This window comes from Diceros bicornis, chromosome 6 (assembly GCF_020826845.1).
Source record: "Diceros bicornis minor isolate mBicDic1 chromosome 6, mDicBic1.mat.cur, whole genome shotgun sequence".
Taxonomy (NCBI): Eukaryota; Metazoa; Chordata; class Mammalia; order Perissodactyla; family Rhinocerotidae; genus Diceros; species Diceros bicornis.
In genome coordinates, this window is record NC_080745.1 from 73,645,336 (window position 1) to 73,767,231 (window position 121,896).

Genomic DNA, 121,896 nt, shown 5'->3' on the forward strand with positions numbered 1-121,896 from the left:
TGCAACAACATGGACAGACCTGGAGGGTATTATGTTAAGCGAAATAAGCCAGACAGAGAAAAACAAACACCGCATGATTTCACTCATATGTGGACTATAAACCAACACACGGACAGAGACAACTGTATGGTGGTTACCAGGGGTAAGGGGGCTGGGAGGTGGGCACAAGGGGTGAAGGGAAGCATTTATATGGTGACTGACAAACAATAATGTACAACCAAAATTTCACAATGTTATAAACTATTAAGACATCAATTAAAAAAAATGTTGAGGGGCCAGCCCGGTTGCACAAGTGGTTAAGTGCGCACGCTCCACTGCGGAGGCCAGGGGTTTGCCTGTTCAGATCCCGGGTGCACACCGAGGCACTGCTTGTCGGGCCATGCTGTGGCGGCGTCCCATGTAAAGTAGAGGAAGATGGGCATGGATGTTAGCCCAGGGCCAGTCTTCCTCAGCAAAAAGAGGAGGACTGGCAGATATTAGCTCAGGGCCAATCTTCCTCACAAAAAAAAAAAAAAGTTGAGATGAGAGTTTCAAGGTTGTGTGGCTAGGTCATAGCAAAACACATTAAAATCTATTCTGGTCCATCTTCTGTTCTGTTATCCTACCCAACAACTGAAATTGAAGACACCACTCTTGGTTAGCTTCCCGCTAAATTTTTGGCTACAAAAATAGGAAAAGAATCTGATTTCTTTTCCAACTTCACCATGGCTCTAGATGATGCACCTCAGTTTTTAAATCAGAGGATAATGGAATAGGCGTGATTATGGATGTATTTCGGAGAGCAACAGGAGCAAAACAGTTCCATGGAGCCCAAATATCTTTTAAAAGCAATAATCTTTGCAGAGTCAGTAAGGAAACATAAGAGTCCCCCCAGACCATCCACATGGTCCAGCATCCAGGAACACCCAGCAGGAGGCCAACAACATGACCCAGAAAGGAGGCTAATTAAGGCACATGGGAGGAAATGAAGCTGGCCCCCTGCATCATCAATAACCAGTGTTTGTTCAAACAGCTGTAGCATTGAGAGAAGGAAAAGTGAAGAAAACTCCACTATCATAGTTGATGCCAGGAGAGGCAGGCTGTGGTCTCCTTGTTGTTCCACCAGAGGATATCTGCAACAAGCAGCCAGGCCTGGAAACGCAGAGTATTCAGTGGGGAGGTCAGCATTCAGAGCAAACGATATCAAGAGAGATTGGTAAGATGGGCCTGATGATTTCTACATGTGTGACTTGGAAGCAAAGAAAGACTGTTTTCAAATGCAAGACTTGTACAGCGACCGTATCTGTACCATGCGCTGAGGTGGCCAAGACAGCAGCTGAAGATGGACCATGGGCTCCTTGATCTAACTGGACAGACAAGGCAGCTCCACACCAACCATACTGACCACCAGAAACATCAAACCTCAGCACCAGGCGGGAGAAACAGCAGCGAGAGCAGGAGGAATCCAGCTGAGAAGAGCCTCCTGGGGGTGGGGAGTGGAGAAGGACTTTACTAAAGAGGGGAGGTCCTGACTCTCTTCCCCTTCCTGATCACCTCCTCTTGGGCCTGTGGGTCTTAACCTGATAGTTCACTTTGGACAATTATAGTATCATCTACTACTGACCTCTTTGTGTTCCTACTCAGGACTTACGGAAAAGTGGAGAACATGAATTCTGCTTCTGTGCCACCTCCTGGTGTCCCCAGCACTGGCCAAGGCTGTGTGGGAAGCTCTTCACCAACTCAACCTTAACACAAGATGATGGTTATCATGGTCTTGCTTGTAACTTTTCAGGCCCCCCATCTTCCTCTTTGTTAACATTATTCACTCTCATTTCTCTAAATCTTCATGATCCCATTCCCAACAAGCCCTGTGGAACAGCCTCCTTTCTCCCAAAACAACTAGTTTATTCATGTGCTTCAGCGACTCCTGCAACCACTGGGCTTTCTATTTACCAGCTCCCTTTACTCATGTCTTTGAATGATTCAGCTTCTGGATAATTGATGATTCATGCTTATCTATATGACACCAGTGAATCTCTTCACTCTTCTAACACACATTTAACTTGGACTTAAATATCCCGGTGAGCTACCCACAATATAAGGAAAATAACAAGGTTCTCTAAGAGCATCTTAATTTTCCCAAGACATATGGTAGGGTTGTTATCCTTAAGTATTATTGTAAGTGTTATTTAACAGTGCACTGGCTGCTGTGAAGAAATGAAGATGTGTTCCCTTCTCAGTGAGTTAACAAATTAAATCAGAAAAAAACCACATATATATGTATTATATATATGTTTTCTAAGATGTCAGAGAAAGCACAGCATGAAAAGAAACAAAATACTAAGGAGATTGATGATTCCTTTGTAAGAACATTTGAGGTACATGGAAGGGTGTGTGTTTCTGAGCACGTTTAATAAACCCAGGAACCCACCAGAAGGTACTTCTGAGACCCTTGTAGCGTTGCTTTGATTACTTAAACTGGCAGCAAACTAGTTCCCAAATGGAAAAGGTTTCCTTAACTCAGTTTAAACAGTCAATGTTAGTTGTTCTAATCTCTTTGAACAACCACTCACAGGTCTCTGGATCCCAGCAGTTACGCTCTGGCCATTCCCAGATGAGTCACACTTTGCTATACAGAGGCCTGTCTCTGAGCATGGGCTGTAACCTACACAGTCATTTGTCGTTCAGAAAGGAGTTAAGCTTCCAGTGTGCACAAGGCATTAGCAGGCCCTGGAGATACAGTGGTGAGCAAAGCAGACAAGATCTCAGCCCTAGTGGAGTTTACAGTCCAGTGGAATGGACACATTTACATGTGTACCTGCATGATTGTGTGCTAATTATACAGGCTCTAGAGGCAAAGTCCTATGAGAGCTCATGACAGGACCCAACCTAGTCTGGGAACGGAGGTGATCAGAGACGATTTCCCTGAAGATAGGATGATTAAGCAATGGTATGAGAGGTGAGTGGGGATTAATCGGAGAAACGGGAGGAGACTGAGGTTGGCAGCAGCTGGAAGCTTCTTACACAGAGAGGGTGACACATTTGAGGAAATGGATGATGGTCAGTGTGGCTAGAATGCCAGCAAGATTGGCCAGACGTGGGGCAAGAGAGCCAAACAAGGACCAGATCAGGCAGGGCCTTGTGGCTTACGTGAACAATTTTGAAGTTTATTCCAAGAACAATGGAGAGTCATTGGGGTGTGTCAAACTGTTGGATTTGTGATCCAGTAACTACACAAAGTGGAGCAAGCCTTGAATGTTGAAAGCATGTTTGCCTTTGGCTGATATGAAGAAATAGTTCTTCAAATATCTCTCAGATTGGTGTATGTCTTTTTACAAAAGAACCCTAAGATGTGATGCCTTTATCCTCTAAACAACCATCTGGAACCTCTGTTTTTGACTGCCCAGACAGGAAGTAAAGTGGGGTGAATCTGGTTCTGGTTTGGCTCTGGAGACAATAGAGCCCTCTTGTGTGCTACACGCCTGCCCTCTTGTGTCTCCTTCAGAGATCTACCACTTTGTAAGCCAGAGTTCAACAATGGAGCAACATGAGAGTACGAACCAGGGGAAAGGGGGTGGACTGGACCTGTGGGAAAAGTAATGCTAAGTCACAATGTGGAGGAGAGTAACGCTGTCTTCCTCACCCTCACTCCCCAGTACTCTCAGGACTGATGTTAAAAACTTGGGTTTTGCAGGTTAACATAGATAGCTAAGGAGTTTTGAAATAGATTAAATATCTGTTTGAAGTTAGCAACCTAAAAATTGACCAAATCCATAGAGATTACTGAAATCAACGTCTTGAGGCACACTTCAGTTTAGAGAAAGCTCAAAATTAAGAAGGAAACTTGCAGGGCCAGCCCGGTGGCTTAGTGGTTAAGTTCACACGCTCTGCTTCAGTGGCCCAGGGTTCATAGCTTCATGGGTTCAGATCCCAGGTGCAGACCTACACTGCTCATCAAGCCATGCTGTGGTGGTGACCCACAAACAAAATAGAGGAAGATTGGCACACCTGTTAGCTCAGGGACAATCTTCCTCAAGCAAAAATAGGAAGATTGACAACAGATGTTAGCTCAGGGCCAATGTTCCTCACCAAAAAAAAAAAAAGAAGGAAACTTGCTGTGGATCCTGGGCCACTGCTGCCTCCTCAGATCCATTCTGAGGACCATTTTCCCTCAACTAGACCTTTCTTTTTTTTTTTTTAATTGAGTTATAAGTTACATATGACATTATATTAGTTTCAGGTGTACAACATAATGACGACATTTATTTTACAACTGGAAGTTTGTACCTTTTGACCATTATTCCACTTGTGACAAAATGGTTGGACCTTGAGGGCATTATGCTAAGTGAAATGAGTCAGAAAGAGAAAGACAAACACCATCTGATCTCACTTACATGTGGAATCTGAAAACAAACAAACAAAAAAATTCAAACTCAGATACAGAGAATAAAGTGGTGGCTACCAGAGGTGTGGGGCAGGGAGTGGGTGAAATGGGTGAAGGTAGGCAAAGGGATTCCTCTCTTTCAGCCTCTGAGTATATCCTGTTTCCTCTCCCTCCTCCTGCCAGCCAACAACTACTCCTCCTCTGCCAGTCTATCTCCTACCTACTTTCTTTGCTCTCTTTTTATATTCTTATTGATTTCTTTGTGGAATGAAACTGAACACAGGGAAATGTATGAAGAAATTGTACATAATAATGTTATTTCACAAAGAACTTTGTAAGAGTCAGCTCCGTTACATGGTAGAATGAGTTCCCAAGGGAAATAATAAGAGGCCAATCACCCGAGTTATTTAAAAATCAACTGGAGAAATTTACCAAAGATGTGCTGGCAGGAAGGCCCCAGTATCAGCCATATTAGAATGAAGAAAATGATCCTAATAGGATTTTCCTCTCCTCATCTTACTTTTTCACTAGGCTGAATTCTTTAACTCGTACTGAAATCAATTATATTAAAGAGAAAGATTCACGCTTTCCTATGGCCAAATTCATGAGAAACTAACAAAAGCAGAATATGGGGATAATAAAGAATGTCTTCTTTGACTATCAAGGAACACCCTGGTTCCATGGGAGAGAATCAATGAGGGCTCTCATTCTAGGCCTGCTCTTGATTCTGTGATCAAAGGAAAAATTGTCTGGAAACAGGAGGGTAAGTTCTGCTAACATTTTATGGTAAAAACTGCCATGTTATTCATAGCTTCCTGCAGTGGCTGCATATAATTTTTGTCCATAAAAACGTAAAGTTTTATTCCCCAAAGAGCACCTGTTTTCCCGTTACATGTTTATGGCAACTTTTCTAAAGTCCATTTATTATTCTTTTATATACAGCCTTGCAGAATATTGCAGAAATATTTTCAAATTCAAATACGTGAAATATAAGCATTACTATATTGGGGCAGATCAATTTCCTTACCACCTAATACTCTAAGGTCCAGGGAAAAGCATTGTGGTTTTCTATATTGGCATCATCAGATAAACATATCCCTTGACTTTACCCAAAACTTCAGTGAAAAATCTACCATGATTTGGTAATCCGATAGTACCTCATACATAGAGCACTGGTACTTTATAAGCTCTTTCGCAAGTATCCACTCTTTCGATCTTCAATTTGGTTATTATTAAGTCTATTTTACAAATGAATATCTGAAGCTCAAAAGGGGAAATAATTTGCTCAATGAGTGACACAGAGCTAGCAAGGGCAGGCTGAAACACAATCCTGCATCTGTCTCCAAAACCCTGGATCCTTCCCATTCCACGACACTGCCCTTCGCAGGGCTTCTGGGAGCCTCAACCTAGAAACATGCAGATGATGTGTTTTAGATGCTGAGTGCATCCCCTATATATGCCAGACCAAAAACTACACATTCAAATATAGATGATGTATTAATAAAAATGGTGTTTTCATCAGTGGCCAAGATGCAATAGCTGCATATCTACTTTCAAACATTTTTCATTCACAGGGAAACAATCATGTGAACTAATTTGGACTTTATGTCTCTGGGTTGAAGGAATTCACCTGATTCCTAAGAATTGGATCCATTCTGCCTGTTCTCTTTGCAGAACCCTCTTCTCCCAGCCTCCTTAGTCAACCCTTTTACTCCACCAGTCCAGGGTGCCTACCAGTGTTCCCCTGGGCTTTGAGAAAGCAATGTGTTGGAGTTTCAGTAGTTTACTGCTGATTAGGTTTAACTGGAAGAGCGAGCAATGTAAACTCTCACAGTGTCTTGAGCAGGAGCTCTCTGTCTTCTGCAGCTGACTGTTTCTCTGCCAATTCCAAGGAACCATCAAAACCTGCAAAAACTTGACCTTAAGGATGGCAAGGAAGCAACCTTATGAACATAGAATTAATGCCCTACTAAAGCAGGCCTCAATAAAGACCTTAATAAGACCCACCACCACCCCTTGAGGGTAGGCAGGACCTGACACTCGCTTCTAACCAATAGAACATGACAAAGGTGATTGGACAACACTCCTTTCTGGCTGACTTGACGAAGTAAACAGCCATGTTGGGAAACCCCACCTGATAAGAAACTGTTGGTGGCCTCTAGGACCTGCAGACAGCCTCTAGGATCTGAGAACAACCTCCAACCAACAGCCAGTGAGGAGCTGGGGCTGTCAGTCCTACAACCATAAGGAGATTAATTCTGTCAATACAGCAATAGAAAATGAATACATCACATGAAGATACATTTACCTAGAGAATGAAATAACACTTGGGTGGGCCAGTTAGACATTGAGAGGGTACACAGACATGTTTTCAAAGATTTTTCTCAACAGCTAAATGGCCCTGGTTAAGTGGCTTTGTCTCTATACACTTTGATTACCACATCCTTTAGTTGCTGGAGGATTCAATGAGATAGTATGCGTAAATTATGTAGGCACCCCCTTCAACTCAGATGTCTTTGCTTCTTTCCTTTGGGTTTTAAAGCCAGCCATGACCCCAAAGGTCAGTAATGATCAGATTTCCAAGCTTGTTGACCAAGGTTTTGCTGAATGGTCCTCTGCCTCAGAAACTAGAGATATGAAAATATTGGAAAACACCAGCACTATACCTGTCCCCTTCCAAAACTCAAAATAAAATAACTGTTATTATCCCTTTGAAGTCATCTTCATGAGGGAGGGGAGTGTATTAGTTTTCTGTTGCTGCATAACAAACTACACCAATTTAGAGGCTTGAAACAACACCCGTTTATTATCTTGCAGTTTCTGTGGGGCAGAAACTGGGCATGGCTTAGTTGGGTCCTCCACGCAGAGTCTCACAAGACGGCAGTCAAGGTGCTGGCCACACTGGGGAAAGATATGCTCAAGCTCCCTCAGGTTGTTGGCAGGATCCCTTTCCTTGTAGTTATAGAACTCATAATGGCTTGCTTCTTCAGGGCAAGCAGGAGAAAGGGTCTCTGACCTCAGGGAGAGCCTCCAGGCCGCTTTTAAAGGTTTTCACCCCATCAAGTCAGGCCCACCCAGAATCATCTCCTTTTTGATTAACTCAAAATCAACTCATGTGGAGTGTTAATTACATCTCCAAAAATCTCTTCTTTTTTGTCTTATTCTGTTGACTAGAAGCAAATCACAGGTCTCACACACACATAAGGAGAGGGCATACAAGGGCATGGCTCATTGGGGTCTCCTGAGGACGTGTCCAAGGCAGGCAGCATGCAGTTCAAACTTTTTGATTGATGTCGATAGGCACTTTCAATTAGCCATATTATTTTATCAATTTTCATTTCCTTTAAGTACTTTCATTTAGCCGTTACTATTTTACCAATTTTTTATTGATGTTTTAATAGTCTATAACATTGTGAAATTTTGGGTTGTACATTTTTGTTTGTCCATCACCATATATATGTCTCCCTTCACCCCTTGTGCCCACCCCTCTACCCCCATAGCCCCTGGTAACCACAATACAGTTTTCTCTGTCCATGTGTTGGTTTATATTCCACATATGAGTAAGATCATACAGTGTTTGTCTTTCTCTTTCTGGCTTATTTCACCTAACATAATATCCTCCAGGCCCATCCATGTTGTTGTAAATGGGACGATTTTGTCTTTTTTTATGGCTGAGTAGTATTCCATTGTATATATATATACCACATCTTCTTGATCCAATCATCAGTCAAGGGACACTTGGGTTGCTTCCACTTCTTGGCTATAGTGAATAACGCTGCCATGAACACAGGGGTGCATAAGCCTCTTTGGATTGTTGATTTCAGGTTCATTGGATAGATTCCCAGTAGTGGGATAGCTGGATCATAGGGTATTTCTATTTTTAATTCTTTGAGGAATCTCCATGCCATTTTCCATAGAGGCTGCACCAATTTTCATTCCCACCAGCTGTGTATGAGTATTTCTGTTTCTCCACATCCTCTCCAACATTTGTTGTTTTTTGTCTTGGTGATCATAGCCATTCTAATGGGCGTGAGGTGATATCTTAGTGTTGTTTTGATTTGCATTTCCCTGATGATTAGTGATGTTGAACATCTTTTCATCTGCCTATTGGCCATCTGTATATCTTCTTTGGAGAAGTGCCTGTTCATTTCCTCTGCCAATTTTTTGATCGGGTTGTTTGTTTTTTTGTTGTTCAGTTGTGTGAGTTCTTTATATATTATGGAGATTAACCCCTTGTCAGATATATGTTTTGCAAATATTTTCTCCCAGCTGTCTGTTCATCTTGATTCTGGTTTCGTTTGTCTTGTAGAAGCTCTTTAATCTCACAAAGTTCCACTTGCTTATTTTTTCTTTAGTTTCCCTGGTCTGGGTAGGCATGTCATCAGAAAAGATTCCTTTATGACCAATGTCAAATAGCGTGTTGCATATATTTTCTTCTATGAGTTTTATAGTTTCAGGTCTCACCTTCAGGTCTTTGACCCATTTTGAGTTAATTTTTGTGAATGGTGATAGTGGATGGTCCACTTTCATTCTTTTGCGTGTGGCTGTCCGGTTTTCCCAGCACCATTTATTGAAGAGACTTTCCTTTCTCCATTGTATGTTCTTAGCTCCTTTGTCGAAAATTAGCTGTCCATATATGTGTGTGTTATTTCTGGGCTTTCGATTCTGTTCCATTGATCTGTGTGTCTGTTTTTGTACCAGTACCATGCTGTTTTGATTACTATTGCTCTGTAGTATGTTTTGAAGTCAGGGATTGTGATGCCTCCAGCTTTGTTCTTTTTTCTTAGGATTGCTTTAGCTATTCAGGGTCTTTTGTTGCCCCATATGAATTTTAGTATTCTTTTTTCTATTTCCATGAAGAATGTCATTGGGATTCTAATTGGGATTGCATTGAATCTGTAGATTGCTTTAGGTAATATAGACATTTTAACTATGTTTATTCTTCCAATCCATGTGCATGGGATGTCTTTCCATTTCTTTATGTCATCATCAATTTCTTTCAATAATATCTTGTAGTTTTCATTGTATAGGTCTTTCACCTCCTTGGTAAGATTTATTCCTACATATTTTATTCTTTTTGATGCAGTTGTAAATGGTATGCTTTATGTACTTTGGTGCTCCTATGTTGGGTGCATATATATTTATAAGTGATATGTCTTCTTGGTGAAGTGTTCCTTTTATCATTATATATTTCCCTTCTTTGTCTCTCTTAACCTGTTTTATCTTGAAGTCTACATTGTCTGATATGAGTATGGCAACACCTGCTTTCTTTTGTTTGCCGTTAGTTTGGAGTATTGTCTTCCATCCTTTCACTCTGAGCCTGTGCTTGTCTTTAGAGCTGAGACGTGTTTCCTAGAAGCAGCGTATTGCTGGGTCTTTCTTTTTAATCCATCCTGCCACTCTGTATCTTTTGATTGGAGAGTTCAATCCATTTACATTTAGGGTAATTATTGATATATGAGGGCTTAATGTTGCTGTTTTGTCACTTATTTTCTGGTTCTTTTGCATTTCCTTTGTTTCTTGTTCCATTTGTTTCAGACTGCCAATTCAGTTTGGTTGTTCTGTCTTATGACTCCTCTCCTTTTCTCTTTTTTTATCATATGTGATTTTGTTTTGATTATTTGTTTAGTGGTTACCTTGAGGTTTGTATAAAAAATCTTGTGTATGAGATAGTCCATTATCTGATGGCCTCTTATTTCCTTATACTAAGTCAATTCAATCATTTTCCTCTTCCCCTTCTAAGTCGTTCTTGTTATACCTTATTCTATCTTGTGTTGTGGGTGTGTGTTTACAGTGATGAGATTATACTTATTTTTGGTGAATTCCTTCCTTTGATCTTTGATTTTCATATTTAAGTGGTATAAAGATCTACTATTTTTCTGATTTTGTCTACCCATTTTTTTCCTTGCTCCAAGCTTTGTATTCCCTTTCTTTTCTTTTATTCAGGCCTGAGGGCCTTCTTGAGTATTTCTTGTAGTGGGGGTCTTGTGGCCATGAACTCTCTTAGCTTTTGTTTATCTAGGAAAGTTACTATTTCTCCATCACATTTGAAGGATATTTTTGCTGGATAGAGTATTCTTGACTGAAAGTTTTTGTCTTTCAGTATTTTGACTATATCATTCCAGTCTCTCCTAGCCTGTAAAGTTTCTGTTGAGAAATCCGCTGAGAGCCTGATGGGAGTTCATTTGTATGTTATTTTTTGTTTTTGTCTAGCTGTCCTTAATATTGTTTCTTTGTCATTGACCTTAGCCAGCCTTACCACTACATGTCGTGGACTGGGCCTTTGCCTGCTGACATATTTAGGCGACCTATTGGCTTCACTTACTGGTACTTCCTGCTCCTTCCCCAGATTTGGGAAGTTCTCAGCTATTATTTCCTTGAATAGTCTCTCTGTTCCTCTTTCCCTCTCTTCTCCCTCAAGAATACCTATAATTCTTATGTTACATTTCCTAATAGAGTCAGATATTTCTCAGAGACTTTCTTCATTTCCTTTTAGTCTTAGTTCTCTCTCCTCTTCCATCTGGAGCATATCTGTATTCTTATCCTCGATAATGCTAATTCTTTCCTCCATATTGTCAGCTCTGTTCTTTAAAGATTCCAGATTCTCCTTTATCTCCTCCATTGTGTTCTTCATCTCCATCAGTACTGATTGGTTTTTCTGTATGAGTTCAATCTCTTTTGTGAAGCAACTCCTATTCTCATTGAATTGTTTGTCTGTGTTATCTCATATTTTGCTGAGTTTTTTTATGATAGCTATTTTGAAATCTCTGTCATTTAGGTTATGGATTTCTTTGTCTTCAGGGTTGGTTTCTGGGTGCTTGTCATTTTCCTTCTGGTCCTGTGATTTCATGTACCTTTGCATTGTGGTTCCCGTATTGGCTTTGTTTTTCCTCATCCTGGAAATATCTGGTTGCAATTTCCACCTGCCGCCACCATGTGGGGGTTAAGGGCTGTGTAATCTGAGCCCCCTGTGCTCTGACCCAGCTGCTCACTGAGATCCACTGGCTGCTTGGTCTGATATGGTCGGCTGAGCTGCAATGTCTGGCATGCAGGGAGTGAGAGGCTCTCTCTTTTGCCTGCTGGGTCTCTGGCATGGGGGGCTTCTTGCTTGCCCCTCGTTATCCACTCTCCTGGGGTGCTCAGATGATGGTACCCCTGTAGCAGTTCTGAGTCCTCTGTGTGGGAGTTTCCCACTGGCTGTGAGTGCCCGAAGAGCTACAGTTTCCCCACTGAGGGCCGCCCCTCTCCCCTCTCTGGGAGCTGCACAGACTGGGATCGCTGATCTGATGGGGAGGGTGAGGAAGTCTCCTTACCTCTCCCCACTTCCTCCAGGGGCCCAGCACATTCCATTCTCAGATGTGCGGCAGTGTGGATCTTTCCAATCTTGCTTTTCGCTGTCTAGGAGTCCGTCGTTGGTCTGTGACTGTTCCTTTTGTTGTATCTTATCGGAGGAAGAGTTTACGGGAAAGCTCACTCCACCATGACACTGACGTCACCCTTCTATTTTACCAATTTTTATTATCTTTATGACAAGGAGCTATATCTCATACATATTGCCAGGTGCTTCTCTACTAGATGTCAGCATCCTAATTAGGCTACATTTGGGCACACACTGATTTCTGTCCTTATTTAATACATAAACCCCAATTTATAGGTGAACCAAATGGATCTTACAGTGCCCTGGCTGCTAAGTCTTATAACATTTAAGTGTTATTTAATCTTGCAAGAGGCTAATCTTAGGGTCTGCAACCACTGTGCCTAAGAGTGACTTGAATCTCCCGTAATAGACCATATCCACATGGCTCACGATAAGTATTTTTCCCACAGTCCTCCCTGCCAGCATGTCTCCATTCTCCATTCTTGAGCATGAGCAAGGATTGTGGGCACAATGGGATCAAGAGACCAGGACTGACCACGGGACTCTCTCAAGGTTCTTTCTTCACTTTCACTTTTAAATTTAACTTATTTGGGTTAAATACTTAAGTGTTCTAGACATACCTCACAGCCTTAATTCCCAGTCTACCTAACCGAGAGTCAGAATAGGAGTCTCCCCTCTATCCAAAACTAGTCAATAGAACAGATAAAGACAAATACCACATAGTATCACTTATATGATGAATCTAATGAAAAAAAAAAAAGGTCAAACTCATAGAAACAGAGAGCAGAAAACTGATTGCCAGGAGCTAGGAGATGGGGGAAATAAGGAGAGTTTGGTAAAAGGTACCAACTTTCTGTTATAAGATGAATAAGGTCTGAGGATCTAACATAGGACATGGTGACAATAGTTAATAAACACCATATTGTATAATTCAAATTTGCCAAGAGAGTAGAACTTAAATGTTCTCACCAAAAAAAAGAAAAAAGGTAAATATATGAGGTAATGGGTGTGTTAATTAACTCGATGAGGGGAATACTTTCACAATGTACACATATGTCAAATCATTACACTGCATATTTTAAATATCTTACAATTTTGTCAGATTAAAGCTGGGGGGAAAACTAGTCAATAGAGTACACACTATTTGATGCTTTTATGACTTTGGGAGGTAATAAAATTAGGGAGATAAATTAAATCAACTTTACTGTAACTCACCATCTAATATTCTGTGAGTCCGAGAGTCTAAACATTTTTTAATACCTACTGTATGCCTTCTTCCATGAGTTTTATGGAAAGTAAACATCCCTAGTTTGGAGTCACTTTAGTAGAGCTCACTTACCCCTGTGGATAGGCTCCAGCAATGAGGTCCTTGCATAGGCAGTCTGAGAAAGGACAAAAGATGAAGTGATTGTGCAAGTCTGGAAAGATCCTCATCAGCTTCTTGCCCAGAAAGCAAGTGCAAAAGAATGCTTGGGCATACCAATCCCACAGAAGAAATATGGGCACGGCAATAGTCCTTGTTTTGACAAACAAAACTAGTCAATGAACTGGAAGAGCTGAGTATGATTTATGCGGAAGCTGAAACCTCCTTCCCAAGTCAAAAGTATCTTCGCCACACACTGGCCCGTGTCTTTTATTCAACACGTATGTCCTGAGCAGCCAGTCTGGGCCAGGAACTAGATGAGGTTCCAGGGCTTCCACGATGTGCAAGACACGGGCCCTGCTCTCAGTGACCCTGGTGATACTCCTGGGAAGGAAAAGTATATTCCCAAAAAAGTTAACACGTTGAGCTTGATATGTTGGGAAAACCCGGGACCATATTCCAACTCAGTGGTTTACCAACTGTATAACTTGAGAACTATTAAGTCACTCATCCTCTGAGGACAATAATAGTACCCACTTCCTTGGCACATTGTAAGGATAAGTAAAGCATCTCATACAGTGCCTAGCATAAAGAAGTTTCTTTTCTTTTCCTAATCACAACCCTTTTTCTCTGAAGATTCTAGGAGAGAGCGGGCAAGGAGATGTCAGAACCTAGGACAGGTATAATTAGACATGGAGGTACCTGGGAGACCAGACCTAGGCATAATATAAGTTATGCAGCATTCAGGGCTGTGCAAGAATTTGTTTGGCTGGAGCCCTGAAGGGAGGACTGAGGGTCATTAAATTCCAACTCACAGGCATCACTGCAGAACTAACAGCAGCTAGAGAACTTCTGAGACTTTGAGTGAGTTCAGCAGGGGCTTTTTTGGCAAGAGTCCTTGCCTTCTGGAAGATGCAGTCAGGGCTCTGGGGTTTATTTTAGGTTCATCTTATTTTTCTTGGTGCTTTATGTTTCTTTCACATGCTCTACTGCCTGGGAATTGGGCTGGCTTATGAATCCGGGAGTTAATGTCCTATATTTTCATGAAGCTGGGAATGCATTTTCCTTAGGGAAAACAGGTTGGCTGGCCATAACAAGTATTATATTTCAGGACAAAATGGAAATGGTGTGAATTCTAAGGATGGAATTCACAGGCAGGGATCTCTGTGGGAGAGGGCAAGGTCTCAGGAACGGCCCCCTCCCCCTGCCCAGGGAAAAGGCCAAACTCTATCTTCTGATGACCTGATGTGACCACTTAATTGAAACTCAATTGGGTTTGAGGTTCAGAGCCTCGGGCTATTTGATAAATAGCTGAATCAGGAGGCCATAGAAGCCTACGAGCATCTCAGCTGTTACTTAGGGCAAAATATGGAGGCAAACAGGGAAGAAAGAGGAGTCAAACTATGTTTAATTCAAATTAGAGGAAATCTATTATTTTTTACCGTTCAGGACCCCCTCACCCTTCCTTAGGTAAAACAGTAGTCTAAGCTCCCTTTAGTAGGTCACCCCTCCTACACTCTCAGTCTCCGGGTTTTGGATAGAGTTGACCTCAGGCACACTTCCGAGGGTGGGTACTAAAGAGTCTGAGTCACTGGTTCTCAAACCTGGGTGCACAATGAAATCACCTGGAGGGTTTTTAGAAAATACTAATGCTTGCATTCTATCCCCAGATATTCTGTCATAATTCTAGGGTGTGGAAATAACATAAATATTTTTTAATAACTCTAGGTGACTCTGGTCAGCCGTGGTGGTCTAATGGTTAAGAGTCAGTGCTCTCACTGCTGTGGCTCAGGTTTGTTTCCCATCAGGGAACCACACCACCCATCTGTCGGTTGTCATACTGTGGCGGCTATCTGTTGCTGTGATGCTGAAAACTATGCTACCAATATTTCAAATACCAGGAGGGTCATGCATGGTGGCCAGGCTTCAGTGGAGCTTCCAGACTAAGACAGACTAGGAAGAAGGATCTTACCACCCACTTCCAAAAAAATTGGCCATGAAAACCCTACGAATAGCAGCAGAGCACTGTCTGATAGAGCACCAGAAGGTAAAAAGATGGCACAAAAAGACCAGGCAGGGTTCCATTCTGCTGTACACAGGGTCACTAGGAGTCAGAAACTTGACAGCACTAACAACAAAGGTGACTCTACTGCGAAGCCAGAATACAGAGCCACTGGTTGACCTTATCAGCATTCGTATCCTCCTGGCTGGCTATAGTGATTGCTTCAGAGACAGGAATTCAATCTTACTTAATACAATGAGACCCTGAACCTAAACATTTCCCTGTTTGGAAGGAGGAGGAGAAGGAGACAAAGCTCTCTCTTTCTAGCTGGAGATGAAGGTAAGGTGATATAAGGTTTGGAGATGCTGTGACCCTGAGGAGCATAAGAATGAAGCCAACACTTGGAGGAACCCAGCCCTGAGGAGAGAGATGGAGAAATGTGGGTCCCGCTGACAATGTTCCAAACCATACCTGAAGCAACAATAGCCCTGGACTTTGCAGTTCTATGAACCAGTACATTCCTTTTTGGCTTGAGATGATTGGGGTGGGAGGTTGTTTCTTGTTTTCTGTTACTTGCAACAGGAATTGTCCTAACTAACAGACCTCCACTGGCAAACTCAGACCAAAAGTCTAGTTTCCCAGATTTTCTTCACAGCAACATAGATCAATCAGAGATATAGATCTTTTGGGGCTAGAAAGAACCCATTGTGTTTCTAGTCCAACACTCTTACTTTATGGATTAAGGTCTACAGCACTTTGGAAAAGGGCCCACGAGTAGGTGACAAGCTATATGTCAAGATCAAATTTCTTGACTTGAAGTCAAGTGATTTTTTCCGCTACACCATACTACTTCAATAATACATTAAGAATCTATTAGACAGTGATTTTTGAGAACCAGCTAGGTGTTCAGTCGTATAGGTTCTTTCCTGCAGAGGAATAAATAAGTGAGTAGATAGATAGATAAATAGTCAGCTATCCATTAGAAGTAGGTGTGGTTCCCATTCTCAAAGGGTTCATATTCAACATCATAAATTCAAAAGTATCTATTGAATATCTATTATAAATTCCCCAGCCTAGCTGAAGACAGGAGATATGAACATAGGATTAGTGAGTGGTAAATCATACAGACTTGGAGTCATTCACAGCCCACCTATTACCACTTACTTACTTTTGACCTCAAATGATAGACTTAATTTCTTTAGTTTCTCTATTTCCCCACCTTAAAATTTAGTTAATATATGCCTTTATGTGGCAAAGATTCAGTTAAATACCTTAGGTTTGAGTGCTTAATATCAAATCTACTGAAGTATTATTCAGTAAATGAATTCATATTGTTGTCATTACATGAAAAACTATACAATAAAATGCACAATTTAAATATCACAGCTGGCACTCTGAAATATCTCAGCACAAAGCACTGTGTGGTAAGTGATGGATGCACGGCCTTCAGAGTTTCCAAATCATCAGCCTATAGGGAGAATCAACCTGGCAAGCATGTTTTGCGTGATCCACACAGTGTTTTAAAAAACATTCAAATTATTTTCCAACACCTAAGCCTTGAGCATTTTACATAAAAATCTAGATTTCTCTTTTCTCTTGACATATCTGAAGATCCGAAAGTCCAGGGGCTGCACTTCAGCATTTCAACAATGAGTTGGAGTTGAGCAGCTTCGGTCCAGCTCAGAAGGGCCGCCCCCCCCACCCACCCCGTGTCACAGGCAGTACTTCTTTGTATTTTTTGTTCAGCCCTTGTAGGCTTTGAAGTTTTGGAACTCAAATCAACATTTAACAATGATGTGCTTGGAATCCCCACTTCCACGCTATGCTAACGTATGTTTCAAACACACACACACACACACACACACACACACACACACAGTCTCCTTGGTAACATACATTGGGAAATGCTTCATAATAAATCCTCAGCCACCTGGAGAATCACAATTCACTTAGTGTTCTAGAAACATTACAAGAAATAAACTTGTTCAGATTGTTTTAACCTGGTATTTCTTAAATATATTGGACTGTAGAACATTTTCTCCCAAAGAAGACCTGGTGGCACTATCTGCACTGGCGTTTTTTGGAAGACAGCTGGAGATTATTGGAATGGACTTTAAAGGGCCTGTGTGTTCATTGGAAGACAGGGTTCATAAGTAGTGTATGTCATGATCTTGGCCCAATGTGTAGAGATACTAATGTGTCTCCATACTAAGTCTTCAGAGTAAAGTTAATAGACAATCTAGGAGTGAAGGGAAGCTGGGGAAATGGTATATATGAAGAGAAATACAAGACAAAGGAATATATTCTGGTCTCTCATTTAAAAAAAAAAAAGGAGAGGGTTTGGGGAATTAAGCCAAGTAAATTTTTGCTGCCATTTCTTGAAGAGGAACAACTCCATGATAACAACACCCAGACAGCAAAAGCCACACTGGCACTGAAACAGAATCTCCACTTCAATCTGCTGTTTGTTTGGTGTGTCTTTGCTTTTTCTCCATATGCTACATTATGACAACTTAATAGCAGATTTTCCTTTTTGTAATAAATAGACTGGAGAATTTGACTGCAAGTCCACTTTTCTTCAGCAAACTGAACTCAGAACAATCAGTAAACTTCCAGTTACATGGGCCAGCAGATAAGTCCTCTGTTTACTGGCCTCCATCACTCAGAGGAGATTGGTTTTGCTCAGCGCCATGGACTTGGCTTGGTGAGTTATCAAATATTACTAAGTGCCAATGATTTATGGCCAGATTAATTTGGCAAAGCTTAAATCTTTCATTTTATAAGGTAGTTATTTTTGTTTTGAGTACTGAACAAATACATGTTAACTAGAGAAAACTGAAAAGTATAGACAAGACAGACAATTAAAAATCAATTAGAGGTAGTATTAAGGGCTAATATTTTGATATATTCCCTACAAATTCTTTTCCAAAGAATATTTCACATATATACACCATTCTGTGTAACATGAATTTTTAACCCCAGAGTTTAAAAGACTCTATAAAACAATTTTTTTATTTATTCAACTATCCCAATGCCCATCAACAGCAGAATGAATAAATTGACTTATTATATTCATAAAATAAATACTATATACAACGACAATGAATTCTCTGAAGTTTCACGCTATAGATAAATTCCACAGAAACATAACATTAAATAAAGGAAGCCAAACACAAAAGAGTACACACTACACGGCTTCTCTTAATATTAAGTACAAAAATAGACAAAACTAAAGTTAGAAGTCAGGATAGTGCTTCCTCTTTGAGGGGTGATACCTGGAAGGGTATTTAAGGGGTCTCCTGGGGTGCTGACAGTGCTCTGGATGTGAGTGTGGTTACACAGATGTTTCAGCATACAAAGATTCATTCATCTGACACTTATGAGTGCCTGTCTGTATATATTTATATATATAATATTTTAATAAAAATTTTAATTTTTTAAAGTTTCATAAGCCATTATTTCAGAACCTATATGGGACATCTGCCTGCAGCCAACCATAGTCGTTGCTTTCTGCTCCCTCTTCAAGACTGAATATTAAGAAATACTGCCTTTTTAGAAAAATTGAATGAAGGCATTAAAAACATCAGTACAACCAAGAAAACAACAACAAAAATTCTGTGGCCCCTCCAAACACTTAAGATGATATTAGATTTTGTAGGATTTATGTTTTTCTACACCTACCTTCCTAAGTCTTCAAAATAGCCTAGCTTTTCTTTCCAATTTTTTTATTGTGGTAAAATGCACAAAACATAAGATTCATAATAAAAGTAGTAAGTGGAAATATAGTTGAAATATATATAACTATACCTGTTAAGGACCTTTTTAACAGTATTTTTCCAATTACTCCCTCCTCTCCTTTGTGCTATCATTGTCATATATTTTAATTTTAAGTATGCCATAAACACACAAAGTTTTGTTACTATTTTTTCTTTAAACCTGCATGTGTCATTTGGAGCAATTAAACATAAGTAAAAAATTTTTTAATAAGAAAAAGACTGAATAGTTTTTCATCCCCTCTCTCTTATTTCTCTTCTTCCTTTTTCTCAGCCACCATCACCATCATCATCTAATGCAGAATAGATTTTACTTAGTCAATGAACTTGATCACAGATCAAATCTAATTGACAGGTTCTTAAAATGTCTTTTAATAGAGTTATTTTTAATGGTATTCTGGACTATAGGTGGAGGTAAGAAACTCCCTATCTTGACCATAATTTTCTATTTCTTTATCATGTAATAAATAATTTCTGAGTCATGGCCATAAATAAAATTAAATTCTCTATAAAATGTGCTATTATCTAGAAGCTGTAAATTTTTCTCTGGTTGTTTTTAAATATACAGTTCTACATAGTATTGGAGCCAGAGGTAAATAACTTGACCCTCTTGTTTTATTTGAGCAGACACGTCACAAAGAAGATGTGTATTGGGAACAGCCAATAAGCACATGAAAAGATGCTCAACACTATTAGTCACCAGGAAAATGCAAATAAAACCATACTAAGATACCACTCCACATGCACTAAAATGACTAAAATTAAGACTGACACATATGTGGAATCCAAAAAAGGGGGGAAAAAAACCAAACTCATAGAAAAAGAGATCAGACTTACAGTTACCACAGGCAGAGGGTGGGAGGATGGGGAAGGTGATCAAAAGATACAAACTTCCAGTGACAAGATAAATAAGTACTAAGGATATAATGTACAACATGATGACTATAGCTAACAGCACTGTACAGTATATAGGAAAGTTGTAAAGAGAGTAAATTCTGAAAGTTCTCAAAACAAGGAGAAAATATTTTTTCCCTTTTTTTCTTTTCATCTTTCCTTTCTTTTTGTTGTATCTATATGAGAAGATGAATGTTAGCTGAACCAATTGTGGTAGTCATTTCATAATATATGTAAATCAAACCGGTAAAAAAGAAAGACTGACATCACCATACGTTGGTGAGGATATGGAGCAACTAGAACTCTCATGCATTGCTAAGGGGAATGTAAAGTAGTATAATCACTTTAGGGACCAGCTGGCACTTTGTTAAAAATTTAAATCCACACTTACCATATGATACAGCAATTCTACTGCTAGATACTTACTTAAGAGAAATGAAAATGTATGTCTACAAAAAAAGACTTTTGTTCATAGAAACTTTATTCATAATAGCCAAAAACTGAAAACAACCCAAATGTCCATCATCATGTAAATGGATAAACAAAATGTGGTATATTTATACAATGGAATACCATACAGAAACAAAAAGGGAAGAACTACTGATATGCATAGCAACGTGGATAAATCTCAGAAACCATATGCCGAGCAAAAGAAGCCAGAAACAAGAGTATGTACCTTATTGTTGCATTCACTTAAAATTCCTGAATAGGTAAAAACTAATCTATAGTGACAGCAAGCAGTGGTTGCCTGGAGCTAGGGGTAGGGAGCTTTGAGTGTAAAGGGCGTGAAAGCATTCTGGAGGGTGATAAAAGTGTTTTATATCTTAATTGTGGTGATGGTCACATGGGTATATATATTTGCCAAAACATTAACCTGTGCACTTAAAATGAGTGCATTCCATTGTAGATAAATTAACTCTCAATAAAGTTGGTTTTTAAAAAAAACAAAAATGAAGAGTCAGCTGCAAGGGCAAGAATACTTTTTCCCCTTTAGATTAATTCCCATTTCTCATGTGGTATTGATCCTCCCAGAAGACACTGTACTGAATGTGCTGATAAGCCCGTGTTCTGAGCTGGTAGTTTCCTATTAGTGACATCCAACTGTCACAAGCAATGCCTGAGAGGTCCCTGAGATGATCCTTTAAATAGGTCTTAGGTCCTTGTGGCTATAAAAGTTGGAAGGATGGCAGCTCCTGCCTTCCAGTCCCAGGGGATGAAGATGGCATTCTGATTTAAGGACCAAGTAATTTCCTTGTCAGCATAACCAATGTGTTCTCCCAATGGCTGCAGCCACAGGAGACTTGCTCTTTGGCCCCTAGCTGTGAGCAGACCTTCTCTGAGTTTGTTAGAGCCATACAGAGAAAGCTGGCAAATTATGCACAGGGACACCAGAGGCGTTATATATTATTTTTGCCACATAGTTCTAGCACTTGTCACATCTAGTAATCCTCTATAATTCACGCATGCTTCTAAAATGGCAAACAGTTATTCACCGAAGCCAGCAGAGGTCTAGCAATTATAAAACTAATTACTAAGACCAAAAAAAAAAAAGAAATAGTGAATAAGTATTCCCCTTGCAGTTTTTTTCTCCAACTTGTTATCAAGAAGCAAGTAGCTTAGCCAACCTCCACTATGAGGGTCATCATCTGCTTTTAGAAAAAAGAGCCATATCTGGAAAGGAATGTTTTCCTGAATGATTTCCACCTAAATTTGTCAGAGATGTTAAGAAGCAGTGTGGCCAGGAAGAAATAAATCAAATAATGAAGGATACGTTCCTGAATTCAAGGATTTACTAAGAATTCATGGAAGTTTGCTGTACCCTTAACTTTCTCATCAACAAACAACATTCAGATCAGAATACTGTGGAATAAGGGAAGGAAATGTGGGTTTGTTTGAGGGGGAAATGAGAGGAGCCATCTACTTCAACTTTGTTTAAAACTCATAAAGTTTGGAAGCTAGAAAGAACCCTAGAGTCGTCTAGCTCTGAGGTTCCCAACACTGGAGGAATGAGGCGAAAATGCCCACGGGGACTAGGAGTCAAGGGCAAACATGGTTCAGCTTCCAAGATAATTCAGTGCCCTTAGGTTTCCTACAAACACATTATTATATAGAAAAACTAACACAGATATACTATCAAGTCAAATGAGCGATTTGCCTGAATTTTTAAAAGTGGCATTGTCAAAAAACTTTATTGATTGCAGCAGTGGCTTTCGGTTGTGCTCTAAACCCAAACGCCTTGTCTCTCCTCTGCCCCCAGGCGTAGCCCAGTGGAATGGCAGAGAATCACAGAGTGAGCTGCCTCTTCACCAAATTCTGTGATGATAAGGAGGACCCAGGACATGAAAGGGACTTGTCCAGGCCACACGGTGTCCAGAGGAGAGTCAGAGCTGGGATCCACTTTCTCCTCCTCCAGGGCTCCTCCTCTGACCTGCAACAGGGCAGAGGGGCTGCTGCAGGGATCACAGTGCAGAACCTGGAGAGAGGAACCTGCCTGACCCCACCAGCTCCAGCCTGGCCTTTGGAGTAAAAACAGATCACGGGCTGCTCTTTCTCAGGAGAAGTCAGCCCCTGGGTTATTGGTGCCTGGTCCTCCTCTGGGAGCCAGGTCTCATCCCTTCCCATCCCGGTCTCCACCTGTCTGCAACACTCTCCACCTAAAATAGAGCCAAGTACCCTTCTTTCCGTGTGGGTGGTGTTTAAGAGAGCTCATTCATTCACTCCTTTGTTCATTCCTTCACTTTTATTCTGTGCATGTTCATGGAAATACAGAGCTAAGGAAGCCAGCCAGCACCTCTCCCCTCAGGGAGCTTGCAGTCTAGCCCAGCAGGAAGGTAGCGAGAACCAGTGTACTGCGTTCCCACGACACACAGTGTACAACCTCCTCCCCGGTCCTTCCTGCCGCAGGAGTCTTAATGACAAAGAAAACTATCCATCCTGCCCACACCCAGCAGCTGGGGTTACTCTGCCCTGTCTCCCTGGCAAGAAAAAGTAACAGCCCCTTTTTGGCCCTGCCTCCACTCCCATAAAATATATCCACAACAAACAATGGAACTGAAGTTCTAAAAATGAATCATTTTGGTAAATATTTGCCTGTGGACAACGAAGCCTCCAGCAAACTTTGGGAAAACAAGTCCTAGTGCTAAGACTGAGACTCAGATGTGTTTGTGTGTCCTGAGGACAATGTTTCCCTTATTTCTTGGTGGTATCTCCTCCCCTCTGCCTCCCACCTGTGTCCATGTGAGGGCAGGATGGAGATTAAGGCCAGCCATCCTGACCAGCAGTAACAAAGGGTGGCCCGGGGGTGTCCCAGCCAAGCAGCTTCCTTTCCCTGGCTCCTTCCATGACCAAACCCCTTTCTCTGGTCTTCCTGATGCCTCATGTTCCCTTACCTCCTGTGGAAGGAGCAACCACCACGAGCAACCCTGGTCTTCCCCTGGACCTTCTAAGAAGCAGAAGACCCTGGATGTCAGAGGCCGACATGTAAAGTCTAAGAGTAGTGGCAGAATCAGTGTTTGCAAATACAATTTTTGACAGGTAGATTTTGTTTCAAAGCATCACTCTATCTTGCCACTCACTACATCTCTCCATACTCTACTTTTGTAAAAAATGGCAACACTTCCCATTTTGGCTCACGATGAGATGGGATTTTCTTTTTCTGCCAAGCTGCTGAGGTCAGAGACGTGGATTTTCAAAGACTGGGATTGACAGACACCAGCTGGGTTTAGGAGCAGCTGTGCAGTTTCTCACATAGATTCCTCCTGTCCAGTTGGGAGATTATGAAAACATTTGATTTGTGCATAATTCATTACCAGATACTTTATTTTATTTTATTTTATTTTATTTTATTTTATTTTATTTTTTGTGAGGAAGATCAGCCCTGAGCTAACATCCATGCTAATCCTCCTCTTTTTGCCAAGGAAGACTGGCTCTGAGCTAACATCTATTGCCAATCCTCCTCCTTTATTTTTTCCCCAAAGCCCCAGTAGATAGTTGTATGTCATAGTTGCACATCCTTCTAGTTGCTGTATGTGGGACGCGGCCTCAGCATGGCCGGAGAAGCGGTGCATCAGTGTGCGCCCGGGATCCGAACCCGGGCCGCCAGTAGCGGAGCGCGCGCACTTAACCGCTAAGCCACGGGGCCGGTCCACTACCAGGTACTTTAATACTTACAATTCCTCTTGATCCTTGCCACAATTCTGTGAGAATTTTTCTTTTTATACCAGGAAGAAACTTATTCAACCAATAATTACTAAATGTCCTCCAAGTGCGATCACTGTGCTGTGGATATAATGTTGAGCCAGACACACTTCCTGTTTTTAAGACGCTTAGAGTCTGCTAGGCAGGCAGCAAGTAGACAAATGATTGTAATACTGTGATACATGAACCCCATTACCACCATACTGTCTTATATGCATGGTATTAATACGTGTTGATGATCGTCCTTGGTCATCTGCTCCACTTGGAGAGACCAGGGGAAGATCAAATGAAGTGATGCTCTGGCAGAAACTTGACGGAAGACAATTTACCAAGTAGATGGACCTTTGAGGGAAATACAAGAGAGCATTCTCCACAAAGGGAATAGGGTATGCAGAGATCTGGCAGCATTAATTTACAATATGGTGTGTTTTCAGAACTTTATAGTGGGAAGGGGTGAAGTGACTTATCCAAGGTCCTGAAGCTGTTTAACTGCAAGGCTTGGGGTTAAGGAGAGTTTTCTTTGCACAGCATCTGTCTCCCCAGGTGTGAGAGGCCAGGCTCTCTAACACAGTGAGCTTTCTGAGCGGAATTCTGCCTGACCAATTGCCCTCCAAGTGGGTGCTCACGGCAAATCATCTCTGTTATTCTTGATTTCAAGCTGCATCTCTTTGGACAAGCCATCTCTATACACTGGCAAACTGCAATAGGTATGATCATAGTAATAACATAACAAGAATAATCAAACACTATTGAAACAAAAATGTACCAATTTAGGCTAGGCTTCAGCTACTGTAATGTGAATGTAAGTTTATGCACATTCATGGAAGCTGTGGTAGACTGCCCTCTGCAATCTGGTTTTGTTTGGCAATTTGCCTCCCCTTTCCCCGATGCTCAGTATTGAAATTGAGGGAAACCAACTCACTTGCTACAATCTGAGCCTATGCATACTAAGGTAAGGCTGAAATCATAATGGACTACTAATTGATCATTCCCTTCTATCCACTTTTCACTGGCAAGACCAGATTGGGTTTGAGTAAATAAGCTTCATGCAGTCCAGCAACTTGGTCCCTATATCACTTTCCTAAGCCTGCCTGGATACTACATTCCCCTGCCCCTTGTCAGTTGGTCCCATTCCAGCGGCTCTGGTAATGTTCAGATTCTTGAAAGCAGACGGTGGCTACCACTGATTTTCTCTACAGAAAGAAGCAAACTGATCGGAAGTGGGGGCTAGATGATTTTTTTTTTTATAATTTTATTTATTTATTTTTTCCCCCAAAGCCCCAGTAGACAGTTGTATGTCATAGTTGCACATCCTTCTAGTTGCTGTATGTGGGACGCGGCCTCAGCATGGCCGGAGAAGCCGTGCCTCGGTGAGTACCCGGGATCCGAACCCGGGCCGCCAGCAGTGGAGCACGCACACTTAACCGCTAAGCCACGGGGCCGGCCCTAGATGACTTTTTTTGAGGCTGTCATATTTGCATATCAAGGACATTGGGCTTACTTTGATGGTGTGTTTATTTGAGATGGCTTGGGGAAAGTTGATGGCAAGGTGAAATTAGAACTCCCATCTCATCCCCCATACCACTAGCAGGAGACCCTTCATTGGGAGGGCTGCTTTGCTCTTCTATACCCATTTTAAATTCCGTATTCCCCAGGTAGAATTCCTCTCTCCATCTCCACAGGTACTAGGATTACTTAGGTTCATGTATCTTTTCTCTATTCCATAGTGAGCTCTTAGAGGAGAGAGAGTGACATAGTTCTCTCTGCCTCCCACATGTATATCAGAGGTTCAATAAAACCTGGGCAGCTTGTCAAAGGCAGATACCAGTCAATTATACCTCAGTAAAGCTGGGAGGAAAAGGCAAAAACCAAACTAGTAAGAAGATTGATGTAGTCAGGCTATTGCAATAAAAAAAGAACACACAGATCCCAAGATCAGAACGTCTCAGCACGGTGCTTTTGCCTTAAACTTTTGTGGAAAGGGGAGGAGAGTAAATAATTGCAGACAAGGTGATTTACAGTTGGGGTTGTTTTGCAAGCAGGACAAGTCTTGATCAGTTATCAGACCAGGAAATGTTTTTCTCTGTGGTTAGCTAGTTTCAGGGGGACAAACAGTCCTAATCTCAGCTATTCAATCATGAGACAAAGAACAGGAAGCTGGAGGGGCTGTGTCTAGCCTAGTCAGCAGGTTCAGACAAAAGGGGAAACATCTGTGTTTGACCTTGACACCGGTGAATAAGGGAGCCACCCCCAAGCCTTGTGAGAGTCATGAGAAAGAGTGCACTTTAAGTCTTATCTAAGTCACATGGGGAAGAGTAGTTCTTTGTGGTAAACTGTTCATTGGGACACAAAGGTCAGGGGGATTTCTTAACTGTCACTGTTTTCTCGGAGCACAGGACTCAGGTGAAGTTCAACATTGTCCGAGTGAATGAAAGCAAATGTGCCATAGTCTTCTCGAGTGTGAATATCCTGCACTCTCTCCATCTCTCTCTTGCTGAGCCTCTCTTTCTCTCTCTCTCTCTCTCTCTCTCTCTCTCTATATATATATATATATACATATATCTATATATTTATGTCAGTGTCCTCTTCAAAGAAAGGTTGTCCTTGCTCTCTCTCCCTGCCTCTGCTCTCTATTTGTGACCTACCCAAATGGAGAACTAGAAAGAGAAGATAGAAACTTCCAAAGGAACAAATTGCCTTTAAGGTAATTAGACTTTAAAACTTGCAATATAAAGAGTACACTGGCAACTTTTCCACCAGAATTGAAGATGTAGGAAGCAATGAAAATAAAGTGTGCTTCTGCACGTGTATTGAGGTAATGGTGGTGACCAAAGGGGTTGTGATCTGAAGAGATGTTGTCAGGGAAGTTATTAAGATTTGGTTTGATCCTTGCTTGCTCTGCAGTGGTGTGTTACTCAGCATCCCTACAGCTCGGTGGAGCTGAAACTCTGTATCCAGGCTGTTTCTGAACCACCAACCTCTCCCTGAGGTTCACTGGGTCAGGGCCCCTTGAGGAAAGAATGATGCTGCTCGGGAATTGACTTTCTTTCTCCCTACACATTTCCTCCTCAGAACACGGAGCTTTGGCCTATGTGTTTCTAGCCAAGACTGGAGAGGAGAGAGTTAGGGGGCTTAGGTCAGAAGGAAAAGAGTTGTAAGGCGAGGAAGTTCTTTGAAAAACAAGCTTTATTTGAAGTCTGGGAAGAAATTCTAGTTGCTTCTCTTCTTTTATTTTTCATCAGTTTGTTTATCCCTAATAAACAGTAGATGAGCAGTTCTGGGAATAATTATTTAAAAAGAAAAAAAGGATAAGCCAGCTTGTACAGAAATCCCTAGCTTGTTATATTTGATGGGGTGCCATGTTTTATTTGGTTCTCATACCCTGTTACCTACTGTAGTTTTGGGCATGTAGTAGATGCTAATAAATAGTGATTAATTTGCTGAATTGCCTTTTAATGGTGTTTATCATTCCTCTCTCATTAGGGGATATAGCTATACCTCCCAACATTTTTGTGTAGCTTGTCAAAAAGTGGCAATGTTTGAATCAACCATCCTGGTTTATCTGTTTGTGGTATTTTTAAGAAGCTGTCTTTTTCACTAGTGCAGCAGGTGAAAGACTTTACCCACAGACACAGAGGACGCAGGCCAAACTTGCCCTAAGACAGCACAGGTGGGAAGCCCAGACAGTGCTAATTCCTTGTCAAAACGAGAAAAGTTCTCTTCTGCTTGCCTGATGGAGCTTGACATTTTGTTCATAGAGAACAGAAGTTCACAGAGAATGAAGCTTTCACACCATAATACATTTCGGCCTTGGTGGCCAGGGTCCTCCTCCTCCTCCTGTGTGATCCCAGCCCTTGGTCACAGTTCACTGGAGCTAAACAGGGCTGAGCCATAAGACCCTGCTGGAATCACGCACGCGGAGTAAACTTTGGGAATGGCCATAATGTGCCCAGGCTTGTGCCAGGAGCCCTGAGGTGTGCGAAGCTAAATGAAGTTTCCTACCCTAAGAATAAGTTTGAAAATGCAAGCGCTGCAGAGGGCAGCCCCCTAAGGTGTAACTGACACTTCAGAGCCTTTTCCCAGAGTGAGATTTGGGGTTTGGGAAATGCTTGGGGCACTTTCTCCTGTGACAGGGAATGTGGATACAGAGGGAAATCGAAACTGGGCGGGACAGAGAAGCTTAGAGCTAAGCCTCGTTCCACATGCCCAGTTCTCCTGAGGTGAGGCTTTCCAAAGAGCCTGAGGCCAGGCCGTATATCTCCACCAGCTGGGCTCCCTGGGCTGAGTGGCATGTGGGAAACTTCACTATCTTGCTTTGCTATTTGACCTGGTGGCACCACCAAAACTTTCCCAGGGTAATCTAGAGAGGTGTTTTTTTTTTTTTTCTCCTCATGCAGTATGAGCAGATTAACCCACTGAGTACCAGTATGATCTGTTAAGCTCAATTGTTCCAAAAATTTCTCTATCTCCTTGGTGCAGGGCTTCTCCCTTTCACTGCTCTGGGGTGTTTTCTGACACCAACCACCAACTCTCTGATTCTCCAGACATCAACTGGGTATTCAGTAATTCAGTTCAATTCTGAGACTGACTACCTGGGATTAGTATGGACCCCACAGGTTAAGGGCTCAGTCCCACAAGGCTTCCTCCACTTCAGACACCAATCACAAGTCCCAGGCCTCCTGTACTGGCCAACTGGCTATAAATCAGGGGTTCCCATGACCCCTTCCTCAGGGTGGATAATTTGCCAGGACAACTCACAGAACTTGGGAAAGCTCTTTACTTACTATTACCAGCTTCTTATAAAGGACACAACTCAGGAACAGCCAAATGGAAATGATGTACAGAGAAAGGTATCGGGGAGAAGGTACACAGAACTTCCATGCCTTCTCCAGGTGTGCCACCCTCCCAACACCTCGATGTGTTCACCAATCCAGAAGCTCTCCGCACCCCATCATTTATGCGTTTTTATGGAGGTTTCATTACAAAGGCGTGATTGATTGAATCACTGGCCATTGGTGATTAACTCAATCTCCAGCCCCACCCTCTTCTCCATAGGTTGAGAGGTAGGGCTGAAAGTTCCAAGCTTCTAATCAAGGCTTGGCCTCTCTGGACCAAGCCCCCATCCTGAAGCTATCTAGCGGTCCACCAAGAGTCACCTCTTTAGAACAAGAGAGGCTCCTATCATCCTTATCACGCAGGGAATTCCAAAGGTTTTAGGAGCTGTGTGCCAGAAACCAGGGACAAAAACCAAATATCTTTCTATGATTTCACAGCCTTATCTTTGGGAAAATTTGTGAAGTGGTAACATATCCAGCAGTATGCCATTGCCACTAAGTAGGACCAGCAGCTCTCTAAATAAAGTCCTTGCTCCAATCAGTTGATAAACCAATCAGCCATGGCATTTTGAGTTTGTGCAGTGAGAGGGGAACACAAAAGATAGAAAAGACAGTGTCACTTCCATTGGGAAGCTTTTGGCAATGTCAATATTAATTGCTCTATCAATTAAAGAATAATCCAAGGTAATGTCTTACCAATTGCTGAAGTAGACATTTTTGGGGTTTCCTGCCCAGCCAACACTGCCTCCTATCCCTGTGTCAGAGAAACTACCCCCCACCTACAAGGTGTATCCTTGGTTGGGTCATAGCTGATTGGACCAAGGTGGTGTCCAATGAACACTAAGATGGGCTGATGAGTATCCCTCCCATGACAGTGGAATTCCTATGAGTCTCTTTAAACACTTGAACTAGAGGGACATGTGAGAGGTGAGGGGGTACTGACCAAGTCATGGGCATCAAATAGAGTAGAAAATTTTCTGTAAGGAGAGAATGAAGAAGAACAGAGAGAAGTAGACCTGAGGCCAGAGAGAGAGTAGCAGCCTTGGTTCCTGAAGGCTTCCTGATCCTGGATCAAGTCCCTCATAAGGCCCAGCTGTGTGATCTGCCCCTGGGTTTCAGGAGATACCTTTGTGTCCTTCTGGCACATTCTCTTCGCCTGCCTAAGCTAGTTTGAGTGGTGTTTGCTACTTTTCATCAAGGGAGATTGGCTAAGACAAGTGCTTGCCTGCATGGTCTAGGCCCTGCTTGCAATAGGAATTCAGAGACAGGAGAGGTCTACACAACTTGGAGCAACCAGAGGTGATGTCACAGAGGAGAGAGCTTGAGTTGGACCTTAAGAAATTAGAAATATTTGGAGAAGAAGGCAGAAGAGGAAAAAGATTGTCAAAGATGATGAGAGTAGCATGACCAAAGGCAAGGAGACAGGAATGGACATAGGTAGGGGAGACCATGGGACCAACCTGATTAGTGAGACATTTTTATGTTGTGAGGCTGTGAAAGGTGGAACAGGAACATCAGAAATGCCCGTTTTGAGGAAGGTCATGATTGTTGCCCCTTGTGAAGGTGACCTGAAAAGGTCAGGAATGCAAGAGAGCCTTAACTTTCCATTACCCCTCCTGCAAAATGCTGTGACAAAACAAGGCTGTCAGCTGTGGACAAAAGCACATAGACTTTGGGACCCAATTCTATCTCCATCATTTGTCAGTGACATTGAGTAAGACACTTAGATGCTCTGAGCTTCAGTTTGCTCATGAGAAAATAAATACCTATGGCAGAGGTGATGTAAAGGCTAAATGAAACTATGCCTGTAAAGTGCCTGGTACAGTCACTCAAAGATGCTGAAATATGTGCATCCCTTACCCACACCCATTGGGCATCAGCATCACTGTCAATTCAGGCTCTAACACAGCACCAGTAAGTAGTAATGATGATAATAATAATACTGCCGATTTTTTCTGTTTATTGAGCACACACTCTGTCACAAGCACAATGTTAAATACTTTAGGTGTGTGACTTCATTCAATGCTCACAACGATCCTGAGGGTGAGACAGTTGAGTACAAGTTTGTCCTTGTAAAAATTTTCCAATGAAATTACGACCAAATGATTATCAAATTTGGACAAGAGCTTCTCTGTTGTGAAGTGGAGTTGAACATGGTGACCAAAACAAATGCTCTCCCTCAAACCTAAGCCCATCAGACTCCAGAGAATATGAATTTGTTCTCATAAGAAGTGGGGGCAGAGTTCAGAGTTCAAAGAGCACTGACTGTTCATAAGTTGTTAATGTGAGGAGAAGACAGCAGGCTAGTCAAAAGAGCAGCATGAAAAGGAGACTTTGGTTCTAGATGCAGATTTGCTGTATGTTAGGTCCCTGTGTGACCCTTGGACAAGTCACTTGAAGTCTCTGGATTTCTTGAATTTCTTCCCTTGTAACAGATAAGACTTTGTCATCTGTAATATAAGGAATGTGCCTTAAGTCAGTGGTTCTAATTCCTGGTTACACATTAGAATCACCTGGGGAGAGTTTTTTTAAAAATACGATGTTTAGGCCCAACCCAGGCCAACTAAATCAGTATCTCTGGAGAGTGGATCCCAGGCATAGATTTCTTTTAAAGTTCCTCCATATAATTTTAATGTGCAGCCAAGTTTTAAACTCAATGAACTAGACTGTTTTTAACAGTTCTTCCAGGTTTAAGATTCCAAGTACCAGATATTTGATGCAACAAAATAAAGAAAAAGAAGATACTCCATTGTTTGAATTAAAAGAGGTCAGTGGACTTGATGCGGTACAAATAAAAGCTACGGCTGCCTGGTGATTTGGGGCAACTATTTGAAAGGCTGAGCCCAATGTGATGAAAAGATGTATGAGTCGGGACAAAGAGGATGGGATTGGTAATAAAGTTAGAGATCAGCATCCTGGGGCCTAACCGGTGGCGCAAGCGGTTAAGTGCACGCGCTCCGCTGCGGCCTGGGGTTCACCAGTTCGGATCCCGGGCGCGCACCGATGCACAGCTTGTCAAGCTATGTGGTGGCGGCGTCACATATGAAGTGGAAGAAGATGATCACGGATGTTAGCCCAGGGCCAGTCTTCCTCAGCCAAAAGAGAAGGATTGGCAGATGTTAGCTCAGGGCTGATCTTCTTCACAAAAAAAAAAAAAGAATGAAAGAAAGAGATCAGCATCCGAGGAGATTTGCTGAATTTATTAATCAATAAATATTTATTGAGCACTGACTATAGGCCAATCCTTGTTGGACTCTGTAGTGGAAACACGAGTAAGTTGGACATGGGTGATTAGATATGAGTGTAATAGAAACACTACCAGTGGAGACACTAATCACTTCCCTGTGGGCACCAGGAAATGCTTCATGGAAGCGGTGGTGTTTGAATTAAACCTTGAAGAATGGGTGGAAGCACATGCACATGCGGAACTCAGGTTGGGGGTGGAAAGCATATTTGAGGCAGGAGGAAGAGGATAAACAAAGCTTTGCACTTCACACTCAGCAAACTGAACTCCGTGTTTCTCCACACACCCCCTGCTCTTTCACGTCTCCATGCGTTTAATCAAGGTGTTCTGACAACTCTCCTCTTTTCACTTGGATAAGTTCTGCGATTTTTTTAAGACCCAGATGACAGTAACTTCCTCTAGGACACCATCGCTGACATACGAGGTCTGTCTCCCAATACTTCCCTGTGCTTGCCTCCAACACGACATTTACACACAATAGCCCCCATCACACCGTGAGCTCTTCAAGGGCAGGGATGTCCTGTATATTCTTTCATGATCTTGTTTCGAATGCCTATCACATGTCCTGGCTTTTAATGGGTCTTCAATAAGTTTTTATTTAGCTGAACGGAGAAAATAATCTTTTTTAAAAAAGACAAATCAGATTGTATCATTCCTTTGCTAAAAAATTTTTAATGGCTTCTTGTTTACTTATAATAAAATTCAGACTCCTTACTGGTGTCTACAAAGTCCTAGATGATTTTGGCTCCTAAATATATTTTAACCTTAAATTACCTTCCTTCCATTTTCACTACTTGCATAAAACAAGCCTTAAAAGGATTACCTTGGTCTACAAGTAAATTAACTGCCTGACAGAACAAAACATTCCTTCAAGAAAAATGATGAAAAATCAGATGATCACACTATGGCATCCAGCATACAATCAAAATTTTCTAGTTATGTGAAAAAGCATGAAAATGTGACCCATATCCAAGAGAGAAATCTTTCAAAAGAAACAGATACAAAAATAAAAGGGACGAATTAGCAGAAAGGGCTTTAAAAGAGCCATTAGAGGAGATCAAATAACATAATAAAAAATAACACTGTTAATCTTAAAGAATGCAGGAAAGGAGGGAAAAAGAAACAAAGAACAGATGGCCCAAATAGAAAACAATAGCAAGATGGTAGACTCAAATCCAGTTAAAGGTAGATGGATTAAATACTCCAATTAAAGAACGGAGGTTATCTGACTGGATAAAAGTAAAATTGAAAATAATCACGTGGAAAATGGCAAATGTCCAGTTTGATCAACTCCTCACATTTGGAAAGTTAAGTAATGGGACATAAGACTGGAAAAGTTGACTGACAAATTACGTTGGGTAGTAGATGTCAAATCCTATACTTACTACAGGCACATGTGCCTTCTGTGTGCAAATAAATAATGCACCCTATGAAATGGAATACCCTTCCAGAAGAACAGGTATAAAGCTGACTTACTTTCCAGTATGTTTTATTTCATAAGAAAAGCAAATCTTTCTCCCATCTTCTGATTTTTACTTTCCTCGTGAGGAAACAGGGTGGCCATGGTCATGAATTTCAGCTACCCAAGCCCCCAGCACATAAATAAGCCAAATGACAAATAAAACATTAACCTTTAAGCTACATACAATGATCTTTCTTTTAAAAGTGAAAATGTACTTGGAAACTGAAGAAAGTAGTAAGTCTAATTTTCCCTTGTCATTAAATCAATAAAGAAATTAAAGACAACATTACTCAAAACTGTGGTTCTTGGAAGACATCGCCTTTTTTCACTATTGTCATTATTATTATTGTTATTTCATTTTTCAGTGGCCACCGAGTATGAAGGTTCTTGGAGTTAAAGGCATAACAAGATATAGAAAAGAGATTGCTTTTGCCTGAGTTTCATGAAGCTGATATCAATCTTTTATTTCATAAACTTCAAGCTGGTTATTGCTTTAAAGGCAGGCTTTGGTGCATTAAATGTGGCACTGACAGGAATGCAAATAAGAGAATTCCCAATGACACCAAGCAGAGAGGCTGGGGAAGGACTGACTTCCCTCCCACGCCTGGAGAATGGATTCAGGAAAGGTCACAAAGCAGCCAGGCTTTGGAGACAAATCTGAGCTCAGCTGACTCAACGAATGACTCAGAGGTACAGTTTTTGCTTTTGTTTTTCCCAGTAAGAGGAGAAAGGACAAAGGACATGATTGAGCCTCAGCAGGAGGTCAGGCTGTGACTAGGTTGAAAGGGCCCAGACCTCAGAGTCAGAAGATCTGGAGTTTACCCCTAATCCAGCCACTAAATAGCCCAGCCCTGGGCCTCAGAGCTGTGAAATGACAGCATTTTGCAGCAGTTAATCTCTAAAAGTCCTTTCTGGCTTGAAGTTTTAAGAATTTTAAGAATCTAGTACATACCTAGATTATGTTACTATTTGGAAACTACTTTCCAAAACACCAGTTGTCTTGATGCTAATCACAACCTTGAGAGGAATAAGGGGTATAGTTGAGTAAACCGAGGTTTAGCTGAGGTTTAACTGAAGGACATACGATTAGCTGACTAGTTGATAGACCTGGTCGTAAGTTGCTGGTCTTCCGGCTTCCAATCATGTGTCCTTTATCTTGCCCCACACTGCCTTTCAACTAAGAGAACATAAGACTTATTTAAAGGGAACATTCAAGCAAAAGGGGGAAATGGTGCTTTTGAGTTCTTCAGGAAGGATTTGGATCTGGGATCAAGCTGTAAAAATGGACTGTGGTCGTCCACCAGGTCAGGATTAAGAATGGGGTTTGCCCACTTTTGGGTATATACCCAAAAGAATTGAAAACAGGTCCTCAAACAAATCGTTGTACACAAATGTCACTAGTGTCAGGGGATAAGAACAAGTCTTTACGTTACAGGACACTTGGATAATTTCTCCATAGACTACTGATTAAAGGGCAAAATCCTTAACTTCCCCAAATCTGCAATAATCTGGCCTTCTCTTGCCTTCCTGGTGTAAGAAGGCAAGAGCAGCCTAAGAAGGCTACTCTCTTTCATGCACCGTATGCTCCAGTCAAAGGACCATTCTTCCCTGTACCTGCCCACACTTTCCTGCCGCCATGTTCTTGCTTGGACTGCTTCCTTTGTCCATCATCGCATCCTCTTCCTTCATCTAAACACATCTCCACAATTCCAAGAAGCATTCTCTGATTCTTCCAGCTGGAAGTGCTTCTCTCTTTCTCTTCTGTATAATTCACTTATTTTCTATATTGTAATTATTCCTGAACTTGCCTTATCTCCCCTCTTAAATGGTACATTCCTTCAAGGCTAGAGGAGGAATATGGACTTTAACAGAACATGGATTTAGGAAATCAAACTGATCTTATCTTGATGTCTAGGGTGCCAGGAGCCACTACTTGTCATCTCAGATTGGATATTGAACAGGTCAATACACAGTAGGTACACAATAATATTTGTTGAATATTATTTGTTTATTTGTTCGATTTCAAGGCCACTTCAACATTAAAATTCTTTTTCAGTCTTTGCTAATTTATTTTAAAACTGGCTTTTGAAATAATACTATCTAATACTAAAACAAATTTTTGAAATAGCTGAAGACTTCTATGAGCATTTTTAGGGAATTTTCTTTTAGAAAAATGGGAGCACTAAAGATCAAGACTCAGGATCTCTTTCCCATTGCTCAATTCTGATATCACCAGGAGAACCTCAGCCTTGGAGACAGAATTTTCTTTGTGACGTGTCTTTAAAGCCCCTAGAAAAAAATATGCTGAACCAAAAGAAAATATTTTCATTTTGTTGCTTTAAACACTTATTCAGTTGACTACTAAAATATACCTAATCATGGGACATATTTAAAGCCATGAAATATTTACAAGGCAATGCCTAAGGCAGATGATGTGTAGTATATTCATTCTACAGTTCAGTAAATTCTGGATACAAAGACTCAAATTGATGCTCTCAAGTGATTGTGTCAGTATCAAACAAACTTTCCTTAAAAACAGTTCTTTATTTCCAGGATTTGATTTCATTCTGAAAGATAGTATTCCCTAGATGTTTGTTAGATGACATAAATAAATCTAAGCTATAGCTCTTTCCTACAGCCATCAAAGCACATTCTGCCTTGTGCCTGAATCATTTCTGAGCAGGTGAGCCTCTTCCTGCTGTTCCTAACATTTTAGAGCTACCACATAAAAGGCTATGTCTAAGTACATATTTGCTAAATGAAATAAAAATTCTCAGTTGAATTTCCCAGAGTTCTGAACAACCCCCCACTGTTTTGATGTCTCCTAGGAAGCACTGGCTACATCAGTGACTCTGTAATCCTGGGAAACCACAAGTACCTGGTAGTAGACATGAGTTAAAGTGGGATATGCCAAAAGTCTTTCTTTGTCGGAGACTGAGCAACTGTTTTACTAACTTCTCTATTTCATTCATTTGCCTCTTTAAATCATGTTATCTCTGCAACTTTCCTTTCTCCAGTGATTCCACAACCATTATCATCTGAGCTTTTTCTTTCTTTCTCATTTTGTGCAACAGTCACTAGAATAAATTCATGGGTGCTCAATAAATATTTGTTGAACAAATAGAAAATTATTTGTGAAACTTTGTTACCACGTGTGAGGTATTGTGCCAGGTGTTAGAGATGAGACTGTGAGAAGAACAAATATGGCCTCGTACACTGTGGAATTCACTAATGGGGAAGACAGACCTTCAGTCAAATCATGACAAAACAAATGTTGGCTTGCAGATGTGATAAGTGCTACAAAGAAGCAGCATGTGCGGTGGTAAGAGGGTTTATGGTGGGGGCTCTGAGCTGGTCAGGAAGGTCAAGGAGCACTTCCCTGAGAAAATGAAGCTTTAGCTGAGATCTGAATTGCAAGTGGAAGGTAACAGGTGGAGACGGAGAAGATGAGCATTTCACGCAGAGCGAGTGGCATGTGCAAAGGCCTGTGGGAAGGAATCTGGAAGTTACCAGGGGCTGAAAGAAGCATTGCAGAGCCAGAGAAAAGAGAGTCAGGGAGAGGGTGGTGAGGGATAAGTCTAGAAAGGAAGCACATCAAGTCATGCAGGCCCTTAGCTCCACGTTCCAGGGTCTTCATTCTAAGAGTCACAGAAGTCATTGGAGGATATTAAACAGAGGGGTGACATAATTGGATTTGGGTTTCAAAACCAGTGTGAAAACTACTGATACAAAAGGAGGAAGGCAGCAGCAGAACTGCCTGGTGAGAGGAGAGAAATATTAACCAGAAGGTTAATAATAACCATATAATTTCATTACTGAGCTTTTACACTGTCTCATTCTCGGTGCTAAATTGACAACTCTGTTCCTGGGGGAGTCGTCTATTTGAAATCATCTTCAAGTGGATCCTTGGCAACGCAACTGCGTGTACTGACCTTTTGGTCTTCAGAGAAACTAATAAAAATAATGGAGGGAAGAGCATCAGAATGTGGCCAGACATTTGAAAATAGTACCTGGTGCTCATTAACTCATTTAGCTCCAGCAGGAGATAAGCTCAGAGGCCACCTGGTGGGCAGTTTCCTGGCCACTGAAAAGCACAGTGTCACTGTGCCATCCAGCTCTAGACTGCACTCCTGACCCTGATGACCATGACTAAGGACCTCAGTGACATGCCACTTCACTCACTCTTGCAGGAACTCTGAGTACGTGACTTAAGGTCACAGGTCTATCCCATTACTTTTGTATATGAACCAATGGCCCTATTTGCTTTCCCTCTAGGGTGTTTTAACGACACTGATTCCTCACTGTACCTTTGGGCTTCTAGTATATAATAGAGGACTCTGATAAGTGAGGAAGCTTTTTAAATGAGAACAACACCAACTTTGCACTTACTTATCTTTGTGTGGATTACAAGACTAATATTGGGACTTCTATTTATTTAAGAGGACTCTCTAAGTACCAAAGACATTCCAACTAAGAACTTGAGCCTTTACCCTTAATTCTGTCTCCCTAATGAACTGAATAGTCTGTCTCCTGGGGAGGGGGTCTCATTGATTGTCAGATCTGCCATGTTCATGAATCCAAGCACAATACCATAGGGTCCCCTTTTCCTCTCCCTCGGTTGAAATTCCACCAACCATCAGGGTCCATATTTCTAACAATACCTCTCCTGTTGAGCTTTTCCTGATTACTGCCCTTCTAGAGGCTGTGATAGCTTTCTCCTCTAAACCTTCCAAAGCTTTTATATCAGTTTGCATTTTAGACCAATACCCCCACATACAAGCTCCCTAGGTTGTAAGTTTTTTGAAGGCAGGGCCTTCAACAATGAGTGTCTACTGCACGCTGAAGTTTTCAGGGGATGCTCCACGGGTTGAGTTTAACTTTAGCAGACGTGCACTTGGTCCCTGAGAGCTCCAAACTTAAATTCCAGCCTTCCCAAAGACGTCTCAACAATGCAGGAAAATATATTTCTCATGTTTGAGCTGCTATTTCCATCAGTTGGGCTGGGTCTTCTTGCTGCTAAAATAATAATAAATATGAATTCAAACTTACAAAAGGAGAGAAGCTTTGTGGCTGAGAGAATTGCAACAACACATGTGTGAATGTGTGAAAATCGCTGGAGGGAGCAATGCCTGCGTGTCAGCTCTTGTATAGAGGGGGCTTATTTATTTATGTAAGCAGATGTTTGCTTTCCTTACAGAACCTTTTACTGCTAAGAAATTGGGGCCACTTTCATCTTTGTACCCACCGTACCCAGAACTATGCCTGTTGGTAGTAGAAGCCCCACAAACATTTGTGGAAACTGATTCCGGTATGCCTTGCCACCAGGATCAAAGTAAACTACGTCGCAACAATGTGTTACCCCTTCCCAGACATATTTTCATGTTAAAAAGGACACTTGCACGAGGTAAAGCTTAATCTACACCTTTAATAAAGTTGGCTGCTGCTTCTTCAAACCACAACTATAGGATGGCCCGTCCACCTCTCAGAAGGTATTCTGTTTTCCTGGCTCTATTTTGAAGTTCTCCCAGAGAAGGGCCTGGCTCTTGCACGCATTTCTCAGTCGCCTGGCACAGAAGTGAGCACGCAGGAGGAACAGAGTAAAGATCTGGTATTTCTGGCCAATATTATGGGCACAATCTCACAAGCTGATGGGAGAGAGCAGCACCGTGCTGCCCCCGCCGAGTCCCGATCCAGGAAGGGAGGCCATCGAGTACCAGGCTACCCTATGTTAGAACATTCTCACCCACCCACGAAGAAGGTCTTCCAAAAGGGCCAAAACTGGGTAGTAAAAAGAGGATAAATGAAACAACCATTTATCTCTGTCACTTGTCAGTTTGATTTCTTTTACCCACATCGTCACCAAGAGACTGTCAAACCAGTAAACATGAATGGCCCCTTTATCTCTTCAAGGAAAAAGTCCATCTTTGAACAGCTCTGGCTGTAGAAAGTTCATCCTGATATTGACCCTGTCTTCCTTCAACTTCCTCTTGCTAGGAAGAAAATCAGCTCCTTGGTGGCAGAGATTTTTGTCTTTTTGTTTTTTTACTACTTGTAACCCCAGTGTCTAGAACAGAGCCTAGCACAGAGAAGCACACTATGAATATCTGTTGAATGAATGAATGAGTCTTCACTCTGCCTCTCAGAGCCACATGGAGTAAGTCTGCCTTCTACCTGCCACCCTTTCAGACGCTGAAGACCCTGTCCTTCCTGCTAAAACTTGCCTAAAATAAGTTCCCAAGATGCTTCACCATCCTGCTCTGTCTTCTCTGACCACTAAATCACGGTGCTCCACAGGCTGACTCAAGGTGGCTTTATTCCCCTAACCAGGCTACAAGCTCCTGGAGAACGGGGGCTGGGGTCATAATTGTGTCTGTAATCCTCACACTGCCTGACATTGCACGTTGCATCACTGCATGCAGTGAGTGCTCAATAAATGCTGATGAATGAAGCTATTAATCTGTCTTTGGGTTTGTAGCCTCCCTGAGTGGCTCAGCTAGATTTCCACGAAGATCTCTTCCCCTCTCTTCCTTTCTGTTTTGTCTCTCTTCTCTCTATAGCATTCACCCTCAGGGAACTCCTCCCTCCTGGGACTAATTAGGGCTTGCCATGAATTAGGAAATTGACAACAAAACACACTATAACTATAAAATGGAAAGCACCTTCATAAACCAAGGTTTTTGTCCTCCCCATCCACACCCACACCCATACCCACACACATAAATTTTTTTCAGCCTGTGCGGTAGGAATTAAAACCCATGACAGAAAATTGAAATGATCAATGTGACAACAGTAAAGACTTTGGGGCAAGAGCATGGATTCCATCATTCATGAGTTAAGTGAAATCTCTGACATATGTTCATTTTTATATTGGTATGAAAGTCATGGTTTTATCTTTTTAAAAAATATATATCCTTGAACACTTTCTAAAAGGATAGAAGACAATTAATTAAATAGAGTAGTATCAAGTTTTTTTAAGTTTTAACCCCCGACACATCTTGCTTTGGGATGTAACTTGTGACTTAATTGAGTGCTGTGTGCCAGCCCTCAGGGAGCCCAGCTACGACACTCCTCAGAGGAGGTGAAGAGCTTGAGGTTCCGAAACCGTATCCTAAGACATACTGAGCATTTGCGAACTTCTAGGCACTTAGGCTCGCTATGTCATTCTACCTCCTGTGATCCTGCCAGGATGAGACAACAAGCTCAGATGACTTTCCCAAGGTCACTCGGTCAGCAACTAGGAGATCCAGGATTTAAATCCAAGTCACTCTGATACCACAGCCTGTGATCCTAGTCACTAGACCATGCCGTAGGCAGACGAGGAAACAAGATTCAGAGAGGTCCCCAACAGGGCCAGGAAGTGTCCCCCAGACCAATGAGGAAACAGATATGACTGCCCCCTGCCCAGAGTCCCCACCGACTGCCAGCCGATCTTTGTGCCTCCCTGATTTCAAGTCTCTGTGCAAAACTCCCAGCTCTGCCGAGCCTCCCCCCACACACAAGGCTGAGTCCTTCCTGCTCTGCAGCCTCAGAGCTCGCCAGTTCTCTGGGGCACTGCCTTCATCTGCCCCAGTTTGTGTGCTCTGCTGCTCTGAGAATGTCCCTAAATCTTATTCCTGTGTGTATGCACACACACACTCTTCCCTCCACTCAGCTTTTTTCCCTCACGGCAGGGGAAGAGACTTGGATGGTTTTTGCAGCATCCGCCTCAGAGCCTGCACACAGGTCCTGCACACAACGACATTCAACAGCTCCTGTCCTGGACACGCTGAGGGAGACTGCCATGGTTAATGACAGCAGGTAGCAGACAAGCAGACACAGGAACAGTGGCAGACGACCTGTTGTGAGTAAATTGCGTTTAGACAAATGCAGAGAAGAAAGTGGAGCAGCCATTGGAGAGGTTCAGACCAAGTTCTAGAGAATCCTTCCAATTTGGGGTGTAGGAAAAATCAGGGCAGACTGTAAGGAGAAGGTGACATTTCCTCTGGGCTTTGAAGGATGGTAGAAGTTGGGCATTCGGGAAAGGATGGGTGTTCCAGATGGATGGCAGGGACGAAGCCCTGAGGCAGGTAATTACAGGGAGGAGATGACAGAGAAAGAACAAGTCCATTCCATGGATAATCAGGTGCAGGAAGGATGCAGCAGGAGAATCAGTTGGTTAGGTAGGGAGGGTCCGGATGGGGGGAGCTTGAACAGCAGGACTGGGGATTTGAGATCCAGTCTGTGGACAACAGGGAGTCATAAGAGGTTTAGAGCAGGGGAGTGGTGCAATCAGAAATGTGCTTCAGAAAATATTCAGCTGCTATTTACATGGAAATGGATTGGAAAGGGAAGACTTGTAGCAGGGATACTGGTATGAGTAGGTCAGAAAAAAGGAACAAAGTTCTGAAAGAACTAGGGCAGCAACAGTGGGAAAGGAGAGGAGAGGGTTGTGAGAAACCCCCAGAGGCAGAATGGACAAGATTGACAAGGAGGCTGTGGGAGAGGAAGGAATCAATGCAGGACACCTGGGGAGCTGGGACTGGTAACAACATTGATCTCATGTTTACTGGGTGCCAGGCGTTATGTAAGCACTTGATGCGTGTCTTGGCTCAAGGGATCCTCATACCCACCCTATGAAGTGGGCATCCCCATTTTACAGGTGTGGGCACTGAGGCACCAAGAGTTTAAACAGCTTGCCCAAGCGCACCCAGCTGGTAAGTGTCAGCACTGAGATTTGAACCAGAGCATCTGTCACACAGCCCACACTCCTCATAATGAGACTAGGCGGAATCACAGAAATCAGCGAGCCAAGGATTCCTGCAGGTTAGGATGGGAAAGGCTGCAGTACCACAGAAGGAGCCTAGAAAGCATCTGAGAGCTGGAGGAGACTATAAGGAGTCTGAGTGTCAAGGGAGAAGGGAGCTTCCAGAAGGGAGCACTGCTTACTGAGCACTCACTCTGTGCCTGGAGCCCCGCCAAGCATTTTAAATGCTTCCCTCCCTGAACCCAGCAGCCACTCTGTGAAGTAGGAACTATGACTTTTATTCCTCTGTTTACAGATAAAGAAACTGAAGCTCAGAGGTTATGCATAAGGTTCTGGGATTTAAACTCAGGTCTGTGTGTCATCAGTCAGAACTCTTAAAGAATACTTTGCCAAAACTGACACAAGGACCAACACAAATGAGAAAAAGAAGAGTCCACTGCATATGGCTACTAAGAGGTGGCACAACCTTATAGCTCAAAATCCAAACCAGAATACATCAGAGAGTGAAATGGGAGCTGTTGACAATTATGCTGCGAGAACTCGTGTGAGATGGGACCATCCCGGGCAACCTAGCATGTGTGTTCATCCTACTAAAAGGATGTTGGCTGTAAAAAATGAAATGGAATAAATAAAAGGAAATGAAATGGCAGTGAAGATGAGCCAGATAACAGTGGGTAAAAGAGAAACAGGACATGAGGAACTGGAGGAAATGCAGACGGACTCAGCTTCTACAAAAAGCCTGAAGATGCTGAAAATCACTTGAGAAGCGGCAAGACCTGCTCGAGGGTGAGCAGGGACAGCATCCATCCAGCCCCTCGCCCAGCGGCCAGCATAGGCACTCCGTAAATATCTGTTGACTCATCAATCAGGGCCAAGGAAGGGAGGGAAAAATATTGAGTATATTTGTAGTCAGAAGGAGAGAACCCAATAGGGGGAAAAAAGATAAAAGATGCAAATGCAAGAGGAATTAATAAAATAAAGCAGACTGGATAGCCTCAAGGGTGTAAGTGGGAGAAGAGTTTGCCTTGAAAGGGAGGAGAAGAACTTTCTCCCCTAAAGAAATAATAGTACGAAGCAATCGTGAGCAAAGGACTTACAGGTAGGAAGTAGACAGCTCTTCAGTGGGGGGAATTGAAGGGTCTCAGGGTGAGGATGGGCATCAGCAGCATCCATTCCACATTTCATCCAATAAATATATATTGAGCGTCTTCCCCATGAGCAGGCCCCCACTAAGGCAGCCGGACCCTTCCACTAGCCCAGCCTCCAGCTCCGGGGTTACTACAGGACTGGGAAGCCTAAAGCAGTGAGGAGTCCCCACGCTAAGCCTCAGGCTGGGGATCCATTCCCAGTTTGGCCACTGAGTTGCTTTGTCACCCGGAACTGGTACTTCCCCTCCCGGGGGCTTGGTTTCCTCCTCTATCAAATGTGGAGGTTGAACTTGGTCAGTAGGTCCCATGGACTTAAGGCCCAGGGTGGACAATGACGAAGTGTGTGTTTTTAACACTTAATTCAAGTATAATACATACATGTTTCGTAAGTGTACAATTCTCTGGATTTCCACAAATGGGAAGTGCCATGAAACCAACACTGAGATGAAGAAACAGAACATTGCTAGTAGCTCAGATGCCGCCTCCTGCTCCCTTCCTGCCACTAACCCCCCACCCAGGGTAACCGTATCCTACCCATTGGCCACATAGATCAGCCTCACCTTGTGTTTGTCCTGTCTCTACGCGACGCCTCGAGTGTGCACTATTTTGTGCCTGGGTCTTCCACTCAGCATCTTCCACTGCGCTGTGTGTAGTGAGGATGTTTGCAACAACACATTCCAAGAAATGTGAAAAATGAAGTCAATACCATGAGTTTTTCATCAGGTTAAGTGTGTTTAAGTTAAATGATCGTCCTTTATTCTGAGACAATGTTCTTTCATCTATTTTGTAATATAATGTCCTGGAAGTTTGGTTGGTTTTTTGTTTTGTTTTATTGTTGATATATTTGTTTTTGTCCCTGTTTAGCAAATTCAATCTTTAAATTCTATTGTCTTGAAATTTGGCTGGGCCAGGAAATCCCCGAATGTGGGCCCTGCTGGTCTGAGTGAGCCCAGGGCTCTGGGCACTGGGATCTACCAGGCGGACCTTTGCGACTCAGCTTTCTGGTTAAAGCCCCCTGACAGCTGAGTGTGAACGCAGAGAATTCTACAGACCCACAGAGGTGCCCAAGAAGTCACAGAACCAAAACTCTTGCCTTTTCTTGAGAGGAGAAAGAAGAAAAGGAGGAGAGGCTTGTAGCCCCCACGCACTGTGTGCACACAGTGACAGTGGACGCTAGTTTCAACTTCCCTTTAAAACAGACCAGATGAGGTTTTGTCAGGCAGCATGGAGGTCTGGGCTGGAGGTGGGAGGGGTCGTGGGTAACTTGCTTACAGGACAGAACCAGAGAACAGAGCAAGGCAACATGAACTCAAGTCTGAGTGTCCTCAAATCAGGGCCCCCGTGGAATTCAGGACAGAGGAGGATGGTCCATGGGCTGTGTCCTCAGGAGGCCCTCAGAGCCAAAGCAGGACCTTGAAGAGACTGCAAGGCCTCATGGCGGGCATTCAGTTAAAAAAATGCTTGTTGCACTGACTTCCCCGGCAGAGGGGCAAGAAAATCGCCTGTGCTGCAGCCAGCAATACAGTTGTGATGGAGTTTGAGTCCATCTGCAGCAGCATCCACCCAACGTGCCCCTGTGGAGAAACCTTACAAGGAAAATCATCCAGACCCATTCCCTGCCCTGAAGGAGCCACGGAAGCAATCAGATAAACATGAAATACAGAAAAGTAAGGGAATCCCGGTGAGCCCACTTCTTAAGGAATAACTGTCTGGTGAGACTATGGAGTCTGTGATGGAATCTTCCATTGAGATTTATTCAAGGGGAGGGGGCTTCAAGGGAAAACTCAGCTCTCCCTTCCCCAGGGCTGTGCAGTTCCCCGTGCAGCTGAATCTGCTTTGGAACAATCTTTTATAGGACAATCCCACCTAAAACCAAATCAATCTGAGGCTGTGTTTTGTATCTCCAGTTTGCAAAAGGATGCACCAAGAGCTCCTTTTAATAGGTAGTGTCCTGGTCCATCTGACATAGGATTTCTTATAAACATAACTTTTTTTAAACCTTATATATTGCATAAAGCAAGACACATTCCAGCATCGCTCTATAGTTGAGTATTTTTGCCATTGTTTCTACAGGGGGCAGTTGTGCCTTGTTTTGGGCTGTCCAGCCTTCAACACTCACCACTCTGTTAGCCCCTCGATCTCCTGTTTGGGAGAATTCCCCAACTTGCCAGGTCTTGGCAGACGGTAAGACCCAGCCCCTGCCACCTCACACTGCCTCCTCTACTAGCCAAAGTCAAGAGGACACATTGTTTCTCCACAACCCCCTGAGGCAGGCCAGTAACCTAGGCTTGACTGGTCAGATGCTTGTTCCTGGGATCTTGAGCCTTGCCGAGTGGTGCTAAGTTAGAGGGAATGTTTGCAGTGTGGATTCAGCAGTGACTGTACCCTTTTGACACCAACTGTTCCTGATACCAACACCAATGCCACCAACACCCTTCCATAAGTCCCTCCCTCTCCCACCTTTTTTCCCTAAATATAGGCAGAGTCAGTTTCTGATTTTACAAATGAGAACCCAGCTGGTACAGTTTCTATCACAAGTATAATGTGACCATATGTCTGCCCAATAAACTCTACCTCCAATACATCGTGGGTTCTTCAGTGATAGAGACATATTCTGTTATCTCGACCCATTCCACCAACAAAATAGATGCTCAATGAAAGGGTTGGGTGACACTAACTGATATTGACAAAACAAAGAAAAGGTATTAGATGACCTCACAAGTCAAGGTATCAAAACTCAGCATGAGGTTCACTGAGAAGAGGCAAAATAGAAGCACCTTAAATCTTCTAGAGTGGATTTGGCTTTAAATAATACAGTAGGTTAACATACTAAAGTGCAAGAATATAAATAACTCCACTTCATGTCTGCCTCATGAGACATTATGTCTTAGGTATTTAATTTTAAAGTCACACCGAACATTATGTTTTAATTAATGAACCATGCTTCATAAGGCAGTGAAGAGCATTTCTGCCAATTAGCGTCAGGTCTATCTCTTATACATCTGTCCTCTAACTGTGCACTTGCACAACGCGGGGGTGGGAAGGGGGGTAGTAATGACTTCCCTTTCACTTTATGCACATGGGCTTTTTCACCCACTGGTACCTCACGTTCTGTCACCTCCCTGCCAAAGAACAGCTGGAACACATGCATCTGTGTCTGCAGATTCTATTTCTTGACCCATGATCATGGGAAATACAATTTCCTTCATAACAGAATCACCAAGAGTGCTCCCCCAGATCCCCAAGCCTTCCCACCGTATCCAGCTTGTGCAAGGAGTTCGTCCAAATCTGCAAACGTCAGCTGCCTACATGAGCTCAGCATGGGGGTGGGGCTGGGGGGGGTCGGGGGACAAGGGGCAACATTGCCTCTCACATAGGAGCACAGTCTCTGGAGTCGGACTTCCAGGAGAAACTCCTGGTTCCCTCATTTACTAGCTGTGCAATCTTGATCAAGTCATTTCATTTCATTTCAGCTTTAGCTTCTTTACGTATAAAATTAGACTGTTAATAGCACCCACCTTCTCGGGTTGTTGGGAGGATTAAAGGAAACAACAACTGTGTAGCACTTCGAAGACGATCCAGCACTTAGGAGGAGCTCAGTAAAATAAGTGTTTGCTCTGACTCTGCCTCCATCATATATATGCACTCTGTAGAGACCTTGCTACCAGTCTTTGCAGCAGTCCCATAGACCCAAATGTTCCTAAACACCAGCGTTGGGGCTTTGTTTGTTTGTTTGTTTTGCTTTGTTTTGTTTTGTTTTTGGCAAGCCACCCACCTTCCTTACCAGATGCTCTTTGAACCAGGCTGCCAGAACAGTGATGGGCTGCACTGTCATCCATACTCCCTCACCTGGTTGCGACCAAATCCAGTGCTGCAGAGGCGTAAGCGATGCGTGTCCTGACTGCCCTGGGAAGAGAAGCATAGACCACAGCAGGAAGTGGCCTGGCAGGGTCAGGGATCTGAACTAAACATCCCTGGGGCAGGCAGCAACACATAAACACAGCGACAGAGCAGTGGTGTTGGAGAGAGGGTGAGAGGCGCTGTTCCAGGCTGGTGGCACTTCTGGGGAGTACAGCAAAAGGAGAGTGTCCCAGCAGGCATGAAGGAACCTGGGATTCTGTAATTTGGGGGTGAGAAAAACATAGACAGTCAGGCGAACAGTTGGCATCAATCAAGCCGGGGCATTCCAGGCCCCAGGAATGTAAAGACAAGGACAGCTGGGAGTATGGGAGTGAGCACTGACTGAACATCTATTTTGCATAAGATTTATACAAGGCAGCATTAATAAACACCCTCATACCTTTTAAGAAAGGAAGAAACTGTGGTTCAGAGAAGCCAGGGAACCAAGCCAAGGTCACACGGTAGGGAAGTGATAGGTAAGCTCAACCCCACCCGCTTAGTACCTTTGCCATCCCAGAGTCCAGGAGCCACCACAGGGCTGAGCAGGAAGCCAGAGCTGGATCTCAGGTAGAGAGGATCATCCAGAAGCCCAAGCCCTGCCTTAGAAGTGGGCACAAGGGAGAAGAGACAGGAGTGACAGAAACAGGTCTCAGAATCAGCTCAGCATTCAGCCTGTCAGAGCACGGGTGTGGTCCTGGAGTCTGGGTGGGGCTGGTCCTGAAGGTGGGGCTAAAGGACCTCATTTTTGGACTGAAGAGATGAGGATGCAGGAAGAGAAGCCAGGACACCGCGACAACGGGGACAAAGTGAAAGGTGTTGGCTATGATCGTGGAACAATAGAAACCCACGGGCTCACCTGAGGTCTCAGCAAAGAATTTTGATCTTATTGGTGCTGAGCTCCAAACCACTGAACTAACCAGACTACGTGGAGCTACAGAGTACAAAGCACAAGATGTGGAGAGGGCAGAAAAAGATTCTGGGGTCCCAGTGAACATAAACTTCTAGTGCTATAACACCACAAAGCCTTTGTTTAAATAGGAAACAGCGCTTTAGAAGGGAACCCTTAGGCTTCTACATCCTGTTGCATAAAATGGATTTTACATACAGTTTTCTCATTTAAGACAAAATGGGACAGTCGGGAAAGCCACACAGGGCTGCAAAGGAAGACTCCAGAGGGAAAGGAAAAGGAGGTGAGATTCTTGACGCTGAAGATAAAAAGGCTGCAGCCACTTTGGAAGAGTTAAGCAGTTTCTTACAAAACTAAACATCCTCTTATCATAAGATCCAGCAGTTGTGCTCCTTGGTATTTACCCAAAGGCGTTGAAAACTTACGTCCACACAAAAACGTGGGTGTTTGTAGCAGCGTTACTCATAATTGCCAAACCTTGGAAGCAACCAAGATGTCCTTCAGCAGGTGAGTGGGTACACAAACTGTGGTGCATCCAGACGATGGAATATTATTCAGCACTAAAAAGAAATGAGGTATCAAGCCATGAGAAGACATGGAGGAAACTTACATGCATGTTACTAAGTGAAAGACGCCAATCTGAAAGGCTACATATTGTGTGATTACAAGTATATGACGTTCTGAAAAAGGCAAAACTATGGAGACAGTAAAAGGTCAGTGGTTGCCAGGGACGGACGGGGGAGAGATGAACAGGCAGAGCACAGAGGACTCGTAGGGCAATGAAAATACTCTGTGTGACATTATAATGATGGATACATGTCATTATACATTTGTTCAAACCCATAGAATGTAGAAAACCAAGAGTGAAACCTAATGTAAACTATGGACTTTGGGTGATTCTGTGTCCCTGTAGGTTTATCAGTTGTAACAAATGTACCACTCTGGCAGGGGATGTTGATAATGGGGGAGGCTATGCACGTGTAGGGGCAGGGGTATGTGGGAAATCTCTGTACCTTCCCTTCAATTTTGCTGTGAAGCTAAAATTGCTCTAAAAAAATAAAGTCTATTAAAAAAACAAAAAAAAAAGGCTGGGGAGCGAGGGTGTGGTGACTTTCTAGCGTCTATCCTGGTGAGCCGTCTTAGCAAAGGCCAGAGGTGGGCTGCTCTAACTAAATGGCAGGCACAGGATATGCCAATGGGACAGAGCACTGGGGAGGCCCTAGGGAGGTTCTGTAGAAGCCTCCTGCCTGTTCCACTCACATTATAAACTCCCTTGTGCTGCGGTCACATTTGGACGTGTCATGTCTCCGTTAAAGCACATGCTCTGTGAATGGCCCCATGGGACGCGTCTTTCTGTTCCCATCATACCCAGCTGAGGGTCCCATCAGAGCTGGCGCTTCAGTCCATCTTTGTTAAGTGAACTCTACCTACATTCCTGCCTACAGTCAGGGGCTGGGTACAATGACCCCTGAAAGGACACTGAGTGACAGCCACGTGCCAGCCTCCATATCAGTATGAGAGCTCATGAGGGTCCTCCCCAGATCTTACTTCATATCTGTAATTCAGCTGGCATCCTCGGGCGCAGATGGTCTCTGCTCTCTCCGCAGAAGTGCACTGCCATCTGCTGGCAGAACACATGAAGGCCTCAGGTGCAGCTGTGCCCGCCCTGCAGGGATTTGCTGGAAAGTCCCAATGCCTGGCTCCCAGAGTCACGCTCTCCTAACCCCTGGCATGCGGCAGTCAGCTGTGGGAACCCCAGCCTCTCTCCCTTATGGTTTCCCAAGCATCTACCTGGACTCATCATTCTTTTCTTCAAAAACCTTTCTCTTGTTCAGAAACATGTGTCCTCCACCACCCACCTGGGTAAATTGCAGACTCTTCTGACCCTCACAGGAAAGAAAAAGAGCGTGAACGGTGGAGAGAGCCAGACGCCTTCCGCTCAGCCCTTCTCCAAGAGGTCTCACTACAGCCCAGACCACAACACCCAAGCGGGTTTGGTAAGATTTTCCGTAATGAGGTTTGTTTCACATTTTAACGCCTCAGAAATGAAGATGCTTCTTAGAGTCATAACGTCTCTGTGTGAAAACATTCTTTGACACCTTCTGGAGAGATCAAGAATTCACCAGCATCAACGTGTCTCACTTCAAATAGGTGAATTGTACGGTATGTGAATTATATCTCAATAAAGTTGCAATTTAAAAAACACATTTCTCAGGTTGGTTGGAAGACACGGGCATAGACGCCATGCTAACATTCAGGGACACACTCTACAGCAGTTTTCTCATTCGGTCCTTGTAACTAAATGACAGGGAGAGGCCACCACTAACCTCACTTTACAGAGAGTGAAACGAGGGCTCAGAGAGGTTGTGTTCTTGCCCAAGGACTCCCAGCTAGTACACGGTGCCTTCTGCTTTGTTCCTAAGCACTACAGTACGCTGCCTTTCACACGCTACTTCTATAAATAAAAATAAAATAAAATTTTCCTTGGAAAAAAGAAACTTTCTCTCTTATTTTAAAAAAATTATGATAGGAAGCAACCAAGATGTCTTTCAATAAGTAAATGTATGAACAGACTGGTGTATCTAGACAACGGAATATTATTCAGTGATTAAAAAAAAATAAGCTATCAAGCCACGAAAAGACATGGACGCATCTTAAATACATATTGCTAAGCTAGAGAATACAGTCTGAAAAATCTACATACTGTATGATTCCAATTATTTGACATTCTAGTTCTAGAAAAGGCAGAACTTTATGAGACAATAAAAAGATGAGCGGTTGCCAGGAGCTTGGGGGAGGGAGAGAGGTCTGAATAGGTGAAGCACAGGGGATTTTTTTAGGGTGGTGAAACTACTCTGTATGATACTGTGAGTGTGGATACACAACACTGTGCACTTACCAAAACCCACTGCACCTTACAGTACAGAGTGAACCTTAATGTTTGCAAACTGAAATCAATCATTGAAGACGTCACGGAATCCCAGGATGGAATGCAGAGTGTGACAGAACAATCTAACTGTGCTAAAATGTATGAAACAACCTCCCTGAAGGGAGTGGGAGAAAAGGGTGCTGACTTAAGGAGCTTTGGAAATGAGTGGAGTCTGTGAAGCCAAAGCAAAAGGAACTGCACATAAACGCTGTACTCAAATTGATACAGTCGTTCCCGCAGTGGTACAGGTTAACAGTCCTAACACTGCTACACGTGTACACAGCAACTGAACAACTAAGTGAACGGATGGGGATGGTGGGAGATAGGTTTCTCACTAGTGAACCGGGAGGTCACAGATAAGCAGGAGGACGTGAAAATGGATTCGAGTTGGAGATATCAGTATGAACTCATGTTTAGCTTAATATAGACACAGATGGTTATGTAGAGAAATATACATGTTAGTATACATAAATACACTTCCTTGCTCTCAGCTGAGAGGGCCTAGAAGCAATGGCAATCCAGTAGCAAAGAACCCACGTAGAGCCCAAATAGTGATTTTAAATACCTTTCTCCAATAAAAGGAACTAGGACTCCTTGGAGTAATAGCTAATTCTAGAACTGAGACAAGATATATGCAAGATGAGCCTGAAACATCCTGTAGCACCAGAAAGTAAGGAAGTGCTTAAAACACACACACACAATGATGGGGGTGTGTCAAAGGGACACAGAAGTCAACTGAAAGAATTCCCAGTGGCCAAAGCTGGAACAATTTGAGCAACAAGATAAATAAAGTAGTATTAATTATACCACAAAGTGTAAGATAAATATCCAGAAGTCTATCCGACAGATATAAAGAAACGATTGAATAAACAAACAAATATGGGAAAAGAGATAAATCTGCTGTGCAGAAGAATTCCAAATAATTTGTATAGATAGTCCACTGTCAGAAGATTGAGCATAGCTTCCCACTCCTTAAGTGTGGGCTACACATAGTGACTTCCTTCCAAAGAGTACGGTATGGAAGTGGAGGATTAAAAGAGTAACTTTGCAGTGCAGAAACCTGATGCACAGCACCTCAGCCAGGTGATCAAGGTCAACAGCGATAGGAAAAGTCATGTTGGTAGTCTGTACCCTTGTATGATGTGGTGAAAATGACGCTTTACCTCTGTGATCTTCCTCTCCAAAACCCATAACCACAGTCTAATCAGGAGAAAAATTCCAATAGAGAGACATTCCACAAAATATTTGACCAGTACTCTTTAAAACTATCAAGGTCATCAAAGACAAGAAGTCCAAGAAACTGTCACAGCTAAGAGGAACCTAAGGAGACATGACAACTCAATGTAATGTGGTGTCCTGGATGGGATCCTGGAACAGAAAACGGACATCAGGAAAAAACAAGGAAGTCTGAATAAAGTGTAGTCTTTAGTCATTAATAATGCATCAACATTGGTTCACTAATTGTGACAAATGTACCATACTAATATGAGACGTAGATACCAGGGGAAACTAGGTGCAGGGTGTAAAGGAACTCTCTATATTCTCTTCACAGTAAATCTAAAACTGTTCTGAACAATAAAGTTTACTTTAAAAAATAATGATATGGGAAAATTGGAGAGTTTTTGGGAAGGAAGAAATTAGGGGACAATAATTAAGAAATTCTGGGACAATTAGCAGAGAATTCAAAACAGGATGGGCACCTTTCTTTCCTGTTTCAACACAGAGGTGCCCTGTCATAAGAAGAAACAGCTAATTGAGTGCTAACTACTTGCCCAGCAGTGGGCTACGAGATCTGTACACATCTTTTCACTTAACACTCACAAATATGCTATCAGTAGATACCATTAGTACCTTCATTTTACAGATGATGAAACTGGAGGTCAGAGAACATAGGTAACTTGCCCAAAGTCACTGGATAGTAAGTGATGGGACTGGATTCAGTTCCACTCCCATTATCCACTCTGCTGTAAACGTGTTTGGAACTTCTTCACCCGTTATATCAATAAATAAATATGTATTTAGTACACACTGTGTGCCCGGTCCTGGGCAATAGCTAGTGTTGGACCCCAGGAGCCACAAGTCTAGTGGGAGAGACACGGGTAAAGCTAAATTTTAAGAGGGAAATATCTATTACGGTTGGTGAAGAAAGTAAATGCAGAAGAAATTTAGAGCAAGGACTTTCAGTTCGAGCAATCGGGAAACACTTCATGGAGAGACATGTGGAACTTGAACTAGACTCTGAAGAAGGGAAGGAATTAGAAAGATGAAGAACAGGAGAGGGGGCCGGCCTCGTGGCTTAGCAGTTAGGCACACGCTCTCCGCTACTGGCGGCCCGGGGTTCGGATGGGGCGCACACCAACGCACCGCTTCTCTGGCCATGCTGAGGCCACGCCCCACATACAGCAACTAGAAGGATGTGCAGCTGTGACAGAAAACTATCTACTGGGGCTTTGGGGAGAAAAAGGGAAAAAAAAGGAGGAGGATTGGCATGGATGTTAGCTCAGGGCTGATCTTCCTCACAAAAAAAAAAAAAAAAAAGAACAAGAGTGGGCCCTGGGGCAGGGAGGTTGGAGCCAGCAGCTGTACCTGCTTCTGGGGCAGGCACTGGGGAAGAACACTCCCTGGTGGAAAGAGCCCTGGCCTGAGAGCCAAGAGACCAGGAACTGGTGCAACATTGGTCTGGGCCTTCAATCTGCACCTCAGTTTCCTCATATGGTCCCTTCCAACTCTTAAAAAAAAAAAGTCCACCCTAACTATTAGAACACAGAGCGTTCTGGACCAAGAAAGAGATTCTCAACCACATGACCTGGTGTGTCTTTTGCAGCATCTCCTTTCAAAGACAGTGCAATGGGCACACCTAAGCCTTAGGTGTCTGTGAGTGCTGCTGGCAGTCGTCCCTTCACTCAGCAGCAGGCACCTGGCCACAAGGCTTCCAGGAGAGGGTAATGGCTATGTGCCTGCCCTCAAGGAGCTTACGTTCCAATAAGACACAACTGCTGCCCAAGAAACAAATTCAGGTCACACGTGTTTTGTTTGACCCACACATGTTTTTGTTTTGTTTAATGTTAAATAATTGGCTGGGATATGTCCCACACAAGCAGTTTCAGCTCATTAAAATCACCTTCTTACGCTTCTCTTGTGAGCCTTCTTCATCACATTGTTACCAGTTTCACCTCGCTCCAGTGGGACTCCAACCCACATTCAGAAAGTTTCCAAGGAGGGGCACATGGGTGGGCCTCGGACCCAAATAACCCTCGGAAGGTTCTTTCCCATTCAGTGTCTCGGAGCTGAAATGAAACCAAAGCTGAGTGTTCGACAGCACAAGGTTTATTCAATGGTCAAAGAATGGAGAAGTGGGAACAAAGTTCACAAATCAGCTTCTCAGCTCTTGGGGTGATCAAGCAGCTGTTATAAGGGGTCAAGGTAAGGAAGGGGAGGAATATTCATAGTTATTTGGGGAACTGGGCAGGCTTTTTGAGGGAATAGGGTGCCACATCTTTTCTTTCCTTATTAGGTCTGGTGTTTCCTGTCATGGCCATGGGCAGGTGTGCATTTAGTAAGGTAATGTATTACAATGAACATGTAATGAGCTGCAGGGTCTATGTCAGGTCAAGTCAGACCACCATGTTGCCTTCAACCAGTTTAAACTGGTCCTGACCATGGGTCTCAGCCATCTTCTCCTTCCTCCCTTCATGGTTTCCTGTAAGCTAAAGGTAATATGTTAGGCTTGTTCTGAGCAAGTCGTGGTTAATGCCTTACGGGGCCAGGGGCCGGGGTAACAACAGGGCCAATCAGCTGCAGGTGGGTGCCTCCTGCCTCCTTCACACAGGGCACTTGCTCTCCCCTCCATCATATCCAATCCCACCAGCTCTAACTCAAATAACTTGCCCACCTGGCCACTATTGGTATTTTCTTTTGACTTTGTTACTGTTAAATTTAGCACAAATACAAAGAACCACATAAAACAAACGTGAGGCTTAATAAATTATAATGAACACTCTTGTAACCACAAGCCATGTTATTCCATTTTCTTCTGACCTAAAATGTTGCTGTGAAAAATTCTGATGGTAATCTAATATTTTTTCTACTATAAGTTACTGGATCATCTGTTTGAACACTAAAGGATTTTTTTCTTTAAAGTACAGTAATTTTATTATAATATGTTCTGTTGGTCATTCTGGGCTTATTTATTCAGTTACGTGGTGTTCCCCTGCAATGTGTAGTTTCAAATTCTTTCTTGTTTTTTTAATCTCGGGTATGTTTTCTAGAATTATCGTTTTTAATATTTGCTCTATTTCCTTGCTTTAGTTTTCTTCTTTGGGGAAACCTATTATATAAATGTTAAATTTTTTACCTATCTTCTGTATCTGTCACTTTCTCCTAAATCTTTTTATTCATTTTGTTTTGATTTTTTAAAATGTTCCTCTTATTCTTCTTCTGTTTAGGGGATTGTCTGTAGTGTTTATTTGTTCTCTAGTTCCTTCTAGTTGAGTCTTCATATTTAAAATGATTGTTTTTTTCTAACTCTTTCCTGAGTTCTCACTTAATTTCTCAGCTTTTCTAATTATGTCATTATTTTTTTTTTTTTGGAAGATTGGCCCTGAGCTAACATCTGTTGCCAATCTTCCTTTTTCTTTTTTCTCCCCAAAGCCCCAGTACATAGTTGTATATTCTATTTATTTATTTATTCATTTATTTATTTTTTGTATGAGGAAGATCAGCCCCGAGCTAACATCCATGTTAATCCTCCTCTTTTTGCTGAGGAAGACCGGCTCTGAGCTAACATCTATTGCCAATCCTCCTCCTTTTTCTTTTCCCCAAAGCCCCAGCAGATAGTTGTACTTCATAGTTGCACGTCATAGTTGCACATCCTTCTAGTTTCTGTATGTGGGACTCGGCCTCAGCATGGTGGGAGAAGCGGTGCGTCGGTGCACGCCTGGGATCCGAACCCGGGCCTCCAGTAGCAGAGCGCGCGCACTTAACCGCCAAGCCACGGGGCTGGCCCCAGTTGTATATTCTAGTTGTAGGTCGTTCTAGTTCTTCTATGTGGGACGCTGCCTCAGCATGGCTCGATGAGCAGAGAGTAGGTCAGCTCCCAAGATCCAAACCGGCAAACCCCAGAGCACTGAAGTGGAACGCTCGAACTTAACTGCTACGCCACCCGGCCAGACTCTTTATGTCGTTCTTATGTATATTATTTTTAAATCTGTAAATGTGTTTTGAAGCATCAATGTTTCCATCTGTTTTATGGGCACATCTTTATGATGTACTTTCATTGTGGGCATATCATTCTGTACCTCATTTTCCTTAAGTTTGTATAGCTTTTTTTTTCCTGGTGAAGAAGACCAGCCCTGAGCTAATATCCAATGCCAATCTTCCTCTTTTTTGCTGAGGAAGATTGGCCCTGAGCTAGCATCCGTGCCCATCTTCCTCTACTTTGTATGGGATGGTGCCACAGCATGGCTTGACAAGTGGTGCATCGGTGCGCGCCCGGGATCTGAACCTGCGAACCCCGGGCTGCCAAAGTGGAGTGCGAGCACTCAACTGCTGTGCCACGGGGCTGGCCCCTAGTTTGTTTAGCATTTTATCTCAATCTTTTTTTCTGTTGCTTATTTTTATGTGAAATTAATTTTCCTGAATTTCTGGAAGAAAGACCTGAACCAGGATAGTTTTTCTAATTTAGGGCTCTAGAACCCCTTTTCTGTTGATTTCGTGAATTATTCATAAATACAGCACTTACTTTCTGCGATCTCCTGGCTCTGTTCCCCCCGACGGAACCTTCTCTCTCCTTTGTCTCACCTGCCCTGCTCCCACTTGGATCCTACTCCCAGTGGTTTCTCCTCAGTTTGTCGTAAGGGTTCCTGGGACACTGATTGCTCCAGCCCCTGTGGGTCTTACCACAGATCCCTCCCACTCACCTACTGGAGAGTGCAAACCACTCCCAGTTTCAGTCGCCATTCTCAAATCGGCTCACTGAGATTTTGGGTTCCTGTTCGCTATTTTGGGGTTCTCAGGTCCATCAGACACCCCATTGCTTCGGTTTCCTGCTGCACAGATGCTGATAACACACTCGATACCCTACACCTGCTCATAGTAAGGGTTTTGGGGGATACTTTTCTCCTGTGTTTGGTGTAGATGGCATCCATGAGTTTTAGTTTTGCTATCCCAGTTTCTCTGTGTTTTTATGGAGTGATTAGGAGAGATTCAAAAACTATGACGCAACGGCCACCACCTTGCCGCAATCTGCATTTTTGTTTCTAAACTCTGATCCTATGAATTGAAGTCTTCTCTCTGTACTCCAACTGCTTTCAGCAACCAGCAACCAGAGCGTGGGCTTTAAAATTGCCAAGCAGCCCTCCTCCGCTCTCCGGTCCTCCCAACGCCTTCTGCCGTCTCCCCCTAGGAGCCAACAGTGCTCCAGCAGTCGCTTGAAAGGTGTCACAAAGTGCTGCAGGTTGAGTCTTCATGTCATTGCAGGTATAAATCTTCCAGCTGTTGAGAAACACCAAAGGCAAAACCTCCCTCGTGGCTGCAAGTACAGCCTTGGTTCCTTTCACTATCACCCACTCCTGTCTGACGAGAAATGACTGATTGTTAGTGCTGGGCAGCTAGATGCCAGGACGGACCCTCAGGTGGGACAAGTGCTAAGAGCTGGGACAGTGGGGCAGGCCCCTTTCATGGCAAAAGTGTCACAGATGGATTTTTTACCAGAGGGTGAACAAGCTTCTGGAAGTCAGCCCCTCGAGTGTTCACAGCAGAGGCCCCACACCTTATACTCTTCCTTGAATCCTCACTACCTTGTACCTAAAACTTCCCGAGGGGATAGTGAGCAAGACAAAGAAACAAGATTGGCTTCCCTGTAGTTATTCCACAAATTTAGCATAATGCCTGTTTTTGCATCCAACATTTTTCATTTTTTTAAAAGTGATTCTTTTGATCCACATTTTTATCTCCCCATCTTCCCTCTGAGCTCTTGCACACTACAGTTTTATTCGGTCCTCAATCTTTCTGGGGCCATCTCGCCTAGTTTATTTCTCTTGGACTTAATGCCAAGACCTGCAGGTCCAGACAGGCAGCTCCAGGAACCCGGCACCGGGAGACTTTGCTTCTTGGGCTTGAGCCAATTAAAACTTTGCTCCGAGGCTGCCTTGGGAAGTGACAGGCTTAACAGCCTGATGAACAAACAGTAGAGTTGCCATCACACTTAAGTTACGGTCTATTTAACCTTCAAATCAACTGCAATTCATGGCTCCTATTTCCTCAGAGGGAAACCTCCAGGCTACCACAGGAGAGACTGTGGTCTGAGTCCTAAAGGGGAGGACTTCTGACCTCTAGAGGGATGACCAATGAGATACATGATTAATACGTCCCGTCATTTGAGGAGAAACATCTCTTTTAAGTCCAATCTTATGGAACATGTTAGAAATATGAGCAAGTGTGAACCAAAGGCATTCAGGAATTGATCTTTGGTGGATCAAAATATATCCCGTTGCTGTGAGGCTGCATTACAAATATAACCTGAAAATTGGCCATGTATCTTGCCTCCTCCCACACAGCAAGTTGGAATCAATGATCCTTGAGAGAAAAGGAGGGACGAGGGGCGGTGGAGACGTTGGCAAGTTTGTTTTTAGGCACTCTGTCAATTCAGATTCACTCTATTAGTAAAATTTTCTTTGCTGCCATCCTTGTTCTGAATGGTAAATATAGATTGGTTCATTTCATTTTTCTGCTCCCTCAACTGGAGAAAGTAAACGACATTGCCAGCCATGCTGTGGTGAATGGCCAAAGTATGCTTGTATTTATTCATCTTTCAAAGCCATCCAAATCCAAGAGATGGTTTAAGATTTAATGAGACTAGTTTTAAAAGGAACGTAGCCATACAATGGAATAGTCTACAGTCAGCAAAAATAATTAGATCCATCTGTACCAATATGGAAAAATAACTTGGATATATTGCCCAGTTAAGAAAGCAAATTGCATAATATGTATAGAATGACCCAGTGTCTATGCATGTGATATATGTGTGTGTGCATATATATTCTTTTATACACACAAATATACTCATTCTATGTTACTGAAAACTAAATACAAAGAAAGAAATCAGCAAAAATAGACAGCAGATAATAGTAGTTATATCTAGAGGGTATGTCTTAGGTTGGGTTCCTAAAGAAGGAGACCCTAAGACAAAGATTTGCATGGAAATGGTTTACTGGGAGATGGCCCCAGAAAACACTGGTGGGAGAAAGGGAAAGTGAACACAGAAGGGAACACAGAAAGGAAGTGAACACAGAGGTGAAAGGAAGAAAACAGAGGGTGTGTTATTGAACAAGTTACCACAGTGAGCAAGTGGGGCTCAGCCTCCTGGGAATCCCCAGGAGACAGTGTAGCCCACGCCTCAGACGTCCCAGCCAAGGGATCAGGGAGTCTGTTTTCCTGTCCCCAACCGTGATGGTCTCAGGTCGCAGGGACGTTAACTCTGCCAACCACCTGGGCTTGCCTCACGTGCGCAAGTGGAGAGAAAGCCCAAGGACAGCGAATTGCAGGCACCCGCTGCTTCTAGAAGGTTGTCTACAGGAAGGAAACGGCGAGCGCTGTGGTGCTACGGGTGGGATATCCGCAACGTATACTATGGGGTGGATCACGGAAGATCAGCACTTGCGACGTTATGATTTTTTGTTGTTTTATGTATACCAATGACATTTTAAAATCAGAGAAAAACTGATAAAAATACTCACCAAAACATTAGGTTTTCTAGAGAAAAGAAACAAAAAGGCTTACAGTTAAGCCAGGAAATATGAAGGGAGGGCAGGGATCTCTCCTCAAAGGGGGCCTCCCATCTAGACAACGTCTGCCCCCGCGGCCACCAGCCCTGGAGATGAGCACGCCTGACCTGCAGGGTGGGCAGGGCCATGAGGAAAGAGACGCTGAGACAAAGCTGTTTCAACACTTTATTCACTGGTCATAAATACAGTCCCATGAGCATGAAGGCGATGATGGATGCTGTACTAGCACCTGGGACTTGACCGTCACAGAGCGTCACTGTTCCACCACCACTGGCCAGAGAGCTCACTGCGGCTGCTCGGGGCGTCACCCTTGACCGAGTGCTCAGCTTTGTGGGGACCCTCCTTCTGGTGCAGCAATTTTATTCTTGGCTCGTTCTCAACAATTTTAAAAAAATCATAAAAGATCGAGTGTTTGCAAGAAAATATCAAAGATGAGAAGATTGTCAGTTCTTCTTAGAGTCTAAAAGTAAAAAGGGGAGGTAAGGAAGAAGGAGAGGAAAGGGGAAAGATGTCAGGGGTCTGCCAGGTTTCTTCCTCTCCCCAGAGCATTTTACAAAAACAAAACCCAGGGAGGCATTAATGCTGTCTGGAGATGGGCTGCGTCTCTCTGATGAGCCACTCGAGAGCTTCCTGGCGGCCCTGCTTCTGTAGCTCCTTCCCGACCACGTCCCTGCAGGTGAGGTGGTAATTGTTAAGCCAGTCGCACTGCAAGAGAGGAGAAAGAGAGACAGATATTCACCACCACACCTTCACCAGAGGCTACACAGGCCAACAGCGAGGGGCCCACGCCCTGAGAGCACAAGATGACAGCAGAGGAGCACAAAACCCTTCTCCCTGCTCTTGGACAAGTGACTTCCTTGTGTTCTATTTCCCTGGAAACAGATGGGACCAGGCCATTTTCTGGTGAAAATGCTCCCAGAACAGTCTATGGCATGTGGACTGTCAATGACTGTGAGGAAACCATAAATACTTGATGGCAAGCCATGGGCTTTGGGCTTCCCTGAGCACAGAGTAACTTGTAACCAGGTATCCCCTTGACAGGACCCCGAAAAGCCATACCCACAGGCCATTACAAGAGAGACCAGGCAGGGGGTCTCCACTGCTGCACTCACCCGTGTGGCCTCGACTGCTGTGAAGACTCCTGCTGAGAGACACACCTGAAGCTGTCCTGCCAACACACTGAGTTTCCTACCCGATATCCCCCGACAAAGCTAAACAAACTAGGACGTGGGTCTTGTGAGTTTGGCTGTCTAGACGAACCCAAAACCTTTGGTGGTCAAGGACCGTGGCCCTGCAGAGTGGGGTAGGGAGTAAGCTTGACCTTCAGACCCTCAACTGAATGTGGCCACCACACCAGGAGATAAAACAGAGATAAAAAGGAAGTCAGTCTGAGAGGACTTGGTGCCTGGGTGGGGGCTGATCCACTGGACCTGAGGGCGAAAGGCCTGCAGCCGTAAAAGTGTGAAATCTCTCCCCCGGGTCTGAGAGATGAAGGCTGGAGGAAGCGAGTTCTACCAAGAGGACAACAACCCACTCCCTTCACTGTCTCTGAAGTGGGCCTGACCAGAGAGGAAGCGGCAGCGAGGCTGGCAAGACTGACACACAGTCTGGACCAGGTACCAAAGCCCAGGTAAGGGGTTGAGATGGGTACAGAGGGCAGACAGATAGCGTGCTGTCGTCAAGCAGCTTTGACCCAGCCAGGACTCCCCTCTCCACTGGTAAGAGCCTACCAGCCCCTGCGGGGCGTGGGGGTAGGGAGGAGTGTCAAAAGGAAGCAAACTGCTATGGATCAGCAGCAAGGCCAGGCAGGGCCACAGGGCAACCTGCTGTCCAAAGCGGCTCAATAGTGAAGGTGACAGCAGCAGCCAACCCTGGGGCCACAGTGCAACTCCCAAGGCCCTTTTGGGTTGGGGAGCAGCCTCAGCGGGCCTGAGAAACATCCTGAAGGCCCTGACGGTCTGCAGCTGCCCATGTTCACGTCCCACCAAAGTCCTCTGCTGCCATCTGGTGACAAATGATGGGAATGCTGACCCAACCCAAAAAGTCCCTGAACTGACTGATAAGAGAATCTGTCTGGGAGATGGTAAAGGGCAATGACCAGGTATTTTAAAAACCCAGTGAACAGATTCTTGTTGTGGGGCATTACTGTGCCTTCAGACAGAATGAAGCCCCAAATTTATTAAGTAGTATATGGAAAGGGACCACTTCAGTGAAAGAGATAATAAATTTACCCTGCTTGGTATATTAAATACTGTCATCTACTGTTATTTGTGGAAAATGCTTATGATCCCCAGGGTAAGAAGATATTATCTGCCCTATAAAAACTAATTGACCAAAAGAATAGTTGAGTGATTTTGGTATGGAAAGTACAGTAATGAACCACTGGATAAGACAGAGCCCACTGGTCTACGTCCAATACCATTGGATGGCCTGAGTCACAGGTTAACAAAACTCTTTCTCCCTCAAGGAAAAATGGCCTCGCTTAACCTTCCTCATGTACTTCCCTCGATAAAGTGACATTTCATATGGGAGAAATGCCTCCTGATAGTACACTTTATGTGGACACGAAGGACCTGACCTAGAATTACTTGGTAAGAAGCCTTAACCTTGGGCTTCTAAGAATGTGAAATGACTGATTACTGGAGAGCCCCTTGCCAAGACCCTGGAAGCTGTACCCAAGGGCCATTACAAGAGATACTGGTTCCAGTGGGACACAAGGCTTCTAAGCAGGGTGGCTCCTGTGCCCACTTATGTATCTTCTCGCCCCTTCACCTAAGCCATCCCCTAAGGGGGTTGGAGAAAAGGCCCTGGACCGCTGGAGGGATTCTTCCCACTGAAGAGACACACCTGACACTGTGCTGCTGATAGGCTGAATTTCCTGTTCTGCATCCATCTACAAGCTGAATAAACCTGCATTGGCAGGGCCCGTTTAGGTCCTGTGAGTGGGGATGTTGGGCTGAGCCAAGGGCACTGATGGTCAAGCAGAGGTGCCCAGGCAGAGAAGAAAGCTAAGCAAGAAGTGGATGACCTTGCTCCGTCACCCATCTGTGAGCTGGGTAAGGCGGAAGAGGCTTCTAGCTGGGAGAATTCCATTCCACAGTCCTGTAGAAGGGGGCTCCTGTAGCACGAGGCCCAAGCAGGCCCCACTGAGGATACGTTCCTGCCTCAAGAGGTGCTCAAAGGCCCCCAGGATGAAGCCAGTAGCTGCCTCAGGTAACAGAAACATCTTATTCCTCAAGTAACGGCCATGCTTGGCCTGCCTTTGGCTCCTGCCACTCATTTGCTTTTTGCAGAGACTTCTGACCATCTGCCTTGCTCTGTAATTTATGTCCCTCTGGCCTCTTTCTGTCTTCCTAGCTTGGAAACTGTTTTGTCTGTCCAGTGCTGTTACTGCCCTGTTTTTGACCCTTGTCTCTGCTCTGACCTTGATCACCTGCCTGATCCCTCAAAGCCTCACTCCAGGTCCCCAGGCCTGCCACCTCACCTGGCGTCATGAGCCTGGGGATCCACCCAAGAATTTCAAGGGATTTTAAGACCTGTAATCCTCTGAGCTTGACAGCTGAGCACCGTTGTGCTCCTGCTTTGTGAAGGGTTGCATGCCCCGGAGTGATCAGAATAGCAGGGACCACCTCTCTCCTTATCTGTTTGAAAACTAGCATATGATAATAGATTTTGCTTCTCATTTCCTTAATGTTTCATGCAACAGAGGAAAACAATCTGGCATGTGCAATGGCTAACAGGCCCCACCACCCCTCTGGCTTTTTGTAAGGACCTAGGATATTCAGACTCAGACCTCTAACTTAAAAAGTGAGAATGGAGTAGAGAATATAGGGTAGCTCTCCACCCTCCACACTTCTCCCTCCCCGGAAGACTCTCTCTCATTACCTCTTTGTCTGTAAGAGAATCCACATCTATCATTTTGGTCTGTATTGGAACTAAAGTTAGAGGTTCAAAGGTCAGGCTTCCCCGGTTATTGAAGTTATACTGTGGGAAAAGAAAGAAAACAGAAGTTTTTACTCCTCTTTACCACAATGAACCACCATGAGGTCATTCCCACCAGACATGACCATCCCTCAGAGCCAGGTGTAACTAGGAATCAAGAAGTGGTTAGCTGGTCACCATTTTTAATAGGCACAGGAGGCACGATGAACACAGCTGACACCACTTTCCAAGAGCTGCTCTGCTGTGCAAACAATAGCCTATGCCACCAGAAAACCCAAATGAAGGCCTCCCAGCAGCAGGTCCACAACGCTAATGTCTGCTGTGATGGAGAGGAAGTAGGGCCAGGGCGTGGGGGCGTCTGGGCTCAGGGGAACCTCTGGTTTTGGTTTTCAAGATTCTGCTGGGTATAAGTCCCAAAAATCACTTTAATAGTCAACCATGTGGCCTGCCTTGACCCAGCCAGGCCCATCAGGTGACAGATAACAGGTTTGTCGATTCCATGTGATATGGAACAGCCAGGGCACACAAGAGCATGCTGGGTCTCTGTTCCTGGCAGGGCCTTTGGGAAGGAGGCGAGAGGCCACTCTCAAGAACAGTGATTTCAATGTGGGAGCAGAGAGCAGATCCCTCCAGTCAACCTCCTTGCAGGCTTAGGAAGCCACTTCCCACCAACTGTTCAGTTTCCATAATCACCAATGGAGGAGGAGCAAACAGAGCTTCTAGGTAAAGCCTAGCACCTAAAGCCCTGCAAACTCTTGGTAATACTGATGAGGGAAAGAGCAAAATATCTGTCTTCCAGAGGGCAACACACCTGTCTTATTGCCTGCCTGTGGGGCCTGACCCATGGGCTAACTCAGGGTTCCTCAGCTTTACCTGACAAAAATCACCTGGGTGTTCAATGACATTCTTCACAGAAATAGAAAAAAGAATACTAAAATTTATATGGGGCAACAAAAGACCCCGAATAGCTAAAGAAATCCTAAAGAAAAAGAACAAAGCAGGAGGCATCACAATTCCTGACTTCAAAACATACTACAAAGCAATAGTAATCAAAACAGCATGGTACTGGTACAAAAACAGACACACAGATCAATGGAACAGAATTGAAAGCCCAGAAATAAAACCACACATATACGGACAGCTAATTTTCGACAAAGGTGCTAAGGACACGCAATGGAGAAAGGAAAGTCTCTTCAATAAATGGTGTTGGGAAAACTGGACATCCACATGCAAAAGAATGAAAGTGGACCATGTGCTATCGCCATACACAAAAATTAACTCAAAATGGATCAAAGACCTGAAGGTGAGACCTGAAACTATAAAACTCATAGAAGAAAATATAGGCAACACACTATTTGACATTGGGTTTAAAGGAATCTTTTCGGATGACATGCCTACCCAGACTAGGGAAACTAAAGAAAAAATAAACAAGTGGGACTTTATCAGACTAAAGAGCTTTTATAAGACAAATGAAATCAGAATCAAGATGAACAAACAACCAACCAGCTGGGAGAGAATATTTGCAAAACATACATCTGACAAGGGGTTGATCTCCATAATATATAAAGAACTCACACAATTGAACAACAAAAAAACAAACAACCCGATCAAAAAATGGGCAGAGGAAATGAACAGACACTTCTCCAAGGAAGATATACAGATGGCCAATAGGCACATGAAAAGATGCTCAACATCACTAATCATCAGGGAAATGCAAATCAAAACAACACTAAGATACCACCTCACGCCCGTTAGAATGGCTATAATCACCAAGACAAAAAACAACAAATGTTGGAGAGGATGTGGAGAAACAGGAACCCTCATACACAGCTGGTGGGAATGCAAATTGGTGCAGCCTCTATGGAAAACGGTATGGAGATTCCTCAAAGAATTAAAAATAGAGATGCCCTATGATCCAGCCATCCCACTACTGGGAATCTATCCAACGCACCTGAAATCAACAATCCAAAGAGGCTTATGCACCCCTATGTTCATTGCAGCATTATTCACCATAGCCAAGAAGTGGAAGCAACCTAAGTGTCCCTCGACTGACGATTGGATTAAGAAAATGTGGTATATATATACAATGGAATACTACTCAGCCGTAAAAAAAGACAAAATCGTCCCATTTGCAACAACATGGATGGGCCTGGAGCGTATTATGTTAAGTGAAATAAGCCAGAAAGAGAAAGACAAACACTGTATGATCTCACTCATATGTGGAATGTAAACCAACACATGGACAGAGAAAACTGGACTGTGGTTACCCGGGAAGTGGGGGTGGGGGGTGGGGGGTGGGCACAAGGGGTGAAGGGAGTCATATATGGGGTGAAGGACAAACAAAAATGTACAACCCAAAATCTCACAATGTTAGAAACCATTAAAATATCAATAAAAATGTAAAAAAAAAAAAAAAAATCACCTGGGTGTTTATTGAAAATACAGTTTCCAGGCCCCGGCCCTGGAGATTCTGATTCAGGGTCTCCGAGGAACCCTTAAACACCACACTCCCCAACCCCCGGAACACAGGAGGCTTCGTGACAAGAAGCTGCCTCTAGTAAACTCAGAGGCCCAGATCATATCAACCAGGGGCCTGTCAGGGCTCCATGAGTTCCAGTTCTGGGTCCAAGTTCATTAAGGATTTTCTTTCTGGCTTTACAAAGGAGAGTAAATTCCAGGAAAGTCCCTGATATCAGGGGAAGGAGGCTCCATTTTCGCCCCAGAATGGCACACTCTTGGCTCCAAACACAAAAATCTTCATCTTTCCCCACTAAGGAATAAGGAAATTTTAAAAATAAATAAATACATAATTACTCACCTTGGTCTTCACGGGAACCACCAGGACAACATTCTCAATGCGAATTCCAAAAGCCCCGTCTTCATAATACCCTGGCTCTAAAACAAACCAAACCCCAAAATGAGAAGCGACCCATAATGAGGATGTTTGCACAGAGAAGCTTTCACTCCTGGGATGACAGCCGCGCCCCCCCCAACCCCCCAGGGGAAGAGCCCACTCAATCCGCATGCAAGAGCCTAGAGATGCCTCCTCCTCCCACATGGCCACTTTTAACAGGCCCTTGAGATACAGAGAGAAAGGCTCTGAAGTTCCCGAAAACTGGCTGCAGGGCAGGGAGTCCACTAACAGGGTACCCGTCAAATAATCACGGTGCTTATCCCTAAGACATGATGATGCAGGCATTAAAATATATTCACGAGGACTTGGTAATGGCATAGCAAAGGGCAATACATTAAGTAAGAAAGTAGAATATAGACAATATGTCCAGTATGATCTCAATGATAAGAAAAAGATATATACATATATGAAAGACCAAAAGCTAACACATCAAAATATTAAGTCACGTTTCCCCTGGGTGGCTGGATTACAAATGATTTTCATTTTCAGTCTCACTTTTTCTACATGTATCACATTTATAATTATAAAAGGCTATTGTTGTTGTTTAATTCAAGGTGACAGGAGGGGGAAATTATTTCCAATTTACTTTAAAATAATTACAATATAAGAAACAACAAAGAGCTTTCAAAAAGGCAGGAGGATCTATGCACACCCTCTATGTGAGGGACACCGACCATCAGTGACAATCATGCCCGCCTCCAAGGGCTCATCAGAGAACGTTTTATAACTGATGCCGCAAGGACCCTCGTGAACGTTCAGAAAAGACCCAACACCATGTCCCGTTCCATGCAGGTAATCCAGGCCTGAATCCCACAAAGCTGAGCGGGCAAAGGAGTCGAGAAGGTGGCCTGAAAGACACACAAAGAACCACTTGATATTTGTATAGTACTTTTCAATTTGCAAAGCCCTTTAGAGATTAGATTTGTTATGTTTGGCTCCAGAAGGTGAAACAGAAACCAGTGGGTAAAAGTTACTGGAGGGTTCAGATTTCAGCCCAGCACAAGGAAGAACTTTCTAACAATCAGAGCTCCTGAGGAGGGCAGCTCAGAGCTCAGTCTGAAGCTGGAGGATCATTTGTCCAGGATGCCAGTGAGGGGATGGTCACCTGCAGCAGGTAAAGGCTGCGTTAGATGACATAGACATTCCCTTCCCAGCTGTGGGACGCCACGGTTTCAGAATTACAAAGGTGAGATTCTAACTAGACTGTAAGCAGGCAGACAGGCATAAGAGATGAGGAAACTGATGCCCAGGGAGATGAGTGCAGGCCCAATCTAAGCAGATTCAAGGTTCAGGTCTTGTCAATTCCCCGTCCGATACCCCACCCACCAGTCCCCAAACAAAGAGGTACATATCTGAAATCAGGCTCCCAGTAAAATAAATCCCAACAAGGGTCCTGAAAGGAGACACTGGCTCAGCATTGAAGGGCCGACAGAAGGCTGCACCAACTTCCATTTAGGCCCTGAGGCCTTCATGCCCTGATGCCCTTTCCTGGGAGCCAACCACATGAGTTACCCAACACCATAAGTGGTCAGGAGAGAGGCATACAGCTGACACAGGGCCCCATGCTAAGCCTGGCTCCCTGGGAGGCTCTCAGTTCAGTCAGAGGGTCCAGGAGGCTCACTCGGTGTGGCACCCTCACTTGCCCCGGCTGGGCCTGAAGTGGGCTGGATGCTGAGACAGCGAGGCGAGGACATGTTCTTCCACTCAGACTTAGACACGTTTGATGCCTGAACAAGAAAAAACCTGCCATATGACAGAAGGAACCACCTACCTTTGGTTCCAGTTGGGAAAATGGCTGCGCTCACAGCTATGTGGCCCTTGAGGACATATGTGAAGCATTCCTGCCAAAGAAAACCCAGGGGGCATGTTGCAGAACGGGCACAGACGCTCTCAACTTGTAGTTTTCTGGTAGTTCAGAAAACCTTGCCTCTGAAGGTTTTTTAGCAATGCCACAGAGAAAATCAGAGTAAAAAGGAAAAAATGTAGGCCGGCCCCGTGGCTTAGCGGTTAAGTGCGCACGCTCTGCTACTGGTGGCCTGGGTTCCGATCCCGGGCGTGCACCGACGCACCGCTTCTCCAGCCATGCTGAGGCCGCGTCCCACATACAGCAACTAGAAGGATGTGCAGCTATGACATACAACTATCTACTGGGGCTTTGGGGAAAAAAAAATAAATAAATAAATAAATAAAATTATTTTAAAAAATTTTTAAAAAAAAGGAAAAAATGTGGTGGAAAAAAAGCTTGGCCTTGGGATCAATTTTCCAGAAAATTTTGAAATTAAATTTAGGAAAAGAGAACTATCAGAGAGATGACCCCACAAGTCTTTCCCTTGTAATGAACACTCTGACCTACTCAATGTCATCTGTGCCCTGGAAAGACTGGGAGAGTACTAAGAAGTACTGACGACACTAGCTAGCATTCACTGGGCCACTCCCCTGTGCCCGGCACAACGCTAATCCCTCTGCACTTGACCCCACACTTCAGGACGGAGGCACTGCTGTTGTCCTCACTTTACAGGGAAATGAAGTAGCACACCAGGTCGCACAGTTCTTAAGTGGCGGCATCTGGCCTCAGAGCCAGGTGGTCCTGCTCCAACATCTGTGTTCCTTACCACCATGCATACTCAGAGGTTATCCATACTGCCTGGACAAGAAAAGTGCTGTTTGGAAGGTCAGTGGCTTGCCAGTAAGGTGCAGAGTCAGGACTAAACTCCACTCTCTTCACTCTAGTCTGGGGCTCTTTCCACAGCACAAGAGTCACACCGAAGGTATCTGAACCCAAGGTCAAACTCTTCTAAGGTGCTGGTGCCTACAAATGGACAAGGCAAGAGACCAAAACTATGAAATCCATCCCGCTACACTGCATAAAACTCTCTTCCTTGGATAACCTTCCTGAAGGAGCTCCCTGGCAAAACAGATTCACTCAGAGACTCAACCAACATCCGCTGGGCAGTGACTATGATCAGGGAATTTGCTGGCTCATGGAGCCTTCACAATCAGCCTTGGAGGCAGGTACTTTTATCCCCATTTTTAGGGATGGTCTACGGGCTTCGTTCAAGGTCACGGAGCCAGTAAACGGTGGAGAAGATCTAAAGCTCAGCCTCAACTCCTGGCGCACATCTCTCTACCTCACAGCTGCTTCCTCCTTTCCATGACAGAAAGACCAGAAACTGAGCAGTGTATGTCATTTCAGAGGGTTCCTAGAGAGTTGAGCCTATACATAGGAACAGCGACCTTGAAAAAAGAAGGGAGGTGGCTTTCAGAATCAAATCTAGACATTGTTTGTAAAAAGCATGTATTTCACTACCCCACTCCCACCCCCAAAGAGATTTCCTGACTCAAGAGAAGGCCAAAGCTGTTTAAACTTGAATTTGAGCTGCTCTGACCTTAGCAGACAGAATGCTTTTCAACTTTCTCCAGTAATTAATTACATGGGCGTCATAAAGCAGAAAAGCCTGACTCCACAGTAAGGAGCTATTTTACCATCCCACATATAATTTTTACTTATTTATACAATCCCTTTTAAAAAAGCAACGCTCTTCTTAAGAAAGCAGAGAGGGCCTCTCGAGTTTTCTGCTCCACCTTACTTTCTCGTAGGCCGTAGGGGTCCCAAAATGCATGGTCCGGGTCACATCTGTGGTTCCATCCCTGTCCAAAAGAAAGGACAAATTAGTTTTCAGTCAAAGTAAGCTTTTGCTCAAATATGAGACAGACAAGAATGTGGAGAAATTAGAACCCTCATACACTGCTGGCAGACGTGTAAAACAGTGCAGCCACTTTGGAAAACAGTTTGCAGTTCCTTAAAAGGTTAAACATAGAGTTAACATATGACCCAGCAATTCCACTCCTAGGTAAATACCCAAGAGAACTGAAAACACACGTCCACATAAAAAAATGTACATGAATGTTCATAGCAGCATTATTCGTAATACTGAAAAGGTAGAAACAACCTAAATGTCTATCAACTGATGAATGGATAAACAAAATGTGGTTTTATCCATACAATAGAATATTATTCAGCAATAAAAAGAAATGAAGCACTGATACACGCTACAACAAGGATGAACCTTGAAGACATTATGCTAAGTGATAGAAGCCAGATACAGAAAGCTATATAATTCCATTTATATGAAATGTCCAGAATATAATATAATCATATAATTCTATTCATATGAAATGTTCAGAATAGGCAAATCAATGAAGTTGTTACAAAAAATAAAATGAGACAAAGAATGAATGCAAGGACGGCCCGATGTAGTAGGAGTGAACTCAGTCAGGCCCTGACACACACACTCTTGGTCTACCATGTGAGGACTGTTTCATGGGAGACACCATCACTGGGGTTAAGAACGACAGGGAGGAGGCCAAAGGAAATAGGAGCCTGTTTCTAGCAAACGAGGGCTAAACTCCAATTTCTCCTGTCAAGATGGCAAGGGGTTTACTGGACCCTAAAAATACCCAAGCACATCTCTTAGAACACCCTAATCCACACCCCTAATACAGAAAAGATAACTTTCAAAATCCTGATAAAATTTAGAAGTAAACCAAGCTTTACACTATGCCCCAAGCAATCCCAATACCCTTAGCTCTAGGCTACTATTATTAACACCCACAGCTAGGCTGTGGTTTCCAGGTACCTGCTGAGCTCATTTAATAATTAGGTTCTCCATCAGCCACAGTCCCAACTACAGTGTGCAATAGAGCATTAAAAGGCCTTGCTCATGCTCTTAATGCAGAAAACACCTATTTCAGCTCCTCTTCATGGGTTCCACATCAAGACCCAACCAAACCTCGGGTTCTTCTCTGAGAAACTATTCTAGAGGATGACTATGAAAGCAGCAAGACATGAAGAAGGAAATTCGGATATTCAGGGGCATTCATTTATTCAAAATTAAGCCCTCACATCACATGGCCCTGGGGCCACTACAAGTCCAGGGAATGAGCAGGCAGTTTATGGGCTGAGACAGAAGACTTTCCAATGATTTTAAAAGCTTACTTTCAGTTATTTATTTGGTATTTAATAACTTCTGGCCAAGGTCTAAATATTTCCATCAAAGAGTCTTTTGTGGGAACAGAGTCACAACTGGGCTATTTCAACTAGGGGTGAAAAAAAGGACAAGACACGGGAATGATCCCATCAGCAGCTGGCGCAGAACGAGATCACCAGCTGAGCGCTCTCGGCTGGAGCCTGGCTGGTCCACCTACTCAACTGTCTTGACTCAACGGCATCAAGTTCTACGGCAGCCCCGGGTCACTTACCTGTATTGAGCACCCGAGTCAATGAGGTACACCTCATCTAGTGACAAGGTCCTATCCGTCTCAGGGACCGGCCTAAGAAAGTAATTAAAAATTAATTATTCCACATATGTAAACACTTGCTGAATCCAGAAGGAGAGCATACAAGAGTTTTTGTACTGTTCTTAACAACTTATGTAAGTCTGAAATAATATCAAAATAAAGTTACCCAATAAGTTAATTATTTCAACTAATATTAACCTTCTATTCAAAGACCCAGTCAACCTATCTCCCCAACTAGATAAAGAGCTCAAGAGAAGGAAGAATACCGTATTTCTTTATATCTACCTCCATTTGTGTCTGGAACAAAACAGGTGCTCATGAGATCATTGTAAAAGCTACAAAAATAATAATCAATAGAAGCAACAGGACCAAGGTAGAGCCCTGGGAACTGGGAAGACAGCAGCCTAAAGTCACTTGTCTTTTGAAGGGGGCTCCCAGGCCCCTGCCTCAGCCTCCAAAACCCTCCCTCAGTCCTGACCCCATCAGGTGCCTCCCCACTTGCTTCCCAGACCACCAGACAGGCAGGAGGTGAATGTCCCAATCTGGGAGAAAACTAAAGGAATTTCTGCTGGGAAAAGGAGTGGATCGTGATGCTCTTATGCTGGAGCACTTTCTTCAAATGAACATGAGGCATTTTTATAAAGTGATCTGATCTCCCCATGCCTTTTCCAGACGTTATCACTGTGCTGCAAAATGTTAAAAGGGATGAGAGCATTCCAAGTCTCTTTCCTGCAGCTGAGAGAGGTTGTCCTTCCTTTCCAGGCACCACCCCCTCTTCAGCAATAAGAGCGGCCAGTGTGCACTCGAGCCAAATGACTGAAAAAGACAACCGGACATGGGCCCAGCTCCAGTGCCCTGCCTCTCAACAGGCTTCCAAGAGCCACAGTGAAGAAAGACCAAAGGAGAAGCAAATTTCTCCCTCCTTGGTCTGAAATTGTTTAAAGTGTTAACTATAGGCAAAATTCTAGAACAGTATCCAGCCAGGAAATTCACCACCTGAGTTAAACATAAGACAAAAACTGAAGTCCTTTTGATATTTAATGTTGGAACAGAAGCATTAATGTAAGAGAACTGTACAGTGACATCTGTGACTGTCTCCCACACACAGTTTCAAAATCTGCCCCAAGACTAAAAACTCTAAAAGCAATTATTAAAAAGGGGAGGAAAAAAATCTGTGTCCAAGTACAGCACAGTGAGATAGACCACATGTTCTTTCACTGTGCACATCACAAATGGGAGCAAAGAACTCAAAATGCCCAACACAAGGCAAAACCATTTGAGCTGAGCGAAGCTGAACCTGAAGCCCAATGGCCAAGCCTAGCTCCATTTCCCACCATCTGCACAGGCGGATCTATCAGTCCTAAACTTATCAGTGCCCTTCTTGTCTCACAGTGCAGGGACACTCGGCTCTGTGGGTTCATGGGCTCTTATAGGTCATCTGGTGAAAATCCCCATAGGCTAAGGTGCCAAGCTTCAAGCCTATGGGGAGGGAAGAGAGGGTGCCGATTATCTCCCTAACCATAACAGGGTGCTCCACAACCTAGTGATAAGTTTTTCTGGTATGGAGGTGATGGACCTCACAAGATGTTTGGACTAGTGCATCAAGAAGGCTGCCATTAGCAGGAAAGAAAATCATTAAAAAATTCTACTCGGGGCCGGCCCCATGGCTTAGCGGTTAAGTGCGCACACTCCGCTACTGGCGGCCCAGGGTTCGGATCCCGGGCGCGCACCGACACACCGCTTGTCCAGCCATGCTGAGGCCGCATCCCACATACAGCAAGTAGAAGGATGTGCAACTATGACATACAACTATGTACTGGGGCTTTGGGGGAAAAAAAAGGAGGAGAATTGGCAATAGATGTTAGCTCAGAGCCAGTCTTCCTCAGCAAAAAGAGGAGGATTAGCATGGATGTTAGCTCAGCGCTGATCTTCCTAACAAAAAAAAAAAAAAATTCTACTCATCGAGATTCAAGGGCTATGAATGCAGATACTGCAACCTCAGAAGGAAGAGAGACAACCTGCTTGACTACATCATGGAGAACGTTAATGCCATACATCTGAGCCTAAGAGGAGGCTCCCAAAAGGCAGAGAGGCTTGAGGATTTAGAGAAAATAAGACCTCAAAGGTCCCACTGCCCATATAAGAACAATCTCAACAGACACACAGAGGTGCTGCTGGGGCCTCTGGTAAAATAATGTCTCTCCCCTGCTCAGGCTCCTGTGCAGAAGCAGCAGCAAAGCCAGGCAGCGTGCTCCTCCGCATGCCTTACGCGTAGTGAATGATGGCGCCGTTGGGTCCCGTACTGGAAATCGTTGGGAAGCTCAGGTCCACAAAGTCAGCCTGTTGCCTGGAACAGAAGACACACAGAGCAGAGTGGCGTAAACGTTTTTCTTGTGCTGAGAGTCAGGGCCCTCCCGCCTCATTTAACTCACCAAGGAAATGAGTACAAGGTTCATGGGGCCCCCAGATGGAACTTTACCTGCGGAATTCCTCAGCTTTGTCAGCAGCTGAGATCTCCGTCACACCACCTTTGGGCACCTATAAGGAAGTTGCTTATAAATCATCTGGTGGGATAAATTCATGTGTGTCCTACATGTTAAAGGAGGTGCATTAAAAGCTAACTTTTTCCTCAATTCCCATGTCCCAACTGTCCCTCTACAGGACACAGCTTACGTCTCATCTTTAACAAGTAGGGAATTTCCAAGGCTCTTACCAAAGTTATCTAAAGTAGAAGGGTTTCTATCTGTTTACTTTTTCACTCAACCATCTTGCCTAAGTATTATATCCTGAAACCTCCCAAAACTTAATACATCAAAGCTTAAAAATTCAAAAGCATGCCCTCCTAGGATATCATCCTAAGAAAGTCACCCTAAATGAATAAAAAAGATAAATGCAAAAATATTACAATTACTGATAAGTGCAAAAAAATTAAAAACAATCTAAACATTTGAAAATAGGAGAAAGCGGTAAATAAATCAGTCTAGCCACTAAACACAGTCTCCATTTGGATCTTTTTTTTAAGGCCTCAAAGCACATGGAAATGCTCACACTATGACACCAAGTGAATAAAATAAACAAAATACAAAATCATATCGGTACACTGAAAGACATGTAAAAATGAAAAAAATCATTGAAAAAATGATTTAAGCAGGTGAACAATAGCCAGAGGGAAAAACATCGTTACACTGATGGGAATAAGGGTGATATTTTCTTTTTCCAATTTAAGCTACTTTTAAAGAGTTGTTTATATAATATTTAAAGGGAATATGATATTGTTTAATAACAGCACAAAGAAATCACCCTCCTGCAACTACAAGAAATGAAAGGGCAAGAAACTGATGACCAAGAGTCAATTTAACATAAAAAGTTTTATGGCTTAAATTGAAGTTCAGAATGTACACAAAGATCTTTTTCTCTTAATACAATCAGCTTGCCTATAATATCATGAGAATCATTTTTCCTTATACTGACATTACATTTAGTTACAAGACAATTCTTTAACCCAAAAAGGATCTACTCTGTTAAGGAATTTCTTTCTTCATCCATGTTACTATTTTCTAAATGAAAAAATTTTTAAACACATACATACCAAATTTCCACAAACTATTAAATAGAAAATACTAAAATTAGATCAAGATCTTAGACCTCATGGTCATCAGAGCATAGAGGATGCCACGGTTAGAATCACATGCAGATAATTTCTGAATAATCTATATCCATGTGTTAAACAACGACTAAGAACCAACCTCTTTCTCCAGCCAGTTAAAGAGTTCACAGAGGGCAACGGCATCTTTAATCTGTGCAAACAATGGAGACATTTCTTAAGTTATTACTGAAAATCAGATGGGCAGATTCAGAGCCCAGCCCTAGTGTGATACCGAAAGGGCTGCTCCTACAGGGCCATAAACTATCAGCAACCAGCGAACAAGTCTGCAGCAATTCCCACTAACAGTGAAAGGGCTCCTCTGCTGTTCAGCAGTTCAAGCACAGTCAGGGAGGGGCCCGCCATGGAGCACACGCAGCTCCCTCAGAGGGTTCACTCCTGTCCTACACAAGCAGGAAAGACAGGCCACTATCAAAAGCCATCTCTGGGCCCCAAATCTTTCTAGATCCACTGCTGGCCTTGAAACACAATCTGGGCCTTTTAAGAGGCTTCATCTTCATTATTATTATCAACATCACCACCATCATCTACACTATCATCATCAATACCTCTTTTCGTGTTGCATGTTATATTTTGTAAAGATCTAGCCCATCGAGTACTTTATTTCATTCTCTCAGTAACTCCCTCTGGAAGGCTCAGAGAGGTTCCAACCTGTGCCAGGCTTAATGCCACACAGCAGGTGAGGGAGCTGAGCCTCCTGACCACCACACATCCCTCTCTTCTGTACAAGGTGCTTTACTTACGTGAGCTCGCCTCATGCCTTCTGATTCGGCAGAATTCTTCACAGCTTTGGCAATGCAGATAGGGGTGTAAGGCATACAGCAGCGATGATCCTGGGGCAAAGGGCAGTAGTATGGGAAATCAAGCCTGGCTCCACTCACCCAAGACCAAGGCAATCACCTCTTCACCCAGCTTAGGACCACACTTAGGACTAATCATTTGAAGAGCTCCCACTCAGGACCCACCCAGCCGTCCCCTGGGGCCTGAAGATCTGCCCCTTTTGTTGATAACTCTGAGCATGACAAAAAGGTTTGAGCTCATCCAAAAAGATAAAGTACATCAAACAAGGTATTTCTCTTCTATCCCGCACCCGCTTAGCTCTTTGAGACTGCTGGCTGCCAGCCATCAGCAAGATACTGCTTTTCAAGCCTCCATGGCCGTGGTCAGAGTTCACTAACGGATCAAAGCTTGACCGACATAACCCCTTTCTTGCTGCACAAAGGAGGCTTTTTTCCCCGTCTGAGGATGCACATGACCGATGAGGGAGGGCTCCTGCTCCTTCCCTCTTCTCACTCAGGAATCATGCGTCAGCTACTATTAATGGTCTGATCTTAAAGGGCTGAGGAAGACCCTTCCCAATCTGAGAACAAGCTAGAATCCAGCCCTATGTATAGCATGGGGGATTTAGCACCATCTTGCACTTGCACAGAGCTTCTCCAAGGGCTTTCAAGGGCTTCTCCAAGGGCTCTCTCCACCCTCCCTATTCTCTCTCTCACATACATACCCCTCACGAAACGAAGAAGGCACGATCCCCACTTAGGTCAAGGAAGTAAAGGTCTGAATAACTGAGTGGCACACAGTGTGACAGTGACAGGGGTGCAATGGCAAGCCAGGTCTAGAGGGCCAGGCCAGGGCTCCTCCCAGGATAGCCCACTGCTTAGGGGAGAAGAGAAGACATCGTTGGCCTTGCCAAAGGGCACTTGGCAGCCAGAGGCCCAGGGCAGGACAGTCAAAAAAGTTATATCTAAGGTGGCTTGGATTCCAGTCCTGCCCCAAACCCTAGTTAATATAAGGGGACAGGTGTCAGCTGCTAGCACCACTCAGCAGGGGCTCAGGCGAGGGCTGGGCTATCACTACCATTTAACCTTTGACAAATCCCCAACTCCCGAAGCCTCTCTGGGCCTTCAGGTCTCCTTAGCCATAAAATGCGGTGAGGGAGGGGAGTGTGGAGCAGTGTTTCCCAGACTTCCGATACACCCATGCCACCTGCACAGCTCCTACCCTAGCTGCCTACCCCCTGGACCCATATTTGCTTAATACTTTCTTTAGACTATCTTTAAATAAACGTAGTGTATTAAATCCAACTTTGACTTAAGAAATAATTTTTATAATATGTGGTCTCATATGCTAGTTATATTTTTTTCTAGTATACACTAAAATGCTTTTAAAATAGATATATTTAAATAAACCTAAGTATTACTGTGTATCACCTAAAATCATCTCTCATGCCACATTTTGGAAAACACAAGACTCAATGGGTTCTCAGGGGCCCTCAGACTCTTAATATGGCTCCAGCCCAAAGGGTTGATCCAAGGAGACAACACCTCTGATATAACAGCCAGTCCTGGAGATCTGCCTGAACAACCTCTGCTTCAAAGACAAAGCTTCACAATGCCAGAGCTGGGAAGGGCCTGGCAGCTGGAGTATGGCAGGGTTTAGATGGGCCTCAGGGGGACTACCAACCTTGGGGATGGCCTCGCTCACAGCATAGCTGGCCTTGTCGCTGACCCACACCTTCTCCCTCGGAGAGAGATCAGCGCACAGGGCCTTGAGTTCACTCAGGATGGACTTGTAGGGAAGCACTTGGATTCTGTATTCAGCTTCCAGGCCCAAGTCAAGAAGCAAGTGCCCCTTCACACTGGGGGCGTCTATGCGGTCACCGTCAATGAAGAGCCTGCAGAGGGGCCAGAAGTGAGGTGACAGAAAAAGGCAGGCATGTGAGTGGGGGGATGAGAACATAGACCCACACATACACAACAGGCTCCATCTTCTGGCAATCAAAACCAAGCAGCTTTTCCTTCTTTCCCATTCCCTGACCAAATCCTCTTCTCCAAACTGCGTTCCCTGTCCCTGTGTATGTGGCCACCATCACCCAATTCCCCAAGCCAGAACCTGGGTGCTGTCCTTCTTGATGCCCCTGCTTCCTTCTTTCATTAAGATCTTTGGACCCACAGCCTAAATCTCCCTCAAATCTCTCTAGCTTTAGCTATAGCCTTGCCCAGTCACCGCCCAGGTTCAGGCCACTACCATCTTTCACCTGGATTAATGCCACAACCTCCTAACAGGTCTCCCTGCCTCCAGTCTTCCCTACCCATCCTTTTTTTCACAACCATTTTATTCTTTATGACTTATACATCTGATCATATAGGTCCCTGGAAAAATTCATTCAATAGCTCCCCAGGGTCCTCAGGATAAGCCCAAGCTCCTGAACTCAGCTCACAAGGCCTTCCTTTACACGGCCCCAGCTCACACTCTGGCCTCAGACTCCATGTCCCGACCACGCTGAACCACTCCGGGTTCTCCACACGCACTGTGCTCTCTCCTGCCCAGAGCCTCTGAAAATGCTTAGATCACCATTCCCCCTCCTCCTCGTCCCGCCTTCACCTGGCTAACTCACACGTACCCTTAATCTCTGCTTCAATATTACCTTCCCTGAGAGTCTCCTCTGACCCTCAAGTCTAGGTAGGCCCCTCCTATACCACCAGTACCCATCCCACTGACAAATCAGTGCCCACTTATGTGCCCGAATCCTCCAAGGAGGCGCTCATCTCCCCAACTCTAACCTGGGACCCTGTCTGTCTCACTCACCCCAACACCCATTAGAGACCCTAGCACAGAACAGCCACTCAATAAACGTGCTGTCTGAATGCAGAAAGCCATCCAAATAGAAGAGCAATGGCAGGAAGGCCCCAAGCAATGCTTTAAAAGATAAACTGACAATTCAGTAAGGCACGACTCAGGGTTTTCCTGCGTCATTTCCGAGTCTTTGAATTGACTGGGTTTATGTGCACTGTGGATCCAGGACTGAATAACTGAACCTATACACCCCTCTGGCTGTTAGAAAACTCCTGGAATCAAATGTGTGGGCTAAACAAGACTCTGCAGCAGGAATTTTGTGAACTAATCTCACTCTCTTTGTTCTGATGTCCTCGCCTACTTATTTTTTTATCTTATAGTACCATAGAGACTTTCACAGATTTCAAATCATTGGGGGGATTAAAAGAGAGACAGGAAATAAATAAATATCTACTGTTAAGGAAGACAAGAAGGGGAAGGAAAAAAGGCAGTAAAAGGACAGAGCAAGAAAAAGCAGCGCATCAGTCAGGCATGACTGGTGGGCTGGGACCAGAAAGGGGAGCCCAGGGCCCCGAGGAGCTGTGGGCAAGGACTTTCAGGTGTGGGGCAAACACTCACATGATCGTCTCTAGTCCTATGATTGCATAGGAGAAAAATACCGGATTGTGCTCCACATCTGACCCTCGGAGATTGAACAGCCCTGAAAAAAAATAATAAAGTCCCTGTCACCTGCTTGACTTGAGATTTTAAGGGGTAGCTGGTAGGAGGAGGGATGAGCTTTGGCTTGCTATGGAAAGACTGGGCGGCATCTCTCAGAAAAGCAGGGAACCTTACTTCTTGGTTACACCTCTGAGCTGCAATTGCTCATGTCGGCCAAATGATGGCACCAGAACCCTTTCTTTTGCCTCCACATGACTGTCCCAAGAAGGGAATGGAAGAGTTATTAGTCAGAAAACACCAGAAATGCCCTCCAAACAAAGAGTTGAAATGGTCCGACTGGTGGTGACCTGCCAGGCCTGAGCTTGCAGCAAAAAAACCTCTGGTTCTCCCAAATAAAGGGGAAAGAGCCAAGCACTGTCTCTTCTGAGGCAAATAATCTAAAGGAACAAACTGAGACCCAGCGGAGGGAGGCCAAATGAGGCCCTCCCTGTGAGAGTCAAGGAGCCCACGGAGGCGGAGCTTCCGGCAGAGGAACAAAAGCAGTGAGTCAGTGGAGCTTTGGCCCATGAATGAAACCCGAGCCTGGGCCCACCCATGGGTCGGCTGTGGTGCGGCTGGGTGAGGGACCTGCCAACAGCCAGAGGCAGGGCGTTTGGTGAGGTCACTGTATGTCTGAGAAAGTAGAGGGGCCAGCAGAGCACACAGCTCTGGTCCCAGAGCTTCCAGCTGCCTGATGCTTGCTCTCTCGTGAGGCTCAGAGTACAAAAAAAGACCCTGGTGTAAAAAGTACTGCCTCTATTTTTAAACAACGGTTTCTCAAAGTAAAGCAATGAGGCAACATTTTTTACCTATCAGACTAGCACTTTTTAAAAAATGATAGTACATACCTGGGGCTGGCGAGGGTGTGGCAAGATGAGCATATTCATATACCACTGAACAACCTTTCCGGCAGGTAAATGGCAAGAAGGTCAAAAGCCCTACCACATACAGATCCTTTAAGCTGAATACCACCCCTAAAACCCAACCAAAAATAGGAAGAAGAAAATCACCAGAAACTAAGACACAGATTTTGATGCACCAAGATTTTGATGGCAGCATCATAACAAAATCATAAGAAAACTGGAAATAACCCAGAAGTCATCCTTAGGGGAATGGTTAAGTAAATGTTGGTATAACCATATGATGGGATATTTAATATTCACTTTAAATTATGCTTATATATGTCCAGAATATACTAATACATTAAAAAACCAAACTACAAAATTATATATGCACTCAATATTAATAGTGATTATCTCTGGGTAACAGGATTACAGGTGATTTTTTTCTTCTCTCTACTTTCTCTGCATTTTCCAGGTTTTCCACAATGGGGATGGGTTTTTTTACTAATGAAAAGGAGAAATTAGCTTTATATGTTATTTTCTCTGATTCTGAGGTTATTAGGTAAATTAGGGATACAAATCACTGATACACTTGACAAAGTTCTGGGCCTGGGGAATGGAGAATTAGGACACTGTGTGGTACGGTCTCTTTCTCTAGTGAGAAACTAAAAAGATAAGGCAGTGCCTCTTCTCAGTCACCCTAGGTCAAATCCAGTCAGAAAACAGCAGACAGAACAGGAAGCTTCGACCAGCTTGCTGCAGGTTCTAGAAGACGACAGAAGGTATTGAATAACTGCATGAGGGTGGTTTAAGGTCTGAAGATTGAGAAACTGCTATTACACCAAAAGGCTTGGTGAAGAATTTCCAGTTCCTGAGTTTTCTGAGGTAGAAACATTTCTAGAACATTTTTACTGTGAAGGCCTTGGGGAAAAGTATAAAGAAAAAGAAAAACTAAAGAAAATAAATCTCCTATGATTCCACTTCTACAGAGACAGGTGAATGTTGACAGACATAAAATGGAGGAAATGTCCTTCCTCAGAGGTGTCACAGTCCTGAAGAGACTGGCTAGAGGTGGACATCACCAGAGATTTAACATCAGCCCTTGGCTGTAATATTACTCTGGGCCAGGCTACATTCCCCTCCCCTACTCCCAATAATTCTTTCTCCATCCTACTTGACATATCTTACACCTATTTGGTGACACCGTCTTTGGCTTATTCAGAAAGCTGAATGGCATGAACACACAGATTCACAGAGAACCAAAGGAGAGATTGGGTAACAAGCCCAAACAGTGAAACCAGAGCACTCACATGCAATCTCATCCAGGGCAGTGACCACAAACCACACGACGTTCCTCTCGGCCATTTTCAACCGAAGGTCTGCAACCTTCTCCTTCCAGGAGATGCCTGCAAGAAGCAAATGTGCTTGTGACTCCAGCCCTGGTCTCAGGGACCTGCGGGAGCCAAGTGAAAGAACCCATCCGAACGTTCTTAACCAGCACCACATCTTAAAAGAAGCATGTTGCTTAAGCAGACAGGAGGCCTAGATTCAAACCCGACACAAGAGGTGTGACTCTCTCTAAGCCAGTCGACTTTCAAGAGCCCCTTGCCTCCCAGCAAAATTAATTCATTTGTTCATCCAACGAATGTCTATGAAGCATCTAAACTTCCCAGGCAGAGATATCTGCCACACACTGTGCTAGTCACTGCGGTTACAGCTCTGAGTGATATCCAGTCCCTGCCCTCAAGGGGTTTACAATCTAGAAGAGAAGACAGACAATTAAACCAACAATTGTTTACACTTCTATATAAAGACTGATGCAACAGAACAAGCACAGGGAGCTTTGAGAACATACTACCCAGAAAAGAAAACTCACCCAGTCTTAGAGGTCAGGGGAATATCACCCACCACTTTACATTCCTGGAGCCGTGAGACTCCCCTTTCAGAGCTAAGACCTAGGAATTCCCCACAGTCTGACTCACTGTGACTACTACTTCCAAATCACACTTGCCCTGTCAGAGACAGCTGGGCCTCCCTGCTGCTCCCCAGGATGAAACTGTAGCCCTAGAGGAGCTCACCCCATCACACCACCCCACCATGAAACGGCACTTGTGACTCAGGTTACAGCCACCTATAAACAGGGTAGGCAACTGTCTTATTCACCCAGCACCTAACACAGTATCCTGCACATAGCAGGCACTCACATGTTTGCAGAACAGAAGTCTTATCAGCAACATGTGCTCTCCCCTCGCCTACAAGCAATAAGTCAGAGCCTCTGCATCAGTTAAAAAAAATTCAAAAAAACAAATTCAAAACATGCTGATAGAAAATATGTAGCTGACCCTGGGCCACTCACTGGACCCATCCCCCCCCAATCTGTGATACCCTCCGGTGAGGGTGTCACAAAGAAAGCAAGCTGGGGGCTGCCCCCACAAGCAAACGCTGCTTTGAAGATCAGCTCGGGAATGCTGTTTCAAACTTGGCTGAGAGTCTGGGCTGTAATGCTTTCTTCCCAGGACCCCTCTGGGCAATCTGCCTACATTCCAGACATCCCCATCCACCTCTCCTCTTCTGTTTCTATAGCAAGCCTCCCTCCCCTGCAGCCCCACCTCCCAGGCCTCTCTCTGCACCCCTCACTGTTCCATAAATCTTCACTTTTGTCTCCCACAAATGGTTCACAGAACTTGCTCCTCACCCACCACTATCACACAGGCCAAAGAAACCCAACCACACCCCAAAGCCTCTAAAGCAGAAGGTACAAAATGGAGGGCAGGAGGCTTCAGAAGGTAAACCTACAAACGCTGGCAGAAGAAAAGTAAATGCAACCTAGAAACCTCTAGGCTCTGTTTCCAATACCAGACATGTTAGAGGGGCAGTTAGCAACTGAGTGGTAAAAAAGCCTCTTAGCAGCACCCAAAGGTCTGCCCGGAAGAGCTCTGCAAGAATCAACTATGCTGAAGGCAGTGGCAAGTAGGTGGCCACAGCGGAAACAAATAAAGCTCCTGTTTTCATCAAATGCCCCACTGTGCCAGGGTAGAGCAAAATCCTCCCATCAGCTCAAGCTTGACTTTGATTCAAAGGACTGGGATGGAGACAACGGTGACAGGTGGAGGGGATGATGGCTGGGGACCCCGTTGGGTGCAGCATGGTTCTGACCTGTGTAATCCAGGCCCAGCGTGAGAAGGGGCTTGCATGGGCGCTCAGGACGGTCTGTCCAGATTTTGTCCACAAGGTTCTCCTTGACAGGAATGAGGTGGTGGCCGGCGCTTCTCAGAACCTTGGCCATCTTCTTCCAGTAATCTGGGGAAAAACACACATGGGCCAGTCATGCGTGAACTGAATGCCCATTTCAGCTGAGGCAGGCAGCAGAGCCTTGAGAGCCAGGCGCCTTCTGAAAGGATCCTCCCATGGCCCGGTGCTGGGTGTGCAGGACGAGGAACTGCAAGAGGACATCTTCACCACCAATGGCCTTCCCCTGCCTCTATCAGAACTCCTCTCCTGACTCTGACCTTTATCGTGACATCAAGTCATGTTGAGCCCCGAAATGTTCCACACCCCACAAGCAAACAAGGAGGATAGAGAGGCATCTAGAACCCACTTCCTCACCCAAGCCAGAAGGATCCAAGCTCACTCACCTGTAGGAATGATCAGTGGGTCCACACCAACCCTGGATCCTTCAGGAAGTACACTCACCAGCCAGTCTTCCTGAGTTGGTGTGTCCTTCAGACCTATGGAGGGAAAAACTGATAAGAAACAATTCCCAGTGAGCCCAAGCTCCTCGTCCTGCCCAGAAAGATGCAATTCACTGACATCATGATAGCAGGGTCTTTATTAAGCATCTTCTTTAAGGTAGATTGGCAGCACTTGGAAAATCTGAACTCCCTTAATCCTGGAAGGCTGCAAGAAGTGTAAGATAGTATATAAGGAAAGCATAAGTTAAGGGTTAAGGGTTAAGACGAAAAAAAGGCAAGATTTTCATTTGACCCCTGGTAAAAATGGCAACCTGGGAATCAATGCAACATAGGTACATGGTATCATCTTGCAGATCATCTCATCAGCCTTTGGTCACTTTACTACTACCGGTCCCTTGAGGACAACTTGGGTGATGATTTAGCGAAGGCTAGGAGCTGGGGGCCTCCCTCACACCCCACACCAGGTAAGGCAAACACATGCCACGGTGCCCTCCCTTCATTGGAAGGCACAGTGGCAGAGAGAAGGCCCCTACCCCACGACCAGGCCTGACTGGACGGCTGAACACAAGTCTTGGCAGCAAAGAAATCTTTCCAAAGATTATAAGAGGGACACACAGGCACCTGTAATTATCATCTTTAACATGGCTCCCTACACTTCCCAACTCCCAAGAGCAAACAGCCCTTTCTGTTTCTAAGAGACTAGTCATAGTACACCAAATAAGCTTCAAGAAGGGAACTCAAATTATTTTTGATATTCTAGTTTTTCCTTTAATCCAAGCCAATATTTTCTATGTTTGGGGTGTATACTTTTTAACTAATCAGATTTTTACTATACAATTAATATCTTGGTGAAATGTACGTATATTTAGAGTGAAAGCTCACATATTCTAAAATAGTACTTATCATTACTATTTTCTCCATTGACTACTACTGATAACCACATAACCACAGAAGGGAAGTTCCAAGGTTTATAAAGAAATGAGCTCATGAATCTCAGTTCTAAAAACTTGCCTAAAAGCTGGCACTGAGTTGTTATTTTGCTCTTTGATTCTTTCCTATTTTTTTTCAAACCGCTAAACAAGCCACTTACTAATGAAGCTTCTTTTAATGCCCCTAGTATAACTTGCACAGGATGAAGTCACATGATTTCCTAGCAAACAGATATTTGGCTGTCAACCCCAGGGATGAATCACTCACCAACCAAAGCCCCAGAATCTCCCTACGCCGGAGAGACGCCTGAGGAAAGGTGGCCTTAGGGAAGAGACAGCAAACAGAGGGGCTTGGAAGGGAAAAGGACTCACCCTCCGGGGCCGCCACATACCTGCTTTAAGGAACAGGCTGACAGTATTCCCACCTCTGACACTCTGACCCCCAAAGAGTGAACAGACCTGACAACTGGAGACGTGGGCCCCAAAGAGAGATGCCCACACCCCAGGGTACACTACATGATCCACTAGTGTACAAGCAGAAAGTATTACAACATCTATTTGTATTTACTTTTTCTAAAAAATAAGAAATTAATCTTTGTTCGTATTTGAAATACAGATGGACACTAGTACATATATATAACATACAAACAAATATACATATATGTTGAGGATGCACAAGCCATTAACAGAGGCATGCAATCAAAAAGTTTAAAGGCCACAAGCCTGTCCATTTATAACAGCCCCACAGCCCCAAATGCCTGCCTCTGTGCGGGGGTGTGTGTGTATGTGACAGAGAGACTGTGTGAGCAAGTAGGGGAGGTGGACAATTCAATTGCAGCAACAATCCACCTGTAGATTTAGTGTTTTGTATTTCTAAAAAGATTTTTGAGAAATAGAAATTTAACATAAGTCCACTGCCAGGACAAAACTGTTCCAAATTGCTCCCTAAGACAAACAACACATATATATGTATATGGAGAGCGTGTGGTGCACACACACCCCTCAGTCAGCTAGCTGCTTGGATCTTGGTCTCAATTCATTTCAGTGTCAACAGCCCTCTGTTTCCTGAACTGTGAGTCTACTGACAACCTGCTTTCCTCATTACTTCCTACAACAAACAAGAAATATCAGGTATCTTCTCTTCCTCACTTAGCACTGGCAGCCGCTTTTATTCCCTCCTTATTTTCTGTTCCTCAAGTTCAAAATTCAGGAAGGAGAGACCACTGTAAATCACTAAAACCATATTTCTAAAGCCTATTTTAATGACAAGGAAAAATACACACAGCACAAAATTAAACAAAAAACCCCAGTACACACACACTTATTAGTCACTGAGCTCTATGCTTTCCACATATTATTTCTTTAATCCTCACCATTTTATGTGGTACTTACTATTATCATCCCATTTTATAGATGAAGAAACTGAAGCAATGACAGTGAAGTAACTTGCCCAAGAAAATTCCAGACCCCTGCTCTTGTCCTGCGCACTGCTCTTCTCCAAAGCTGAGCTGCCAGAAGCAAGTCCTGGATCCTCAGAGAGATCCTCAGGGGGACAACTTCCTAGCTCGTGTTGCCAGTGGCCCCTTATTTTTATCTCACTTGGAGTCATGAGACAGCAAAGAGCAATGGAAAGGCCCCCAGTGCACGAGTGAAATGCCAGGCAAGCTATGTGACCTGCAGCACATCAACTGTCCTCTCTGGCCCTCAGGTTCCCCTCACTAAAATAAGTATCTTGAACCAGGACCTTCCAAAATTGAACGCACAATGGAATGTATATACAAGCGTGCCATTTTCTTTGTTTTCCTTGTGCCATGAACTGGCTTTGTCCCTCCAAAATTCATATGTTGAAGCCCTAGTCCCCAGTGTGACTATATCTGGAAACAAGGGTTTTGGGAGATAACTAAAGTGAAGTCATAAGGGTGGAGTTCTAATTGGATAGGACTGGTGGCCTTCTACAAAGAGCAAGAGAGATCTCACTCTCGCTCTCTCTGCCATGTAAGGACACAGCGAAAAGGCAGCCATCTATAAGTTCGGAAGAGAGCTCTCACCAGAACCTAACCATGCTGGCACCCTGAACCTGGACTTCAGCCACTAGAACTGAGAAAATAAATCTCTGTTGTTTAAGCCACCCAGTCTGTGGTATTTTGTTATGGCAGCCCAAGCAGACTAAGACACCTTGGATTCTTAAAAGGGTCCATGCCCTCTTAAAAGGGTTAAGATCCAGAAGCCCTGAGGAGCTCTAGGGTCCCTTCCCAAAGCTGGCCAACTAAGGTTGTGCTGGCCATGCCTCTACGCACCCATCTTCATGAGTGTCCAGTTGCCATCCATCTGCTTAGCAGCCTGGAGAAAGTAGCGTCCATCAGTCCACATGGCTGCATGCTCTTCTGTGATGATGGCCGTGCCTGGAGCAGAGGAGCAAAAAAAAAGAGAAAAGCTTCTTACAACCACCCAGCAGCTGCACAAAATGGCAGCAGGCGGGCAAACACAGTGAGAGGCCCCAGCTCCTATGTGGCTCCAGCCTCCCACCACCACTTTGGTGGGGCAGATGGGCCCTTGACTCCAGGGAAACCTCTAGGCAAGAAAAGACACCACCACTGACGACCAGCTGTGGGTCAAGCTCTGAATGAAGCAGTCCCGAGGCAGCCCAGTACCCAACTTGTACAGTATGAGTCAAGGCAAGTAGAACAGAGGACTGCAGACCTACAGCCAAAATTGGCTCATAATCAACAAGACAGCGGTGGACATGGTTCCTGTGCAGTAATCACTGTGATCTGCTCCACCAGACCCCCTAAAGGAGCTGTTTCACCTTTCCCAAGGCAGACCAACCAGACCCCGTGAAAGTTTACATTGACTCAGGGATCACTGGCAGGCAGTTCATGCCTCCCACCTCTACCTGACTTCAGGGTTTTCAGGAGAAGTGCCAGCCAAAACCAATCCTAATGTGTCAACCACAGAAGCACTTACATCAAAGGAAGCAGTGGGCTAACTGTGAGGAGAGAGGAGCACTTGCCAAGTCGAGCTAGCTTCAGGGATAGGAGTTTGAAGGGGGAAAATCACCTAAAACTCAAGGGCACAGAGTTTTTCCTTTAGAGGAAAAGTCCGGGCAGGGCACCAACGTAGCTCTACATTAACCATTGTTATCTAAACTGAAAGAGAAAAGAGAGAAACCAAAAGCCAAGCACTTGGAGAACTATACAGGACCAGTAAGCTAAGGCAGCGGTTCTGGGGTGCTGTTAGTGTCCCCTTTCTTATTTGGAGTGCTACTTACACAGACATATTCAGTTTATTTGATACGATTTTCTGTATGACGTTATATCCAATAAAAAATGCAAAAACATTTTTTCTAAATAAAAATTTTTTAAAACCTTAAAAGCAAAGGCATAGAGAAAAGAGTTACTAAAAGGTGATTTTAGCGAGCTGGGAGATGCTAGGAACTCACACCTTTCTACAGAGGCTCAATGGGGAACGTCTGGTTTGCATTTTCTTTTTGATTTTATATCACAGGCTGAAACTCAGGCCAGTTATTTTTGGGAGTCAAACAAAAGTACACAAAGAACAGAGAATTCAGCAACTCACCCGCAGAGCCATCAAATCCAGAAACGAAGGCCCGCCGACAGTCACACGGAGCAATGTACTCACTCTGGAAAACAAAAAGGATGACAAATTGGACCTCAACCAGTCACGCGCTGACTGTAGGCCCAGCAGGGACTACGAAGCCTGGCAAATCATTCGCACCTGCCTTCAAGGAACTGACAGTCTACCTGAAAGGGTAAGTTGAACATTTAAAAAATAAAAATTAGGGGCTGGCCCGGTGGCATATGGTTGGGTTCTCATGCTCTGCTTCGGCGGCCCCGGGTTCACATTCCAGGCGCAGACCTACACACGGCTCATCGAGCCACGCTGTGGCAGTGTCCCACATACAAAGCAGAGGAAGATTAGCACAGATGTTAGCTCAGGGCTAATCTTCTTCAGCAAAAAGAGGAGGATTGGCAACAGATGTTGGCTCAGAGCCAATCCTCCTCACCAAAAAAATAAAAAATAAACAAAAATTAGGTGTACACAGCAGAAGACCCTACAAATTAAGGACTAAAAAAGCTGTTCCCTTTAGCCTCTATTTCCTCATCTAGAGAACAAAGCAAGTCAAGAGAAACAGATCAAAATTGCTCTTTCCTCACTGAGATCTTACTCAAAAAACAAAGCAATAGCCTTCTCCCTTCCTTGCCACTGACATTTAGGCATGTGTTATTTTTCTGAAATGTAAGGCGGTATTTCTGTTTTAAGTGTCAGTAATTCTCTAACTTAAGTCTCTTTAGGGATTAGTTTGTTTCCAAACTTCCTGTTTGCACCCCCCTCCAAGGTAGTGTCACCAATCACTCCCTCGCAGACCCTGTCCCTTCCTGTTAGGGAACCAGGGGAAATGCTTCCTCCAACCCAAGAGGCTTGCTTCGGTAAAATAAAACGTCATGTCCAAATCCACGTCCTTCCCAGCTGATAATCCCCTCGCCTCTGAATGTAAGGGGTTAAGGAGTGAAGAAAGTAAAAGGTTCTCATTCCTGGGCAGAGGTATGAGGCCCAGGTATGCAGCTTCTGGTAACAGTCAGTGAGGCACAGAGAGCTGAGTAACTTGCCCCAAGTCACACAGCTAGTAAGCACCAGAGGCAGGATTTGAACTTGAGCAGTCAGCTCCAGAGTCAAGTCTGAAGCCCTACCCCATGCTGCCCCCATGTGACACATCATTTCTCATCCTCATAATGACTCTCCAGGATAAGATCAATAGCAAATGAGAAAACCGAGATGTGAAGACAGAATTGTTAAGTAATTTGCCCACTGACAGGTCAATAGCAGGGCCAGGATCTGGTCTGCTTGAGACCAGAGCCACTGCTCCTTCTACAGTTAGCAGGTTTCTCCCAAGCTAGAGGACCTGGCAGGGTTAAGAACGCTTAGGATAGAGAATGGTGCTGCCAGCTGGACCCCAAGGCATTAGGTCAACATGATATAGGGAAAAGAAAGCGCCCATGTTTCACTCCTGCCATGTAGTTGAGAAATGCGCCCTTCACCAAGGCAGCTGCAATCACAGCCTCAAACCACCCACAGGACCACTAACCTTGGAGATGCTCGAAGGGCCAGCAGAGGGAATCGTGACAGGGATCTAGACCACACCTGCCCTCTAGCAGCCCAGCTATGTGGTCTGCAACAAGTCTCATCACCTCTCTCAGCCTCAGTTCCTCATTTCTAAAACAAGTCACTTCAGATTGCTAAAAGCAAAAGCAGGCACATGTTTTACCCCCAAAACATACAGGGCCATTTAATAGATAGCACTAAGAACACAGAAAAAAATGGCCACCAGCATCATTTATGAACTGTAGAATCCTCATTTGTGTATTAACCCAGTAATCGCTGGGAGCAAGATTAAAAAAAAAAAAAAGGCAAAAACGGGGAGGAGGGTTCTCACCCTTCTCCTACGATTGTTGTAAGGAACAGTAAGTTAATGTTTAAAACAACTCACCAGAAACCAAGAGCGCTGTGTATGTGCAATGGAAGAGATATTATTAATCTCTTCTTCCTGAACGGTGAAAAAGTATCTAAGAGGCTGGGCAAACTATGCAAAAATAACTCTTGCGCTAAAAATCGTAGTGCACAATGGGGAAGACACAGAGATGACACTCTCAACCAACAAGGAGGTTTCCCTGGCTCAGGGCTCTCCCACCTGTGACACACAGTGAGGATGCTGGCGAAGGGCTGGCAGAGAAAATACTGCTGATCTTGGTCCGGCCGGACTCTTCCACTCAGGGACACAGTTCTCGAGGAATGCCCCACCCCTCTCTGGGCAAGCCTGAGCGGAGGGATAGGACACCCACAAGGGTTTACCTAGAGCTGCCCACTGGCAAAGGCAGGAGGCGGATTTCTCCAAAGGGAGGTAGAATTAATAGCAGGTGGACATGTTTGGTTTGAGATCAAGATGAGGTCAGGGGCAAGAATGTCTAGACATGACCTAAGTGGTCAACACGCCAGAAAGACATCGCTGACTGAAGCTGTCACCTCCACACCAACAGGCTAAGCAGAGGCCAGACAAGCACTGGGCCCAGGCCTCCCACTCTTCCTCCCCCAGCCATGAAGCTGGCGAAGCCCAGGAACATTCTCCTAAACAACAGCCAAAGGTCTAAAATGAACCAAAGCCGCAGCATGACAGAAAAAAGGCACAAAGCACAGCTGTTGGCTTTTTCTCCAAAACCATCCATTTCTCTCCATCTCCAATACCAGCACTCAGTCCAAGCCTCCACATCTCTACCTGGACCACTGCCCCCACAATCCACTCTTCACACACACTCCAAGTGGGCTTTTCAAAATGTCTCTCTCTCTCTCATATCATGTTAGCATTCTGCTTAAAACCTGCCAATGGCTTCCCATCATATTTATGATAAAATCCACACCTCACTCCAGTCCCCAAAGCACCACTTGATCTGGCCCTGCTGTCCTCTCAGAACTCTCCTCCCACTCTCCCTGCCACTCACGATGCTCCAGCTACACCACCTGCTTTCTGCTCTTTATACTTCCCAAGCCCATTCCTGCTTCAGGGCCTTTGCACATGCTCTTCCTTGTGCCTATGAAAGTCTCTCTCTGAACATGGCATGGCTCCTTCTCATCATTACATTTCAGATCTAATATCAACTCTGCAGAGAGGCGTGCCTGGACAACTCAGCCAAAGTAGCCACCTGGTCTCTTTTACCTCTCAGTATAGCACTTTTTCTAGATGCTTCTCTTCTTGATGAAGTTTTTTGACATTGTTATTGTACTGTCCTGCCCCCCTCTGGCCCCACTTCCCAGAATGTAAGTTCCATGAGATTAGGGTGTTTGTCTGTCTTGTTTGTCGCCGTCCCTGTACATGGCACAGGAAACACATGGTAGGTCCTCAATCAATATTTGCTGAATAAATGAACAAGCAGAAGGAGAGATGAACCTTTTTCCCTCTACCTAGTTAAAACCTTAGCCATCTCTTTGAAGATGGAGGAAGGGCTACAAGCCTAGAAACTGGAAAAGGCAAGGAAATGGATTCTCCTCTGGAGCCTCCAGAAGTAACAGAGCTCTGCCAACCCACGCTTGACTTCAGACCTCCAGAACTGTAAGGAAATAAATTTGTGTTGTTGTAAGCCACTAAGTTTGCGGTAATTTGCTACAGCAGCAATAGGAAACCAATGCATTATCCAATAAGAAAGGAGAGGAGGGATTATAACTGGGGTTTCAAATTCAAATGCCTTAGGGTACAGGCAGGTAAACTGAATGAGTAAAGCAGGACAAAGGGATATCTTTTCTAGAGAGAGCAGCCCCTACTCAATTCTGATTCCTGTCATGCTGGAATGCAGGCCACACATTGCCAACCTTCTGTATTCCAGGGAAGCTAAATATATGTGTGTTCATGAGAGACGACCCAACTTTTAAATGTTGGCATGTGATTCAAATAACGTAAATAATACACAGCCAAATAAAGCACATCTGTAAACTACGGAAAAAAAGCCTTAGCCACCTCTCAAAATCCAACTCAAACGTGCCCTCTTCTACATAGCTTTCTGACCCACTCCAGCTTTCAGAGACCTCCCACATCTCTGAATCTTACAGGGCCATCCACACTGGCATTTATCCGTGCCCTGCCTTGGGTGATAACAAATAATATCAGCTAAGATGTACTAAACACCTACGAGTTACCAATAACTATATTCATTTCCTCTAATTCTAATCCTAACAGCAGATCTGGAAGATATCATCCTCTCCATTTACAGATTGGGGAAAAAAACAAAAAAATGAAGCTCAGAGTAACTTACTTACTTTCCCAAGGCACCACTACTCTAAGTGGCAGAGTTGAGATCTGATCTCTCAAAGCCAATGGCCTTGCCACATTGCCAAGTAACCTCTGATTCTGAACAGACTGTGCACATCTGATCTGCACAACTGGATTATAAACTCTGAGGGAAAAAGGAACACAAAGTATGCCCCATATCTACCTCTACCTTCATCAACCACATAATAGATTCTCCTACACCCAGGAGTCAAACCCACATTCAAGCCTGGCTCCCCCCATTACCAGCTGGGTAAACCTAGGGCTCGACTTCCTCATCTGTAAAATGGGGATGATAATAAGGCCCACTTTGGAGGGTTGAGTTGTGACATAAAGCAATTAGCACACATTAAGCTTCGATAAACTGCAGCACTTATTACTATGCAACCAGGCAATGAGACAGACTCCATAGGAAACATAAGAAAGTATCTTCTCAGAGTGGACAATCTGGCCAGCAAAACAAGACAGATATCCAGGAAACATTAGCCCTAATAAACAGCCACATAAACCACGCTGAATATACAATATGGTATTTGCTATAATTTCAAACACGCTCCGATCTGCCTTGAATCCATCAGATCCAGCTCAGACATTTGACCTTGGCCACCACAGATAGGTGAGGAGGAGCAGGAGGCAATCCAGAGAGGGGAAAGGTGCGAGGAAGCCCAGAAGCAAGAGGTCTGCGAGGAGACGGTGAGCTAATTAACCTGACTGCAGGGGGAAAGTTCAAGCGAGTGGCAGCAGAGATTCCGGGAAAGGTAGGCTGAAGACAATGGTCAAGGACCTCAGGCATCACACTAAGGCTTGAACTTTATCCTGCAAGTTCAGTAGAGGGTGGTGACATGACCAAAGCTGGATTTTAAGAAGAGTAGGTCAACATGGCTACATGCAGATAGAATAGGACAAGCAAGACTTATGGCTGAGTGCCAAAATAAGCATGTCTAAAAGTTATTAGGGCCCATGCTGGGGTGACATCTTTCCCCCTTCCCAACCCTTCACCCCTGTAAACCATGAGCCTGGCATAGTGCCTCAGACATACTAGGTTCTCCACAAAAACAAAAACAAATGAGTAAATGGCTGTGTGTCCACAGGAAGTCCCACAGGTTAGACTGTCGATGAAGACAAGGGCTACCTCTTCCTATACATCAGGGAACTCCCAGACTTTGGTATTTTCTTCTCTCTTAAATGAAACCAAGTCAAGGTATGTGGGAAAATCGGATAGCTGTCCAAAGATTCACACCCTTTCCTTAGCGTACAGTTGCTAGAAAGTGGCTTCCCATCCATCTCACTTCATTTCCCAGGCCCCCTTGCATCTAGCTGGGGTCACATGACTCATTCTCACCAATAGAATGTGTGTGGGAGATGATACCTGAGTCAGGGCAAATTAAAAATGGGTGTGCCCTCTCCATACTCCTTCCCCTTCCACCAGCTGGAATGGTGGCATCAGAGGACGGAAAGAGCCTGGATCTCTGAATCACTCTTCTTCCTAGTAGAAGAAAGTCACCCACCAACCAGGAACACCCACTCTAGACTGTTACATGAACAAAAAATAAGGCTCCACAGTACCAGGCCACTGAAACTTTGAGCTGTGTTACCACAGCTGGCATTATTCTAATTAATACAGTGGATAAAATCACCCTGGGATAAAAATCACTACCCCCACCCCAGGAGAGTGCCTGTTTAAGAAATACAAAACAAAACAGGAAGCCGACTGCAGGAGGAATTGGAGCAGGATCCAAAGAGTTTGGGAAAATCTGACTCATGTCTTCCAGGAGGAGGAACCATAAACAGCCAAAAACTTAAGCTGACAGAGTCACCCCTGACAGAACGTGACCCTTTGACTAAGCCTAGCCCAAACGTGGAATATGGGGCCTTACAGATGGGGAGGATGAAGAATTCGGATTTCTATGAGTAGGTGCTGGCGAACCTCTGGCCCCAACCAATGATTCTCCTGGGTTGAGGCCAGTGGTCCCCACACATCCCAACATTTGTCTTAGATGATACATGAAAGTATCCAGATTCCCAAAGAGAATGGACAAATCCTCACTGTAAAAGTCCCCCTGGGCCCAAATTCATTAATACCACAACCCTTGTTCTGAGTTTACAAAGAAAAAACCCTTAGAGTCACAGAGGACAGAGAGGCAGACCCCTGAAGTGCCAAGTCCTTGCGCAATTATGCATTTGGGGTGTGTTTTCTCTCTAGCATGGAACAGTGTGTGGGTGTGTGTATTTGTGTTTTGGAAAGTATACAAAAGACAGAATTCAAGATTCCCCTTCATTTCTCCAACACCCTCCCTCCCCTACCCTTAGGAGAAATGCCATCAACCCTGAATCTAGCCTGAAATGAAACAATTAGGAACAAGAGCCACAGAGAACAGCAGCCTCTCTATTACTGAGGAGGCTGCTGTGGAAGGTCACACATGAAGCTTTCCTCCTTGTCCTCATAGTCCTGGCAAGGACCTAGAGTCCCACTTAACAGTCACCCGAACTATGCCCCTCCTCTCCACAGGAACCGAAACAAGGGACACGGGACTTCTCATTCCTTTCTGTGGATGGCACCACAAAAACTCTCGGGTTCCAAACTTCCCAATCCCCTCTGCCATCTGCCTGCAAGACCCACACTCCATCTGTGTTCTATTGCTTCTTCTCCAAACCCTTCTCTTCCTCTCTGCTCCTAAGGCCAGCATCCAAGTCCGGGCCCTCTGTACCCTGACTCTGGGATCCTGAAATGGCCTCCTAACAGGTTTCTAAGTTCCCAGTGTCTCCCTTCCCCAATCCATACAAAACACTGCTCCCTCTGACTGATCATGTCACTCTCTTGTTCAGAGACCCTCAATGAGTCCCTACTACCTAACAAAAACCTAAACTCCTGACTCTGGTGGTCAAGGCCACCCATGACCAGTCACAGGTAGCTCTTGAGTGGCCTTAACCAGGCCCCTATTTTTCTTTCTTTTTCAAAGTTATCATTATTCATGTTCCCCTATTTCCATGGATTTGCTCATGGTATTTCTTGTACCTCTCTATCTCCAAGCATCTAAATTCTACCTTTTCACATTCAGTTTAAATAGAGTTCCTCCATGAAGACTTCCTCAATCCTGCCAGCTTAAAATATTCCCTCTCAACTATGAATTCTATCCACACTTTATCTAAATCTGTGCTGTCCAATACAGAAGCCACTAACCACATGTGGCTACTGAATACTTGAAATGTGACTGAGAAACTGAATATTTAATTTTATTTTATTTTAATTAATTTAAATATGAATTTTAAAACTGATGCTCAAGACTCAGTTATTAGAAAAGTTTTAAATATGTTTAGAATACCTTGGGTAAGTCCATTTTTTCAACTGTAAATTTTGTGATCTAAATACAGATCAAATATTCCCAATGAACATCTCACATTTAAATTGAGATGTTTTGTAAATGTAAAATACACACTAGATTTAAAGACTTAGTATTAAAAAAAGAAAATAAAATATCTCATTAATAATTTTTTATACTGATGATGTATTGAAACGATAATATTTCGGACACATTGGGGTAAATAAAATATATTATTAAAATTAACTGCACTGTTTCTTTTTACTTTTTTTAATATGGCTCTATGAGAACACTTAAAATTACATATGTGCCTCACATTTCTACTGGACAGTGCTGATCTAGTCCTTTCCTATGACATTTACCAGTTTCCATTTTGTGTTAGCATTTGTGACCATGGCTTATCTACTCTTTAATCTCTTTAAGGGGATATTTTCCCTCATTCTTCTCTATAATAATAATAACAACAATAACAACAATAGCAGCCAATACAACGAGATTTACTAGGTGACGGACATGCTTTAAGCATTTACATCTATTAACTCACTTAATCCTGACAATAGCTCAGTGAGGTGGATATGTCACTATCTCCTTTTTGCAGATGGGAAAACTAGACTCAGAAAGTTTAACTGACACTTAGGAATTTGAGATAACTTGCCTGAGGTCAAGCAGCTAGCTAAGTGGCAAATCTGGCATGTGAACCCAGACACATGCTTACCTGTATGCTAACCACCTGCCCTCTGCATTTGCCCCAATCCTTAGCCCTGAGCAGGGAGTCAGGAAATATGCACCAAACACAACACAACTTCTCCCACCTTCCAAGGCAGACAGCTAAGCTACAGCAATAGAAATGACAGTTCAAGATTATAAAAGAAAAATGATGGGGGTGAGGGGGTAGAGGACAGCAAGAGTACAAGAATATAAGTTTGTGAAGCCTAAACAAACAGTGACTTCCACAATAAGAGTGACAGCTAATATGGAGCAAGCTTAACTTTTTGTGTTTTCAGGATGTTGCTGGAAAACACATTTTTCTGGGATTAGAGCCTCAGTTTCCTCATCTAGGGAGGAGCCATCCAATCCCGATATTCCAGGATCATTAGCAGGAGATGAAGTGCTGAGGGAAAGCCTGGAACATCATCACCTGTGGTCTGGCCAGCCTCACTGCCATTCCCAAAGTTTAACAAGGAATTGCTGTGGATGTATTAGACCACACTCTAATGTCAAAGACAGAGAACTCTTAAAAATCAATCACAGTATTGGACAAAAAACCAGCTTTATGATGAGAAAAAAAAAAAAGTTGGCTCAGGAACAGCACCCAGGACCAAGAACATCAAGATAAACTTGCCTTGGCTACAAGAACATCCCCTACTAGTAAACAGATAGATTGTATCCTAACTCCAGGCAAAAGAAAACTGAAACTGAAATTCAATACTACAAAGCTTCTAACACACTCTTAACCGGAAACCTTCAACATTTAATTCAAGTATTACTCACAAGTCAAATCTTTCCATACAATGAGGCCTCCTCTGAGATAAAGGCTCATAAATAAAGCAGAACTATTAGGAGTCTTTGGCTGGGGCTCATGACAGCCTGTGAGACCCCTTTCAGAGGCAAGACCCAATTTCAGTCAACGATGTGCTAGCAGACTGTGATGGTTAATTTTGTCTCAACTTGCCTGGGCTAAGGGATTCCCAGATAGCTAGCTGGTAAAACATTATTTCTGGGTGTGCCTTTGAGGTTGTTTCTGGAAGAGATTAATGTTTGAATCAGTAGACTGAGTAAAGATTGCCCTTACCACCCGCTGGAAATCATCCAATCCACTGAGGGCCTGAATAGAACAAAAAGGCGTTGGAAGGGCGAATTTGCTCTCTCCTATTTGAGCTGGGACATCCATCTTCTCCTGCCCTCGTTATCATCATTCTTGGTTCTCAGACCTTCAGACTCAGATGGAGACTTACATCATTGGTGCCATCTGCAAGCTGGAGAACCAGGAGAGCCAGTGGTATAGTTCCAGTCCAAACCCCAAGGCCTAAGAACCAGGGGAGCTGATGTTGCATGGGCCAATACCTCATAATAAATCTCTCTCTATATATAGACATCTATATATATATCTTATTGGTTCTGTCTCTCTGGAGAGCCCTGACCAATATCAGGACTTACAGAAGACCCCAAACCAACTGCTACATAATGTGCTCCAGCCAAAGGAACCACCATTCTGCTCAATAATGAGATAGGACAGCTGCAATCAAATCAGCCCACGGCAACTGCCTGATGTTTGAAAAGGAAAAAATGAAAAGCACCACTGGTCAATCCAGCAGAGAATCCATGTAACAGGAAGCACAAGTCCAAAGACTGACAGGAGGTGGAGAAGGGCCCATCAGAGGGGCCCAGGCAGGAGAAGAAAAAAGGAGTTCCTTGAGGACAAGGCCAGGGTCTGCCCTTCTTAAATGGTGGGGTGCCCAGCTCCTCTGCTACTTATGCCTCCTACCACGACTCAGGCCCAAGTTGTGTTGGCCAACCTACTTACTCACCCAGTCCTTAGTGAAGACGAAACTTTGGTTCCTATGAAAATGGTGAACCTTGTTTGTCTATTCCAGAGAACAGAGGTGAATGGAAGAATTCCATTATCAACCCCCACCCTAAGCCTCACCAGTCTCTCCTCACCTCCCCACTGCCAAATAAATCTAACATTAATGTACCCAGCCTCCACGGCTTCCTCATGTGCCACCAACCTCCTTCCCACCTCCATCTTCTACTTCTCCTAGACCAGTACCTCGTACTTTCTCACCTCCCCCTTCATCCACTTTTACATGCAAAACCCTCATCTTTAGTGGCCTCTCCTCTCCACACACTGATCTCCCTTCCTCTCACCTCTTTGAGTAACAAGTTCTAACCCATCATGGTATGAAAAGTGCAGTTGTGGATCAATAGACCAAGGAATTCCATAGAACACTGAGTCCCCTAGCCCACCTCTGAGATGACTGCAGAATTCCATGGACATTTAACTACTGAAAATGCTGAATACTCCATCCTCTCTCCTTGCAGTTGCACAGTGCACATTAGTATATTAAAGGCCCTGAGAAGTCCTACAGTTAAGAAACTGTTCAAATGGGCAAAGAATAGACATTTGAATAGACATTTCTCCAAAGAAGATATACAAATGGCCAACAAGCATATGAAAAGATGCTCAACATCTCTAATCATCAGGGAAATGCAAATCAAAACCACAATGAGATATTACTTCACACCTGTTAGGATGGCACTACCAAAAAAAAAAACAGAAAATAAGTGTTAGCAAGGATGTGAAGAAATTAGAACCCTTGTGCACTGTTGGAGGGAAAATAGTATGCAGATTCCTCAAAAAATTAAAAATAGAATTACTGTATGATTCAGAAATCCCACTTCTGGGTAAATGTCCAAAAGAATTGAAAACAGTGTCTTGAAGAGATATTTACATGCCCATGTTCACTGCAGCATTATTCACAAGAGCTAAGAGGTGGAAGCAAGCTAAATGTTCATCGATAGATAAATGGATAAAGAAAATGTAGTATATACATACGACGGAATATAATTCAGCCTTAAAAAAGAAGGAAATCCTGTCATAAGCTACAACATAGATGAACCTTGAGGACATTAGGCTAAGTGAAATAAGCCAGTCACAAAAGACAATACTGCAGGATTCCATTTCTATAAGGTACTCAAAGTAGTCAAACTCTTAGAAATAGAAAGTAGAATGGTGATTGGTGGGGGAGGCGGTGGGGCTGTTCAATGGGTATAGAGTTTCCATTCTGTGAGACAAAAAAGTTCTAGAGATCTGTTACACAACAATGTGCATACAGTTTACTGTATTGTACACTTGAAATAGTTAAGATGATAAATTTTATGTCAAACTTTTTTACCACACACAAACAAAAAATAACTGTTCAGCTCATTTCACTATTTTCTTGACCACTGAATACATTTTTTGCAAAATAGCTTACAAGACCCAAGAGGAATGCTGTAGAATACAGTTTGGGGAACACCACTCTCAAAACATCACAGTATCCTGAACTTCATGCTGTTGGCTCAAATCATCCAATCCCTTTGGTTATTCATTTCAGCCCTTCATTTGGTCCTAAGGCCAGGAAATCTCATGTCTCCAGGCAGGAGTCCAATCTTGATGTTGTCCCCAGGTTAACTCTAGCCTGACATTGTCACAACCATGTGGTCTGGCACCTGTAGGGAGGGGCAGAAAGGAGGCCAACTGAAGTGGACATCTTTTGGGAACTTGGCTCAATTTACAGTAATACTCTTATCTGCTACCCCCTCCATCACGGTGGACCCTCATCAATCATGTCTGCACCACATTTGGCTATCCCACATACCATGTGCGTGCACGTGCGTGCGCGCACGCACACACACACACACACACACACACACACACAAACCAGGACCAAGGGTAAACACAAAGCTACTACGCCAATCAAGTTCTCATCCAGGACTCTGGATTTGGGATTAAGGTTCTAGTTCAATCTGGTATCTTGAAAGTAAGAGAAGTGAGATAAAGAGATATAAATGGGGGAACTGTTGGGTGGCCACCAATCTACCTTGTTGCCTGAGAAAGACAGAAACTGATCTGCAGCAAGAGATGAAACTCCTCCCATCCCAGTTCTAAAAGGCCAGCTGCATTCCAGCCCTTAGGTTCCACAAGACACCCTATCTGAGGCCCTGACAATGCACAACTCAAGAGACCACTATTCACAACCTAGAGTTGTGCCAGTGCAGTGGCCCTGCCCCTAAACCCTTATAAAGCATTTTTATTGCTCAAAATACCTCCAGGTGGTTTCTGTTACCTGCAAGTAAAGAATCCTAGAACACCAGCCATACTTCCCACAATTGCTTTTTACTTCCCTGGGCTTTTGCCAGGGGAACTTGCCATACTGTTTCTGAAAAGCACTCCACGCTTCCCTGCTTCTCTGCCTTTGCTCTTACTAATCCTCCTGCCTAGAATCCTTTCCCCGTCATCTATTTATCCAACTCTACCCATGTTTCAAGGTCCAGTTCAAATGCCTCTCCTGCCCATGAAGCCCTCATCATCCTCCTCTCCCACCCTCAAACTTCCACACCTTTGTCCAGATTTCGTTGATGGCACCTTGCAATACAGACATGTGTATGCATATCTTAACTCCATTACTAAACTGTATGCTTCTTGAGACCAGGATCATTCCCGTCTTCGTGTCAGGTACCATACCTAAGGCAGTGCTTTGCTGATAAGCAAAGGCTGTAAAAAAAATATATGTATAGATGATGACTCTATGGAAGAATAGCACTTGATATACTATCTCATCTCTCTACTAAACATAAGCACAGTGAGAGCAGGAATTCAATCTTAAATTCATCTTTGTAACCCTACAGTACCATGACCATGGTGTAGGCATTCAAACACTTGCTGACACAACGACCTAAAAGAGTAGATCCTAGAATCCTTTCATCCTTCTGCCCTTCAGCCCCATCACAGGCAATCTCCACCTCTCCAAATCCGACTTTCCCAAATTTAGATCACTAGTGTTCTCAGAGGTAAAGGGCACTTACTGAGTTGTTTCCATCAAAGGTGGTGGTTGGGGGAAAGGTAGAGGTGATATTCAGAATCATCCCTAAAACCTGCTAGCGTGGAGATCCATGACGACTTTCTGGCTGCTCTTCTGGCCGTGTCCCAGAAGGATGGGACAGTCTGGAAGGGGAGAAGGGAGGCAGGACAGACAATTCTGCTAGGGATAGAGTGTGGCAGAAGAGATGGGGTAAAGTGTGTCAACAACAGAAAGGTTCAGACTTCTGTCCCTTTCTTTGTCCATTAATTCTTCCACAATTTATTGAAAGCTGGCTATATTCACTGGAAACAAGGAAGCGAGGGCCAAATTAACAAGCATTCAGTGAGAATCTACTGGATAAGGTCCCTGGGCCAAGCCCTGGAGGACATGCTTAGTTGTGGATTGACAACTAGAATCCTACAAACACATTGGGGCTGGGGGGAAACAATGAAAAAAGACGAGAGGATGATGAGTTCCATCACTGGCCCATCTCCATTCAGTACCTGGTGGGCATCTCCTGACGGGATGATGTAGGCCTGGATCGGTTCTGTCACATACTCCGAGTTTCTCATGGCTTGTCTCAGTTGCCGAAGCAGCTCCGAAGTTACCTTTGGAGCCATTCTGCTGTCTGCAACAACAGGAGAGTTTATTCCAAAACCAGCCTACCCCGTATAACTCAGGGACTAGTTCAAAGGGAGCCCTAGAGAAGTGCTTACCCCTAGCTGCGTCTTCAAACTGACCACCCCACCACCAGACCAAAACCAAAGCTGCCAGAAACTCTAAAGTTCACAGTTCTCAGATACCACTTCCAAACAGCCATTCGTGGCAAGAAAGGTTGAGCCACTAATAATCATTTCCAAATATCAGATACCGCTTTCACTTCTAGGGTTTTATTCTAAGGAGATAAACAGATGCACGAAGATATATGTTTATCTTTGTTTATAGTAGTAAAAAAAATGGGGAAAATACATAAATTGGTTAAACGAACTATAATACATACAACAGCACACTATGAAAACATTAAAAATTACACAGGCCTCTATTTAACTTGCAAAGATACCACCAACACTGGTGGGTGACTAAAAACAGATTACAAAAGAACATGTATAGATTGTTCTTATTTAAAATTCTGTATGTATGTAGGCAAAGAGAAGTTTCTAAAGGCCAGTCACCCAAGTGTTAATTAGTGGTTACCTCTGGTTAGAGGATTTGGAGTGATTTCTGTTTTCTTCTTCTTGTGTTTTACTGCTTAAGTTTGACTGCTTTAAAAAGGTATGTTTTATATTTTTTGTTAAATATTTAACCACAGATTAGTGGTTAGTAGAAAGGTCAGTCTACTAGAAGTCAAAAGTCTAAGTCGTGTGCTCTAGTGAATACCTACTATCAATGGGGTGTGCGACCTCAGGGAGAAGGGGACAGGGCCTCACTGCTCTGTGTTCTCCTCTCTAAAATATGGTAAGAGCAGAGTAGATCCAGCATTTTCAAACTGAGGCCCTAAGAAGTTCCAGGGGTCCCGCAGAGCCTATCATCCCAATAAAACTAAAGCTGGAGTCACTAGCTCTAGAAAAATACAGAAATATAAAAATTATTAAAAAGAAAATAGTAGGGACATTAATGTAATCCTACTAGAAATTCTTAAACTTTTACTAATTTCTAAGTAGTCAAAATCAAAAGAGCATTGCCTCCTAGTGAGTACAAGAGACTGTTTCTATGTGATAAAGGCACAGATGATGCAGGCTGACTCTCAAATCACTTTAGTCGGTTCCTCCAAAAAAACCAGTTCTCAAAAAATATTGATATCAGTGAGCGGTTCCAATAAATCATACCATGTGATAACTACAGATATATGACATAGATATATGACTATATCATAGCTATAGTTCCACGAGTACATAACAAAACAACTTCAGAAAAAGCCAATTATAGAACAATCATCATACATGTTTTACTACATCCCATATATTGGCACAAAACTATACTATTAGAATTCAAGTAGAATAATGAGTTTTTCCAACTCATTTTTCTAACTGATTTTTTTTACAGCAGTTATAAGTTCACAGCAAAATTGAGCAGCAAGTGTATTCCCATATACCCCTCTGTACACACAGCCTCCCCTACCAGCAAGATCCCTCACCAGAGTGGTACACTTGTTATAACCTACATGAACCTACACTGACACATCATTATCTCCCATGGTTTATATTAGGGTTCACTCTTGGTGCCGTACATTCTACAGGTTTTGACAAATGTATAATGACATGTATCCATCATCATGGTATCATACAGAATAGTTTAGTAGTTTTTATTGCCCTAAAAATCCTCTCTGCTTAGCCTATTTATCTCTCCCCCCACCACCTGAACCCCTGGCAATGACTAATCTTTTCACTGTCTCCATAGTCTTGCCTTTTCCAGAAAGTCACACAGTTGGAATCACACAATACATAGCCTTTTCAGACCAGCTTCTTTCACTTAGCAATATGCATTTAAGGGTCTTCCATGTCTTTTCACAGCTTGATAGCTCATTTCTTTTTAGTGCTGAACAATATTCCACTGTCTGGATGTATCACAGTTTGTTTATCCATTCACCTACTGAAGAGCATCTTGGTTGGTTCCAAGTTTTGGCCATTATGAATAAAGCTACTATAAACATCCATGAGGTTTTTGTGCAGACGTTAAGTTTTCAACTCCTTTGGGTAAACACCAAGGAGCATGATTGCTGAATCATATGCTAAGAGTATATTTAGTTTTGTAAGAAGCTGCCAAAGTGGCTGCACCATTTTGCATTCCCACCATTAATGAATGAAAGTTCCTATTGGTCCACATCCTCACCAGCATTTGGTGTTGTCAGTGTTTTGGATTTTGCCAGCCCATTCCTTAAACAAATAAAAAATATTTTACTTAACCAAATACATCCTAATGCACAATGCTGTAAGCAGTGGAGAGTTACATTGAGACCATTATACTACAGGTTGTCTTCAAGGACTGACACCCTGACTCACTGTGGCTTGTACTGTGCTAGGTATGGATCCCTTTTTGGTTCTTTTTCTTTAACATTTTCATTTGCTTCTCCTCCATCATCGCCAGCACCTTGAGCTATAGAAGCCTCAGTCACTGTGGTTATCTCCAATAGATTTCCCTATAAGGTGCCATACTGATCTTAGGACTCACTGAAAAAGTGCCCCAATTATAACCTGCAAGAGCAGCTTCAGCTGCCAGTCTCAGTGCTCTACCTCAGGAGTCACTGAAGGATAGAAGTACTCAAAGAGAGTCACTGGAAATGGTCCTATTCACAACTCAAACCTGTCCATGTTCCTGGCATTACAGCTGCACTTGAACACTTTTCAGAGGGGCATCCTCTCCTTTTGTCTGATCTACTGAACCTATAATTTCTTATCTGTCTTAGAAAGAGGGATCTGAAGTATCTGATCTGACCTAAGTTTGTATGCCAACATCTCCATTGGGTTCAAAATGAAGCCTATTGTGACCTTATAAGCTTGCCAGCATCTGAAAACTTCATTACGACATCTTTCAGGAGCTTCAGAATAGGCTTGTGTGTCCAAACCATATATCTGAGCAAGTTAACGTTAAAAAGAATCAAGCCAAAATGTAGACTTACTTTGGAGCAGTATTTCAACCCTGACTGTACATTCGAACTCCCTGGGGAACTTATGATTTAATTAGTCTGGAGTGCAGCCGGAGCATCTGGAATTTTAAAGAGCAAATATATGATAGAAGCCAATATTGTTTCTTTCAAGATCATTAATTTCCTTATAGAATTTGGCTTCTATTTGAGCATATTCTGACTTAAGGATTTTGATGGCACTGACTGGGTGTTTATAGCACTGACTGTTAAATGTATCAACATTGTCAGTCACTGACTTCATCAATAAACTCAACAGAACCAATGGCAAGCACAAAATCCTCAATTACTAACGGAAAACCATCAAAGGCAAAATGGAGCAGGGCAAAGACACTATCTGTCTCCTGGTCACCATAACCTGCCTCCTCATCACCCCATTCTGACCTTCATCATCATCTCCTGCCTCATTGTCACATTCCTCCTCTTGACTGGCCTCCCCAGAATCATCAGCATCATCAGCTTCACTCTACTACAGTGGCATTTTCACACTTCCCTCCACAATGCCACCTGTCCCCATTACCACTCTTAACACTTCCCCTGGCTCCTTCCTCCTCATCTTCATGCTCTTCACATTTGGTTGGTGTCCTTGGTGCAACCACTTCTTTGTCACCCTTATCAGACACAATGAAAGAACTCCCAATACCATAACCAACAGCTAGGATGTGGTCAGGGGCAGTGGCAGCAACAGCAAAGGTAGAGAAGACAGCAACAGGCAGCGGCTGAGGCAACGGGCTGTGGCAGTGGAGACAACTACCACTGAGGTGCATACAATGGGAAAAGAGGCTGAGGCAGCTGTAGCCACAAGGACAACAGGCCTTGAAAGTGACTGAATGGGTGGGCAGCTAGCGCTGAGGAGGGGACAGGAGTGGAAGCAATTACAAGATTCAGCCATTGAGGTAGCAGTGTTTGAAAAGGCAGCCAAGACGACGGAGATGAAAGCCGAAGCTGGCGACCTTCATGGGGTAATTTTTATGAGGATTAAATAAGTTACTATACGTAAAGCACTTAGAAACAGTAAACACATATTAAATATTATATGTTTACAAATATTAGAGTTAGATACATAATTAACTAATCATGAAAGCAACCATGAAAAACAGTGCAACAGGTGTACATATCACTTTTCTTTAAGGCAGGGACCATGTCATCCTCATCTCTGAATCTATGTATCTAGCCCAGCACCTAACACATACATATGCTCACTCAAAGATGGCTGAATAAATGTCAAAACTTTATGTCTCTGATTTTTTCAGACTCAACATAATAAACAGTAGTGACTCTTCAGTGCAAGAAGAAAGCTAGGATGTTAGAAGATGTCATATTATAGCATCTGCTCATTCCCATTACTTTCCAGAAATGTTAGAAGCAGCCAAGAGCTAATCAGGGTATACAGAGAAATGGGAAGCCAAGAGCAATAAGCCTAGTCCATGATGTAACATTAGCCCATACACTGCCAGGTATTTTAAATCATGCTTTAAAGAGAATGACTCATTTAAAAGTCTCCTGCATATGTGGGTCTACTTTTAGAAATAAGTTCCTAAACCTTGAGCCTTTATCACAAACAAGACTTTTCACTGCTTGGAAATACATGAAAAGCACACCCTATTTACCTCATTGGGTGGGCCAGGAGAATCTAACATGACAACATGTGAAAGCTCCATGCACAGCATATGGTACATTGTAGGAGCTCAAGAAACATTCTTTGAATCTGGATCTGAAGCACCAGATGAGATTCCTACACGCCTCGCTATAAGAATAGAAGAGGCTGGGGCTGGCCCCGTGGCGAAGCGGTTAAGTGCGCACGCTCCGCTACTGGCGGCCCGGTTTCGGATCCCGGGCGCGCACCGACGCACCGCTTCTCTGGCCATGCTGAGGCCGCATCCCACATACAGCAACTAGAAGGATGTGCAACTATGACATACAACTATCTACTGGGGCTTTGGGGAGAAAAAAGGAAAAAAAGGAGGAGGATTGGCAATAGATGTTAGCTCAGGGCCAGTCTTTCTCAGCAAAAAGAGGAGGATTGGCATGGATGTTAGCTCAGGGCTGATCTTCCTCACAAAAAAAAAAAAAATAGAAGAGGCTGGTTTACTCCAATTTCAGCATCTTAGCACATGCACAGATGCCAAGCCGTTCTTCCAGCATCAGTAGCTTTAGTGGTGGTGAGTGAGTGCCAAAAGCTTTACATACATTAGTGGTTAATTCTCACAATAATCCTCCAAAGGAAGTTTCACTACTCTCATTTTACAGATAAAGGAACAGGAGTTAAATACTTGCCCAAGTCAACTGGATCATCAGGAACTAGGACCCAAAGTCTATCCAATTCCCAAGTCCATGCTCTACTACACCCTATTATCTAGGCGACATAACATAAAGGGGACATAATGCTCTCTTAAAGCGTTCTAAGGTCAATGGAATCAAAACAAGTGGGTTCCAGTTTCCAGCCGGGATCTGCAATCTCAGACAACGGAAGCCCCCTGAACCTCTGTTTCTTCATATATAATAAAAAGAAAGTTCTCTTCAAACTCTAAATTTGATGATTCTATTACTTTTTCCCTTTCTTTACTTCTTTTTTCCATTCCTTCTTCCTTTCTTCCCTCCTAATATGGCCCAAAATGCGTTGACTACATCTATATTTTTAAAGAAAAAGGACCTAAAATTGCACATAATTATAGCACTGATCTTCCAAAGAGAGATCAGTCATGGCTTCTTATGTGCTTCAAGGGATCAATTTTTTCAGTCAGCTAAAAGGAAATGCTATGGTTCTCCTGGGTAATCCGTAGAAAAGCAATGGCTTACACGGACAGAAATACAGCCATACACTACTTTTCAGAATTCAGGTTTCTGGCAACTCAACAAGACAACTAACCAGTTCTGGGAAAAGGGAATGGTTCCAGAAAGTTTTCTCAAAAAGATTTTCCTGAATGCACATTCAATTTACAAAGCACAATAACATAAACTTTTCTGATTTCATAATCTTATGAGGAAAACTGAAAGCTAATCTCTAAGGTAGTCAATAAAGGATCATATTAGAGACGAGAAAAATTAGAATAGGACTTTTTCAATAATAACCTATCTCCACCACCACCACCTCCAGAATGGGAAATGCAAAAACTATAATTCTCTAACATAGTATCTAAAAAAAGTGGTAAATATATAAAAATGGTAACCAACTACCCAGGAAGCCATAGGACAAAATGCTTTTTAATTTCCAGATACATGCCCCATCACCTCCAGCCATGATCAATTATTAATCCCTGACCTTCTCTTCTCTCCCAAACTAGGGTTGGGTGGGAAGACCTACAATCCTTTTGAGATGTTCCATCTAATTAATAGGCAAAATTATTACCTGTTTCCACACCTGGGTCTCCTGAACGTGTCACCTCGTTCGGTTCAATTATTCTTAAATTTTTCAGCTGAAAATCCTGGTGATTTGCCCTTAAGAAGAGAAAAAAACAGGATATTGCAGACTTTGACCATAGTAACGTGGCAAGGTTTAGTCAGAGAGGACTTGACTTAGCAAGTTTTCCTTGTGAGTTGGAAGAATCTCACCCCAGTGTCAGTAACGAAATAAATAAAAGTTTCAAATAAAACATCACCATGGCAGGTAAATCTTCTCAGGCCCAGTCTCTAATTCAAGGATTCTTTTCAGCTATGTCCAATCTCCTGTTTAACTAGTCTAAGAAAATTTTATTTGCAATGACTGTAGTTTCCACATGTACAAGTTCTATTTGGTGCTTTCTCAAATTTGCCTGTTTTTTCTTCATAGTGTCCTATTCTTTCACTATGGTTCCTATTCCTTCTCTTAGCTTTAATTATTTGGGGCCCTTATTTTATAATTCATTTCAGACTTTCCATTAGAAGGTCTTGAAATAGTAATCCTCAAGTTTGCTGGGTCTGCTGGCTCCATCTTGGTGGGTCATTCCTTGTGTGCTTTGTAATCTTTTATTAAGAGCTTATCTTTAGTAAATACTATTTTATCTATGAGAATGAGACATGTCCTGGAATGTACAAGCACTACTGTCACTACTGTTTGCTTCTGAGACTAATTTTCACTTTAATTTCTTAGCTCGGAGATTTACACACAAGTCTCCCCCCTCCATATGGGGATAATCTGATGCCCTGGACCCCAGGTATGAAGGCCTATAGCATCTGATAACCTCCCCAGGCTCAGCTGACCAGCTATCATTCAGGCCTTAACTTTCCCTAAATTTCTGGCAAAAAGATTTCTCTTTCTTTGAGGTCCATTCAGTCAACAAATATCTATTGAGAATCTTCTATAATCTAGGCCCTATTCTAGACAAAACAGCGAACAAAACCTCAAGAGATTTACAGTGGGGAGGGTAAGGAGGGGTGCTGGGAGGGAAGGATACAGGAAGAGAGGCAACAGACACAAAACAAGAATACAGCCTGTCAGGTAGTGAGTATGTGTTCTATGAAATAAAGTAAAGCAGGGCAAGGGGAAAAGAGTGTCAGAGAGGTAAGGGGAAAGGTTATTTTATATGAGGTTGCCAGGCAAGGCCTCTTTGCTAATGGATGACATTTTAGCAGAGACCTAAAAAAAAGTGAGGGACCAAGCCATGTGGATGTCTAGGGGAAGAACATTCCAGAAAAGGGGAACAGCAAATGCAAAGGCCCTAAGGCAGGAGTATGCCTGGTATACCTGAGGGAAAGCAAGGAGGCAGTGTGATATGCGTGTATGTGTTGGGAGATGGGGAGGTAAGCTGATAGGAGACAAGATCAGAGAAATAACAATGAGCCTGTTATAGCCTACAGAAAAGGGTTTGGATTTTATTCAGCTATGAACTTAAAGGTAATTTCGTTATAATTTTACCACATTTTCATGAGTTAGTAGAGGGAGAGGAGTCCACATTAGCTCAGTCCACCACATAGCCAGAACAAGACCAGACATTTTCACCAATCACTCCAGGCCTGCTCTCAGATGGCTGCTACTTTAATTTCATTGGACACAATAAGATATTCTTTACTAGGGGAACCATATATTCTTTCATTAAACAGTAAATCACAGGGCCGGCCTGGTGGCGTAGTGGTTAAGTTCACGAGCTCCAATTCAGCAGCCCAGTGTTCGCAGGTTTAGATCCCAGGCACAGACCTACACACTGCTTCAAGCCATGCTGTGGCAGGTGTCCCACATATAAAGTAGAGGAAGGTGGGCACGGATGTTAGCCCAGAGCCAATCTTCCTCACCAAAAAGAGTAGGTTTGGCAACGGATGTTAGCTCAGGGTTAATCTTCCTCACCAAAAAAACAAAGGTAAAACACTTCAATATCTCTTACAAATATAAATGCATATATCCTCAACAAAATACTAGCAAACTGAATCCAGTAACAAAGAAAAAGGATTATACACCATCACTATGTGGGAGTTATCACAGGAATGAAAGATTGGTTCAACACACAAAAACTAATGTAACACACAGTATCAATAGAATAAAGAACAAAAACTACACAATCTTCTCAATAGACACAGAAAAACCATTTGACAAAATCTAATACCCCTTCATGATAAAAGTACTCAATAAACTGTAAGAAGAGAAATTCCTCAACCTGCTCAAGAATATGACAAAACCCACAGTAAACATCATCCTTAATGTTAAAAGTCTGAATGCTTTCCCCCTAAAATCAGGAACAAGACAGAGATGTCCACTCTTGCTACTTCTAGTCAACATGGTACTGGAGGTTCTATCCAGGGCAATTAGGCAAGAAATTGAAATAAAAGGCATCCAGATTAGAAAAGAAGTAAAACTATATCAATCACAAACGGCATTATCTTGAATATAGAAAATCCTAAAGAATTCACAAAAAAAAATTGGAACTAATAAACAAGCTCATCAAAAATGCAGGATACGTGGCCAGCCTGGTTGGGTAGTGGTTGGGTTTGCACTCTCCGCTTCAGTGGCCCCGAGTGTGCGGGTTTGGAGCCCGAGCATGGACCTAGACACTGCTCATCAAACCACGTTGTGGCGGCATCCCCTATATAAAATAGAGGAAGACTGGCATAGATGTTAGCTCAGGGTCAATCTTCCTCACCAAAAAAAAAAGAATGCAGGATACAAAATCAATATACAAAAATCAACTCTGTTTCTATATACTTGCAATGAACAATCCAAAAATGAAATTAAGAAAAGTTCATTTACAATAGCATCAAAACAATAAATACCCAGGAATAAATTTAACAAAAGAGATGGCAAAATTTATACTCTAAAAACTACAAAACATTGTTGAAAGAAATTACAGAAGACCTAAACAAACGGAAAGACATTTCATTTTCATGGATTAGAAGACTTCATATTGTTAAAATGGCGATACTCCCCAAAATAATCTACAAATTTAATGCGATCCCTAGCAAATTCCAGCTAGCTTCTCTGCAGAAGTTGACAAGCAGATCCTAAAATTCTTATGGAAACGCAAGGAATCCAGAATAACCAAAACAATCCTGAAAAAGAATAAAGTTGGAGAATTCACATTTCCTGATTTAAAACTAATAAAACTACAGTAATTAAGAAAGTGTGGTACTGGCATAAGGATAGACTTATAGATCAATGAAAGAGAATTGAGAGTTCAGAAATAAACCCTCACATTTGTTGTCAACTAATTTTTGACAAAGGTGCCAAAACCATTCAGTGGAGGTAAAAAGTCTCTTCGACAAGTGATGCTGGGACAACTGAATATCCACATGGAAAAGAATGAAGTTGAAGCTCTATCCTCAAACCATATATAAAAATTAACTCAAGGATCATAGGCATAAATGTTTTCTTAGAAGAAAACAAAGGCATAAATCTGCCTGACCTTGGATTAGGCAACAATTTCTCAGACATGACATCAAAAGCACAAGCAACAAAAGAAAATAGATACACTGGACTCCATTAAATTAAAGACTTTTCTGCTTCAAAGGATATTATCAAGAAAGGGAAAAGACAACCCATAAAATGAGAGAAAATATTTGCAACTCATATATCTGGTAAGAGTCTAGTATCCAAAGTATATAAAGAACTACTACAACTCAACAATAAAAAGACAACCCAATTTTTAAATGGACAAAGGTTCTGAATAGATATTTCTCCTAAGAAGACATAATATACAAATGGCCAGTAAGCACATGAAAAGATTTTCAAAATCATTATTCATTAGGGAAATGTAAATGAAAACCACAATGAGATACCATTTCACATCCACAAGAAAGGTTATAATTAAACAGACAATAACAAGTATGGGCAAGGATACGGAAAAATTGGAACCCTCAGCCATTGCTGGTGGGAATATAAAATGGTGTAGTTTTTTAAAACAGTCCAGTGTTCCTCAAAAGGCTAAATACAGAGTTACCATGTGACCCAGCAATTCCACTCCTAGGCATAGAACACTGAAAACATATGTCCACATAAAAACTTGTACACAAATGTTAACAGCAGCATTATTCATAATATCCAAAAAGTAGAAACAACCCAATTGTCATCAACTGATGAAAGGATAAATAAAAGTGGTCTATTCATACAATGGAATATTATTTGGCAATAAAAAGGAATCAAGTACTGATACATGCTACAACACAGTAAACCTTGAAAACATTTTATGCTAAGTGAAAAAAGACAGTCACAAAGGACCATACATTGTATGATTCCATATGCATGTCCAGAAGAGGCAAATCCATAGAGACAGAAAGTAGATTAGTGGTTGCCTAGAGCTGGGGTGGTATAGTGGGAAATGAGGAGTGACTGCTAATGTGTACAGGGTTTCTTTGGGGGTAATGAAAATGCTCTAAAATTGACTGTGGTGATGGCTGTACAACTCTGTGAATATTCTAAAAACCAATGGATTGCACATTTTAATAGGCAAATTGTATGCTATACAAATTGTATTTCAATAAAGCTGTGTTATAATATTTTACAAAGTAAGAAACCTCTTTTTCTTGGACAGAGATACAAGTCACATTCTCACCTGATTCCCCTTGACTTCATATGCACGTTTGCAAGCCAAGGAAGTCAGTTTCTCTACATACTCAAATTTAACTGGTCCCAGTGACTAGTTCAGACATAGGACAAGAGAGCTGGAGGGAGGTTACACAGAAGTAGCTCTATTCGTTCATTTTACAAGAGAAGAAATATAGATAACTTGCCACAGCCCATACACCTCAGTAGCTGCAAAGCTAAGACCAGAAATCAGGTGTGACAGGTGATGATCACAGAGAACGTGAGTTCAAACTGTCCCTGTATTACCACCTCCACATTCCTGTCAGGATCAAAGCAGCCACGGAGCAGCTGAACATCAGCTGTCCTGCTCTTGTCACACCCTAGTCTCTGTAGTCCAAGATCCATCCACCCTTCACTTACTTGGACAGACACATTCTCAGGCTCTCAGTTAAAAGCAGGGCTGTCATAAAATGTTAAGAGCTAGAATGTACCTCAGGGATCATCCAACTCAGCTCCCTCCTTTAGACAAAGAAACTGAGATCAAACAACTTGCTCAAGGCCTCACAGCTATTTGGTGACTGAGCCAGCCTAGAACTAGAGTCTAGGCGTCCTAACTTCCAGCTCAGTGCTCTTGCCCCTCCCAGGACTTCTGCAGTCTACACCTTCTCAATGTTATGATGTGCCATGAGGTGGTTAAGGGGAAAGACGTGTGCAGAGAACTTCCTGTTCAACCTCTGCATAAGATAGTTATGGCACACTTTTCCCCCTCTCTTTTTTTAAAGAAATCCCAGGAGGGTCTGGTTACCCTCCACCTTGCCCCAGTCCAAGATGAGAATCACATGTCTATTGCTCGCGATGGGGCAAAACAAGCACCAAGATGTTCAACCACACCTCATGAGGTGAGACAAGGGTAGACTGGAACAAGTTCTAAGGCGGGGAAGTGAGTGATATTGTCTTTGCCTACCCAGAATCCATCCCTCCTTCTTTTGATCAGTTTTCCTTTTGAGAACGTCTCTTCTCCATTTTCAGTCCCCGGAGTTGAGATGAGTCTCACCCACTAACCCACCAAGTTCTGGGACCCAGGCCTGGTCAATCCATCCCTCCAGCCACAATGACTGGTTCAGGGATGGATATAAGGATCAAGTCAGCCCAGTGAGAATCAGATCCGGGATTTCCGCTCCAACCATGAGGTAAGAGGGCTCTATTTCTTTTTTTTTTTTTTAAAGATTTTATTTATTTATTTTTCCCCCAAAGCCCCAGTAGATAGTTGTCTGTCATAGCTGCACATCCTTCTAGTTGCTATATGTGGGACGTGGCCTCAGCATGGCCAGAGAAGCGGTGCGTCGGGTGCGTGCCCGGGGTCCGAACCCGGGCCGCCAGCAGCGGAGCGCCCGCACTTAACCGCTAAGCCACGGGGCCGGAAGAGGGCTCTATTTCTGCTGGGGCTGTCAGCCTAGAACTATCATAACTTGCCATAAGGAGAAATTCTACCTGAGAATGAAGCCAACACTGAAGAAATCAGAGCCAAGAGATGCGAAAAGAGAGGCCAAATTTGATGCCAATGTTGGTCTCCTGGACTCAGCTGCACTAGCCAGCTCAATCCCTTTCTACTTAAGCTAATTTAAGTTCAGTTTCCATCACCTAACCTGAGTCATTTTACACCGAATAGCACTCAAATTCTGCCACTAGGGGAGTAGCCTGGGGCAAACAGCCTCACTTCTCTCAGCCTCTCAGTGCGCTGTTGTGTGAGGTAAGGAGGCTCTACCAGCTAATGTTGAAAGACCCTCCTGCCCCTAAAACATTGTGATTATAGGAATCCAGCAAAGACCACCTTGGTCCTCAAAGGGTACTTCTCCGCCTAGGGCCTAACTCATCATTATCCACTTGCCTGACTCCATTTCCAGCATTTAACATACAGGCAGCTCCTTCCACATGCAGGTTTGCCGTACTTCACCACGCCCTGCCACAGAGCAGGTGGTTGGTTCTCCACTCATCCCTAACATCTGTAGCAAGGTCAAGTCCAGGTCAAGGCCAGCGTGGGATCTGTCCACTCACAAACACAAGACATGGTCTGTGTTCAGCAAGTGAGTCTGGCCATGCTGCCAAGCGTGTTCATTCAAGTCTCAACTGGTCAGAGGATGGCTGACCCCGTGTGGATCCCCAGGGAGTTTGGCTTCTGGCCTTTGTGAACTCGCAAAGTATCTCTCAGTCTCCCACTTTGTTAGCTGCTCTGATAAGAATACCCTGCTTGTGGGGGCTGAAACGTGCTTAAATGTGAGACCGGGGATTATACTTTTCACCTCCCTGTATCCAGGGAGAACCCAGGGCAGCTTACTGGTGCGATTTTCCTGGAGATTATGCCAAAGTATTTCTTTACACAGCCTCTGAGAGCATTTGGGTAGGGAGAGGCCCGCGGTTGCCTATTTTTGTGGCGCTGACAGATCAGTAAAGCGAATTGCAGGTGTCAGTATTGTCCGGGTTGTAATCTGAGGCTTAGATTCCCGGGGAAGAGGGACGAGGGCAGGGTCTCACCCACCTCCCCGGACTCGGGGAGGGGCCAGCAGGGACCAACTTCCTGCAACGGCGGGGCCTTCGAGCCGGGCCGGGGGTCGGCGTCTACCCCCGCCCCCTCGGCCCGAGCGCAGCAGCTCCGCCAACACTCGCCCGGCGGCCGGGCTCTGGCTGCCCGGGGGTTCCCGCGGCCCCGCTGGAAACGAACCGGAACTTGCCGGGCTGCATGGCGCCCCTCCCCTGCTCCCGCTCCGGGGGGCTTGGGCAAGCCGGGGCCCTCGCACGACAGCGGGGGCCGCCTGGCGCTCCTCACCCGCTGGTCCCTGCCCTCCGGGGTGCAACACGCGCGCCCAGGCCCGAGGGCCGCGCGCTGTCCGGAAGCCGGCTCCCCGGCAGAGTCCCCTCACCTTACTCGCGGTGCCTTTCTGGAGGCTGCCATTCGGCGGTGACGTGCCGCGGCCCACGTCAGGGGAGCGCAGACCAGCTGATCACTCGCGGAAGAGCAGGCGGCAGGGGCCGGCGCGCAGGCAGCAAGCGCGCGCGCCGAGCCGGCCACGCCCCCTCTGTGGCGTGCCCTCGCGCCGCAGCCCCGCCCACCCGCAGGCCCCGCCCACCGGCCCCGGCTCGGGCTGAGCAGTGCTGGAGGAGGGGAGTCGGCTGACTTTTGTACCCCAAGGGGCGTTGTTTGTTTCTCTGCCGCGAGTTAGGGGATGGCCGTGCCGCGGCGCGTCATTTGTGTTCATTCCTCTCGCCGTTCCCCAAAGAGGAAAAAGAAGGGCTTTGCCGGCAGAAGGGGCTGCGGTGCGACCAGGCCCTCCAGGGACGTTCCGGCCTTTAGGAGAGGAGGGGAAGGTGGCCAGTTCTGGAAGTACCTCAGTGGGTCTCACTTCTTTAGAGATGTCCACAAAGTCGCTTCTTCAGACAGCCTCAAAATCCAGGTGCCCACTCCACTTAGATAGGTAATAAGCATCTCGAACTTACCATGTCCGACCCGCGCTCCTGGCCCAACGCACCAAAACAAAACAAAAAACGTGCTCCACCAAACAGTCTTTGCCGTCACAATCAGTGGCTACCCCATTCTTTCAGATGCTCAGGCCAAAATCCCGGAGGCCTCCCTGCCTCCTCTCTCACACCCTACATTGGGTCTGTCAAAAAATGCTGTTGGCCTTAACTTCAGAATCTGTCTGTAATCCTACTGCTTCTCACCACCTCCGCCTGTCCCCACTCTGGTCTGCAGTCACTACTGCCTCAACGGTATGACTGATTACATTGGCTTCTCTACTGCCACCCAGCACTTGCACAGTCTAGCCTGAACACAGCAGCCAGGTCAATCCTTTGAAGTCTGAGATCTGTCCCTACTCTGTTTAGCACTTTCCAATGGTTCCTCATTTCCCTCAGGCTAAAAGCTCTACTTGATCTGCCCCTAACCTCCTTTCCTTCTCTTCTCACCATGCTCACTCTGCTCCAGCTAAAGTGGCCTCCTTGCTATCCTTGAAAAAGCTGGGGACACTCATGCCCCAGGGCCTTTGGACGTGCTCTTCCCCCAAATAATCCAGGCTCCCTTGCTCACCCTTCCCTCACCTTGCCTTCAGGTCTTTGCTCAAGTATCATCTTCTCAATGAAACCTAGCCTGACCACCCTGTTTAAAATTGTGCAATGAGAAAGGAAAGTCTCTTCAATAAATAATTGGGAAAACTGGACAGCCACATGCAAAAAAATGAAAATAGACCACTCTCTTATACCATACACAACAATTAACTCAAAATGGATTAAAGACTTGAATGTAAGACCTGAAACCATAAAACTCCTAGAAGAAAACAAAGCCAGTATGGTTTTTGACATCAGTCTTAGCAGTATTTTTTTGACTATGTCTCCTCAGGCAAGGGAAACAAAAGAAAAAATAAACAAATGGAACTACATCAAACTAAAATGCTTCTGCACGGTAAAAGAAACTACCAACAAAACGAAAAGACAACCTACCAATTGAAAGAAGATATTTGCAAATCATATATCCAATAAGGGGTTAATAGCGAAAATATATAAAGAACTTGTACAACTCAACAACAAAAAAACAAACAACCCAATTCAAAAAATGGGCAGAGGATCTGAACAGACATTTTTCCAAAGAAGATATACAGATGGCAAACAGGCACACGCAAAGATGTTCAACATCACTAATTATTAGGGAAATGCAAATCAAAACCACAGGGGCCGGCCCCGTGGCTTAGCGGTTAAGTGTGCATGCTCCGCTACTGGCAGCCCGGGTTCGGATCCGGGGCACGCACCGACGCACCACTTGTCTGGCCATGCTGAGGTGGCGTCCCACATACAGCAACTAGAAAGATGTGCAACTGTGACATACAACTATCTACTGGGGTTTTGGGGAGAAAAAGGGGGGAAGAAGGAGGAGGATTGGCAATAGATGTTAGCTCAGGGCTGGTCTACCCCAGCAAAAAGAGGAGGATTGGCATGGATGTTAGCTCAGGGCTGATCTTCCTCACAAAAGAAAAAAAAAATGAGATATCACTTCATACCTCTTAGAATGGCTATTATTAAAAAGGCAAGAAATAACAAATGTGGAGAAAAAGGAACCCTCATACATTGCTGGTGGGAATGTAAATTGGTGCAGCCACTATGGAAAACAGTGTGGAGATTCATCAAAAAATTAAAAATAGAACTACCATATGATCCAGGAATTCCACTTCTGGGTATCTATCTAAAGAACAAGAAAACACTAATTCAAAACGATATATGCAGCCCTATGTTCATTGCAGCATTATTCACAATAGCCAAGACTTGGAAACAAACTAAGTACCCACTGATGGGTGAATGGATAAAGAAGATGTGATATATACACACATATATATATGATACATGCATATATATGTATGTATCACATCTTCTTTATATATGTATATGTATGTATATACAGTGGAATACTACTCAGCCCTAAAAAGATGCAATCTTGCCATTTGCAACAACATGGATGAACCTTAAGGGCATTATGCTAAGCGAAATAAGTCAGACAGAGAAAGCCAAATACTCTATGGTTTCACTCTTTGTGGAAGATAAAACAATGACGACAAACAAACAAAACTACAGAAAACAGATTGGTGGTTACCACAGGGGACGGGGTGGGGTGGGAGAAGGGTGAAGGAGGTAAAGGGGCACGTTTGTGCGGTGACAGATGGCAACTGGACTTTTGGTGGTGAACACAATGCAGTCAATACAGAAGTCAAAATATGATGTACACCTGAAATTTATATAATGTTATAAACCAATATGACCTCAATAAAAAATAAATAAATGAAGTTAGAAACAAACAAAAAAAAAATTGGAAGCCTCCACCAACATTCCTAATGCCCTTACCTGCTTTATTTTTTTCCATAGCATTTATCACCTTTTAACATCATAAAAATTGACTCATATGTATTGTATTCTGCACCCGCTCCCCAACACACACGCACAGACGTACACACACAACATAGCCATCAGTGCAGGCATTGTGTCTGTTTGGTTTAATGGTGAACAATACTTGACATGTAGTAAGTACTCATTATATATTTTCTGCATGAATGAATGTCCCAGAATCTGCAGTCCTCAAGGGAAGGGACAGTGATTCTCTTGTTCATTGTTATGTCCTGGTGCTTAGAACAGCACCAGCAGAGAGTCAGCAGTTAGGAAATATTTGCTAATGAAAATGACCACGTTTTTAAAGGTGATCAACACCTCTTGCTTTGACCTTAGTGAAGAACTAATACACCTGTATCGAATAGGTTCTGCTGCCTATAAGAGCTCAAAGTTCTAGTTGTTATTCAATAAGCATTTAGACAAGCTAAATTAGGCCCCATAGAAAAAGTATGAAAGAACTAAAAGATGTGGTGCCTTGGAAAGCAGGAGACATCTGTTTCATTTCCCCAAATTTATGGAGCCAAAAAGAGAGAGATTGTAAATAAAATGACCGGTTCCAGCCCACATCTGAGAGATGGTGGGAAAGATCAAGTTGTAAGAGAAAAAAGGAGATGTCAGACAGACAGATAAGTGGGACCTAAAGGGAACAGGTATTTCGTAATCACATTGCTTGGGAGGAGTCTGCTCGGAATTTATAGCATCTGGCTTTAGAGAAGAAAGAGAAATACTCCGTGTTTCCTGAACCGGATTTGAATTTCTGTTTGCAGGATAATAAAGCACGTCTCTCCCGCTTGAACTTCTTTCTGCCGAACTCAGGGAGAAGTTGAGCTGAATTATCACCAGAGAGTGAGAACACTGGGGTTATGTCAGGCTCTTTTCCTGGCTCTGCAGCCCTCACATGTTTGAAAAGGTGGAACAGTCACACTGACTAACATTTGCTGAGCACCACATGCCTAGCCCACAACAACCCAGTGAGTGAAGCACTGTTATCCTCATTTTACTGGTTGGGAAGACAGGTTTGCAGAAGTTAATAAATGACTTGCCCAAAGTCTGCAAACTAGTAAGTGGTGGGACTGTAGTGGACATTCAGGCAATGGGATGGATTCCTAGCCCCAAAAACTTAATCACTAAGTTATACGGAAGGGACCCTAGAGGTCACCTCATCCAACCTCTTAGTGCATGCAGTGGGAAGAGGGAGGCAACCGGATTCATCAATCAAACTCAGACTGGATGCGTTTTAAGTGCAGCCAGAAACATAAGTGTGTGAAAACATGTTATGGGTTGAATTGTGTCCTCCCAAAATTCATATGTTGAAGCCCCAACCCCCAGGACCTCAAATTGCGACCTTCTTTGGAAATAGGGTTGTTGTAGATATAATTAGTTAAGATGAGGTCATACTGGAGTAGGGTGGACCCCCTACTCCAATATGATGGGTGTACTAATAGAAAGGGGAAATTTGGACACAGGGAAAACACCTTTTGAAGATGAAGGCAGAGATCAGAGTGATGCGTCTACAAGCCAAGGAATGTCAAAGATTGACAGTAAACCACCAGAAGCTGGGAGAGAGGCATGGAACAGATTTTCCTTCATGGCCCTCAGAAGGAACCAACCCGGCAGATACCTTGATCTTGGACAGCCAGCCTCCAGAACTGTGAGACAAATTTTTTTTTAAGCTATCCAGTTTGTGGTACTTTGTTATGAAAGCCCTAGGAAACAATACAAAATGAGTCCTAAATGTCCAAGTATTTGAATTGTGGAACTGTTATCTTGGCCACACAACATTTATCCATTCTCCTTCTGGTAACCATCCTCCTATTTCCCTCCAAGGACCCATCCTTTCCTCCTTCCCTCCCTCCCCCATTCTCAGTCTGTTGTCTTGGTGAAACACTTGGATTCCAGGAGTCTATCGTGACCCAGGCATAAGCCACAGTGATAGGCTCAGAGATTGCTAGGAGACCAGTGCAATGAAATTTTCATGGTGAGTGCTGGAACAGAACCTTGTTCTCTGCCAGACAAGAACCTGGATGCATATACTCTGAAATAGCTGCCTCTACATGTAGCATGTGGATGGCACCAAAGCAGCAGAAGGCAGAGCAAAGAGAAAGGAAGAGAAGCAGAAACCTCAGGTCATTATTTGAGCCCTGAATCCTGTCATGCCTGAAACCAGATCTCCCACTGGACGTTTCAGATGTCAGCCAAAAAATTTCCTTTTGTG

The 121,896-nt window shown here is 43.8% G+C and overlaps 1 protein-coding gene across 4 annotated transcripts; it reads right to left on the reverse strand.

The window, feature by feature from the left end:
• Window positions 1–60,073: 60,073 nt before the first annotated feature.
• On the reverse strand, window positions 60,074–116,763 carry XPNPEP1 (X-prolyl aminopeptidase 1). Of its 4 annotated transcripts, none has more exons than XM_058543957.1 (21): window positions 116,678–116,763; window positions 109,182–109,270; window positions 102,696–102,820; window positions 89,054–89,117; window positions 87,775–87,879; window positions 84,492–84,584; window positions 84,013–84,156; window positions 82,167–82,262; window positions 79,934–80,015; window positions 78,203–78,413; window positions 76,483–76,572; window positions 75,822–75,872; window positions 74,555–74,613; window positions 74,345–74,422; window positions 72,037–72,108; window positions 70,365–70,425; window positions 68,549–68,618; window positions 67,452–67,625; window positions 66,682–66,758; window positions 63,807–63,905; window positions 60,074–60,626 (listed from the first exon to the last, which is right to left on the reverse strand). In XM_058543957.1, the coding sequence occupies exons 1-21, from the start codon at window positions 116,707–116,709 to the stop codon at window positions 60,498–60,500; spliced, it is 2,001 nt and encodes a 666-aa protein (XP_058399940.1). In that variant the 5' UTR covers window positions 116,710–116,763; the 3' UTR covers window positions 60,074–60,497. The 4 variants fall into 4 exon arrangements, with proteins under 4 accessions (XP_058399940.1, XP_058399941.1, XP_058399942.1 ...); XM_058543958.1 differs by lacking the exon at window positions 116,678–116,763 and adding an exon at window positions 103,574–103,752 and having other exon boundaries at window positions 109,182–109,231; XM_058543959.1 differs by lacking the exon at window positions 109,182–109,270 and having other exon boundaries at window positions 116,678–116,721.
• Between the last annotated feature and the right edge of the window lie 5,133 nt (window positions 116,764–121,896).

Bases quoted from the DNA above. Each gene is read 5' to 3' on its own strand.
- XPNPEP1 (XM_058543957.1), bottom strand. From the start codon at position 116,709: ATGGCAGCCTCCAGAAAGGCACCGCGAGTAAG. The intron at 78,414-79,933 runs GTGAGTGTTTGC...GCCCCTCTGCAG, and splicing joins ATAGGACTAGAGACGATCAT to GCTCTTCATTGACGGTGACC. The intron at 74,423-74,554 runs GTAAAGTTCCAT...CTTCTGTTCCAG, and splicing joins AAAGCTGAGGAATTCCGCAG to GCAACAGGCTGACTTTGTGG.